This window comes from Carassius carassius, chromosome 36, assembly GCF_963082965.1.
Source record: "Carassius carassius chromosome 36, fCarCar2.1, whole genome shotgun sequence".
Classification (NCBI taxonomy): domain Eukaryota; kingdom Metazoa; phylum Chordata; class Actinopteri; order Cypriniformes; family Cyprinidae; genus Carassius; species Carassius carassius.
Window position 1 is genome coordinate 23866671 of NC_081790.1, and position 141324 is coordinate 24007994.

The following is a 141324-nucleotide window of genomic DNA, read 5'->3' on the forward strand; positions in this document are numbered from 1 at the left end:
CTTTAAGGTGAAAAGGAGAGCATGTGTATTGTATCATTCTTGCTCTGAATACTTGCTAATGGTTACATTTTAGATATATTGCCATACAACAATTAGTAATGTGTAGTCTATTTGAAAAACATGTGTTAGTCTGATAGAATGTGAATGGAGAAGACTGTCGATATTTATGATAACATCCACAGGATAACACAGGACAATGAATGTAATTGTTTAACTCATTACACCTGTGAGCAACACAACTCTGTGTTATGACTATATGGGACTGAGAAGACGAGGCATGGAATGCAAAGTATGGGTCATAACCCAAAACTGTGCAGTTGAGCAATACTACCAAATAAACTGACTCACTGCATACTTTCTTTTCACATTAATTCCTTCTAAAAATAATCATAAAAGAATTCTGTCGTATTTTGATTGTTATTATCTTTTCAAATGTAAAAGAGAAAAACATGTTATTTCATGTAAACATTACCATGTAAAAATCTATAGAGACACAAAGCACTACTCTGTAGCCCGAGGCATTTTGTGTCACTCTGACATCTTGCTCGGCCTGTTTGGCATTTGTTTATTACTACTCTTGTCATAGAAGCAATTATTTTAAAGTGATACTTTCTACATACAATGACCAAAGCTATTCAATTATTAAAAAAAAAAAAAAATATTATGATCTGATCTAAAGATTGAATTTTTAAAAATGAAACCCTGCACCTCTGTAAACCTTTAAAACTTGCTTCAGCAAGTCCTCCTCACCCCTATCCCCAATATTTAATGCATGCATAATACATTTTTGTAATATATATATATATATATATATTAATTAGAAGATTTGTTAGATTTTAGATGCATAACCCTGATAAAACTTCATGATTTTCTTGATTCAATAATATACTAGATATATAATTTATACTAATGTTCAAATATTTTGAGTCATTAAAGGGATAGTTCATCCAAAAATGAAAATTATGTCATTAATTACTCACCCTCATGTCGTTCCAAACCTGTAAGACCTCCGTTCATCTTCAGAACACAGTTTAAGATATTTTAGATTTAGTCCGAGAGCTTTCGGTCCCTCCATTGAAAATGTGTGTACGGTATACTGTCCATGTCCAGAAAGGTAATAAAAACATCATAAAAAAATAACAAAAACTACTGCTTAATTCAGCATTGTCTTCTCTTCCGGGTCTGTTGTGCGCGCATTCACAACACTGCAGTTTAGGGATATCCGGGTCGCGAACGAATCATTCAATGTAACCGGATCTTCTTGAACCAGTTCACCAAATCGAACTGAATCGTTTGAAACGGTTCACATCTCCAATAAGCATTAATCCGCAAATGACTGTTAACTTTTTTAATGTGGCTGACACTCTCTCTGAGTTCAAACAAACCAATATCCCAAAGTAATTCATGTACTCAAACAGTTCTGAATGAACTTCTGTGAAGAGAGAACTGAAGATGAACACCGAGCTGAGCCAGATAACGAAACAAAAGATTGACTCTTCTCGAGTCAAGAACCGTTTCTGTCAGACGCGTCCGATTCGAGAACCGAGGAGCTGATGATGGAGGAGCAGTGCATGTGTGATTCAGCGTGAAGCAGACTGACACACAGAGCGTCTGAACCGAACTGGGCCCGGTTCCCCGATAACGTTCACTCTTAGCGCGCTAAGAAGACATCGAAAGATATATCTTACCAAAGTTGTTGATGTTTCTAAGTGTGTTCCCCGAAGTGTCCCTTAGGAAGCTTCTTAGCACGCTGCCTCTTACGTCCGACGTTACAAGAGCGCTGTCCAAAGTCAGGGTGCTAAATTAGTTTGCAGCGATTGCTCATGAATCGATTTTCCACTTTACGCGAAGGTGCATTACAGCTTTAAGAAAGACAACACGTTCTATGCAAATGAAACATTCCTCAAATTATTACAGTAACATTAATTTTAACATAGTTTAAGTTATCAGTAGAATATAGACTATAAATTAAATTATCAAAGGGTCAGTAATGTTCACACGATATGTTGTGACGGTAAGACAAACCGGGTATCCCTCGCTAATCATCCATCCCATTGTGCCACTTGTGCCGCTTCTTGACATGGGTTTAACGACTTATAAAAATTATATAATACACTTTTATATTAATGGCAAGGTACTTTACACTTAGAATTGATTGGCAAGCAGCTGCAGTTACTTCTGTTTAATGCGGTATTGATTGCAATTGGTTTATGTTTTTAATAAAAAGCAACCTATCTACAATGAACAGAGAGAGAGAGAGAGAGAGAGTTAGATACAAAATATGCTGGGGAAGCAACGTAAAAAAGGGCACCAAGCCTCTCGTCAGAGGAACTTGAAGTGTTGCTGGACCTTGCCACCAGGTCAGATATCACACCCCTATGGTCCACTATAACCTGCACGTTTATGGCCGCGTCTTCCTTTCGCGATAAGTAGCCGACGCCTGATCAATCACTGATGGATTGGCGATAGGGATGAGTGCCATCCACCAGGATGCAATCCCCGGCATGGCGCAGAAGGGCGTTGGTGACAGTGTGGACGCACTTCCACACAGATGTCTTGATTAGGCTGTTGCCCTGTCCCACGACCTCGAAGTAGCGCTGGGCTTCAGGGCTTAAAGCAGCTTCCGCCGCGTTAGCCTGGCCAGCGCAGGTCTGGGAAGGTCCAGCTGCTCCACAATGAGTTGTCTTGGGAGGGGATTTTTTTTTAATATAGCCACGTCAGGCAAAATGTCAAAAGGGCTTAAGTTTTGCCGAATAAAAAAACTGACATGGACTAAACGGCTCCGAGTCCGGCTCCGTCTTTGATTCAATACAAGGACACGTTGGATCGCTGCCATAGTTGGTCGCTTACTGGACACCACCATGCTTACCCATTTAAAGATCTTAGCCATTTAGAGCCAAATTGTTTGCCAGATTTTAATTATCAAAAAAATGATTGCCAATTCGCTTTAATTACATTACGAAAAAGCCTAGGCTAATTACCACCTTATTAGTTCTGTAACCACATAAAGTCAACTTCATAAATAGGCCTGTATCCATTGCGAACATAATTTATTATGAGTCTTAAAAAATAACGGAAAATCATTGTTGAGCCACAAAATTGTCAACATACCATAGTTTCACTTGTACTTCGCTGCGCTGGTTTCTAAAGACTGCTGTACAGTAGCGTCATGAGCTCAAATAACGCTAAGAGAGAGCTACGAATGGTCCAGACCAACCTTACGAAAGTGTGACTTACAGAAGATATACTTAGCGTACGAACATTTCGGGAACCGTGCCATAAGGTTAAGAGAGAGGTTAAGGAATAGGTTAAGAACTACTTAGCGATAAGAACGTTTTGGGGAACCGGGCCCTGATTCTTTTGGTGATTGATTCTGAACTGATTCTGTGCTAATGTTATGAGCGCGGGTAAACCGAAGGTTTGAAACAAGGGCAATCATCGCCAATGACGCCATTACGTTGAGCGCAAAAGAACCGGTGAACCGTTTTCTTCAACCGGTTTATTGAATCGAACTGTCCGAAAGAACTACTGGTGATCCGAAAACCGATGAGTCAATCTTTCAATCGCTCATTATCTGGCTCGGCTCGGTGTTCATCTTCAGTTCTCTCTTCACAGCAGTTCAGTCAGTGTACTGTTTGAGTAAATGAATTACTCCGGGATATTGGTTTGTTTGAACTCAGAGGGAGTGTCAGCCACATTAAAAAAGTTAACAGCTTAAGTCATTTGTGGATTAATGCTTATTGGAGACACGAACCATTTAAAATGATTCGATTTGGTGAACTGGTTCAAAAAGATCCGGTTACATCGAATGATTCGTTCGCGAACCGGATATCACAAACTGCTTTGTTTTGAACTCTCTCACAACAGACACGGAAGAGAAGACAATGCTGAATAAAGTCGTAGTTTTTGCTATTTTTTAACCAAAATGTATTTTCGATGCTTCAAAAAATTCTAACTGACCCTTTGATGTCACATGGACTACTTTGATGATGTTTTTCTTACCTTTCTGGACATGGACAGTATACCGTACACACAGTTTCAATGGAGGGACAGAGAGTTCTCAGACTAAATCTAAAATATCTTAAACTGTGTTCTGAAGATAAAATGAGGTCTCACGGGTTTGGAACGACATGAGGGTGAGTTATTAATAACATAATTATGATTTTTTGATGAACTAACCCTTTAAATGTTTATTGATGTTTATGTCTCTTATGTTTACTCATTTTATCATAAATAAAGAACGGCAACATTGTGAAATATTATTTTTTATCAAATTTCTAACATATTTTAAAACTTTCAAGTGACAAAGCTGAATTTTCAGTGTCACGTGACCCACCAGAAATCATTCTAACATGCTGATTGCTGCCCAAGAAACGTATTCTCAGTGCTGATTAATATTGATGTCCTTGCTGAATAAAAAATATTCTTTTTTTTTTTAAATGTAGTATATACTTAGAAAAAACGTTCGAAAAATTCTTAGAATTATACTTCGTTTATTACTCACTTGAACAATGATTTGTTGTGTACACCTTACACTCAAGTATTAAATATGTAAGTATATTGTGCAGCATGCTATGGTTACGCCTCTTGACATTTTGAAATATTTATTTTAATATGAAATAATTAGAACACATTTAAAATTTTGAAACGTGTATTTTAATGTTTCTTTTATCTCTTTTACTTTCATAATTTGGTGTGCAAGTTAATAATTAACTTTGCAAATATGAAAATAAACCATTAAAAAGCAAGCCGCCAGAGTTTGACGTCGCTTTGATCATCCAGAGACAGGTTTAGGAGCAGCTTTACCTGAGGTACTCCTGCAGGCAGGTGTCGCAGAATCTGTGTCCGCAGGTGGACACCTGCACAGGGTCCCGCATCGGCTTCTCACACAGAGGACAATAAAACCTCCTCCTCGGTCTCTCCAGAAACTTTAAATCTAACCCTGGCATAATACCTTTGTTTCTATCAACTTCAGACGGCAAACTGAAAAACTGCTGGAATTAAACTTTACAAAGAATCTTAATGCAATGAAGAAGAACCACTATTAGTAGGTTGATCGCTTGTTTATCGAACCAACATTAACCACCAATCGATCTCTCATGACATTTCCTTCTTTTCAAGGTACAGCTCAGGGAAATGTTTACTCGTTCCAACTGTACGTCTGTCTGCACTCAAGGCCGCCCACAGCAGCGAGGGGAGGAGCCAGCAGCCTCCCACTAATAATAGTGTTATTTTACATCTTGATCATCAAGGTTTAAATCAGTTTTCATTAATATCTGGAATTAGTTTTTTTTTTTTTTTTTTTTTAATAAAGCGTAAAATGTAGATATTGGGTGTTTTTAGGATAAATGATAAAAGATAGGAAAGGATAAAGGCCAAGCAATGATAAAAAATAAAAAAAACATCTCGAGATTAAAGTCGTTAAATAACGAGAAAAAAGTCGTTACGTTATGAGTTTCATTTCAATTTTAATTATTTTAGTACATCAAATTATAATTATTTTAATTGATATGTCTGTATAGTTTATACATTTTTTTTCATGTGGTTATTTTAGTGCATCAAGTTACACTAACTGAAAATAAGAAATATTGCCAGTTAGCTGATTTTTATTTATAGGCTATATTTATTTATATTTTACTTTATCTTAATTCATGTTTTTGTTTATTACAAACATGTTTTTATGGTCTGCAACCTTGAATATTTAGTCAAAATTTAAGTAGAATTTAAACAATGATGAATAGAAGGTATTTAGTGTCTCTTTCCTCCTCCCCCATCCACCTGTTGTACAGTGATAGCACAGCACCCTCTGTGTTAATGGTGAAATCTGATACCGCTACACCTCCCAATGCTCTCACATTGTCTGAGACGTATTATTTTACCACATTTGCTATAAACACCTTTACAGTGTGTTTACATTACATCATAACTACTGATTCTTGTCTTACAAGCGTGTAAATGTAGACATTTCAGACAGTTTCATCGAAACAGGTTTCAAGCTGTAGAGCCAGTTTTACTTCCTCATTCCACAAAGGAATATTCAAGTTGACCTTAGACTCCTTGTATCAGCAGTAAAAAGCCCAGCTCTTGTTCAGCACAGCTGTGTTAAACGCCATGCTTCTTACTGTTTGAAGCATGTGAAAGATACGTTAATGCTCAGCTATTGCCACTTAAATAACCCTGCCGAAAAGGGCTTTTGTTTGCTTTTAAAAATGATTCATTTTAGTTCATGTGTCAGTGTGCCGAAGAAAAGCAGTGCATTTATTTGGTTTTAACCATGAGAAGGAGTACACGTGAGCTTTTGTGTATTTGTGTAGGAGGGCAACGAAATGCCAGATAAGGAAAAGAGGAACAATAACAAACATGACAAACATCCTTCCACCTGCTACAGTCAGTGAGGTGCCAGAAGCTACACAATTAAAACAGAAAAAAACACATGCAGCTGTGTAAAAACAAGTTTATTGTTGCATTAAAAATTATTTCTTTATGTCATAAAAGTTTTTCTGTATCTATGGAATTATTATAAGACACATACAGTATTTTAGGACTAATGGGAATGTGCAAAACGTGAAATGTTGTCATGTGTATTATAGGAATATTTGCAGAAACATATTACATTGTAGTTGGTCAGCTTTTTTCAATGAATAGTTCACCATAATTTTGTCAATTACACTGTTGTATGACAGATCCCAAACACTTGCATTGTATGAAAAAAGAGCAGCATAACTACCTTTCAAAATGTCTTCGTCTTGTCTCATGAAAAAAGGAAATTCAAAGGGGTTTGAAAAATCATGAGTGTAAGTATACCATGACAAAACTTTCTCCCTTTTTTTTTGAGTAAACTATTCATTTAAATACAAAACAACTACATATTTTGTATTTCTGACAAAGCACTTTCTTCAAATGAAACAATTCTTCATAAATCTGACTGAACCATATGCTGTAAATGCAGCATGAACTTGTTAACGATTCATAAAACTCACATTTAGATTCTGTTTGAAATGTGCATTTCTTCAAAATGCTGGACTTCTTATTCAAAATAGCAAACAATTATAAGGTATTATTTTTTTTATATTACATAAGAAAACAAAATCATTCTATTCTGAGAAACCTTCATTTCCTTCTTTAAAAAACATCCCAGACACGACGGACAGGATGGCAGGTGTATTCTAAAATAGACACTAATTAAAGTGCACCAGATATCATAACAATTTGAATTAAAATGGCATGTTGGTTTAAATGACAAAAATGCAGCATTGTCATAATGATTGAAATTAATCATTAAGTTATGATTATAAAACTAAGGCAAATGAGGGAAGCAGCACTTCAGTAGGAGTCAGATGACATTCTGTCCAAGGTTTGTCTGTGGCTGTGTGTTTCTTCATATTATTCACAATCTTAGTCAGTAAAGTAACTCTGTTAAAGAAAAAAAAAATTAGTAATTGTGAATAAGTAATTTGTTTAAAAAATATCTTAAAATTACGTATATCTGATTGGATGAGCCATGCACACTTTTCTGATATTGTATTTAATTGTATTTGAGTTGCACATGATTTTTAATATTTCATAATTTTAAAAAAAATAATATCATAAAATGTTTATAATACAAAATAACATAAAATTAAATATGAAACTATTTTAAATCATGTTTATATAGTATATTCATATATAATTTATATAGTATGTTAATAAAATATATTAATTGCTGGAACAATTGACTATTTTGACAATTAATATTAATACAGTTTATTAACTAAACATTGGCATTTTCAATCATACTAGAATTTCAGTTTTTATATAAAAAAAATATTATTATTATCAGTATATTTTATTTGTATAATAATCTAATCTAATATTTTAACCATGTTTGCATTTTAACCATGTTTACATTATTATTTTTAGTAATAATGTATTTAAATTTGTATACATTTATAAATGTATAATAATATCATTTATATTAAATATAAATATTAAAGTAATATCCATTCTACATTTTAAAATATGTACATTATATATAAATACTCTATAAACTTCTGTATTTAACACAAAACAAATGCATAAAATGCTCAATAATTTCATACGGTTAAGATGAATATACATCAGATGTTATGTTTCAGAAATCTTATTTCACACGGGTAGAATAATCTGTTACCTGTAAAATAACGGCAATAAAGACAGCCATCAGAGCCAGCAGCACCATGCGGCCCAGGCTGCCGAAGTCGACATGTTTGAGGATGAAAAAGCGTGCCCAGCCCAGCTTATCTTCTGTATGTGGTGGGTAACGCATCTTATTCATCCCCTCCATCTTCAACTGTTTGATTAGACAGCTGCGCAAGTGGCTCATGTTATCAAAGCCGTACCTGCCATGATAGTGGCCCATCCCACTGTTACCTGCAGGGGGAGCCGAAGAGCTGAGATTCAGTACAGTCCACACAACACTTCTGCAGCTTCTCTCACTGACATCTTTGACTGGTCAACATTACTGTTCTATTTATGTAAAAGAAAAAGGTTTCATTAAAAGAACTCACCAACTCCACCAAAAGGCAAAGAGCTTACTGAGAAGTGCATCAAACAGTCATTGGCCACCACTCCACCACTAGAGGTCTCCGCAATTATATGCTTGATCAGCTATGATGAAAGAATAGTTTTTTACAGTTGTCTTAAGTAAAAATTTATATATTATGAACAAATAATCAGTTTAAACCTTGTTGTCTGAAGAAAAGATGTACAATGCAAGGGGTTTCTCTCTCTGGTTGATGAATTTGATGGCTTCATCTGCACTGCTAACTGTCAGGATGGGCAACAGAGGCCCGAAGATCTCCTCCTGCATCACCTTGGCATCCGGTTTCACGTCCCTTAAAACGGTTGGACCTGTCAGGAAATACATTTTGAATACAACAGAGAATTACAAATGTGATTACGCTGTTATTAAACAATAAATTGATTTCATTAGCATCTAAACTGGTGCTTTTAATGGCTTGTAGAATTAGTCATTTATACCAATGTAGCACTCCGACTCGTCGTGTTCACCGCCCACAGCGATGGTGCTGCCCTCCAACAACGCCATCAGTCTCTTAAAGTGGCGCTGATTGATGATGCGTCCATAATCCAGACATTTTTTGGGATCATCGGTATAGAAATCCTGATCATCACAAAAGAAAGTATGTATTAGCTAATTTGACATTTTACATTCATAGGTTGATACCAGGCCCAAACTGTCATTCACAAATAACATACATACTTTAATATTCTTCTTGATCTCTTCAATCACTCTGTCTTGCATACTGGGGTCACAGAGTATATAGTCCGGAGCAATGCAGGTCTGACCACAGTTTGAGTACTTCCCCCACGCAATACGCCTGTAAAGTCACAGAGAACATGTATTCAAAATCATTTTACAGCTTCACAAACGAATGATTCGTTCTGAATCGACTGACCGGCAGGCAATGGCGAGGTCACAGTTGTTGTCTATGTAGCACGGGCTCTTTCCACCGAGCTCCAGAGTGGTAGGGGTTAAGTGTTTAGCAGCGGCCTCCATGATGATTTTAGCCACTGTGCCGTTTCCAGTGTAGAAGATGTGATCAAACCGCTGCTTGAGCAGCTCTTGGGTCTCTGTCACCCCACCGGTGACAACTGGATACAGCTCCTGAGATCAACCCAAACTGTTAGTCCTTTTATTTAAATGCATCATAAACTGAGAAATAACATTTCCCTTGATCTTTAGACATGCAAAAAATTAAAAAATATCTTATTATTTCTTATTATAATTTCTTGTTATTTCAAAAACAGCTTTTATTGAAAAAATAAACCAAGCGGCCAAAGAGACTCATTTTGAAATTTGTCACATTATGATGTCTTAGTGCACCAAAAGACCACCTCTGCAGAAGATCAATGCCTACTTCTACATCTTTAGGCCCGCCCACTGATTGGCGCATGTAGTAGGAGGAGAGGAAATACTAGAGAGATGCAATCACAGGATTACTCCATCAACAAACCACTGAGGTGCCTGCATTTCTCTTTCACGCTAGAAGCAGTGTGAACACTTGAAGTACGTCAGAAATACGGGAGAACGGGACATCTGTTTACTGTTGGGGTTTTGTTGTATCAATCTGTGCCACATCCAGTGAAGACAGAATCACTGACTATAATGGGTTCTCTTGTCTTTAGTCACATTGAGCTGCTCGCATCCGTTGTAAACACGGTGTAACATTAGGAAAAAGCTCCAGATCGCCTCAGTGAAACTCTGTTTGTCTGCTTTAATTTACTGTCGATTCATTTTTAAACAAAACAGTATTTTCAGAGAGACTGAAAGAAATATGATGCAGTGCTGAGCCTGACTACATTGGATCCAAGTGTGAGTACCTGTGTTTTTACCACTATTGCATTGTCTTTTCCAGATTGTTTGATATATACTGAGTATTTATGTTTTAACCGAGCGGCAACCTTCCAGTCTCTCTCGTGAAGCCAACACAGAAGTGACTAAAACTGCAAATGATTGACTGGCCGCTAGAGGCTGGCTCTGAAAGGGATTCAGTCCCATAGACTCCTCATGTTAAAATGCCCAACTTTACAGCAGCAAAAAACATGTTTACAGCCTGGTACAAAAAGTGGTCTCGGTCTATATACTGTGAGGGAGGTGATTTTTTTTATAACTCGGTTAAAATGATATTAAGCCTTAAAGATCTGCATAATTAAGGGCGCGGCCACTTGAGTGACAGGTGAATTGCTGCTGCTGTCACCTCCGTCGAGCTAGGTGGGCGTGGGCAACCAGCTCCCGCCATTTTCAATTTTCCGAAAGTGAGGTCCGGAGACGTGCTGCCTAGATGACACTACGTCCATGTTTTTATACAGTCCATGGTTTTAACCTAAATGACCCATGTGTTTTCAGAGTCTGACACAGCAGTATTCATCTATTATGTTAATATGCAGTTCATTACCTATTACCCATTACCAATTAACCATTTAATATATAAGCCATATTAGGGCTTTTCACACTTGAAATAGTTAACCTGGGTCATTTTACAATGAGTGGTTTAATAACCTTTAAAAAGCGGTGCTAACCCTGCTTCAAAATTACCACTGTAAAATGTACTTTTGTTTGGGGTTAATCATTGGGTTTAGAATGAAAATAACCCAAAGTTAAGCACAGTGTGAAAAGCCCTTATTCATAAAATTACGCTTAAATGAAATCTCACTTTGTCCAGGTAAAGCTGTAAGAGATCCTCCATTACTTTGGAAGTGTGAGAACTGACTTCAGATGGCTTGATTACAGCTGCATTGCCTGCCAACACAGCATTCCTTGTTATATGACAAATACTAAATAATTACAGTAATTCTTTATCACTAGTAAAACCCTAGCTCTTTAAAAATAGTGTATAGCTCAAATAAAAAACTCTTGAACCATTAAACACTTTTTAATGGTTTTTATCTCTGGTGTTGAATACTCTAATTATATGCACTTGCAAATATACTGTATGAACAACTTGTATTTGAAATATACAAAACCTGACATTTGAATTAGCAAAGAGTGAAAACATTCCTAAAGACAGATAACAGACAGAGGGAAAAAGCTAGTGATAGTGCGTTTAAATCAGTAACTGCATTTTTTGCTGCATTTAGGATTTTCAAATAATAAACAAATTAATATAATTTTCTATGCCTTATGTCATATAAATGCCTTCCTGAACTTTACCTCAAAATTCTACAATATCTCTGGGAATTCTTTATGCAAGTGTACTTTGGTCTGTTAGCACAGGGCAGTGTCGCATAAGTAGGACAAAGTACAGCCCAGTGTTATTTTAGTATCATTAAGTATCAATAATTCAAACCTGAAAATAAACAGAATATTTTCAATTTAAAAAACGTATGGTATAAATAAGTAAGAAACGTTTTCATTATTTTTGGGTGCTTATAAAATTAAATTAGTTGTGAATAAAATGATCAGTAGCTTTTGCAGAAGTTTATGGAGCTCATACAGCTTGACTGTTGCTATTATTGAAGTAAAATGGTTGTTAAAATGATTAATGAAAAGCATTAAATTAGAATAATGCCATAGCAGTGGTTTAAGACCACATAAGGCTTCTACATATGCTTATTGGTTACATAAAGAATTCATAAGATTTAGTTATAATATTTTGCACATTTCATGTAAATTGATTCAGATGGTCTTCACTAGACCTCCATTACCTGCTGCTATAGCTCCTATGAGGGGCCCGATGGTGACTGCCCAAGGATAGTTCCAGGCCCCAATGACCAGCACTACTCCCAGAGGCTCAGGCTGGATGTAGACCTGGTCTGAGATGGTCATCATGCTCTTGCTCACAGGCCGAGGAGCTGCCCATTCTTTCAGATATTTCACAGCCAGGTTAATCTCACTTTCCAGACCTAGAGTCTCATACAAAGGAGTTCCACTCTCACTCTGTCACCAGAGAAATAAGACACAGATCAGTTACATAAGCAAACAATGTTTAGAAATGAACGATACACAAGCTGATGGGACACAAACCCTTCCGAGATCCTTTTTGAGACCCTCTGCGATTTCATTTTGCCGTTCCCTGACAAAACGCAACAGATTTTTTAGCTGGGTAATGCGATACTCCAGTGATTTGCTCCGGCCGGTGAGGAAGGCCTTCCTGGCACGATCCACTGCTTTCTGCTCTCGAGACATACTGTGAAAGGGGAAGTCATTCATTTCACTCAAGTTATACTTCTGTCACATTTAGGGAAACTTCACGCAATGATCTCATAAATTATAAGTGAGAGCAGAATATAAGAGCTATGATGGACTGACATTTGGCTCTTCAAAAAGTGGATGATGGCACAAACATATTTTTTTAAAACTGTTCCTCAGAAATCATATGACAGCTCATGACCTAAAACTTTGCATTACAACATCAACAATCAACATACAACAATCTCTGAGTCTGCACTTTAAAAATATTTTTAACATCATGTTATTTATAATCACGCCTTTTTCTATTGATTTAACATAGATTTTTTGTAATGTATACTCTTCTGAATGTCAGCTTTTTTTAATCATCATGAGCAATTCAATTCAACGTAATTTGAAAAGTGCAATGATCTTATTGCAGCAGGTTTTAACTTCGACACCACTTTATTTACAAAGAAAAAATAATAATTGTTAATTTAGAGGGTACATTTTGTAACAAATGATCAAAATAATTCATTTATATAATACTAATAATAATCGTTTTATATTATTACATTTAATAAAAATAATATAATGTAATTATTGCTGTAGTAGTTAATACACTCTTGTACATAGCATTAATTACTAGTATCTAATAATAAATAACAAACAGTTACTAATTAAATTATTAAATAACTACTAATAAAATAAAAATACTTTAGTCACGTGACAGCTTTGATTACAGTTTGGCAGTAGTGCACAGTCGTTTAGAAATTATGCAACGCACACATAGCGGACTATGAGACTGTCATAGTCATACAGTCATATAGTCATACAGTGCATGCAGAAACACAATGAAATTATACGTATTTGCCGTCCATACGGGTTATAGGTCCCATCTCTCTCCTGAACGCGATTATATAGCCTAGTTAAGATTCTTAGTGTCTCATAGCCTTGCGCAGTTGCAATTACACGTTTATAACAGGTTGGAATCTCAGAAGAAATTAGATGAAACGGGTTCAGCTCTTGCTTTTATAACATTGTTGCACGACATCGCTGCTGTCGGAGGCTTGTTACCAAACAATCGATTAATGCGCTTTAGAAAGTAACAACAAAAAGCCTTAGTTCCGTACATTACCTTTGGTTATTTCACAGTGGGTCCACGCCTTTCGTTGTATATATTGTGAGGCGTTCAGATGAAGCGTCCAGAATAGATAGCGCAGTCAAGCTGAAAGATCGTAAACATTAAACAATATTGTTCCGTTAACAGTAGATACGTAAGCGGAGGGGGCGGAGTCTCTCCAATGGGCGTGGCCACAAAGCTTCAAAGCCAGCCCTGAGGCAGTGTATTTAGGTACAATAAACACACTGACAGAGGACTACAGCAGGCCACGTTGCATTTGGGTAAATGCAACAGATGTAATACTTTCAGAATCATACTTCTTTTAATGCTAAATTAGAGAGAACGTGTCATGTATTTTACTTTATATATATATATAGTTTAAAGAGTATTTAAAATATAGCTTATAAATACTCCATGCTATTTATTCTTGGCTCACTGCAAACGATGGGAAAGTTAATATTTAACCCAACAGAGAATGGCAAACAATTAGGCAACTATAAGGTCATAGAAATTCTAGAATTCATAGAAAGATTTTTTTAAATCAATATTTCAGATGTGTTAAAAACATGTATAGCACAGAGACAGGAAAGTGGTATTAAGAACTTTAAGTGAATGACTGTTGTCATACAGGATCAGGCAGACAAATATACAATGTGCGCAAATGTACAGATAAAAAAATGCAAATGAATTCAAATTACCTGGGAATTTGGGAAAGTATTTGTTTTTATTGTACACGTAGACTTTAATTCAGCGGTCCCCAACCTTTTTGGCGCCAAGGACCGGTTTAATGTCAGACAATATTTTCACGGACCGGGCTTTAAGGTGTGACGGAAAAATACAACAAAATAAAATGATACTACTGGCATAAAAACTGTGGTATATTGTAAATATAGTAATAACATGAATCCACTGTGTATTCGTATGCAACTTTATTAGCAGCGTCCTCATAACATCACGCCAACAAAATAACATGAATAACATCCTCTCTGCCCCTAACGCTCACTGACTCTGGTCGCTACGGTGACGTTTAAACATGCCTTAAAAATATAATATAGGCTACCGCAAAAATCCACCGCTCCCGGCTCTACTGTTCAATCAGCGCAGGGCTGTGCCACAGTGTTGTTTTGTGTCGAAAATGTAAAAAATATATATAATGAGCGAGTACATCATGAATCCATTTTCCAAACCGTGTTTTTGTATTTTCCTTAATCACTACGGTACCCTTATAATAAGTGTTTATATTCGGACTATTTTAGTCTGTTTGGGGTCGGCAACGCTGCAGAGTAGCACAGTACCTGCGTGACTCGCCATAGATGTAAACAGAGAGAACTAGCTCCGGCTACAATTTTCTTCCGCCAGACGCGAGCGCCAAAAGTTACCGACTGCAGCTTTAATGTAAGTTATTTATTCTTTCTTGTGCGGCCCGGTACCAAATGACGCACGGGGGCCGGGGGTTGCTCAGCTCTTCACCAGCCATTGAAAACAGTTCCTCAGCATCTGTGCACAATCTATCATAGCTCCTTCTCTTTCAGGTGGATCTCTGTGGCATCATTTTGGCTTTGTACCAAAAATTCTTCACAGTAGCACTATACCTCTAAAGTATGAAAACTGGCCGAACTCCTTGAAATATTATCCCAAACTGGCAGAATAAATGGTAGATGTTTCCACATCAAACAAAAAGACGGCCTCAGGTGTTTGCAGACTGAATGGAGAGGAACGCAGCTGCGATGACACGTCATTAGCACCATTGTGACAGTACTGTGCCCCAGGAGTGAGAAAAAACAGAGGATCCATTGGAAAGAAAATGTATGAATGCAAACACACACATTCCCACATACCAGGCATATATGCACTCATTCAGAGTAGAGACACACACACATATTACTTTTTGGCTCATTACTTTAAAGCATTAGAATTCTGAAATGAATTGCTGAACACAAAAGAAGATATTTCAAAGAATGGTAGCCTTTGACTTCCATTGTATTTTTTTCCACAAGGATTTCAATGGCTACCGCAAACTGTTTGGTTACCAGTATTCTTCCATATATCTTCCTCTATGTTCAGCAGAAGAAAAAAACCAGTGTGGGGTTGCAAATGCAAATAATGTATGTAATCAGATTACTTTCTTCAAGTAACTAGAAGAGTAACACATTACTTTTAAATTTACAACAAAATATCAGAGTTACTTTTTCAAACAAGTAACACAACTAAGTTGTGTTTATTTATTAGCTGACATCTCTTCTATCCCTGTGTTGAGAGAAATTTGAAGAGAGGTGCAGAGGCACTTCCTCCAGTCTGAGAGAAAGGGTGTGAAAGGGCCCTTACAGTTGCCAAAAATATAACTAATAGTATTTTGTTATTTAAAAAAAAAAAAAATGAACAAGCCCAATCCAGGTGACAAAAAGTAATGCGCCAAGTGACTTTCCATGAAAAGTGACAAAGTAACACAATTAGTTACTTTTTATGGACTAATACAATATTCTAATGCATTGCTTTTAAAAGTAACTTTCCCCAATACTGAAAGAAACTAATACAGGTTTGGAGTTATATGTAAATAATTAGTAAATGATTAAAAAATTAATAATAAAATTTTAGTTGGTGAACCATTCATTAAAGATAAATGCACATTTACTGTAACATATGTAGATATACGTTTAACATGTGCTGGGTGATGATGCATCAGTCAAATGTATTATTAAGGGAAATAAATAGAGACATTTGTTCAATTGTATTTTGACAATTTAGTTAATAATCGAATAACCGATGAAAGACATTAGAATTATGTATAGGCATATTAATATTTACATATTTAATTGCCCATATTTTAATTGAAGATATGTTATAACAGTAACAATATAAATGCAAATTAAATTAAAAGTTCTAATTCACTCAATACATTTCTAGGTGTTCATATAGGTCTGAAAGGTAATCGGTTGAAAAATGTAATAATAACCCAACTTATTACAATAAGTATTACATTTTAAAATATGTCATATACATATAATATATGAAATATCACTCTGTCCCAGTTCAGAAAAGAAAAAAAAAAGTTTTGTCTCATAGATCACTATTTTCAATTTTATTTACGTTATTTATCCTCAAAACTGTTTCAACTAAATCTCCCAAATTTTGATATTTAGATAAAATGATAATGAAAAAAATAGCATCGTCATTCATCAAAGTGCTGATATGAGATTTTGTGCCATTTATGTCACAGTGTCTGGGTTGTGTCCCTGGGTTTCCACTAGATGTCCCCCTTTCTCACGGTGTCTGTCACCTTATCACTTCCTGTTCCCTTATTTGGTCACCTTCCTCCTTGTTAGTAATTGATTGTTCCCCACCTGTCTCCTGTTCCCTCATTATCCTTCTGTCTATTTATACCCGGTCTGTCTGAGTCTGTGTTACGGAGTCCTTGTTTAATGTTGAAAGTTTATTCATGTCCGTCATCTTGCCTTGCCTTGCCTTGTCTTTGTGTCTTGTTTATGTTTGGATTTGGATATTCTGGTTTTGACCCTGCCTGGACTGTTTTCCCCTTTTGGATTACCCTTTAATAAATGACTTACCTGACTTGATTGGTTCCTTCTCCTGTGTTTTCTGTAACACCGATCGTGACAGAAGGACTCCGTCAAAGTAGGAACCAGCGGTATGTCATTTTTCCGTTCCCCAGCCAAGATGGCGGAGCGGCGAACCAAGTACCTTCGGTTGATCGCCCTCCGCCAAGAGGGCAATGAAGTGGGTGCCCTGGCTCAGGTGTTCTGGTCCCTGGCCGAGGGCATGGGCTACAACGATGCGGCCCTCAAGGACTATTTCAATGGCGGGCTGGATGATCCAGTGTCTCAGGAGAAGATGGCGCAGTTAGAGACACTGGAATTCTGGGAATTCGTGCGCTACCTGCAGCATCGGCTTCGGTGGGATGCCCCAGCTACTTCTGTCTCTTCCGGCGGGGTGGTCGTCAGCCCAGCACCACTGCCCAGGATGGCAACCAGCCAAGCGCCACAACTTAAGATGGCCGCCAGTCCAGCACCATTGCCCAGGATGGCTACCAGCCAAGCGCCACAACCCAAGATGGCCGCCAGTCCAGCACCACTGCCCAGGATGGCTACCAGCCAAGCGCCACAGCACAAGATGGCCGCTAACCCAGCGCCAATGCCCAAATTGGCCACCGTTCCAGCGCCACAGCCCAAGATGGCCACCAGCCCAGCACCAATGCCCAAATTGGCCACCGGTTCAGCGCCACAGCCCAAGATGGCCGTCAGCCTAGCGCCACAGCACAAGATGGCCGTCAGTCCAGCGCCACAGCACAAGATTGCCGCTAACCCAGCGCCAATGTCCAGATTGGCCACCGGTCCAGCGCCACAGTACAAGATGGCCGCCAGCCCAGCGCCAATGCCCAAATTGGCCACCGGTTCAGCGCCACAGCCCAAGATGGCCGTTAGTCCAGCGCCACAGCACAAGATGGCCGTCAGTCCAGCGCCACAGCACAAGATGGCCGCTAGCCCAGCGCCAATGCCCAAATTGGCCACCGGTCCAGCGCCACAGTACAAGATGGCCGCCAGCCCAGCACCACAGTACAAGAGGGCCGCCTGTCCAGAGTCATGGCCCCTAAGATGGCTGCTTGCCGAGCGCCGCTGCACAGGATGAGAGTCTCAGTTTACCCTCCGGAGTCAAGTCAGGTTCCAGTTGAACCTCCGGAGTCGAGTCAGGTGCCAGTGAACTCTCCGGAGTCGAGTCAGGTGCCAGTGAACTCTCCGGAGTCGAGTCAGGTGCCAGTGAACTCTCCGGAGTCGAGTCAGGTGCCAGTGAACTCTCCGGAGTCGAGTCAGGTGCCAGTGAACTCTCCGGAGTCGAGTCAGGTGCCAGTGAACTCTCCAGAGTCGAGTCAGGTGCCAGTGAACTCTCCAGAGTCAGGGCTAGTCACCGCTGATCCTCCAGAGTCAGGGCTAGTCACCGCTGATCCTCCAGAGTCAGGGCTAGTCACCGCTGATCCTCCAGAGTCAGGGCTAGTCACCGCTGATCCTCCAGAGTCAGGGCTAGTCACCGCTGATCCTCCAGAGTCAGGGCTAGTCACCGCTGATCCTCCAGAGTCAGGGCTAGTCACCGCTGATCCTCCAGAGTCAGGGCTAGTCACCGCTGATCCTCCAGAGTCAGGGCTAGTCACCGCTGATCCTCCAGAGTCAGGGCTAGTCACCGCTGATCCTCCAGAGTCAGGGCTAGTCACCGCTGATCCTCCAGAGTCAGGGCTAGTCACCGCTGATCCTCCAGAGTCAGGGCTAGTCACCGCTGATCCTCCAGAGTCAGGGCTAGTCACCGCTGATCCTCCAGAGTCAGGGCTGGTCACCGCTGATCCTCCAGAGTCAGGGCTGGTCACCGCTGATCCTCCAGAGTCAGGGCTGGTCACCGCTGATCCTCCAGAGTCAGGGCTGGTCACCGCTGATCCTCCTGAGTCAGGGCTGGTCACCGCGGATCCTCCAGAGACTAGGCTGGTCACCGTTGACCTTTTAGAGTCAAGTCAAGTCACCGGTGATCTTCAAGGACTGAGTCAAGTCACCGGTGATCTTCAAGGACTGAGTCAAGTCACCGGTGATCTTCAAGGACTGAGTCAAGTCACCTCTGATCTTCAAGGACTGAGTCAAGTCACCTCTGATCTTCAAGGACTGAGTCAAGTCACCTCTGATCTTCAAGGACTGAGTCAAGTCACCTCTGATCTTCAAGGACTGAGTCAAGTCACCTCTGATCTTCAAGGACTGAGTCAAGTCACCTCTGATCTTCATGAACAAAGGCAAGTCACCTCTGATCTTCATGAACAAAGGCAAGTCACCTCTGATCTTCATGAACAAAGGCAAGTCACCTCTGATCTTCATGAACAAAGGCAAGTCACCTCTGATCTTCATGAACAAAGGCAAGTCACCATTGATCTTCATGAACAAAGGCAAGTCACCATTGATCTTCATGAGCAAATACAAGTCACCAGTGATCTTCATTAACAGTGTCAGGCAAGCACCAATCTTCTGGAGTCCAGTAAGGACACCAGGGGATTACCAGAGTTTCGTTGATCCAGCCGCACGGAGGTCTGCTCCGCCTTGGGAGGCTCTGGTCCTGACCACATGGCTGTGGTGGTCTTCTGCTCCGCCCTGGGAGCCTTCCGCCCTGACCACACGGTTGTGGGGGTCTTCCGCTCCGCCCTGGAGGACTCTGGCTTCATCCACAAGGACGTGGTGGTCTTCTGCTCCGCCCTGGGGGGCTTCCGTACTGACCACACGGTTGTGGTGGTCTTCTGCTCCGCCCTGGGGGGCTTCCGTCCTGACCACATGGTTGTGGTGGTCTTCTGCTCCGCCCTGGGGGGCTTCCGTCCTGACCACACGGTTGTGGTGGTCTTCTGCTCCGCCCTGGGAGGCTTCCGCCCTGACCACACGGTTGTGGTGGTCCTCTGCTCCGCCCTGGGGGACTCCAGTCTCCACCACACGGACGTGGTGGTCTTCTGCCCCGCCCTGAAGGGTCTTCATGTTGTTTTTTGTTTTTGTGTTCACTCCTGTCCCTGTTCCTCTCTGTGAGCCTGGCCCTCCGTCCCTCCCCCTGAACCTCCTCCGGTCCTCCTCCCTCCTGGTCTCTCTGTTTTGTGTCTACAATTCTGGTATCTGTTCCCCATGATTTTTTTTCTGGCCCTCCGTCCCTCCCCCTGAGCCTCCACCTGTCCGCCTCCCTCCTGGTCTCTGTTTTGTGTCTGTCGTGGAGCGTCTGGGAGCCGCTTCGCAGAGGGGGGGTACTGTCACAGTGGGTTTCCACTAGATGTCCCCCTTTCTCACGGTGTCTGTCACCTTATCACTTCCTGTTCCCTTATTTGGTCACCTTCCTCCTTGTTAGTAATTGATTGTTCCCCACCTGTCTCCTGTTCCCTCATTATCCTTCTGTCTATTTATACCCGGTCTGTCTGAGTCTGTGTTACGGAGTCCTTGTTTAATGTTGAAAGTTTATTCATGTCCGTCATCTTGCCTTGCCTTGCCTTGTCTTTGTGTCTTGTTTATGTTTGGATTTGGATATTCTGGTTTTGACCCTGCCTGGACTGTTTTCCCCTTTTGGATTACCCTTTAATAAATGACTTACCTGCGATTGGTTCCTTCTCCTGTGTTTTCTGTAACACCGATCGTGACAATTTATTGGAAGGAGAAACAAACTGTGGTGAGGGGGTTCATCTTCACCCAGGGGGTTTCTTACCCCTCTTACTCCAGTTAAAGTTAGTGAATATTAATGTGAAAATATGTTGAGCGTGATGTGACTTGCTGCTATCAGCATTCTTCAGAGGATCTCGTTATCACAGAGACTTTACCCCATTCAGAACAGCCCTCTAATAAAAGTGAGCTGTTTTTTTGTTAGATGATATCACTTGCTTGTACTTTCTTGCATGTCAAAGCTCAAGAAAAGTGCTTGAAGGACAACAAGAGAAAATAATATTTATTCCAACATCTCCAAAGTTTGAAGGCAAAGGGTGTTTAAAATGCAGAAATGTTACACTTCCACATAACCAGTGTAAAAAATAAAATAAAACACACAAAAAAACCCCTGCAAATCCAACACTTCACATGCTTTCATTCCTGTCTTGGGTTGTTGTGCAGCTTTTGTCTATGTATGACATGTACAGAAGTGTATGGCATTTAGCTGCTGGAGTGGTGTTCACTCATAACTCAATACTCTCACACTAGTCACCTCTAGTGGTCATACCTCCATACTACTGCTCTATGAGTGCTACACTCATGTGTGCCACTAGAGGACGTTATTGTCGTCGGGATAGATAGGAATTGAAGGATGTGAAATCAGATGAACTTCCTCATCCTTATCTTTATAACTAAGTTGACATTTAACCTACCAGCTTTTTAAAATGCTTTAAGATACAACTGCAGCACATTTACCTTCTTTGAGGCATGCATTATTCTTTGAAATTTTCTCAAATTCAGGTAACAAATACTTTTTTAATTTTGTTTCTTAAAGTTGATCCCTCATTAAATTATATGATATTATATAATATAACCATCTTTCTGCTTAAATTCAGGTATGCAGTTTACATCTCTGTACATTTGTTTGATACATTAAATGTTACATATCTGTTATATTTTCAAAGTAAATAAAAACATTAATTTACTGTATAATAAACAGGTTGCAGAAATAGCATAAACTGAGATATCTGAAGATTAGAACATTTTTAAAAGCTTTTTTTTCTTTTTCTTTTTTACCAAATATTGCATATTATAAATTGCTGATCATCGTGTTTAACCAGATATTCATCTTACAATGTATTACAGTACTAGTACAGTACAATACAGTGCAAGTTAAGACAATAACACAATACTGATTGCATAGTTTATTATTCAGTATTTTCATACTTATAACAACAACAGTTCATAAGTTCAATTGAGATCATTATATCATACTGAATCATAGTAATAAGAAGTTGTTTCCTAATGCATGCAAAACTATAGTCAGAGATTACTATCATGTAACTGTTACAGCTGGCTGGAGCAAGGGAACAAGGAAACATGGATATTTCACAAAATGAGAGTCTTTAACGATTGGACAGGGAGACATTGAGCAAGTAAACATTCAAGACCTGACAAGGAAACATGAGGCAGACTACACATTTAGCCTATACTAAACTTAACAAAGGCAGACAGGTGCGGGGAATCAACTAATAATGAGATGAAAATCACTAAACATCACTACATAAGGAACAGAAACAGGGGCAAAACACATCAAAACGGGTCCATGATCCTGACATTAACACATCAGGAATACTTAGAGAACTATAATATTGATGGTAAAGATTGATCCTCATAAATGGCATGTAATTAAGCAAGAACATTATCAATAACAAAACCTTGTTTCTTATCTTTTTTCTGACATATCCTTTTCTTTACATCCCAGCCAATATTTGCCAATGGATCTTGGGTAAGGAGGATTTACATGGTCAATCCGTTTAGTCTGTAGGTCCACCCTGTAATATTTATCTAGTGGAGGAATACCACAAAATTAAAATGAATATTGAAAAATACAAATATAATATATTAATATAAAACACACTAAACTTTGTTGTCAGTAATAGTGTTGACCCAATGCTGCATTTATTCGACCAAAAAAAAAACTTAAGCAGTAATACTGTGAAATGTTTTATTGTTAAAGTTAATTCAAAATAAATAACTTCAAAAAGACTTGACTTGATGCTCAAGAGAAAATTCCTATTATTATCTATGTTTATTATTATCATTGTGTGCTGCTTAATAATTCTATAGAAACTGTGATACATTTTATTTTAGATTCTTTCATCTTCCATCAAAAGAACAGCATTTAAAAAACATATTTTCTATTTATTTATTTTTTAACAAGATGTCAATCTTTAAAACAATTTTCAAACGGGAACTCTACGCTTCGTCCCATAGAGGGCGCTTTTTGTAAATATCTTTGGAAAGGCCGGTGTCTGAAGCACGAGTCTAACCACGACATAAATGAACTTCACATTGGCAGTCGGCAGTGTAAAAAGGCACCTGTAAAATACGTTATACATTTCTTGTCTTCAGGGAGACCGTTGTTTTGTGTGTTTGTAATCAATGTAACTATGGCAAGCACTAGCACTGCAAACTTTAAAATGTCTGTTCATCCATGTCAGCATTTCTTGACACCTGATGACAGGCATATTATGTCCTTTATGTGCATATGTGAAGAGCAGCACGCTCAGTCCTTGGTGGCTGTTTGCATGCATTGCAAGCACTTTTCTATGACACACTTTTGCACTTTTTCTTGCCCTGAAGCTGGACCTATGATGAAGACATCTGTGAGTTGTAGGCTTGGTCATCTACAGCGAGTATCGTCAGGCCTCCACTTACCAAAGCTTCACTAGGATGGGGTGTAGTTAGGCAGAATCTGTGAGATGTCCTGAGCGTGGGATATAGTTAGGCCTCCTCTTGTTTTAGAGAGTCGTCATGCTGAGGCCTCCACTCCTAGAGCTTGACCATCTACTGAGAGTGTCTTTAAGCCTCCTCTCACTATAGAGAGTTATCTCATTGAGGCTTCCGCTTGCCAGAGCTCTGCTAGGACAGCATCTGTAAGTGATAGGCTCTTTGTCAGCCTCCTTACAAGTCCTGTTCGTGGGGTGTAGTTACACCTCCTCTTATTTCAGGGAATCATCATGTAGAGGCCTCTGCTCCTAGAGCTTGGCAATCTACTGCGAGTGTCATCTGGGCCTCCTATCGCTACAGAGAGTTAACTTCATTGAGGTATCCAGGCTAGAGCTCCACTAGGACATAACTTTGCAGGTTGTAGGCTCTCTGTGAGCCTCCTTCTAAGGTTTCCTATGCGTGAGTTGTAGTAGGTCTCCTCTCGTTTTAGAGAGTTGTCATGCTGAGGCTTCTTCTCCTATAGAACTCGGCCAGGCATTGGCTAAGTGGAATGGAGTGTTGCTAGACTGCCTCTGATTTGAAAGGTGTTGCATTTAGGCCTACACTTTGTAGAGCTTCACGGGCCAGCTGGCTCTGAGTGCTAGGCTCTCTGTGAGCCTTCTTGGTTGCTGGCCTCAATAAGAGCGTAGTTTGGCTTCGGTCTATGGCTTGTACCCTGCTGGTAGAGGGGTGAGGACTCCGTTGAGTCTAAAGGCCCGTTCACACCAAGAACGATAACTATAAAGATAACGATATTAGCTTCCACACCAGCGAACGATATTGTCTGTGTATTCTAAGCGGATGCGCGTCTGCTGCTTTAAATTCTCGAGCTCATTACAGCAGGATTGATTCTGATTGGTTGGCAATGTTTTTATCATTCATCAGAAAAAAAATCATTCTGAAAGTGATTCCAGTGATATCGTTTCTCTGTGCCTTTATCGTTATAGTTGTGGTGTGGACTTCGATATTCTTTAATATTGAGAACGATTTTTAGAAATATATCTTTATTGTTATCTTTATACTTATCGTGCTTGGTGTGAACGGGCCTTAAGACTTGTTTCAGCCATTTAGGCACTCATCCGTTCAGCATGGTGGCATGGGTATTCTGTTCCCTAAAAGCACCCCCTCTAGGGTAAAGTTCCCATTCGAAAGGGAACGTCTCAGGTTACGCATGTAACCATGGTTTCCTGAGAAGGGGATAAGATGCTGTGTCCCTTTTCCATGCTTCAGGAATTCCTGCACGCCTTCTTCAGACAATAAGTAGATGATTTATTTTACAGGTGCCCTTTTATACTCTCATGCTTCAGACACTGGTCATGCTGAAGACATTCCCAAAAGGCACCCTCTCGTGGATGCAGCATTTCATTCCCTTTTTCATGGAACCATTGTTACATGTGTAATCTGAGACATTTTTCGTGAATATGAAATTTTTGCCAAATCTAGCCCAGCTTCTCAAAATATAAATTCATAATTTTAGACTAACCACAGTGAGTCAGGGTAAGACAAGAGAACAGTTTTAAACATTTTTTTAGGATTTACCTTAAAAAGAGAATCAACAGAACATTATCTTTGTTGAAGTACCTTTCTTAAAGAAGTAGACATTCTGCACAGGTGTGGCCTTTTCTTGGACAATCTCCATATCTATATAGTCATCCGGGTCATAGCTCATGTCAAACCAAAATGGACGTCTTCCACGCCCCTTTTTCTGTTTTCTACCACGCTTCTCAGCTCCATAATACCTATATAACACATATTTAAGCATACCGTATAATCTATAAATCTACTATACATTTACAAGGTATACATCTATGCAAATGTTCTCTCAACAAACCTCAGTAATAAACAAACCTTTCCTCATAGTCCAAACCAAAGTCTTCCCAGAACAGTGAACGGCTCACTCTGTCTCCTCGACCCCTGGTCTTCTTTCTCCGTCCGATTCGGCCTCTGCTCAGGCTGGTGGCTGGAGATGGTGAGGGACCAGGGCTGACGTACAGTCGGCCAACCATTGCTGCGTCTATGGGAGGTTTGATGCCAATCCAGTCTTTGGAAATGAAACGCGGCCCTTTGTGATGCCCTTGAACTGGATGGACAGGAAAAAATTTATTACATTTACTGAAACCTATGCTTAAACAACATATGGACACAGACTTACTGTCTTGAAATAGCAGAGCAAACACATTATCCAAATCACAGTACAGGTTTGTATAACGTGTGAAGGCAACAGAGGGTGAGGATTTGGTCATGCGAGCACATTCTTCATGGGAAGGCTGGTGTTTGAACTCATATTGGTAGTACTGGTCCCCTGTGTGAACAAAGGAAACATTAAATATGAAATAAATCTATTTCATAAGGTGCATAACCATATTTTTGACATATAGAGTGCTGCAGGTGTATTTTTTAGTCCAACCCAAAAGTCAGTATCACTCCAATTCCCTCAAAAATCTCTAAAACCAACAACAGTTTAAAGGGTTAGTTCATCCAAAAATGAAAATGATGTCATTAATGACTCACTCTCATGTCGTTCCAAACCCGTGAGACCTCCGTTCATCTTCGGAACACAGTCAGTTAGAATTTGTTGAAGCATCAAAGATACATTTTGGTCCAAAAATAACAAAAATTACGACTTTATTCAGCATTGTCTTCTCTTCCGGCTCTGTTGTGAGTGCGTTCACAACACTGCAGTGACGTTGCTGATGTGTTTTTTTTATTTTTTTTAAGTCGTAGTTTTTGTTATTTTTGGACCAAAATGTATTTTCGATGCTTCAACAAATTCTAACTGACCCTCTGATGTCACATGGACTACTTTGAAGATGTTTTTATTACCTTTCTGGACATGGACAGTATACCGTACACACAGTTTCAATGGAGGGACAGACAGCTCTCAGACTAAATCTAATATATCTTAAACTGTGTTCCAAAGACAAAAGGAGATCTCACAGGTTTGGAACGACATGAGGCTGAGTCATTAATGACATCATTTTCATTTTTGGATGAACTAACTCTTCAAGGCTATCTCTGTACTCCTATTTAACCACTTGTTAGTAAAATAGGGGTATTACTGATTTTAAAACAACTTGAAAATATCTCAAGCTTATGTTCAAACCTTATTTCAGGAATTTGACTAAAAACCTGTTCATAAAAACTATTGATTTCAGGACAATTTTACCGGAAGTGCATAAATGCTAACTTCTTTTTGGCTTTGGCCCATAAAAATATATCATCCTTGCAGCAATCTATTTTGACCTTTATTACCTTTAAAAAAATACACTTTTTCCCTCCCATGATGGCCTGGAGCCGGGATTGCAAATGCAGCATCAATATCATCTGGAATCTTCTCAAAGCCCACGGATATGTCTCTTGGATAATCTTCATCCATGACATCTCCATCAAAACGCCAGTACTTGTTACCCTATGATTCAGCAGTGAAATGTCAGTAGTTTAAAATATTTTAGGTATGTATAGGTCAGTCATATGTGTGTCCTTATATATATATATATATATTTTTATTTTTTTATTTTTTTTATCTAGTTTAAAATGCATGTGTTAGCAAAAGCCTATATAGCCTAACTTTTTTAACAAACATTTAAATGTCACGATTCTATAATGTCATGTGATGTAACCATAACATATTTCTCTAACAGTTTAAGCACATGCGTAAACACGTAATTATTTTCAGTGATATAAAAATATTAAAAAAAGATTCAAGGATCATTATTATATCCAACAACAAAACACCTCAATCACTTAGGATACAATCTTGTCTATATCTGCTCCGGTGGTAAAACAATGGCGGACTGATAACAGCTCACTCAGGGCAGGTCTAAGGTAAAACGCTAGTGTCCCTCAACAATCGTGGGAGTGGCCTGGGCCTGTGACAGGAATCTGGCTTGATATGGGAAAGGGAAAAGTATTTAACTTGATAAAAAAAAAACACTGGGTGGAACATTATAATTATAGGGTGGTTGTGTACAAACACTGCCAACACACATTTCAGTTCAAACAACTTGTAAAAGTGCATATCGCTTCCGATGACCCCTTTAACTCATCATTATTAAGTGTTTGTATTGCACCACATGTACTTTTTTAACCTAAACCTTGCCTTGTCATAAAATTATCTGATATTTTTATGGAATTTTTTACCTTTAAAATACAGTTCTGAGAGTATGCAGGGGTCCTGTCTGTGACATCATTTCCTAATTTGTTTAGTTTTTTTTTCTGCATGTTGGTTTCATAAGTGGCTTTATACTCCAAAAAAATCTCTAAATTATCTTTAATGATAGACACGCTCATCATATATGAGGTGTATTTATTTATTTTTTAATAGATCCGGATTTAAAAATAATTGTTAGGTCAATCAACCCTTAAAGGCAAAGTTTACAAATTCAAATTCTGTCATTAATTATGACAGAATTTTCATTTTTGAATGAACTATCACTTTAATATTTAACCTGATGTAAACAGACCTTGAATATATATGTTTTTCCCTGGCAGTTGATGCGTGTGAAAGCAGCATCAATGGGACCGGAGATGCCCCACACATCCTTGATGAGTTTGGGATACCCAGACATGACAGATTTGTCATCTAACTCAAAGAAATAGTCCCCTAGAACACAATTGAAAAAGATGTTGTTTAGTAAGCCTGAACTTGAGAAAAATGCACAATGATTATATTCAACCTGAAAACTCACCTCTGAATGCATAGATCGAACCATTCTTCAGCTGCATGAAGGCGTCAAAGGTGCGGCCGCTACAGGTGACAGCTTCTGGATCAGGTGGAACTGTAGGAGACATAGGAGGGGAACTTGTGGTGGTTCGGAGCGGAGCGGTGGTGGCTGTCACATTTGATTCTTCCGTCGGTGACACCGAAGAGGTCAGATCATCCTCAGGCACATCAAACATGTCACCACGGGCAACTGAGGAAGAAATTAAAACTTTCAAATAGTACAGCATTTTCACAATGTCTGGTTCTCTTTCCATTAATAAGACATTAAAAGGAATAGTTCACTCAGAAAAAAAAATTGGCTGGAATTCACCGTTTGCTTACCCTCAGGCGATTCAAGATGTAGATGAGTTTGTTTGTTCATCAGAGCAGATTTGGAGAAATTTAGCATTACATCACTTGCTCACATATGAATACTCTGAAGTGAATGGGTGCCGTCAGAATGAGAGTCCAAAAAGCTGATAAAAACATCACAATAATCCACAAGTAATCCAAACCACTCCAGTCCATCAGTTAATGTTGTGTGAAGTCAAAAGCAGTAGGTAAACTAATATTTAAGGCATTTTAACTTTGACCAAAATGCATAATAAAAGCACTTCTTCCAGTGAAAATGTCCATCCCCTCTTGTCCTCTCACATCAGAATACACTGACATATTTGTTTGTTTGTTTAGAATGGTTTTGTAAACAGTGCCTGATCTGTGTATATTTCTCTCCTGATCCTGATCCTGATCTTTTTCCCTAGAAAGCAATATAATGAATGGAGGACTCAAATTTTAGCTGGAAGCAACGGTTTAAAGTTCATACTGATGGATTTGTTTATTACAGACATGCAACATTTTACTTTACAAGATGTTAATTGATGGACTGGAGTTGTGTGAATTACTTGTGGATTATTGTGATGCTTTATTAGCTGTTTGGACTCTCATATTGACGGCACCCATTCACTGGTGAGGATCCACTGGGCAAGTGATGAAAGAAACAAACTCATCTACATCCTGCGTGGCCTGAGAGTGAGTACATTTTCAGCAAATTTTCATTTTTGGGTGAACTATTCCTTTAAAAGTGAAATGTGTACTTTTTGTCACCAAACTGAATTTCAAACAATTTGCCTTTCCTATATGTTGATTTTAATGAGAAGCAAGTTCATTTATTTTTGTTACTTAAAACATTTGTATAGATATTATTGTTTTACTCTTGTCACTGACATTTTAGCGTAGTTGTCATTTTCCTCACAACAAAATTTTTTTGAGTAAGTTTTATCAAAGGTTAGTGTACTTGTTTGCCAAAGAGGGTAATTAGTGTCACTGAACTTCAAGCATTAGATAAGAAACATGTGATGTGTGAACAAAACAAAGCAAAATCAAGGTAAATATCAACTTGTGAAAAGGGTATTTTTATTGTGAAACATTTCCAGTTAAGTTGTAAATTTGGGAGGAAAAATGCTTTACATGAATAAATGCAGATGGAACATCAAGACTCTGCAGGCCAATATTTTTAATCAGAGATAGTTTAAGTCTCTGGATTAATCAGAAAATGTCTTTTCTTTTTTTTCAGTGTGTTTCATTAAATTTTTGGCTTTCAACTCTTTACCCAGGCTTTATGTATGTGTATATGTTTAATTGTGTTTTAAAAGTTTATTTCACTGTGAAATAATGTCAGGGTAAAGTCCACAGGGCCTAGAGTGGCCAAAGTTGATGCATAACCTAATTGTAAACAGGTTTCCCAAACCCTCCCCTTGACTGCCATTGGTCAGACAAGACAGAAAGCCCCTCCTCAAACATACACCATTGGATGAGCTAGTGTTGCCATGTAGGAATGTTCCAGCTGCCTAAACAAACAAAGCAATGTTTTGAGAGCACCACAGTGTTTACACTTGGAAATCATCCCATACCAGTGGTCTCTGTTTAATAAGCTAGAATATTAGAAAGTACTATAGTAAAGTAAAAATCTAAATCAATACATACATACATAATAAACACTTTAGTTAATAGAACATTCATATTCAAATATACACATTTTTTTGTGTGTTTTTTTATGACATTAAATTGATCTAAAGTGACAGTATATAATTGTACAATTTTCTTTTTTTTTCAAATAAATGAAGTTATTTTGAACTTTCTTTTCATCAAAAATCTTAAGAGATCATTTATTTTCAGAATTGATCATAATAAGGAATGTTTCTTGAGTATCAAATCAGCATATTCGAATTCAACTTAGCCATCAAAGGAATAAATGATTTATATATTAATATATTATCAACGTGTATATTAAAATGCATTAATAAAATAAATTTTTTACTATTTGAATATAATATACATTCTTACTTAATATAAGTTCTTACTTTTTGTTCGACAAGTACTGTCGAAATCCATGCAGCAGCTTCCATAGTACTTGCACATTTTATCACACTGACATTTCTTTGTAGGATCGAAGCCACTCTGACAGCGTCCCACGCATGTTTCTGTGGAAAATGCAGAAAATGGAAACAATTTTGAAAGCTCAATCAAAACAAACCAGAATTTTAATAATAACGAAGCAGATTGTGGGACACTTACCTTCTGCAGCGAAACAAGTCGCCAAAACAAGGCACAATAACGTAACAAATTTCATTTTTAATGGCACATCTGTCAACAGCGAGTGCCTAAAATGCTCTAGAATGACCATTGTGAAAGAACGACAGAGGACAGCTCAGACATCTGTGCTGATCGATGGCTCCAAAAGTTAACTGTCCTCTGTTTGTTTAGTCTGGAAAAAAAAATCAATGATTACTACAAAGTTGTCCTGTTATCATTAATCTTACATGTTATGATTAAGGCCTTTTAACTTATTTAAAGTTAAGAAAGTTTAACAAGGATGTAACCAAATAGATCTGAAAATGTGGGTAACAGTGCATTTAACTATAATAAGTGGGACTGTGTCAGTGGCTTATATAAACTATTGAACTACTATTGAGCTGGCTACTATTGAGTTCATTGTCTGAGCAGCTCAACTGTGTTTGTAATGCTGTTCAGTCTATAACATTGGAATGAGACAAATAAGAGATTATAATTTCAAAACATTTATTTATAAAAGCCTTGAGCTATAATCTCTCTTCAACCCCACTGCAGAGGTATTTGCATCATGTGAAAAAGGCTGTTCAGAGTCTTATGACAGGTGTGCTGCTGACCAAGGTGCTGAAATAATTTTGAGGTAATAGCAGAGATTGTTTTACTATTGGGAGGTGAGAGGGTCTGTATTACTTACTAATGGAGAAAGCATTACTAATCATATTACAGTGCTGACGTCATTGAATTTCAGGCAAATTTGTACGACAGTCAGTCGTTGTTCACTGATAGCATAGGAATGAATGAGAAATGCCGTAAACTGTCAGCTGAATCCCACCTATCTCAAAAAGTCAGTGACCTCTCTTATCTGTCATACCATTTTTTCATGGTAAACTCTAAAAAGAGTTCTATCCAAAAATATTGCTTAGTGCAAAACATGTTGAAGATTAGCAAATAGACTGTCGATTCATTAAATGATAAGTAGTTTCCTATAAAAAGCTGTTTTTTAGCATAGTGAAGCCTGTCCTTCATTGACATCCATTCAAAACGGCCTTTGGTCTCCTTTCTCACATACTTGCCTTCTAATGGCTTTACTATAACTCTATTAGCTGCTCTAAACTATCAACTTATTAGTATCACAATCATTTCTGTTTTGAATTCTTCTATTTTTTCATGCTTTCGCTGCTTTACTGTACTGATACTCTACCGATACTGATAACAGTCTAGTTTGTGGTTGTTCTAAAACTTTAACTTTTTGATTTAGCAATGAAAGCGTACATTTAACCTGTGTCACTTAACATAGAGAATCCATTTGAACTTTCTTTTATGGATGTCAGTCTTGGATGTTATGTATTTTTCAACACTTTTTATCTATTTCTATTGCTTGCTATGTTAAATTTGTTAGAAAAAAACCTGTCAGATTTGTTTGAAAATCTCCTGCCAATTTACTTGTAAGCAAGTCAACAAATTTTGAGATTTTGGTCTATTTTGCTTTTATAGCATATCTTCTCTTGGACTAGTGGAAAGAAAACATTTGAAAAAAAAAACGATTTTAATTTATTAAACATTATACATTTTTGCCTGTAGATTTTAGTTCAAATACATATCTTTGAAGTTGAATTTTCCTCAAAATTATTATTATTTTTTTTTTCTCAAGAACTAAGCCAGAAATCTTTACTTTAACATGCACCAGTTTAATTCCAATTAACTGCAGAACTATATTGTTTTACATATATGCAATATGCTTTTTACATATCATTCTCCTGATTTATCTAACATTTAATTTATAAAAAACATGGTGTTTGTTTTTTGTTTTTCTGGCTGTTGACAGTATTTTCTGATTTTGTATTAAAAATTTACTCTTCAAAAAACTCAGAAATTAGTGCAGATTTAATTAAATAATGCCTCATTTGCATTTTTTTACGTAACATTACAGAAATGTTGTAATACAAAACAATGGTCTAAATGTAAATAACTGTGACTTATCAGTCTATTAGTTAATAGAGCGTTTCAAGATATAACTGTACATGCAGACATACTTTCTTAAATTTTAACTAAAAAATAATGCATCAGGAGAAACAAAAATGGCTGGGAGAAAACAATTTCATGCATCTTGGAACTAAAGATTATTTTGCTGAACTTCTATTTTTGTTTTGCTACTATTCAGATTCTAGAAAAGACAGACTGACAGATAGGTCTATAAATAAACTAGGATAAGATCAACATTATTCCTATTAACCAGTTATAATTATTTGATTTTAGTGGCTATTAACTGAAATGTTGCCATAATGCTACTTTAAGTGTATCTTTAAGTACCTTAAAACAACAAAGTTTTTCATTTTTATTATTCTGATTAAGTTGTTAGAAATTTCAGTAAATAACTACTAATTTGTACTTGAGTAAACTGGAATCTCAGATAACTCTTGTCATTTTGTTTCTTGATATTTCCTTTTAGACCACAACTTGATGTCTTGCCAGACATTATTATTCAGAAATAGCACAAATTGCGAAGTGTAAATTGGATGATAATGTAAGATGAAAGGACTTCATCCTTTATTGAGATCAAAATCCATAAAGAGATAAAAGTCCAAATTCAGGAACAAAGAAGTTCCTGATTTAAAGTATTATGTTGACTTAATCCATACAGCCACTGCCAAATTACAACCCAACCCAACCCAACTTTGGGTCAAATATGGACTAACCCAACCATTGCGTTAAATTTTTTACATTAAATTTTTAACCCAAAAGTAGGGTTAGTCCATATTTGACCCAAAGTTGGGTTGAAACAACCCAGAATTTTTTTAGAGTGTAAAATCCAATTGAGTAATTGATATGTCATGTAATATTGGAAATACCTTGGGGAGCCAAGACCAGCTGTCTCTGATATGAATTGCTACCAGGAGCGAATGTAGAAATATTACATTCCTAAAAAAAAAAAAAAAAAAAAAAAAAACCTGGTTAGTTTTTAGGTAAGGGAGGTGCATGCATTTACAAACAATAGTTCACAACCTTGAGACTATTTTGCAATCAACTGTGTCAGGAAGACTTGGTGTCTGTTAGACAGCCATAAAGAAGCTCAATGTACTAAAGAATATCATCTACAATCATGCAAAACAACCCCATAAAGCTACTGTTATAATGTAAAGTGAGAGCAGTATCTATATATTCTCAGTGCCTAGACAAGGAAAACTATAGACAAGGAAGAAGAATTACATGTTATATCATACTTGAGCTTTGAAACTATTATTAAATATTTAGGTATTAGGGTTTCATTGAAAGCTGTCCTTATATACCACAGTACATACACTTCAAAGGTTGTTTAAGTGAGATTATGTAACATGCAAGGGGCTTTATCTCTAAGGAAAGGACTCTATAGATGGTAAAAATAGAACAAAGCTTTGTAGAAATATATATGTTGGACCTTTAGCACATATTAGGCAGCTAAAGCTGTAATAGATGAAAGAGACTTTTCATGATACTGCTCAATGGGCTTCAAAGATGAACAACTGGTACAATACTTGATCTAATTTCCAAAGTATGTCTTTAATTATTACAAGTGGAAAGTTCAAAACATGTAAAGGTTGCTAATTAATGTTGTTAAAGCTGTAAGGTCTCAGTTTGTACTGAACCGAAGAATATCAGGTGTATCACATGCTTGGCTGATTACAGTAATCCTGCTCAGCACATCATTCTTGTGCATTAATTTGGGTTTTATGAAAAGACTGTGTTTTGTATGAAACATTCATTAACCCTTATCTTTTTTTTCTTTCTTTTTTTGTCAAAAGTAAAATAAAATCCATATTGCTCTTGCACAAGGCTATATAAAACTATGACATTTGCAAAGTGAAGTTATAGAACTGTAAAAGTCAAATGTAAAGGCACAAAACATTTTCTATGCAATGGAAGAAAACAAAAAAACAAAAGGAACAAAAGAAAGAAAGTATAGTTAGTGGCTAATATTAACAAGTTAACCAGAAACATACAATATGTTTAAATTAGCTGTTTTTGATCTTCCACTTTTAGAAACATCCAGCCATCTGTTCCATACATTAACTCATTGTCATTTATTAACAAAAATATAAAAACTTCTGTTCAAAAGGTCTGTGGTCAGTAAGATTTTTAATGTTTTTGAAATAAGTATCTTGTATTCAGCAAGTACATTTATATGATCAAAAACACATCCTTCAAAAATCAGTAAAAATACATCCTTCAAAAATCAGTCAATTTTGTCAATTTTGTGCTCAAAAAAACTTTCTTCTTCTTATACATATTTAAAACCATTTTATATATGCTTAATATTTTGTAGAAACATTCTGTACCCCTTTTATATATATATATATATATATATATATATATATATATATATATATATATATATATATATATATATATATATATGTGTGTGTGTGTGTATCATGTATATGTATATATATATATCATCTAGGCATCTAGTGATACCTACCTAATTTACTAAATTAACCTGTAAAGTGTTACTATTAAATCTTTTTGTTACTTTTTTTGGTAAAAATAAATAAATAAATAAAAATATATATTTTTTAACGACTCATAGGGCAGTGACTTTGACTTTACAAGCCAGCTTAATAACAATTATATTCACAAATTCCCACACTTTTCCCACATTTTTCCAGAAGTCAGCAGTAAGAAACATTCTTTATATATTTTGTTGTAAAAGAGACACTTATCTGGGTGACACCTGCTCTTCCATGATGACACTGGCAGTGTGAAAAGTTCATTTATGCTTTTAATAAATCCATCAGTCAGTGCTCCAACAATTCAATGAATTGTGGTCTTAGAAAAACGATAATAAAAGGGTTAATCTTTTTTGTTTGCCGTCTCTTTTACCCTCCCTTCCTTCAAACCCCTATTCACCCTCTCCTTGTTCACACAGTTAATGTTTAATTTTCCTTATATGAGGATAGCTATAAACACATTGATCAGGCACAACCTCCTTTGCTGATACTTTGCTGTCCTCTCCATCCAGCACACACCTGACATCTGCAGCTGAGGGCCAGAAGACATGGCATCGCTTCTACGCTGGCTGTGGGTTAACAGGAACTACTTCATCATCTTCATCACCCCTTTTCTTATATTGCCCCTACCACTGGTCGTCCCAGCTCCAGTAAGTGCTTTTCATGAAAATCTTCTGCAAAGCCTTTGACATTTTTACTTATAACTTCTTTAGCAAATGTTTTTGTGTGCGTTTGGGAATTTATATTAGCCAAAGGACTGAAATTTGAAAGTGACATCTGCATATTTGGTTTAACTTTATTTTGATGGTCCCTTTAACACATTCTGTTGACTCTAGGTAATGTTGCACCTATCTACTTACTCTCATTAGAGTGTTAGTAGAGTATTAGTAGAATGGTAGTGTTGGGTTAGAAAAAGCTGACATGTTCTTGCAAAGTTACTTGTATACAGTAGAATGTCTGCATCACAATAAAGAGTTCGCAGGTATAAAGCAGACAGTTTACTAACACTCTAATGAGAGTTAGTTGACATGTAGCTGCAACATTACTTATTGTCAACAGAATGTTTAAAAGGGACCATCAAAATAAAGTATTGCTGCATATAAAAAAAAAACTAAATTGCCTCGTGAGCAGCTGACTGATGGTTGGAAAAATGCACTGTTCTTATTTATGAACTGCGGGACGCTCTATTTACACAGCTTGCAGAGGTCATCCTCAAGTCACAAACAGAGAAAATAAAGTTACTCAAGACCTGAAGACCAGGTTACTCTGACCTAAAGAACTTCAGCTAAAATAATATTGCACAAAACTGGATATTTAACTCACATATTGACATTACATTTCTAATAAAAAGCAACAACAGTACATTTAGGAACCCAAAGTGGCTATTAAACTATTGAATGCACTTCTATATTTTTCAACTGTATCTTAACAGATTTTATTACGTAAACATAAGAACAGCATTGACAATTTTAGTAATATTTCAAAATGGACACTTACTGGATTGAAGCAACTTAGGTTTAGTTGATTATCCAAACATCATATTTAAGGGTAAAAAAAATGTTAAAATTCTTTCTAATCAAATATGATTCAAATATAAAACATCATACATTTTGCCCACTACTAGAAACTAGACATTTACTGTTAATATCTTACAAAGTTATAAAATTGATAGATATAGAGTGATAACTGATATTTATATGAGGAAACTGCAAACTGCGAAACATTGGTTTACATTACAAATTATGCGAATGTCATCTTACTTTTCGGCCATAGCAGCAACTGCATCAAATTGCATAATTTTAGCTCAGTTCAGGCCTTCAATAAAATTAGGTATAAGCATTTTAATAAAACTGCATGAGCTCCATATTCTCATTACATCATTACATCAAATTACATGTACCGTAAATGTTTACAATGCTTATCAAATATGATACACATGCAATGTTTTTCAATATTTAAAAAGAAAATTAATATAGACTGTTAAATGTAAAAAAAACAAAAAAAAACAGCAAATTTACAGGGTTAAAGAGATTATCCTGCCTTTTCTTTACTGATAAAATTCCTCCATAAAATAAACCCACCCATAAAAGAAAATGCATTAAAAATTGTTTATAGTCGTTTATGGTCAAGGGTTACTTTTATCAGCATTCTGAGAGCGATACATGAGTCTAAATACATCTTCAAGAGATACAGTAGTGACCCTTGGTACCTTCACCAGATGTAATAGATAGAATCGAAACTCACCTTTTCATCCCCTAAAATGAAAGGATTGCCATAGATCTGAGATTGCCTCATTGATGTGTTGTTATGCATCTCTTTCCCATCCAATAATTCTCTTCTATAGAAATGTATGCCACTGCTACTTGAATAGGTGATGTATTGTCAAGATCACTGACCTTGTGACACTTCTGCTCTTCAGGAGGCGAGATGTGGTTTTGCCATCATCCTGATGGCGCTGTACTGGTGTACAGAGTGCATGCCACTGGCCGTCACTGCCCTGCTGCCTGTCATCCTCTTCCCAATGATGGGCATCATGGAGTCTGGAAAGGTATCTTGCAGAAAAATTCCATAATTCGCATTTTGCATCATTATATATCTAAACATAAGGTGCAAGCAAACTACACATATAGCAATCGTTTAAAATTAATATGTATGTAAAAGAAGATCAATTACTATCATCATCACAAGCACTAAAGACACACAAAGAGAGAGATTTACCTTCATCGGCATGACATTTCTATAAGCATTTTCTCTAATGATTCATGAACTTTATGGACCATAAAAGCAGTTTTTATGAACACCTTGGAATATGTCATCAAACAGATTGTAATCTGTCTTTTATATTCCTTATCTTTCTATCTTTAAAGAGAACTGATTGATTTTAGATTAAGATTGATTTTACCATATCCCACAATGCAATGCTCTCAACTTTAATGATCTTGACTGTTGTATTTTCTCGCTTGCCAACCCATTTTTAAACAAAACTGGATTAAAAATGCAAAAGGGCCAATGTTATTTTGGAGAGGTTAACTTTATATACTGAAATGTTAACCATTGCACAATGCATTTTCGTTTACAATTTGGAAAAATGCGGTATACGACAAAGCCCTGGATGCATTAAAATGCTTTTGGATTCACTTGCAAAACTTTTGTCTTCTCTCGAAAAAGTGTTGTGTTTCCCCAAGTAACTTTGCATTCGCTCTGAAACCTTCCATGTTTCTAGGTCTTGTGCGCCCCGGAGAAAATTTGTATTGAATCGTAAATCTTTTTTACTTCTCCAAAGTACTTTGCATCCACTCACAAAACATTAGCATTTCCTTCCTTAAGTGTTGCGTCTCTTTGAGAAACCTTGCATTCACTCAGAAATATTTTGTGTTCTTTTGAAAAATCGTTGCAAAAACAATCAAATTTGTCCCTCATATTATTTGCAGCAAAAATGTTTTGCGACTGAACAAAGTGTTTTGCGAGAAAAAAAAATAGATTGAGATATTTTTTCCCCATTACCATGTTATTTTGATGGCTCTGTAGTGCAGACTGTGAGCAGCAAGGTAGTATTGCATTGTGAACTAAAACAGATTTTGAGCAGAGAAAAATATGTAACTGCTACTTTATCTTTCAGGTGTGTGTTGAGTACCTAAAGGACACCAACATGCTGTTTATTGGGGGTCTGCTGGTGGCTATAGCTGTTGAACACTGGAATCTCCATAAGCGCATCGCTCTGAGTGTCCTTCTAATAGTTGGAGTTCGGCCTGCTTTGTAAGACCACACACATTGAAAACTTAGGGCCTTCTTTATTTCTGTTTCACACTCACCTGTTTTTTCTGTCTGTTAACTTCTGCAGGCTGATGCTGGGGTTCATGATCGTAACAGCGTTCCTCTCCATGTGGATCAGCAACACGGCCACCACAGCCATGATGCTGCCCATCTCTCAAGCTGTTCTTGAACAGCTCAGCGCCACAGAGGCAGACGCTGATGAGAAAGAGCTGAAGGAAGGCCAAGATAACCATGCATTTGAGTTGGCCGAGGTCAACATCAAACAAGATTTAGACAATATCACTGGAGACAAACCCAACAGTAAGTCTGACACGTTGACACAGTTTATTATTATTATTATGCTGCTCAGCAAATAAATACATTTGTGGACACTGAATTTAAATTATTTCATTGTTTTATAATGTTAATCTACAGTATATAGAACTAAGTCAGTGTAGCACCATATTTTAGGCTACTGATGTTTTACAACATAAACGATTGTCCAACTGATTAAACATCTTTCTGAAAAAAAAAAAACGAAAGCACTATAAAACAATTAGAAAAGTTACATGATCTAGGACATTTATACAGTGCATTTCATTGTAAAGAGTTTAAGTATATCCTTCACAGCCTCGTTTTCATCCGCATTCAATTCAATATGGCATCCAAACTGATTAAGGTCGATACTATCTTAAATATCTCATAAAGCTTCCAATTTGGGTGATTTCAGCAAATGATGTTCCATTATGTCATACTATTTGGGTTTCGAGGCATTTCTAAATCCCAATTGTATGCCAGAGGGTGTTGATATGGTAAACCAATGACCCAGTGTCTAATATACTGGTTTTACTGATCTCGGGCTTGTTTTATAACGTAGCTGCAGTTTTTATTTACTTATTATTATATTGCCTAGACATCGTTTTGATAATCAGCTGTCAGCGTTCATGTTTCAAACGCTTCCAAAGAATGAATCATTTTGTGAAGCAACAGGTTCAGTTGATCTGAAGTTTCAAAAAGCTCTTTTTGACTTCAATCGATAACTGAGATGCAAAGTGGCGCCATGCTTTTAAATTAAATTTAGAGAGTGAGCGTGTCACTGAAAGGATTGGACTGGTATACAATATTGACCAATCAGAATCAGTTGTAATAGCCTAAAGCTAAGTCTTAAAACTTACATCCCACCTGCTTTATATCTTGACAGACAACCCAGACATGGAGGCAGGAATCAATGCACTCTCAGAATGCAGGAGGAAAGAACGGGAAGCAAAGTACCTTCGTCTCTTTAAAGGAATGAGTCTATCTGTGTGTTACTCTGCCAGCATTGGAGGAACAGCCACCTTAACAGGCACCACACCAAATCTTATTCTTAAGGGCCAGATGGATGAGTACGTGTCCTGTTATATAGATATATGTATGTGTGTGTGTGTGTGTGTGTGTGTGTGCTGCATGGTCAGGTCTCTTCTCACACATATTTTTGCACATTTTTGCAGCATTTTTCCAGATAACAATGATGTGATCAACTTTGCCAGCTGGTTCGGTTTTGCCTTTCCTAACATGGTTCTGATGCTTGCGCTCTCTTGGCTTTGGCTGCAGTTTATGTACTTGGGCTTTAAGTAAGTATCTCGCATGCTTTACATTCAGTTAGAGTGTGTGTCTAGGACATATAGTGTTACTAATTTGATTATTTCAATTCGAGGTGATTTTGTTTCTCAGCTTTAAAAAAACTTTTGGCTGCGGTTCAAAAAATGAGGGAGACAAAGACGCTTACAGAGTAATGAAGAATGAATACAAGAAGCTGGGAACGGTGTCTTTTGCTGAGGGTGCTGTGCTTGTCATCTTTGTGATCCTGGTGATCCTATGGTTCACACGAGAACCAGGGTTCATGCCAGGCTGGGCCACTGAGCTCTTTAACAAAAATGGACAGTGAGTAAACTTCACCCAAATACTTAAATATATATATATATATATATTAATTTCTTTATACTTTCTATTTTTCTTTGCAAAGATACGTCACCGATGGCACTGTGGCTATTTTAATGTCAACCCTGTTCTTCGTCATTCCATCTCGGCTAGACTGTTCATGTTTAGCCAGTGCTAATGATGAACATGATGAAGAAGCTGAAGAAATAGAGGACGGTAAGATGCCTCTGCATTCAGAGTATTTGAACAGAACATTGTGCCATACGTTTAAACCAGGTCTTAAACCAGATCTACTGGACTGTCTGTTTTATAAAGGAGGAGAAAAACCGAATGACAAGAAGAAGAAACTGAAGGGCACTCCTACTCTTCTAAACTGGAAGGTGGTACATGAACGTATGCCCTGGAACATAGTGCTGCTCCTGGGCGGAGGATTTGCTTTGGCAAAAGGAAGTGAGGTGAGATGACTTAAAGGTGACATTTCATGAAAATCGGACTTTTTCTAAGTGTAAGTGCTATAATCGAGTCCCTGGTGCATCTACTAAGCCAGAAAACATGAAAAAGAACAACCCAGCTTTTGTAACTCGTGTGTTTTTAACATAAACTTGTGTGTATTTGACAGTTTAAGTGCAATAAGACATGAAAGAGAAGAAGAGTTTAATAATCACATGCCACGTGACAGCCGCTTTCTGTGCACTCAGAAAATCCTTTATCAGAAGTTTAAACTAATATGGTTTAAAACGCATGATTTCAGCACGATAGACATGATAACCAAAACCAAACAGATGTTTTTAACCGAGTATCTGAGAAATGAGAGACTTATTTTACATTGTGTAAAAAGGGGTATAGTAGGTCTCCTGTAATTTTAAATACGTTATATTAAAATAATCTAATGTACTTCAGATGCTAAAAAAAACCCACATATAATACACTCCCAGAAATAAAGGTACAAAAGCTGTCCCTGGGGTGGCACCTTTTCAAAAGGTACACTTTTGTTCTTATTAGGTTCTAACATGTACACTTCAAGTACTAATATGTACCTTTAAGGTACCAAAATGGACCCTTTAGATACAAACATGTGACAGCACCAGTGACAGCTTTTGTACCTTTATTTCTGAGAGTGTATAATATAATATAATATAATATAATATAATATAATATAATATAATATAATTAGTGATGTCAAATGATTGTGATTAATAGCAAATAAAATATATATTTTTTTATACAAAATAAATATTTTTGCATAATATATGTGTGTTATGTGTATATTTATTATGTACACTACATACACTATGTTTAGAAAATATTTACATGTTTATGTCTATTTATATTCATATAATTTATATTATAAATAAATATACTTCATATATTAACATAACCTATTTTCTGAAATATATACATGCATGTGTATTTATATATATATATGTATATATATATACACAGCACACATACATACTGTATATTTTGCAGACAAAATCTTTTATTTTGGACGCGATTAATCACTACTGATCATTTGACAGCACTTAATATATATAATATGATATAATATAATAATGTTATTATGTTCTGGTCTGTTTGTTTGCTTTGTGTAGGTGTCTGGACTGTCAAAATGGCTGGGTCAAAGTCTAGCCCCACTGAGGAGCATCCCACCCTTCGCTATCTCTCTGATACTGTGTTTCCTGGTGGGAACATTCACAGAGTGCTCCAGCAACACAGCCACCACCACACTGTTCTTGCCCATTCTGGCCTCTATGGTGAGTACACCGCATACAGAGCCTGAAGTAGCTTAACAATACCTACCACATTATTCTATGTTGCTGCGCTTTTCAAAAATGTAACTTGAGTACAGAAGTGTCAATAATACGTCACCTCTATTTGCAGGCCACAACCATCGGGCTCCATCCTCTCTACGTGATGCTGCCCTGCACCATCAGTGCATCGCTGGCTTTCATGCTTCCTGTAGCCACTCCACCCAACGCCATCGCTTTCTCCTATGGCAACCTCAAAGTCTTGGATATGGTACGGATGAACACATTTTACATGAGTCTTTGATGTTCCAGAGAAAGTTGACTTTGAGTTCAATTTTTGAGACACTGTTTATGGAAAAACGGGTGGATAATTGTATTTTCTTTTTTGTTTGAAGGCAAAGGCAGGCTTCATTCTCAACATCATTGGCATTCTAAGCATCAACCTTGGCATAAACACATGGGGAATGGCCATGTTCAATCTAGCAACCTTTCCCTCATGGGCCAACGTCACAAATGTCACAAGCACACCATGAACAGCTTCACATATAATTCTTCGGTTTTGCAAGAATGCTGAAGGAAGAGGGGGGGGCGGGAAGAAGCTAAATTGAAAAACACCATCATCAACTGGACAAAAGGGTCACAGTATGCAGAGCATGTAGTGCCCGTCCCCTCGCGAGTAAAAGCTCAGTTTAAGTAAGTGGCTGGTAAGAATTTACAGCCTCCATTTAGTGTTTGAAATTCTGTATCACTTATTTACATCTTTAAAGGATGTAAAGGACTTTGTAAATGTGCGTTGGCTTCCATGTAGCACTTTTCCTACCCCAGTGTGGGTAAAAGGTTTTCTGGTTTTCCATTTGTGCTGGTTCAGGAAAATCAAATTAATTTATAGGGTCTGGACGAGACCTTTTATATTTTAGATCCCTTTTTGGATCACAGTCTATTTAATACATTTTAATACATGGCTGAATCCTAAAATCTTAATGTGTTAAGTAACACGGTTGAAGATTTTTTAATACCCCTACTTTGTAGAAGTAAATAATTGTAGGTAAACGTCAAAGCATTTTTCAGAATATGTGCTTTTTCTCAAATAAAATTAATTTTGTGAAGTTTTGTGAGAAATTTTATTTCACAGCACCTGCAGCAACATTGTTAGGAATTGATTTCAACTATTTCAAGTCATAATTTTATAAAATGTCATTTATATTATTGAAGAAAATTGCTATTAAAAAGTAAATATAAGGACTGTATGTTTTACAGACTTTACTCTAACATTACTGATCAAAAGTTAAGGGTTTTTTGAATGAATATGATTACCAAAGCTAAATTTATTTTATTATAAATTTTATATTTTAAAATAACTGTTTTCTATTTTAGCATATTTATTTATTCCTGTGATGGTAAAGCTGAATTTTCAGCAGTCGTTACTTTAGTCAGTGTCAAATGATCACAAAATTAATATACCAATTTGGTATTATTACAAATATTGGAAAAGTTGTGCTGTTTTTTTTTTTTTGGGGGGGGGGGGGGGTTCTTTGAAGGATAAAAATTGTAAAAGGACAGCATTTTTTTTTTTTCTTAAATATAGTCTTTTTATTATTGTTGTTATAAAAAAATCATTTATTGTGAAATTAAAGTATTAATGTCTTTAAAAAATTTGTTATGTAAACCATTTAAATAAATGTTGATAGTGCTAAGCACTAGATGAAAAATCTGAAATAAATGTTCCTAAGAAAAAGAAAAGGAAATTGCTTTTGAAAAAAAAAAAGACAACCTCAATCATTGAAAAAAAAAATTCAACATATACATTTATTTCTCTTTTATTCCAGACGTTTTAACTGTCCAAAAGATACGTTTCATTTTCTCCCTTCTCAAAATCATTTACAATAAATCACAATCATAAATAAAGCACATATTACATCTGACTACAAACATTTTTCAAGTTATTCCTTCATTTTATGCACTTGTAGAAGTCTTTGAAAGCCTCATTTTTATTCAGAAACAAAAAACAGGCAAATCATTCTCCTAAATGCACTTTTTGCACTATGAATACAAGGATCATAGATACAGCACATCCTTGGATGAGATGTTAAATCTAACCTCTGCTGTGTGCACTAAACAGCCATGAAGGGCCTGGCTCACTGGAATGTGTGAGAAAGGGAAAGCTAGATGGAGAAATGAGAAGAGACTACTGTTCTTTAGACAGCTCAGAATGGCTATTTCTTTCCTTTTGTTTTGTATGAAGACAAAAAGAAACAACACGAACCAGACGTTTGAAATGTCAAGGCTTATAACGTGAGCTGTGCTCCCTTTTCAGTAGGCATTTTTTTACAATGTCGTTTTATCTACACAACCTCTCATATGGAGCATGAATTACACATAATTAGAAACTTTACGCAGAACTTTGAATGCAAAAGTTATTCATTTTCAGTTGTGCACCATGAATATCTGAACTGATTTTACTTCATTTTTTGCTTTTATCCACACAAATAATCAACATCTCAAAATTGAAAGCTTGTTCACGTATCAAAATATATCTAATGCAACACAAATCTATCAATTATGTCAAGGTCTCAACATTAAGTCATATCATATTCTATTTAGGATGAAAAGTCCACAACTATCAAGAAATATGATGTAGCTTATTCTGACAGGGAAAGAAATACTCATCAACATCAACAATATATAATGGTTTTATCAGTGTTAAACACCCCCCTCACACACACGCACACACACGCACACAATCCCTCTAATCAAAACCCACACACACACACACACACACACACTCAAACAGAACAAATAGTAAAACCTAAGTACCATTCACATTATAGTGCCTTGCCCATACTAAACATGGGGCTGGAGGGAATTTGCTCATCATTGGGGTATGTAACAAAATAAACACTTTAATATCTATATTTGCTGATGTGAACGATGGTGAAATCAGAATAGGATATGTATGCATTGGACAAGACCTTACAATATGACTCTCTAGATCTCAAACACAGGCATGACGCACTGCAGGCGGTCGTCTATGACACTGATTCAAGGAGGGTGTGACTGCTGGACAAAGACACGTGATTGGTTCTTAGGTCTGTCAGTCAAACTCTCTGCCTCAGCCTCCTCCCACGGCTGTCCTAAGGGCCTCCGCTGTACGAATAATCTGCTTTGTTGTGCATGACCAGCTTGTTGTCCACAAAGTAGAAGCTGTCAGACTGCGTCTCGTAAGGATGGAGAATCATCTCACATACTGAAATAAAGAGAAAAAACAAAGTGATACACAAACAACAATTAAGCTTTTTAAAAGCTACAGTACTTTCCGTTTATAGATGCTTGTAGGTCAATGACATGTGAGTCTATTACTACATTCAAAAATACATAAAATATGCAATATATTAATTCAGTGACTTTTCTTTCTCTTAATGTATTTTTGTATATATTAATAGACCATTATATGATGAACTTGCTTTGAATATCTAGCATTTTTTGTGATATATTTATTATTGGGTTAAAAAGGGACAAACAGATAAATGAATAAATAAACTACACACTGGTTTCCCTTCTTTCTTTCATTGTAAAATCACTTGAACGAGCTGTGTTCAACCAAGTGTCTGCCTTTCTCACACAGAACAACCTCCTTGACAGCAACCACTATGGCTTCAGAAGTGGATATTCAACCGAAGCCCTAAGACTGACAAGAGCAGATTACAAATCTTCAATACTTATCTTGCTGGATCTGTCCACTGCTTTTGACATGGTTAACCACCAGATCCTTTCTGTCAACTCTATTGGCAAAGGGCATCTCTGGAAACGCACTCTAGGGGTTTGAGTCTTACCTATCAAATAAGTGTTCTAGTGTTGTCACGGTACCAAAAGTTCACCCATTAGTGAACATTTAGTAAAATGTTGCCAAGTAACATTTAAAGCAGTACATTCTAACAAAATGTGCGGTCCCACTTTATATTAGGTGGCCTTTACTATGTATTGACATAAAAAAATAAGTACATAGTAGTTAAGAAAACCTAATATAAAGTTGGATCAAATATCCTTTATACACAGAGTGTCCCGTTTATGAACTTTTGTTTCCTTATTTGGTCATCTTCCTTTTCTTGTTTTAGTTAATTGATTGATCCTCATCTGTCTCCAGTTCCCTCATCACCTGTGTGTTTAAATACCTGGTCTGTTTAGTTCTCCCTTGTCTGTGATTATCGTTATGTTTGTACCTGAATGTGCATCTGTATGTTAATGCTGAATGTTATCTAGTATATTGTCTGTATTCTCCTTCGTCGTCAGTAAACTCCTCATTTATTCCAGATCCTCCTCTTGCACTTTGTTTTACGTTTAGCACACCTCAAATTGTAACAGAATCACGGACCGAAAAAGTTTAGTTAATTTAGTGGCGTTTTTCTTTCTTTTTGGTTTTTTATATATTTTTTTTCCCTCTCCCGGAATGGCCATCCCAGCAGTCCGTCTCCTTTGCCTGGAGCAACTGGACCGTTCGTTGGAGGACCATACCAGGGACTTTTTAGATCTGGCGTGCCTTACCCACTTCCCCGACCGCTCGCTCTCTAACTTTTTCTATACTGGCCTGAGCGAGTAAGGCACGCCTACCAGCAAACGGTCCCCGAGAGGATTTCGCCGCTTTCGTGGAGTGGGTGCTGGAGAAAAATGGATCTGCATTCACCATCAGCACCGCCGAAAAAGATATCTCCAGCCCCACTCCCGACCCAGAGACCAGCCAGCAACCATCAAGCCACACGGAGCCAGAGCCCACCGCAGCCGCAGAGCCCGAGCCAATTCAGGACGTCGAGAGCGCGACTGACCAGGTGTGTGAGCCGGCAACACCGTGCATCGTGGGAGTCCTAGTGGAGATTGAGGGCGTGGAGGAACGCCCTGCCCACACTTCCGTGACTGAGGGTGAGCTGTATTCGGTCTCGGAACATATGGAGCAACTTCTGGATCTTATGGACTGGTCTATGGATGTAATCCCTAATTTTCCTGTTTCTCCGCTGGTTCCGTCCAGCCCTGATCCCCCTGTATACCCTCTCAGCCTCCCACTCCTACCTCCTCCAGTCAGTTCCTATGCTCCATTTCCGCTGGTTCTGCCCAGCCATTTTTTTTTTCTGTTTCTCCGCTGGTTCCGCCCAGCCCTGTATTTTCTGTTTCTCCGCTGGTTCCGCCCAGCCCTGTATTTTCTGTTTCTCCGCTGGTTCCGCCCAGCCCTGTATTTTCTGTTTCTCCGCTGGTTCCGCCCAGCCCTGTATTTTCTGTTTCTCCGCTGGTTCCGCCCAGCCCTGTATTTTCTGTTTCTCCACTGGTTCCGCCCAGCCCTGTATTTTCTGTTTCTCCACTGGTTCCGCCCAGCCCTGTATTTTCTGTTTCTCCGCTGGTTCCGCCCAGCCCTGTATTTTCTGTTTCTCCGCTGGTTCCGCCCAGCCCTGAATTTTCTTTTTCTCCGCTGGTTCCGCCCAGCCCTGTATTTTCTTTTTCTCCACTGGTTCCGCCCAGCCCTGTATTTTCTGTTTCTCCACTGGTTCCGCCCAGCCCTGAATTTTCTGTTTCTCCGCTGGTTCCGCCCAGCCCTGAATTTTCTGTTTCTCCGCTGGTTCCGCCCAGCCCTGTATTTTCTGTGTCTCCTGTACTCCCTCCCAGCCTCCCTCTCCCACCTCCTCCTAGACCTGCCAGTTCCCCTGCTCCACTTCCGCTGGTTCCGTCCAGCCCTGATCCTCCTGTTTTTCCTCCCATCCTTCCTCTCTCTCCTCCTCCTAGACCAGCCCGTTCATCGACCTCATCTCCGCTGGAGCCAGTCAGTCCCGCAGCTCACCCTCAGTCCGCGCAATCTGGGCACAATGGTCCGCTGCTGGACTGCCAGTCTCCAGCTCCGCCATGGCGCGTTAAGGCCCTGTCTCCGCCTCCAGCCTCCGAGCCCTGGACTCCTCCTCGGTCCTTCGACCCAGCGGCTCCGCCTTGGCTCTTAGCTCCCTCGTCTCCACCGTGGCCTGTCATCCCACCTGCTCCACCGGGCTCCCTCGTCCCTCCGGCTCCACCTTGGTCAGTCGTCGACCATCCGCGGCCTCGGGACTCCACTCCTCTGGTTCCACCTCGTCACTCCATCCCTCCGGCTCTGTCAGGCTCCTCCTTCCCTCTGGTTCCACCTCCATCCTCGGTCGCTCCGGCTCCACAGCCTCCGGCTTGGTCGCCTGAGCCTTCTGCTCCACCTAGGCCCTCCGGATCCTCGACGTCACCCTGGCTCTGCGGCTGTGCTGCTCCATCTTGGGCTCCTCACCCACCGGTGCAGTCTCCGCCTGTCGGCCCCCTGGTGTCGTCGGCCCCTTCACCATGGTTCCTCCCGCCGTCGACTCCACCATGGTTCTCCGTCCTGGCTGGTCTCTGGTGGACCATCTGGCTCCTCCTGCTCTGGGCTCCTCCCTGGCTCCTCCCTCAGTCCACTTCGCCCTGGTCCCTACCTCCATGCTCCCTCGTCACCTGCTCCTTGCCTGCTCCTCGCCCACCTCCAGAACCCCCACCCTCCCTCCGCTGGTATTCCTCTTGCGGTGCGAGGATGCACCGTTCTGGGAGGGGGCGAACTGTCACGTTTATGAACTTTTGTTTCCTTATTTGGTCATCTTCCTTTTCTTGTTTTAGTTAATTGATTGATCCTCACCTGTCTCCAGTTCCCTCATCACCTGTGTGTTTAAAAACCTGGTCTGTTTAGTTCTCCCTTGTCCGTGATTATCGTTATGTTTGTACCTGAATGTGCATCTGTATGTTAATGCTGAATGTTATCTAGTATATTGTCTGTATTCTCCTTCGTCGTCAGTAAACTCCTCATTTATTCCAGATCCTTCTCTTGCACTTTGTTTGACGTTTAGCACAACTCAAATTGTAACAAAATTTTTCTGTTCTGACAAAAATTGCAAATTGGTTATAAACTGCCTTTCAGTAAAAACAAATTAGTAAGTTTGACATAACCAGTATGGCAACTTGTGTAAACCACCTGTTGATGTCAAGACAATTTTCAAAAAAAGCAACAACAGCTTTCATGTATGACTGGAACGACTTCATGTAGCTTATTAACGGTGTATGTCAGTATGTCAACACTGAGATGCAGACAAACAATTAGCATCATTTTGCAATAGTATCTGTAGGGTTATATCTGACCGTTTACAATCTTTGTGGCACTTACTGAGATCCTCTGAGAGCGGTGGGAACTCATAGATGTGCTCACAGGTGTTTTTGCTGCTTGGGATACAGAAGCCAAACTCAAAGTCGAAGCTCTTCAGCAGCTGTTCACGGAAATAGTGCCTCTCGATCATCCGGAAGTTATTGATGGGGATGTCTCCTACTGTGAATTCAACACTAAAAACACAGAAACAAGGCAGGGAAGAGATTCAGTTGACAGTTTTAGTTCTTCAGTGCTGATTTCACTCTATAAGTTTTCACTTGGGTTTGCTGTTAACTACTCCTTATTAATTTCCAACAGCTGTTCAGCTTTCCATTCCTTAATGTATTGTGTGAACAGGATTCTTTATTTATAATGAGTAGCTTACTGCATCTACTTCTATATTCTGCCCTTAAGCATGATGACGTCATCATTGGACAGGTTTAATTTAGAGAAATTATGCTTGCTTTGTTTTGATCATTATATCTGACCTCAATAAGCATGCAACTGTTGTTCTGGAATATGAGACAGCTTCACCAATGAATATCAGCTCTGTCATTTCATGTGCTACTGTGTTTATTTTCTAAATATGTAATCTCTTTCCAAGAGGGGACAATATGATAAGCCAGCAGTACTACAGTGATGATCTAATCATGCAAATGCTTAATAATAATAACATGCATGGGCTCATTTTTAGTAACTTTACTTAACTCCGGTGTTAAGAGTTTTAATGTTAAAGATGTCTCTTCTGCTCATCACAATCTGCATTCATTTGGGCAAAAATACAATTAAAAATTTAGTATTTAAAATAACTATTTTCTGTTTCAGTATGCTTTGTATGTTTGTGGAAAATCTGATAAATCTTTTTATTATTATTTTTAGGATTCTGTAGTATAAAAACTAACTAGTTATGAGCTGTACTTACGTGGCTCCTACTTGACGTAGCCGTAAAAAAGCTGGTGTAAACTGATACCGTACAAACCGGCCAGCATTTGGATCAACATCTCTTTTATCCCCTCCTTTATCTTAAAAACAACAACAACAACAACAACAACATCAGAATCAAAATATTAAAATAATTTATCAGTCCAAGTGATGACAACTGTTGAGTCAAATGTCATCCTGGGCTTCACTTAAACTTATTAAAAGGATTAAAAACAACAAAGCAAAGAAAACAGACTTTTCCAGCTGTTCTCCACAGCAAATACACATCACATACATTCCGTGCAGTTACAGTCCAGTACAATAGTTTATGTTCACACAGTGTTAACCTGAGCAGTTTCAGGACAGTTCCACCTAGTGGTCAGAAAATGATAATAGAGTGTCTATTTACACTAACTCACTAACCCACCAACGTTAGTCAACATTACAAAAAACGGAAGTTGCTTCTTTGCTCCATTGGCACAGATGGTTAAGCATGTGTCATATGTTCGACCCAGGTTTATTTATTTTTAATAAAAATGAAGGAAATAATCAAAAAGTTGAAGATAAAGTATGGGGCTGGGTTAGGTGTAGGGAGCGTTTTTGTCCCAATAAGGTGGCATCCATTTAATAATTTGAATTAAAAATTAAATTTACACTCAATAAGTTATAACTGCATACTGTTTTATAATGTATTACTATACTGAGTTGCAGATAATTGCCAATATTTGCAATAAGTAGTATAAAAAGCAGAAAATGTCACTATTTTAACAGTGTAAATAGAATTTATAGCTACAGTATTTGCACTTAGTGTACTGTCAATAGCCTTTTAATTTATCATTACCTCTCTATAACTCTGGATATTATGTTTGTGGAATTGATACTTTAGACATGTTCATTTGTCTCTTCAGACTGCAGTTGATTTGATTTGCTTGCCTGTAACTGCAGCTGTATTTAAAAAAGAAAAAAAAAAAAAAAAAAAGAAAAAAGAAGAGGAGCCAAACATAATGAAGGTGCATAATGAAACTGAAAACAGTCCTGGAATATTCTTTATAACATGCAGGTCAAAAACCAAAAGGCTAGTTATTACATAAATGGTAACCTTATGCTAACAAGCTACTTTTTAGGCGCAAAAGATATCACTGCTGCGCCTGATTATTAATTGATTTTATCTGTAACCAAACACTCAAACTTTTCTTTACAGTGTCAAATGTGAAGCCCGTAAGTTTGTTGTCTGAAAGGACTGTATTAAATAAATATACAATCAAACCAACATTTATTCAGATATATTTGAAAAATAAAAATGTTTACAAGTGAGTTCATTTATATAAGTGAGGATAGAAAAATAAAGTCAACTGTGACATATAACCAAAAATTCTACATATAGTGGACTACCAGTAAAATTGATAAAAATTTAGGACCAAAACTTATTCAGACACTTTGACCTGACCACTTTTCGCTTACATGTAGTTTCTTTAATTGCTAATGCAAATGTTCTACACCACAGACTGAACAAAACTAAGCATTGCTTGGTAACTGGTTGACTTAAATTGGTATTATCTAATAGTCTAATTAAATTTAACAGCTGACAGCTATTCAACCAAATAACATTACATATCTTTCTATAAAAGTTATCTGACATTATCAAGATTAATTTGTTCTGACAGTTTAACTCTGAGTTCGGCATATTTTACAACCATTTTCTAAACCATAGCAAATAAACTGTCATAATGTGAAAAATGTTGTAGATGTCAGAATAAATTTTGGTTTGACTATAGCTTGTTCGACATGATCCAAAACAATAAATAGTAATGTAATAAAAAGTTTGGGTACATGCGCGCACACACACACACACACACACACACACACACACACACACACACACACACACACACAGAGAGAGAGCATAAATTAATTATAACCGTGTCAATAACTGTGTATTTATGGATGTAACACATTTATATTAGTAGCAAGTCCAATAAAAATCTTATGAGATCCAATAACTCTCCATGCCGCTGATCACATGACAGGAAGCAGTAACCTGCTGGAAGTGGCCGCTCACACTCACCTGTGGCTGGTGGTTTGGTGATCTCAAACAGAACTGTTCCTGTCTCCATGTCCCTGATCTTGAACCGTGTGAAGTCAATATTGTACACATTTTCTTCTGGACTACACAGATAGTCTGCGGAAAAAAATAAACATATTTAGATTTTACAAATTGCAATCTACAAATTAAGTGATCCTGCTCCCTACAAGCATTTTATAAATGTTAAGAGTCAGTGTTGTAATGATTACATCAGCAATTTAAGTTCGTATCTGAACTATTTGTATTGATAGATAGCCGACAGCCTCATGGGCTCCTTATGGAGCGGCTGTGTTTCTGCCATTTCTTTCTTGTGAAGTCATAAGCTAAAAACGCCAAAAAATACATCTTAACCAAACCAAAACAAAAAAACAAAATAAAATAAATAAAAAATAACCACAATAATTATTTAAAAAGCACAATCGGAAATATTTTGACATATTTTGCCATTTTAAAAGCATTTAAAATCTACAGACTATGGGGGCATTATTATAATAATTTTTATTTTATTACATTTTAAACTAAAGACACATCAAAATAATAAAAAATTTTAACATATACAATAATATAATATAAACGTATATAAAAAAAACACACACTTATTCAGTTGATTTCATATGTCCTTACATAAACTTTCCCCTCAGACTTCAGACATAATAGGCCATAGCGGTTTTCTCTTTTGCCTCTGGATAAACAACTTATGCAACCTTTTACGCAATGATTAGTATTAACTAGTTCCTTATTAGAATTTATATGGTTACTAGTCCTTAAAATGCATGTATTAATGCCTTTCTACATATCTCTGATATTATATAGATTCCTTAATATCCTACCCTAAACCTAAAATTAACTACCTTACCAACTATTATTAAGTGGCAAATTAGGAGTTTGAGGCAAGCAAAAGCCATAGTTCAATGTTCAGTTTAACCCTCTGGGCTTCTTCGCCCGAAAACGGGCGAAAACTTGAACGTTTTGAAATGTTTAATTTTTTTGCTTCATCGGATGGGGATGAAACTTGGTGACTTTTGTTGTATTACCTATATGAACACACAAAAAAATCAAGGAGATGATTCTGATATGCTAAAGGGTCGTAAAAAAAAAAGTCACACTTAGCTTCCTCCCGCCCGAAAACGGGCGACATAGGAAATGAATGGGAAATACAAAAAAATAGGAAAACTCAGAGAAACTTTTGGTGGTACAAGCTACAGATCAGCAACTGTGCTGAAAAAAAGTGTACAGCAATGAAGGGGTGACACTCTAGAACATCAAGAGTGCAAATAAGATCCCCCCCCCCACACACACACACACACCCACGCACACAAACACACACACACATACACAGATAAACTGGCGACTGCAACAGCAAATTTGTAGAATATTCCACATAAAATCAATAAATGAAAAAAAAAAACTTGCTCAAATGCACACACACACACACACACACACACACACACACACAGAGAGAGAGAGAGAGAGAGAGAGAGAGAGAGAGAGAGAGAGAGAGAGAGAGAAAGAGAGAGACTGGTAAGACTGCAACAGCAAATTTTGAGAATATACAAAAATAAATAAATAAAAAATACAAAAAGAGACTCTCGCTCAAATGCAACACACACACACACACACACACACACACACACACACATTCACTCACACATACACACACACACACACACATTGTGTTCCCTTTCTAACCAAATGCTATAGTTTGATTGTAATCATAATGCAAAACCTGATACTTATCTAAACATTTTTGTTAAGAAAATAAAGTAATCATCTTTTAGAATATCTAAATGTATATCTAAATAAAAAAAACGAATAAGAGAGAAATCATGTCTAAAACAACAAAAGGAATCAAAAAGCCTTTCTATATAGGATATATAGGAAGCTATAGACAGCCTACAGGCTGGTACAGGACATTACACAAAAGTGGCTATTTTTTAAAGCCACTAGATGAAGTTCTTCTCCTGGAACATTTTTTTTTTAGGCTGGCACTCTATTTTGATGTGAAATGCTGCATTTATTGATTTTTTTTTTTTAATAAATATAAAATAAAAAATGAGATATTAATTCTAATGGAAAAAATAGCTCATAAAAATTATATAATTAATGCAAAGTATCATAAAAAAATCTAAAAATTCTGAATAATAATCAGAAAACATTATAGAACAAAAATATATTTGATTGGTTATCCTGGGAAAAAGTAAAGTACAATTTTAAGGCTTCGCCCGTTTTCGGGCGGGAGGAAGCTAAGTGTGACCCATTTACGAAGAAGCCCAGAGGGTTAAAAAGTCAAGAGTTATTTAATAATGATAATTGGTCCTCGAACTAAAGTGTGACTGAAGACACCGTAGTGTCTGCTACAAATTCCCATGCAATCATTCACTTCATAGCAGATGTTACAGTATATCTACAAGCAAAATTGATCTTTTACACCTGAACTGGATTGTTCTTTTAAAATCACACAAGGCCCAGATGCTTGATTTAGTAATAAAATGGACTAAAGCTAAAGAATAAAAACATCTAAACACACGTGCACTCACAGACCACACTATTTTTGCTTCAGTAATCACCGCAAAACCATGAGAAGTGACAGTGCCAATTAGTGTTTGCTGCTCTGTAGGTAGTGCATTGTGGGTATGTTTTTCTAGACGTACCCATGAATTGTGTAGATCGGAATTCTGACTCATTCTTAGGCAGTTCATTATAGATGCCAAAATGCTGTTCCCGTGGGATGTTATTTGACAATTAAATTAGACCCTGCTTACACAAACAGAGGCCACATTAAAAATAAGCCTTTACTAGTCAATGATTCGGTCATCACCCTTATGTTTTACTCAGAGCAACGGTAATCAATTCGTGTTTTAGGCTAAGAGCAGTGATTCATGATTTCCCGTTCAGAGTGCTAAAACAAACTACTGGGTATTTATAATATCTGTAGTAAAGTGTTAGTTCACCCAAAAATGAAAATTAGGCTGTTTTTTTACTCACCCCTTTGGCATCCTAGCTGTATATGACTTTCTGCTTTCAGATGAATCCAGTCAGTTATATAAAAAATGTCTTTGATCTTTCAAGCTGTTTAATGCCACTCTGTGGGTGTTGCATGAATCAGTCCAAAAGAAGTTAAATAAAAAGAATATGGATATTTTTCTTTCAAAAATGCATCGATTCGCTACAGGAGGCCTTTATTAACCCCCGGAGCTGTGTGAGACACTTTTATTCATATTTATTTTTATTTAACTTCTTTTGGACGGATGCATCCAACACCCTGCTGAGTGGCATTAAACAGCATGAAAAATCAAAGACAATTTTTTATATAACTCCGACTGGATTTGTCTGAAAGAATAAAGTCATATACACCTAGGATGCCAGAGTTAAACAAACCCTTATTTTAATTTTTGGGTGATTTATCCCTTTAAAATCCATCTTGAATAAACTATCAAATAAGCACCAACAGAACTAGTCTGGATGGATATAAATATCTGAAAGGGAATGAACCCCTATCCACAGCATTTAACCAAGCAGGCACAAACATTAATGGAAGTAAAAACATCACATGCAATTCATCAGAGCTTGCACAACGGCAGCATTTAAATTGCAAATGAGCGCTCTATTAAAATGCATACAGTAGTTGTTGGCACTTAATATTCCGATTTTTTTTTTTATGTCTGATTTCCTGAGCAGACATTCTGGTGGAATGTCATTAAAATAAAACCCCTTTTAGACATGAAATTAATTGTATCAGACATTATATTATTGTGTAGAAATAGATAATCTGTTTAGTAACAACTAATAACAACAACATGTAAACTGAAAACTCCAGATATAATTTGTTACAGAGACATTATAAAAAAAAGAGACACTTTAATATGATAAAATAAACGTAATAAAAGTATTATTTAAAAAAATTGATTTTCGGTGACTTTACAAAATGAGCTAATGTAACAATTCTAAAACACTTTTACAACCTATTTTCAAATTTTCTACCTTTATTCTACATCAGTTTTCATTCTCGTTAAAACGGTCTGTTGATTTCCTGGTTCTATTAAGACAATGCACATCCAAATACATCTAATGAACATGCCCAATCATATTCCCCAATTATGTGTAATAACCTTAAAACCCATCTCGGTTCAGAAGTTATACAGATCCAGCATCAGTGTTTTCATCACCGCATCCATGCTGAATAAGTCCACTTTATTCTGAGAGAAGGCACATTCCCATGATCACATGCCACAGTTTAGCCCCTCCTCTCCGGACAGTGTACATGTACTTCCCTAGAAGCCCAGATTAGGCCCTAAGCAGCTTAAGGTGTCTCAGCATGGCAGGGGCGGATTGGGACGTCATCAGGAGATTTAAAGGGAAGGCAGGTTCTGCAGCACTTCAATGTGATGTAACTACAACCAACCAAAAACAGTCCTCAATCATGTGTTCCCATCCAAAACCGCTCACACAGCACACAAAAACAGACTCTGACCTGGAAATGACAGAACGTAACACCAACTGACCCATAATGCAGAAATAAGTGAGCTCTCCAGATTAAGTTGGTTTCTGGATTTTGAGATGTTGCAGTATATTAACAATAAAGTATTTTATTTTTTTTTATAATAAAAAGTAATTTAATAAATCAGCAAAGTACCTGAATTTGGCTTAACAGATAAACACTTTACAATAAACTTTAATTTGTTAATATTACTTACCACGTTACCACATTCGCTAACATGAACAAAAAATAAACATACTTTAATGTACTAAAATAAATTTTTTGAATGAAGTAGCAAAAGTATGAATAGAAAGTAAACATACCATAGTCATTAAGATGACAATTCAATGGTGCGCTGTATTAACATTTTGCACATGATGATCAGTTATGAGATATGAAAGCACAAATGACACTATTTATGTGAAACTTATTGTGACAGATGTATTTTTCTACTTGAATTTAAGTAACTAACGTGTATTTCTTACAAGAGCTGAAGGAAGAACATGGTGAGAGCGTACAAAAGTAGAGAAATGCTTCATGTAGGGCTGTGCAAAAAATCGAATGCGATTTTCATGTGCTTCTCGTCAGTAAAGGTGCTCCTGTGATTAGTAGTATATCTCCAGCACGTGCGTTCACATCAGGGTTGCCAGGTTTTCAAAACAAAACCTGCCCAGTTGCTTCTCAAAACTAGTCCAAAACTAGCCCAATCACGTTTCTAGGGGTTTCCCCGATAAAAAAATTGCGTTCTGGGAGATAAAATACAAAAAAGTCTGCAGTTGTATTTCATGTCCGCGGGTCGAAGCCACCCCAATCCCAATAACATGATATTTAGCTCCAAAATGTGAATTTTACCAAGAGAACCCCACCAAAAAAACATGTATTTTATCGGCCTGGAACGAAACGCAATTGGGCTAGTTTTGAGAAGCAACTGGGCAGGTTTTGTTTTGAAAACCTGGCAACCCTGATCTGAACGCACATGCTGGATATATACTACTAATCAAAGGAGCGCCTTTACTGACGAGATGAGAATGAAAATCGCATTCGATTTTTTGCACAGCCCTAACTTCATGCAAATGAAAATGCTAAATAACTCTTGTTCAGGAACCAATTCTTGATGTGAACACATTGACGTCTGTCATAGGACTTTCAAAATATGTCGATGCTTAAAGCGGTGTATTTCTGTTTTTAATTCAGATTTCAAATGAAGTTTGCACAAACTTTAAGGGGTTCGTTACAACCAGGAAGTTAGCCATTTCTATAAAGTTCATAGGTCATACAAAAACAGGTGATGTATATTCATTCACTGGAAGATGTTTACAACAAACTGACTCACCATTAAACCCATTAAGTAATCTGTGCAGTGAATGACAGCGATTGTAATGAGGATTATTGCAGGGAAGTAATTCCACTACATAACACCTTCAGAGCAACACAAATTAATTTAACATCAACTGCTGTTCACTTATCACAAACGAAGCTTTGTACAAATTCACCTCTTCACCCCATCATGCCATCTGGCTATTCATCTATGCCAGATTTTTGTCCAAGAGAGATGCAGAAAGTGATGGAGTCTGCACGAGGGTGTATAGGAAAGTGTGTAGCGGTACATTAATAAGAGGTGGCCTGTAATCCGCACTCGGGCATGTCGCCCAGAACAGTGAGGTAATGCACAAAGTAGCAGGTGTGTCTATGAGTTGGGAATGAGCCGGTGTCACACTAACATGTCTCACGGTGGGCGGCAGAGATGGATTCCTTCTACTCAACAGCTCCTGGATGCTACACTACAGATTTTCTCTTTAGGAATATGGCCAACATTTTGTCAGAGCCATGGTTTAGGAGTTCCAACATTAAGCTGTGGTCATGCAACACTGAATCAAGCATGCAACTGTGAATGGTAATAATACTCATTCCAGTTATGAGGGACAAAGGATTTGGGCAGGGAACTACACTAACCTTTTCCACTGGTGGGACTTGCGCTACTAACTTTCAGTTACTGGCGCAAAACATGATTTGGTCGCACAAATTATTTATAGTAAGCCCACAGAATTTACAGTACACACAGTGCATTGCTCCATCTTGGTACCTTAACCACTGGTATTCTTAGAAGCCACTGGTGTCGAAATTCATATGTCCGTATTGTTTTCCCACATGTGCTTTTCCTGACGAATCCTTCTCAGCCTCATCATTCTCACTCACAGGCTCCGTTTGACATGTCGAATCGATATCAAGTGATGGTTCTGTTACACTTGAACTTCCCTTCTTAAAACAGGAGTCAATTGTCTGCTTCATTTCAATACGTGCAGATTGTAGGCTATGTTGAGATATATATTCGATTAACGAGAGTTTTTTTTTTTTTTTTTTTTTAAATCAACGTTAGGCTTGATTTAGGCTACGCCTAGCCTACACTATTCTGGGAGGGGGCGGGGGGGGGGTCACGGGACTGAAGCCAACTTGATGTGTTGGATGCTCAGAGCACGTTATAAAACGTATTCTTAAAATAAACATTTCTGTTTTAATAAATGCTCATAGTAAATCATAGCATATTGCCTAAAACATTAGGTAGGTAATCAGTGATACACTTGTGACCCCATAAAAATTAGGGTCACAATGGCATTTCAAAAGGTCGCAGTGTAGTTCCCTGTTCGGGTTAAATTTTATTTTAAGGTGTCCTTGTACAATGTAATTATCATTTAAACACTGAGTATTAATTAACAACATTAGGGTTGGATTAGGGTTTGGTTTAGTGTTAGTTGCGTGTAATTATGCGAAATATACAGTTATTACTGTACTAAGTACATGTAAAGTGTAACAAGATTTTATATTCTAAAGGAGGAGACATTGTTTCGTTGTGAAAGTGAAAATCATTTGTTTGGCCTTCCAAAAGAGGACACAACTATAAATCAGTGGTTAAACTGTATTTACAACACTGTTCCAGAACAGTTCAACCCAAATATTCAGATGTGTGCAGCGCATTTTATGGAGGACTGTTTCCTGAACCCGGGAGAGAATACTTCAATGCCGGCGCTTCTCAGCAGTTCTCAATTCCAGTCCTCACACCCCCTTAGGGCTGAGTACCGAACTTCGATGCCTTTATGGCTAAAACTTTGATACTATGAGTATCGAAAAATTATTTTTCTTTCGGTGCCAAATTTCGGTTCTAAAAGCCAAGCTGCCGTTTTTTTTTTTTTGCCAGGCGGCTGTGTCTGTGTGAGCTTGTAGCATACGTGCATGTAAGGACCTAAATTCGCCGTGATTGGCTGTTCACCACCACATGACGTGACGGGGAGGATTTCTGAAGATACTCGCAGTCACAAAACACAAGTGTAGTTGTTTTTCCTCAAAACGTTTCCGTTTTACAAGGCCAAAGAGGTCTAAAGTGTGGCTACACTTTATAAAAGTGGATGCCGAGTCAGCAAAGTGCAACATATGCGATAAGAGTATTGCAACCAAAGCTGGCAATACCACCAATTTAATGAAGCATTTGTTTGGATGAGTGTTTTGCCCTCCCTCCCTGTTTAGTTTGGTCTACTCCATTGCGTATCTTGAAACACGCCCCCTTTCACGTTGTCTAAAAAACAGAGAGAGGGAGACAGATTTATCCGGTACAGCGAATTTCTCTGAACAGCAGGCCACTGTATACGTTCACTTAAAACATAACCGACTGTGTTTACGAGAATACTTGCAGAGACAATTATTTTGATATAATTGTGTGTGTATGTGTTCATTCAGAAGTTACGATATGCGAAAGATGAATTCATTCTCTGTACGCGCATTGTCTGAAATGCTGCTCGTAGCGCGTGCTTTGAATGAGTGAGTGCAAGCCCCAAACGCGCGCGAATTGTTTAAAACGCTTGAATCAGCAATATTTAGAAACAAGTGCAAACGATCAGCTACGATCCGTTTCACCACTTCAAGCAAGTGAACAACGCGAATCAAGTTAGGATTTTTACATCACTATTCACGATAGCCCATCGGACTGGAAAACACAATAGCCCCGGGACTTGGGGCTAACGATTTTGCTAGCCCTGCACCTCAGATCTATCCAGTTTGTGAAACACTGGTTTTCACACTGGTTTCATTAATCAAAATAAATTATTATTTTAAAAGATTGACTCAAAAGAATCATCAGTTCACTAATCGGATCATGAACTTCTATTACCGAGCCTAAGATTATCTATTATTGAACATCTCGAATGACCTGCTAACTCCGGAACAACACTCATCAGGAGAAAAGGTAACAAAAGTAAACCCATGCCGCCCTCTACTGGAGAACTTTGTCAAATGCATCCCATTTACTACATCAATCGCATTAAATAGTTTAAATAAGTTGTTCAGATGAACAAAGCACGAGGTTTTCTTGCATAATTAACATTTTAATTATTTGGTCAGACAGTTCATATTTAATATTCACATTAATCGGGGAATAAATGTGGAGTTATGTTCTGTATGCTAAATATGAAAACGAGCGTATCTGCATAGCTCTGCTTTGCGCTTTGTATCTGCTGATTGCTGATCGAGATTTACATGCTTGGCTCACTGACCCTGTATACTCATTCATTTCGTTCATAAATTAGATGTATCAGTTCATTCAACTCATTCACGAATGAGAAGATCTCTCGATCTCGTTCAACAAAGCACAAGCTCCGTCACATCTTGAGTAATTCTTTGACAGGATGAAACAGTTCACAGAGCTGTTCATGACCTGCTCATGCGCTGCTAATAGCGCCGTGCTCGCGCGCTGCTGTGGAGGGAGGAACTTCAGTGAACGAGAAATGAAAAAAATAAATTTTACTTTATTTGCGGGCTGGGGCGGGCCAAATAATTTCATAAAAGTGGGAGTCGGGACCCGCGGGTTGGAAAAAAACCCGACCCGTGCATCACTAGGCTGCATGTGCAAGCACGAGTGATACTGTGGCCACCGGTCCACAACTGGTAGAAAAAGATGACGCTCAATAAAAATGACGCTCATTAAAGCTCACTGGCTGAGTTTTCTTATGAAAGAAAAGGTTGCACAACTGACAGAATAAGTTAAAATTTTTGAGATATTGCTGCTAAATTTTATTAGCTTTTTTTTTTTTACTTTAATGCCATTGCTTAAATTGAAATTTATCTTTTGACATTTAATGTTCTGAGTTCAGAAACATTGTTTAATATAATCGCTGTTCATATTTTTATTCAAAGTTCAGAGACAAGATAAATTTATTACTCATGTTTCTTATGATAAATGAGATAATGCTGCTAAATTCATTCTTTCTTTACCTTGAATGTCATTGCTCTAATTTTTTTTTTTGATATTTTATATTTTGTTCAAATGTTTAATTTATCTGCTGTTCATATGTTCATTTATTAGTGTGTTATATGATCAGAATGTTGTCCCGTTTTTAAACTAAAGCACAGCAATAATATTTGAGAGTGTATTTTCCCTTTTCAGGAAAAGTATCGAAAAAGTATCGAAATCACAATTCTTGACTAGGTATCGTATCGAACCAATAATTTTGGTATCGTGACAACACTAGTTTACTTAAATATTAAATTAATAAATGACATCAAAACAGGGGCGTTTGCGTTATGATGTGGTGAGCTGCTGTGGGCAAGAAAGTCCAGGGCAACTTTTTGGTCCCAGTCCGCCCCTGAATTGCGCACCCCTATCCAAAAAGCACAACCAGTTGTATTAATAATGTTATCCTGAGTGTGAAGTGTTACCAGATTTTGTTGTAATTAAGGTGAAAAATAAAAGTTTTGTGTTTAATGCATTTGTGTTGATGTTGAAATGGATTTTAAAACATATGGTATCGAAAAAAGTATCGTTAGGAACCGGTATCGAAACTGAGGTATCGAAATTGGCACCGGATCGAAAGATTTTGAACAATACCCAGCCTAACACCCCCTGCTCATTTTGTATGTTTCTCTTATGGCTTCAGATGTTTGTCCTATTCTAACGCAAGTGCCCTGCGAAGTGGACATCACAGGATATTCCGCCATGATTCCAGTTCGAAGCGATATACGTTCCATTCAAAGTGCATTGACATGTGCAATACGTGAATTTAAATTGTATTTATTTACAGAGGTATATGATGTCACACTTGTCCGTGTGTGAAGACATTGAGCAGTGGCAATCCATTAATGAATGTTCTGAAGTGAAGTACACTTCAACAGATTTCCCCTGCTCAGGGAGTAGGGAGCAATGAACACTGTGTAGGGACCATATCAATCAGAACGCAGGTCATGAACGGAGCTCACGTCTAACGAGCTGATTATCTGAATTAAGAGTGTTAACAAAGAGAGACATGCAAAATATGCAGAGCTGGGGGCGTGAGGACTGGAACTGAGAACCGCTGATGTAGAGTAGCGCTTGTTGTTTATCGTTTCTCCGATCACAAATGCAAACATGGTTTTATGTTTATGCTGTGCGATGCAACACATCTGTAATTATTATGTCTACACTGGATGCAACAAATGGCTCGTTTGTAATAGGTTTTATTGTTTTTTCTTGTAGCACCGATGTTCTGACCGGGACACTCATCACAGTATGGCAAGGGGCATAACATTTCAGTCGCACACTTGAGGTATTCGCCCAATCACAACACACAGGATAGCTGGCCAATCAGAGCACCCCTCGCTTTTCAACTTGTTTACCTTTAGGCACAACATAACCAAATATTTAAAACATGCTGTGGTATATACTCGCCCAACCACAAAAAAAAACCACTAGACAGCTGCTACATTTGGGCAGTCATAAATTGAAAAACAGCTTGCTAACTGTGTAATCAGCTAAATGAATAACCACAAGGTTGACAAGCCTATACATGAGCAAACAATTCACTAATCTACAGTATATCACTAATACAGACATGGAATTCCAATTTACAGTGTTTATTTCATACAAATATATTTATCAAATAAGTTACGAGAATGTAATCAAAAGCTAAAACTAGATGTTTCAACATAAGTACAAAGCAATCCTTAACTTGCACATTTCAACACATTGCTCATTTCAAATGAACAGATCTAGAATATGTGGTTCTGAACTGACCTAAAATACACCACAGGTCTGTTCTGATGTAGATGACTTTCAGTAATCGCTCTGAACGGGAACAGAACATTTGTCATTCTGAAAGCATAAGAGAATTTCAATGGTTTTGCCCAGTCTTGCAAGACTTGCACATGCTCACGAACAGGATGTAAAAACCTCAGTAGGAACTTGATGTTCTTATCAGACAAACACACATGCACATTGTAGGGCAACAGAACCTGATAAGATGTCACAAAACTACATGTCCGGTAGCTTTGTAAATGTCCAGCCAAGAAATTCACTTCATGGCCAGCACAGGCATGACGCCGTGCCTTTGGCAGTTTTAAAGTGACCCTGGATCATTCTACATTAGCATCAAGCAATGCCAGGGTGAGAGGATGGGCCACTTTAGAAACATGAGCAACAATCTACTAGCATGATATAGATGTGTTTGAAGTGCGGAATAAGAATAGAAAACATGAGTATAGTAATAAAAGAGCAACAAGAAGGCACTGATTGTATGTCTAGAAGTGGATGTGTGTGTGTAATGTGAACTATTTCTCTGTGCACATGTCCTTTAGCATCAGCGCTCAAAACTGAACAAATCTGTCTCTTTAAATAACTGTTCTCTGATCACAGAGTCTGGAGTTATACAAATATGTAAATCTATGTAAATTCCTCATGACAATTTGGACTTCTTTCTCCAGTTTGACTCTGATCAGCTGTACTGCTCTACAAAAATTCTTTGAATTAGCTTAGTGTCTTAGTGATTCATCAATTTGAATATTACAAAATTGAAGTTAAAATGGTTCAGCATTATAAGACAGCCACACAAACAACTGCATATAATGCACACAAGAATCATACAACGTTATTACAACTGTAATAATAATATAAGCAGAAAAATTATTGTTCATCAATTATTATTCACCAACATGTCACTCCATGCAGCCCTTTAAACATAAAAGGCATATTGTAAAGTTTCTTTGTTTTTTAATTACTGTAATTAGTGCCCAATGGTACCGAGGTTTTCAAGCTTCAAAATGGCTGCAGAAGTACAATACATGTCTCATAACAATAATCAAAACAACTCATGCACCATAATCAAAGTCTTGTTCAAACAGTAGCAAAAACATGCCAAAATTTAGTTAAGTTATTCACTGATAATCCTCCCATGCATCTGGTAAGCCATTAAGTGCTGTAAACAATCACTGAGTGTAAACAATGTTTAGATTAAGAAACACATTTTTCTGATTTGTAAAGAAATTATTTGACCAGGCTTGACATTTTAATGCATTTAGCAGGTGCTTTTATTAAAATCCACTTACACTGCATTCAAGATTCAGTTTTAGTTCTTGCTTTCCCTGGGAACCAAATGTATAACCATGGCATTGCCAGGGCCAACCTTGCTTTTTAAACTACAGGATGGCTTTTGTGAATCTGATCAAGTCAAATGATCGGACTCAAAATGTCAATGTATCATTGATATGTGCTCTATCTGCAGTTAAGAGTACAGTACATTCAGGCACTGGTCCTGAAAAACTGCCCTTTACTAAGTTTAAGTGTGTAAAAATCAAAACCAGTTCAAACAATGTGTGTTTTATGCAGACCAAGATTACAGAGCTCTCTTTTTCACATATGCATAATGAAATTTAAGATTACATATCTATGTATAAAATTTATCTTAACACAATAAGGCAACCGAGAGTGTTTTTATTTTATTTTATTTTTTTTAAATCATAAAATTTGAACAAATTGTAGTACAAAAGTTATTGATGAATTATAATTTTTTTTTTGTTTATGACAAATTTCATTATTTGAAACGCAAATGTCATATTGATATGTACAACATATATGGTCAAATAAAACAAGCCTGGTTTTCAGTTAGCATATGAAACGATTAGCCTGCCAAGCTAACATTTCATCATCCATGTCCTAAAGTTTAGATACTTAACCATATCAAATCATTTGATATTAAACGTGTGATAAAATGGACATGGTGATACCATACATTCTATTGAAAAATATTAATCTTCAGATGTCAAAGGGAACACATTTTACTATTAACATTATCATCTCTGAACAGGCATTAAAAAGGGCTATCCCTTGGGGTCCAAGGGGGATTGGATTCTGCAGGAGGATTGCATCTTTCACAACACTGGGCCGTGCTAAGGACACTAGGTTGCAAAGGAGTGGTGTACATTTTTAGCACATTAAGCTTGGCAGATTAGCCATCTGGAGTTTAGAGGTGCAGATATAGACACTAGAACAAGACACAGGAACTGTAAGGACAGACAGTGGAGAGCACCAGAAACATTCAAACGATGCTGTCAAGTCTTATCAGTTTATCTATGTGTGTGTGTGTGTGTGTGTGTGTGTGTGTGTGTGTGTGTGTGTGTGTGTGTGTGTTTGTATATATGTATATATTTAGAAAATATTTACATGTATTCACGTCTATATTTATATTAATATAATTTATATTATAAATAAATATTTAATATATAAATGCAACTTATATTTCTGAAATATATACGTGTATTTATTTATAAATAATTAACATACACAGCACACATAAATATATTACGTAAACAAACTTATTTTGGAAGCAATTAATCGCGATTAATCGTTCGACAGCACTAATGATACACACACACACACATATATATACATATTAGTGGTGGGCCGTTATCGGCGTTAACGTGCTGCGTTAACGTGAGACTCTTATTGGGCGATAAAAAAAATATCGCCATTAATCTATTCTCAAAGTTGGGTTGGGATGACTTTCACCTATGTCGAGAGCGCATTATTGTAGCGAGAAAGTACATTAATATAATGCGCGAATCTCTCTGCTCTGGGCGCGCGCTCTCAGATAAACGTTGCTCTTGTAAGAATTTTCTCTGGGCTCACTCAGAGAGTATGCCTGAAATTAAAACGTGTTCATACACGCTTACTTTAAGCGAAGAGGAGAGATTCGCGATTGCACTGAACACGTTTTAAGTGCAGGCATACTCTCTGAGCGAGCCCAGAGAAAATTCTTACAAGAGCAACGTGTATCTGAAAGTGCGCCCAGTTCCCGCGCTCGAGCAGAGAGATTCGCGCTGCACACGTTATATTCTGCGCTCGAGGGGAGAGATTCGCGCTCGGGCACATTATATTCTGCGCGAGCAGAGAGATTCACACTCACGCATCATATTAATGTACTTTCGCGCTACAATAATGCGCTCTCGACATTTGACAGGGAAATTACGCCATAAAATAATGCCATATTTTGGAAACAGGAGATGAGCTGTTATATATATATATATATTCTTAAGTAGACAGGATCTAAAATGTTTAGCAGTGCTTTATTTTTGCTGGAGAAAATAAAGTTATGCAGTGTCTCCCATCTGGGTCACATGTTGACCTATTCAACCCAGAGTTAAGAAGTAAACAATGCAAAAACTGCAGTTTAAGACTAACAGTGAGATAAAACAGGACTGGGTATGATCTTTATACTGTGCACACACTGAATGCAGACTTAAGGAAAAACAACATTGTTGACGAATTTAGGAAGAGTAATGAGCTTTTTCCTAATTTGCTTGTCTGCTACAGTACAGCCTTGTATAAATTACTTTCTGATAATTGTGTGCGTAGAGTTGGAACTGGAACAGGATATTACATTTGAATTAGAAATGAATACTGGAGAGGGCAAGGGTTTTTGTTGACATATTATAAACATGTCCTAGTCCATTCCTTGCACATGCATTTGCATTATATCTCACCAGTTGTGGAAAGTAAATCTGTGTACTTTCATTCTGAGGCTCCAGAGCACCTTTTTAATGTTGATTAATATCTAAACTGGGTGAAACACAGCTACATAATATAGATATAGATGCTGTGTCTGTTTAAAACAAAGAACAGGAGAAAAAAGTTAATTAAAATGAGATAAAAATGACTGTGATTTTAACGGTAAAAATATGTGAAAATACTACAGTACAAACCTGTAAAATGGTTAACGGTAATTTCCTCGGAATTCTCTGCATTGCATTTCAAATTTTGTTTGAATTTTATGTTTTTTTTCTTTGAAATAACTAGGTTTCTTCTTATTTTTTTCTTATCTGTTATGTTTATTAGGGTTGTATCTTACATACAATGTTGTTAAATTAATAAACTTACGTTCCCAGAATTCTCTGTGTTGCATTTCAAATTTTGTTTGAATTTTATGTTTTATTCTTTGAAATAACTAGGTTTCTTCTTATTTTTTTCTTATCTGTTATGTTTATTAGGGTTGAATGTTACATATAATGTTGTTAAATGAATGTTTATTGCATATTTCAGTTTAATGAGTCTCACCATGATGGTATTTAGTGTCTGTGTGAATGACACTCTGCACCTTCCATGTATCTTATTATTTAATAGCTGCTTGTGATGGGCTTTGTTTCATCACGTGACTTTCTCATCACCACTTGCTTTTGGTGGTTACCAGTGTATTACAAAGGTACAAAACAGTAAATCAAAATGAAATGCAAAATAGTTATGGTCAATAAGTGTAACATTAAAAACATAGTTTAAATAAAACCTTAAAAATTTTATAAACCATATAAAATGTACAGTTGGACCTGCTCAGACCAGTGTCAATCATTAAAATAAAGGCTAATAATACAACATTTATGTTAGGTTGATATTAGAGCTGAAACAACGAATCGATTTAATCGACAAAAATCGATTATTAAAATAGTTGCCAACTAATTTAGTCATCGATTCGTTGCTAAATAACTTTTATTTGCCGTAAGCGGCTCATTTCGTGCATATTTCAAATCTGCGGTGACCAAAGTGTGGCAGTAATGAGCCAGTACAGCAGGAGAAGTAGCGAATAGCCAATAGCTGGCCTCGTTTTATGTCACGTGCTTCCCGAACAGCGTCTCTGCAGCATTTAGCGGGATATGGGAGACTGGGAGTACTTTACTTTGAGCCTTCAAAACAGAAGAGTAACCTGTAAACTCTGCACTACTGAACTGTTTAAGGGGACGTTCACATATCGCGTCTTTTGCGCGCTCAAGTTCGTTATTTCCAACACCGCACCGCATCGAGTTAAAAACATTTCAACTTTTCAGAATGCTGCAAGCGCATCGCGGGTCATGTGACAAGAACTAACCAATCAGCTTCATCCTTTCCCGTAACAACGTTAAAAGCTCAGTCAAGATGAAAGGAACAGCTGATCATAGTTGTATATGGATTTCCATTTTGAAATAAATTTAGTAGCAGAGCGATTTTTTGAGCTGCAAATCCATTTATCCTTTGCTGAAATTTCCGCGTCTTCAAGGAGAGAGCACGTCATGGTTCCTTATCAAAGGCAGACGCCTCAGGGGCGCTTCTGCGCGAGCGCTTTGAAAAGGAGGAGAAAGCGGTGCGCCTAGCGTTTTCCACGCGTTTTTAGGCACGATATGTGAACGGCCCCTAAGACTTTTATTTGTGCAGATTCTCCAGTACAATGTTGTTTGCAAATGTTTAGTCGTAAAAGCTGATAACATTGCTTTTTAACAGTTAACATTTAAAGCTTTACAAACATGTTCTGTGATCAGTTTGTCGTTTAACAGTTCAAAATTCAGTCGTGCAGCCTAATTATGACTGAATGAGAGAGGTAAATGTTTAAAGATATTTGAAATGCACTTTTTTTCTAAGTATTCACTGCTCTTTTTCACACAGCAGGTTTTTTGTGTGTGACTGTCCAATTTTTTTTTCTGGACAACCTTCTGATGGATTTTACTTTAAATTGTGAGTTCCATTCAGGTTTCATGCCACTGGCACTTTATTCGAAGGATTGTTTACAATTTCACAGCAAAAGCTATAAAGCTGTTTCCCAGTAAATAATAAAATACAATGCACTGCAATTTTATTCAGTTTTATCCTTATTCTTCGTGAAAATATGTTCTGAAAGATTCCTTAAGCTTTGTTCGGGATGTGAAACTACTTTAGGAGCTCTAAGGACTGCCATGGTGAAAACATTATTTGAAATCTCCTTGTGAAATTTGCTAGAGTATGGGTCAGTGTTCTGATTGCAGAAGAGTTCGACAAAGGATTACTAACACAATAAAACAACTCCAGGTATATTTTTGATTAGGATATGACAATGCAAAATGGTTAAAATCTCTTAAAAATCTATGCTGAAGGATAAAGACCATTTATTAATAATTTACTTGGGGAAAAAATGGGAAAAACTAAAATATAAGTACATAAACCGATTAATCGATTAATCGTAAAAATAATCGACAGATTAATCGATTATCAAAATAATCGTTAGTTGCAGCCCTAGTTGATATTAATACTAAAATAAATCTTAAATTAATATATACTAATATATTAGCCAGGATGATTTAAAATAAAATTTTGCCAATGAAGCACAGGCAATAAAACAATAGATTTGCAGTATTCAATGGAGAAAAAATTAATGAGAAAAGGACAGGAGTTTGATTCTCACATGTCTTAATCATTGAGAGACAAAAGTAGGAATCATTGTCATTCAGACTGAATATATGATTATGAGATTTTTCAATGAGCAAAGTTAAAAAGCTATGCTGTCAATATCAATTTCCCCTTCCTCTACAGTGTGGTTTTCCACAGGGATCCATCTTGTTAATTTTATTTTATGTTAATGACCTCCCAAATGTCTCAAATAAACTCTCTAAAATTTTATTTGCAGACGATACAAGTGTATTTTACTCTCATAAAAACCCTGAAATTTTAATAAAAGTAGTTAATGAAGAACTTGACAAGTTATCTACTTGGTTCAAGTCCAACAAACTGTCACTAAACATAATAAAACAAGTTATATATTGTTCGGTACCAAGTCTGATTCATTTAATTCCTCAATGAAAATCCAAATTGATGATCTCCATTAACAATGTTAGATCCGCTCGTTTCCTCTGTGTTATACTAGATGACTCTTTATCTTGGAAACCGCACATTACTGCCACAAGTACAAAAATAGCCAAAGTTGTCGGTATATTAGGTAAAATACGGCACCTGATTAACAAAAAAAGTTTCAGTCATGTTGTATTATTCAATGTTGTACCCACATATAAATTACTGCAATGTTGCTTGGGCTAGTACCCACCCAACTAAACTAGAATCTATTTTTCGACTTCAGAAGCGAGCTTTAAGAATAATATTTTGTGTAAATCGTAGACACCCTTCCCAATCACTGTTTACTCGGGCAAGTATTCTTACTGTTTATCAAGTAAATCAACTTCAAATTGCTTTATTTTGTTTATAGTTCAATAAAAAAAGTTATTACCCCAGCTCCTTTGTAATATCTTTATTTTTAATAATGAATTTCATCAGTATCCAACTCGTAGTGGTTGTCTTATCAGGCCTCCCTACTCTTGTACGACTCAAACACAGTTTAGTGTATTATATAGAGGGTCAAAGGTATGGAACAGTCTTTCCACATCACTTATTGAGGTTTCTAAAGAACAGTTTAAACAGAGAGTAAAATTGTTGTTACGAAGTTGTTTGAATTTTCCTTATGGGTTTGTGTTTTAAACCCAACTTTAAACTGTTTGATAATATTTTTTATAATAGGTTTATTAAATAGAATTGTTTTTATGGATATTGCCACCAATTAAGCCCCTTGAGGGTTTTTTGGCAATTCTCCATCACATTTTTTTGTGAAAGGTGTAATATTGCGTTTTATGCTTTTGTAGTGAAAATAAAATAAATCAAATTAAAAATCAAATCACATTTGACCTGGAGACAAATAGGTCAAAGGTGTTTAGTAAAAGGACAGTCTTCTAAAATAGTGCCTACAAAATTAGATTTAAGTTATCCCATTTTTAAGCATTTTATAACTCCATCCCTGTCTTACACTTCATTAGTACAACTGGATTCATTTGGGACTAATTACAATGAGAAATTGATTTCAACAGGCTGAAATCTGAGCCCGGCAAACAACATAGAACAGGAAGTGAAATAGACACTGTCTTCTGGTGGGCTACTATTTGATGAGCCTTTCACCTAGTATTGGTTAAGGTTACGAGTATTAACCAGAGAAGCAACACTAACTGTTTTAAGAAAAAACAGGAATACTCACTCTACAGGCCTAAAAGCAACTGACAAAGTAACTCTGATGAAATTCTGGCCTGATACAGACTTTTAGTCATGCTCAGGAATAACATTTACAATGATGAAAAAAAAAAGCTCATCTAACATCCTGTGACCTTCGTGTACTTCCCTTCCTGATGTGGACCGTATAATAACTAATTTCATGTGGCAAATCCTCTGCAGTGACAGGAAATGTTGATACAAGGCAATTCAGATTTGACACAATTCCAACCCTAGATAAAAGCAAAAATACATGCAAATGGCTTAAAAGGCCATTTAGGATTCAGAAGTCAAAATCTGAACCTAGTGAATTTAGAATGGTTATGCACTAAACCTCAGAATAATGTTTTGCGATCAAGGCTACATTTACACAACTACGATGTAGTCAAAAACTGAAAATTGCGTTTTTAAAATGTTTCACGTATACAGGACATTTTCTAAATGATTCGCATTTACACAAATCCAGTTGTTGGCGCGGTCACCTTGTTAGTAAACAGTACCTGTAGGGAAGTGATGATTATATGATGTATATGATGCAACTCTGTAGTTGGTTGTAATATTTGTGAAGTAAATCCACACTTTGCTGAAGAAGCGTTAGCGAACTCTTGAGCAGCAACAACAGTACCATGTACTCCACCATTGTTACTCAAACATTGTGTATGTTTGTTCACACTTGCCTTTAAAATTGACACGTACTGTGCATGTCTACATGTACCACATACTATGCATGCAAATTACGTCACCATTTTTAAAGATTCCCGTATTGGGTGTTTAAAAGTAAACAATAACAGTGCCGTTTTCAAAAACTTGCACTTTGATACCCGTTTTCAAAAACATGCGTTTTCAGGCCCCAAACGAACAGGCAAAACACATAAAAAGCTTCCAGTTTTTGGCTGAAAACATTGTCGTGTAAACACCCCCCAAGCCTACATTATAAAAATTACAACTTCATACAAGCAAAGAAATATATTTTATATATTAGGTTTATAAAACCTATGCCCATTTCTAAACAAAACAGCATTCTCTAAAGCTTCAGGTCTTCAGGAAACTTGCTCTTAATGAGGCAATAATGAGGGGCTCCTGTCCTACCTTCAACCTGCAGAAACAGTTGCCATGGTAAAAATCTCAACATATGCCTCAACAATTACTGAGCAAGCAATGTATTACCTAAAGGTGCTAATATTGGTCACTCAGAATAATCAGGTGCTAACACATATTTCTTCCAAGCCTCTGTCAATTGCTCTCAATAAGATATGACATGTTAATGGCTCGGCAAAAGATTAGATTAATAAACAGATTATGTTGATATAAACAGATTATATAAATGGGCCAAGTTAAAATAGCAAAGAGAACTATTGATTATTTTTAGTATTTAAATGAGTGCATATCAATTAAAATAGAACAGTAGAACCATTTTGCATGTTAACAGATCAAAAAGAGTACAGGACTTGGTTATGGTGGACTAAAATTCCAGTAATCACAACTGAGGTTAGAACCACTGGATGAGTCAGAGCAAAATATTGAAATGTATGTCTTGTGTACTGTGAGCAAAGCACAGGTTGGTTGCTTTGAGTGGGCAGCATTTTTCAGATGTTCAGAGAGGCCAAACAGGAAGTCAAACACAGCAAACAGGTGAAATTATGTAACTGCTTTGAGCAAATAAATATGCTGGTTGAGTGGGCTGGAAACAAACATTTGTAGGGCACATTAAAAACTCACCACCTGACAGAAACTAGTTCCATTACCCTGCTCATTTGCATATGCCACTTTACCGAGATATAGTTATCAGGTTGGCTAAAACAGAACAGAAATAGTTTTGCTAGTCTCAAAAAAATTAGAACAAATACAAGCAGAATTTCCCAGTTTCCAGTTTTTTTGTAAATGAAACTATATTATTGTTGTTATGAGTAATTATAATTAATAATGATTATAAATTACGAACAGCTGTTATGAGGTGACATAAATATTGTTATTTCAACAACTTATACTTTTAAAATTTTCTATTAATTTAGTATAAAAAATGTGTAGCCAAATATACAATGTATCATGTCTGGTGTTCATTCTTCATCTTCTTTTGAACTTAGCTTGTATTAAAACACTTGATACACACATTTTTCCTAAACTTTCACTCCTTTCCTTAATCATTTAAAGAAGAGAGTCAGGTCTTTTATACATGATACAAAAATTATATAATGATACGCTTATGTCCTGACTGTAAACAAAGAAAGGTGGCTTCCATGATTGAGAAGCATATAATTTTAGGAAGTGAAAATATTTTTCATGTACTTTACATAATTTATACACACACACACATTTCAGGAGTGTTTTCAAATTTGGTTTCAGTAACTACTTAAGTCACATTACAAGTTCACTAATGGAAAAGTTAACCATTGGACCTCAAGGGTTTTCTTCTAACCATCGGTGGAAAAAATTACAAAACTGTACTTATAATTTTATTGTAGATCTATATATTATAATTATGGCCACAAAAAAAAATATGATAGATGCAGGAAGAAGGGCCTCGACACACAAGTCCTATTAATAATTTGCTAACTGGTTGGAACTGATCAGATATTTATATAAAAAGAAACATTAATTAATAAATAATCCAAATACAAACTTTTTAGGAGGCACTTCTAATAGCTTAGTATTACATGCAGCCTCTGCATAAAGGTTCATGGGATGTGGATGTTGTATAAGTCATTGTCATGGGCCTTAAAAACAGTAATGGAGGGCTTATTGGACACCTGTTACCTAACTGTACTTAGGACCGCAAGGCTTAAGGTTAATCATAGTTGACCCTTAGGAAATGACACTGTCCATGCCATTTATTTCTTCCCATTTCCAAAGTCATTCAATAGCTGATAAATTCAATTTCAATAGTATTACAAGAGGTCATATAACCCTAATAAAGACCTCTGAGGATCTGAGCTACATTGATGCACAGTAATGTAATATGTGCTCACAAAGAGATCGAGATGTTGATGATGGTCTGTATAAAACCCAATTTTTGTCTCAGTTTGCTCCTCAAGCAAGTAATTTTTCGGTCTTTTTTATTAAAGAGACTCGGTGATCTAGAATTGCTACAAATATGGCGTATATAGCATAGTGAAGTGTTCATAAACGAGAGGATCTGTGATTACTCGAGTCTACTGAAGCCTGCGTTGATACAAAGCGCAACCGATTCAATAAATTTGCGACAATGTTCGATGTTTGGCGAAATGTTTCGAGCGTGTACCGATCCACTCGGTCACTTACTTTCAGTGATCTTCTGTAATCCCAGCACATCCTCCGGGGAGATCGTTTTGTTCGCAAGCAGTTCCTCCTCTGTGGTGACGGGGACCCCGACGTCTGTCGTGTTGCAGCCCTTCTTGACTTTCATGGCCTCGGATAAATCAGGGTTCGAGTTCGCTGTGCTGCCGCGGATGCTGTGGCGGTTATTGCCGTCGCCGGTGTCTCCGCTGCTGCAACTACCGGGATTAACGCCGCCGGACTTCTTAGAGCTCGATGGGTCCTGGCTTTTGCCTGTGCTGGTACAAGAATAGCTCATTATCCGTTCCTCCTCCTCCACCCCCCTGCTCCCCCGGTCTAGCAAAGACACAAAACAGTCACCCTCCCACACCCGAAGGGCTGAGCAGGTCGCCCGCTTAGAGGTATTTAAGTCCCCCTCTTCTCTGCTCGATCTGACTCTCTCTGGCGCTCCAACTGAGGGACGTACCACTGCACGCCGGAGGGGGTCGCTTGCCGGTCAGTGGCGCACGGTGACAACAGATCATACTGTTTTACTAATGAAAAAAAGCACATTGAATGCAGCGCGCTGTATTTCTAAGGAAATAGTTTTAGATAAAATCAGTCGTCGAGTCTGGATTGAATTAGTCATTCTAACATGTAGTGTGCGTCGGATATCTGTTTCGAATGCTCCCCCGTTTGTTGTGTGGTATGATCCAAATTGGTGCGTGAATTGTGTGAACGTGCATTAAATAGAACTCAAAACAAATCTAATAAATAAAACAGAAATGCCATCATATACGAGACGTTACTCCAATTATTTATAGTTTAAAATAAAAGCAAAAATATATGCAATAAAATATGTATTTTTTTACTTTGAATCTAAATTTTTTTTGTAATTTATTTTAAGTATACTTTGACATGTATAATTGATGTCAAATTCAACACTCTTAAAAATACAAGTTTCCATAAAGGTTTCCCAAATAAATTTTTAATTAACAGTTCTTAACTTAGCCCCTTTTTTCTTTTAAGAAAAAAGTAATATATATATATATATATATATATATATATATATGATTTAAATAATATTTTGCCACCATAAAGTATTTTTACTGCAATAAAAAGTTCTCGATGGAACCATTTATGCCAATAAACAACGTTTACTGAATTTAGCATTGAAGTTATGAGGTTCCATAAGAGGACGCCACACGACAGTACAACAAAAAACGACCCAACCTTCGATATAAATAAAATCAACATTTCATTCATTTATAACAGAGAATGAGACACTGATTTCTAAACACTATGAAGAATAAAATAATAATTCAAGTAGCCAATTCACCAAATAATACAATTATAAGACCTTGTATTTTCATGCTTTTGGTTTGCTTTAAAAATGATCACCAAATTATATAATAATGTTATCGAATTAAATTTTACCATCTTCACATAATTCAAAAAACTCCCTTTTAACCAATATAGTTTTGCTTAGTGATATAATAGGCCATTATATTACATTATGATGCAAAACTAAGATAGAATCAAACCTTTATAGCTTAAAAGACATAACAAAAGCATGAACAAATGTCATCAGCAACACATTTATATTACAGTAATGTTCATACAGAGGTGAGTTTATTCATAACATGACTTGAGAGTGTGTGAAGAGGACACACTCATTTCATCTCATTGGCCTGCTGAGCTGGCTTGTCTCTTTGTCTTCACACTGTGTCTGCTCTCATCAGCAGAAATCCACACACACACACACACACACACACACACACACACACACACACACACACACACACACACACACACACACACACACACACACACACACACACACACATGCACATACAGACATTTTTACACACAAGAACTACATTTGACACACACACACACACACACAAACAGAGCTTAACAGATACACATGTCAAACACATTCGACACACACACCTCCACCCTGGACAACAATGTGCTGACTGCAGTCTCTGTACGGCCATTGTTTTGCAAAGAGACCTGGGTCGAGGTCGTGAGCTGAGCATCAGAAGTCATTTCACAATGAATGTTAAAGCTGTTCAGTTCAGTTCATTTAAAATCACTCAGACTGAAATGTTCAGGTCTATACACTGTTAAAAATCATTTTTTACAAGAAAACAATTAACCAGAAATTTAGTAAAAAAATTAGCAAAATAAATCCTACACCATTTTTTTCAATGTAAAAGTCTACTAGTACATAGTTTATCTAAAAACCCATGAATTGTTCCTGAATTTAATGTAAGTTTTGTTGGAACACAGTAGTTTTAAGACATTTCAGGTGTGGTAATATTATATTTGTCTGTATTTAAAGTCAAGCAGTATCCGCTTCATCGCTTTATGAAACACACTGATTCATATTAGCATCTGCATAGCCATGTTTTTCATTTATGGGCCAGAAACTCATCCGCGTTACTCATTGCATTAATCAGACATCACCTCCGTGATCTGACCAAACCCCAGAAAACATGTCAGCAGCGGCTTGAACCTTGCACTCAGATGAACTGGAGACTTAAGACTGGAAATATAAATATTCATTATTGTTAAGATTATTGTCATTTCATTGCAGGCATTGTAAATATCGCAGGCAAAGTAAATATATTTCAAAGCTGTTTTAAATGTAACCATCTCTGTAAAGAATATAACAAATATTGTCGCAAAGATGTCTTCGATTCAAATTCGAAAAGGCCTGAAATAAAAATCTCGAGTTACAGTAAATAACCCGTTATGTAATTCACATAAATATAAACTATAGTCAGATACTGGTATGCATTGCTACCTTTATAGAGTAAAAGTGAGGTGATCATCAGGGAGCACAAGAGATGGGCGTACGCTGCTCACTTCATTGTAAAGAGTATGTGGAGGAAAGAAAGGCCTACAGCTCAGGTCAGAAACAAAAGGCATCCAAAGCAAAATGCTGACAGCAGCCGGGTCTGTGAGTAAGGGAGCCCCAATGAAGCGGCGTCTGTATAAATAGCCCCACAGATGCCTGAGCAGGAGACCGCGTGGTGGACTCCCCTCAACGCACACAGCTCATTCTATTGGGTAAACACTTGTACTGTTTTTATTGTGGTTGATTTTTCTCACAGTAGGACAAGTTAGTGAAAATAGAAATGAATGAAAATTGATCATCATGTATAGAATTTTATAGATGTTGAACAATGTTTGTGGTCCAAACTCTTCTGACATGATTCCTTGCATGCAGGTCAGTCAGCGCTGAGATATCTGAAACAATGGCTCTGACAAACCCAATGTCAATGCCCATGGGACCATGGAAGGTGAAGAGATTTTATTTTATTGAATTTTATTTTGAAGAAAAAATGTGTATTATATTATTTGTATTTTATTTTAAATAGAACATTTAATTACACTTTTTGTCACTTATGCCCACCAAGCATTTATTTAATCCCCCCCCCAAAAAGATAAAATAATATGTTTATTCGACAAGGATGCCGTTTTTCTGTCCATCAAACATCGTAGTTCAATATCCACAAAAATTTAAGAGGAAAAATATTTTTATTATAATTAATAATATTTGAGAGGCAATAAAAAATGTAGCATAATATCAGCATATTAGAATGATTTCTGAAGGATCATGTGACACTAATGACTGGAGTAATGGCTACTGAAAATTCAGCTTCACATCAGAGGAATGAAATATATTCTGAAATATATTCAGATAGAAAACAGTTTTTCAGATGGTAATAATATTTCAGAATATTACTATTTTACTGTATTTCTGATCAAATAAATGCAGCCTTGGTGAGCATAAGACAGTTCTTCCAAAAAAAAAAAAAAACATTAAAAAAATCTTAGTGACATATGATTTTATTTTAACGTTTTTATTTTCAACATTAATTTATTTGAAATCATTTAAAACCATTTTTAATGCAGCTTGGAACAAATTAAATGGGTATCTAATTAAATCATCACTAACCACATGTTGAACTAAAGATATTTGTGTGTATTTACATATTTCTTTCTTTTTCAGATAACTGTTTATGATCAGGAGCATTTCCAGGGCAGACGTTGTGAATTCACCGCTTGTTGCCAGAACATCATGGAGTACGGAATGGAGACTGTCCGCTCCCTGAAGGTGGAGTGTGGCGTGTGAGTAAAAGCAAGCATCGTCAATTTACTAGAGTAAATCTCTTTTCCTCTTTCCAGTCCTGTCTCCTAATCGTTTCCTCTGACTCTAGCTGGGTAGGTTTTGAGCACTCTACCTTCAATGGCCAGCAGTTCATCCTGGAGAAGGGAGATTACCCTTGCTGGGAGGCCTGGAGTGGCAACAATGCCTATCGCATTGAGAGGATGATGTCCTTCCGCCCCATCTATTCTGCTGTGAGTGAGACCATCTGCACCCAGGACACACAATACACCCATCATCAGACTCTCTGATCAACACCATTTCTCAACACATTGACATTTTTTGACATAGTTGTAGACACATGGCATAAAATTGAGAATAATAAACTGAATTTGAATTGAACTAGCAAACAAATTGCATAAAGCATAATTAAAATATAATTAATAGAAATATTAGAAATATAAGCCTAAATTATTAAAAAAATAAAATAATGTAAGAATGTTAATATGTTAATAATCAACGTCTGAAAAGCTAAATGCTTATTTATTTATTTACATTATTACTTTTTAACTTGTGTTTACACCAGGGGTATAATAATAAATATTAAAATAATAAAATATCAATCACTTTTATATAAAATATTAATAATCAGTGTCGGAAATGCTACATTTATTTATTTACAAAATTTCTACATTTATGCTATCATACACAAAGGGGCATAATGCGAAATATTAGAAAAATAAGTCTAAAATATTTGTTGCAAAGCTATAAATAATCAAATATAAATCTAATTAATCTATTTATTTATTTAGATTATTTACATAAGTTACCATACAAACAGGGTACAATCAAAACATTAGAAATATTAATTTATATAATATTTATATATATATATATATATATATATATATATATATATATATATATATATATATATATATATATATATATAATAAATATATATATATATATATATATATATATATTTAATTATTTAAATTATTTAATTATTTTAATTATCCAAAATCTTGCCAGTTTTGTTGTGCTTGACTAATTGGTAAATTCAGTTTCTATTTGCAGTTTCATTTGTTCCAATTCAACATCCTGTGGGATGGGGCCAGTTTAATTCAAAATGCAAGCCATGAACTTAAAGAGAACCAGGTCTTCGAATTAGATTTTCACTCAACAGGGCATTCAACAAGTTGTATGTCTACCTTTCTTCATTCTGAAACAGATGCACAGTGATTGCCGTATGACGCTTTTCGAGTGTGAGAACATGACTGGAAGGAAGTGGGAGGTGTGCAATGACTACCCCTCCCTGCAGGCTATGGGATGGTGCAACAACGAGGTCGGCTCCATCCAAGTCATGAGTGGCGCGTAAGTACGATTGCCTGAATGGATTTTAATCACCTGATCACTACGTAGGCTGGTTTTCTGGTTTCTTCTCTTATGCTGCTTTTGATCTGTATCTGAAAAAGCCTGACGTCAGTGTATTCATCACTGCATTCGTAAATGTTGGAGAAATCAAACGCTCCACTTGGCCTCCATGGTAACATGCCGCCTCTCTGTCCCCATTTCTCTAGCTGGGTATGCTACCAGTATCCCGGTTACCGTGGTTATCAGTACATTATGGAGAGTGACTGCCATGGAGGCGAGTACAGGCACTACAGGGAGTATGGCTGCCACGCTCAGACCCCTCAGATCCAGTCTATCCGTAGGATCCAGCATTAAGAGGAACCAGTTGTGTCCTTCCCCTTTTCCCTCCCTTCTTCCTCCTTTCTGAGCCCTTCAAACTTCAACTTCCTTCATCCCTCTGTTCCCAGCCTTGCAAGATGTTTGTTGACCCGGACGGCAGGCTGGTATACTGGTGCTACACTAATGTATCAAGTCCACAGCACGTTTTTTACCCACTACACGAGGAAAGAAAGACAAACTATTGACGGCAGCAATGATGAGAAGAAAAAGTCCTGTATGATGACAGCAGAACGGACATGGTGCGGTGAGAAGACGGGAGCGTTGCTCTTCTTTCGTCATGACTTGATCATCATGATCATAGCCGTTGCAGTTTCCATGGTCAACTTCTGTATGATATTTGATGAATAAAGAACATGAGCATAAAATCTAAAGAGACAAACAAAAAAAACCTGAATAATTGATATAAGCTTACTGTGGCGTGTGGATCTTTCCTGACCTGAAATGAACATTAAAACAAACCCTGAACTCTCACATCAGTTATTTTCAGAAAAGGTGTAATGAATTGTCTAACATTAAAATTTGAAATGAAAAGATATGTCTCAGAATTTACATTAAAACAACAAGAACAGCCTATTGTACTCACTTGGCAACAGATGGGCCTCTAATTTAATTATATGTTGTTTAATTACATTAAATGTAAGTCAAGTCACCTTTATTTATATAGCACTTTATACAATACAGATTGTGTCAAAGCAGCTTTACAGAAATAAACAGGAAAATAGTGTGATAATAATGCAAGAGTACAATAGTAAACACTCAATTTACCAGTTAAAGTCGGTTTATTATTGATGTGACGTCATCCAAATGTAATCCACTAAATCACCTTTCAGATGCTACTTTATCAACATATAAAATGACTGTAAATGAAATAGTGGTAATGTGAAAACATTCTAAATGTGTGTGTGTGTGTGTGTGTGTGTGTGTGTGTGTGCGTATATATATATATGTGTATAATTAAAGAAACTATGACATAATTACATTATACATTATACATAAAGTATGCAAATTCAATTTAATCTTAATGGTAAACACCCCCCCCCCCCCCAAAAAAAAGGAAAATTGACAACCACCCCTTAAGAAATGGCAGTGGTTTAATCCAGATTTTAGTTTGACCCTGTGCAAACCTATTTTAAACTGATTGTGCCAAGTGCAATCTATTAGTGTTCCTAATTTTGATTCAATGCGTTTAACCTGCACATTGACAGGCTAGTGATCAACAATTTGTGATGGCTCAACAAAAAGCAAACGAACGATAAAAAAACTAACAAAAGATAAAAACAAATTAAATAAATAAAAACTACTAAGCAACTACAATCACATAATGCATGCGTTATGGCTCATTTTGCCGCATTTTTTAATAGTTCTGCACCAAATACTCGGTTTGCGACTCACCGACGAATTGCATGAAGAAACATACAAAGGATATTACAACTACGCTGACATGACCGATCGTCTTCAGCGTTTTTCTCTAAAGTACGCGCATATTTGCAGCCTCTTGAGCATCGGACAGTCGGTCGATGGAAGGGAGCTTTGGGTCATGAGAATAACAACGAGTCCGACGGCGGACGTACCGGGGAAACCGAGGGTCAAATATGTGGGCAACATCCACGGGGACGAGGCTTTATCGAGACAGCTGTTAATGTACCTGATCGAGTATCTGTTGACTAAGTATGGCCGTGATGTGAGTGTAACCGAGCTGGTGAACCGGACTGACATCTATATACTGGCCAGCGTGAATCCTGACGGCTTTGAGCGCGCGGTGGAGGGGGACTGCACCGGCAGCAGCGCGGGCCGCGAGAACACCAAACATCATGACCTCGATAAGAGTTTCCCAGACCGGGATGAGTCCTTCAGTAAGACCCCAGAAGACCTACCGGAGGTCACAGCTGTCATGAAATGGATTCTTGAGAAAAAGTATGTTTTTGCTTTGTAGTTTTAGTAGTCTATTTCTCTATACAGTTGTTAAATTCAAACAAGGTTTTAAAGGCGTATTATTATTATTACTACTACTACTATTATTATTTATATAAATTTACAAATGTTTTCATCATTTGGCACTGACAACCTCAATTAACCTTGCCATTAAAATCCATGTCACTAAAATTATTTGATATTTAGGAAGGTCAGTAGGGGTCTTCCCTTTTGATTTTCTTGTCACATAACAAATTGTCTGACTGCAAATTGGTTCTATCACACTGACTTCGATTTAGCAACAAATAAAAATTAAACCACATTGACATTATGATATTCAGTTGACTGATTAAAAATACTTTTAAATAATAATTAAAAGAAAATTTGCCATGGCAGCTAACTGAACACTATTTTATGTGGAAGCATTAAGGCCTGGTTTCACAGACAGGGTTTTCACAGACCAGAGGTTAAATTTACTAACTGAAAAAAAAAAAACCTGAACTAAAAAATTAACTGGAAAAAAATTAATAAAATGAGCCTAACTAGTAATAAATTGAAAATAACAAAAGTGTAAAAATGTAAAAATGTATTACTATTAGAGGAATTGGCTAACATTTTATTCTAGCCTGGAAAATACAAAATCTCTTATTCAGAGATGAAACCAATTATTCAGTGGTGCAATGTTCTCTTGCTGCTTATCTGAGATTTTCACAAGTCAGATCTTTACTCAGAAAGTGTTTCCTACCATGCTAGCTTCCTCTGTGTCGTCTTTTCAAGGTTTGTCTTGTCTGGTAGTCTACATGGGGGCTCAGTAATGGCCACCTACCCCTTTGATGACGGCAGTTCTTATGCAACCTCAGGGCTGACAACAGATGTTGCCGTGTTTCACCATTTAGCACAAAGCTACACTGAGAACCATCCCATTATGAGGTCGGACAATCCTGGTTGTCCTGGCGTTCCAGAAAAACACTCGGGAGATGGTATCACAGTTTGACATTTAAATCAGGCCTTGTACCCAAGTGGGACTCCATTGAAGTTTGGTTTAATGATTTGGTGTCCTGTGTGTGCACAGGGGGAATGCAGGATTACAACTATTTCAAAGGGAACTGCTTTGAAGTCACTTTTGAGTTGAGCTGCTGCAAGTATCCACCAGCTTCTCAGCTTTTCACAGAATGGACCAATAACAAGGATGCCCTTTTTGCCTACATGCACCAAGTGAGTTGACTTCAGTGTTTTGTATAGTCCCACGAATTGCCTAACAAACCTTATTTCACTTCTGTTTATAGGCTCATATTGGAGTGAGAGGTTTCGTAATGACCAGATCAGGCTTTGGTCTCCCAGATGCAACAATCTCCGTTTCTGGAATTGATCACAACATCACCACTTGGATGTTTGGTGATTATTATCGCCTGCTGCTTCCTGGAAGATATGACATCACTGCCAGCTCACCTGGGTGATTTTATATTTAGATGAATAAAAGAATTATGAAACTGAATTGGTCCAGATTAAAGGAACACTCCACCGTTTTTTGAAATAGGGCTTATTCACATTATTTCCTACATTTAGATAGGTGGGCAAATGCATTTTTGTGTCAGTGCATGCATTGTTTTAGTTTGACTGGGTCGGCGTTAGCTTAGCTTAGCACAATGAATGGAATCCTTTGTTGCCAGCTAGCATGGCCTGAGTAAAAGTGATCAAAATTTTAAAAAAAAACCCACCTAATTCTTGTGGCCTGCGTATTCACAACGAGTACAAATAGCGATCCAGATTAACACTAGGCTATTTCCTAGGCAGATATTGACTTGGGACTATATTATGGGGAAGCACAGGCGAAGCACTGCTGCTTAGGCGAAGCACTGCTACTTCGGTGCAGAGATATCACGCAACACATGAAATCCCAGGAATTCCGTCAACATAGCGGCGTGCAACGCGTCAAAAAAAACAGAAGAAGAAGAACATACCGGCGTGACCTGCACCGAGTGTCTTCGCTTTTGGATGATTTATTTTGAGAAGTTACAGCAAACATGGTTATTACCTGCTTAGCAAAAGGTTGTGAGAACAAGCAAAGGACATACACGAATGTAATGTTTCACAGAATTCCACCTAATGTGGAACTGAGAAATAAATGGCTAGCAGCTCTGGAGATCTGTAGTTCAACGCCTCTCAACAAAATAAAGCAGTATCGTGTTTGCGAAGAACATTTTGCACCAGAGGACTACTTTGAAAACACAGGAAGAACAAAGTGCATATGTAAGTTGTCTTTTATTTCTCTTCCTATATAACCTATATTGCCTGTGAAAACATCAACTCTATGTGAATACAGCTATAATATGGGTTGATCTATACATGCGTCATGATTAAAATAATCACTTACTCTGTGGACAGCTGTCCATTTGGTCCATTCGGCGTGGGGCGTTTTTTCCAGTTCACTTTGTCACACCGGAAAAAAAATTGAGTACTGCAGAATGGATCAGCGCCGTGAAATCCTCTGTAGATGTGACACAACTTCGGGCACGCTCATCTTGATCTGACGTGTTGAGCCTGGTCATCAATGGCAAAAACATGTCCCACTCTCTACAGCATAGACACTCTATTTCCGTCGGCATAGATTGGCATATTCCCCCACATTCACACCACCAGTTCATGTTGGCTCTCATCACGAGCGATCGCAACCTCCTCCTCCTGTCGTTCTATTTCCAAAGCACGCAGCTCGTCTTCTGTAAACTCTGGTTCAAATAGGTATGGTTCTGGTTCTTGACTGTCTGAGAAGTCACCCTCTTCGTCTCTCTCAAAATCAGCCATGTTCATCGCCATTCGTGTACTGTAAGGAAAATAGCCAGGCAGCTACTATTCACGCCGGTATGTTGACGGAAGTCGTGGGATTTCATGTGTTGCGTGATATCTCTGCACCGAAGTAGCAGTGCTTCGCCTAAGCAGCAGTGCTTCGCCTGTGCTTCCCCATAATATAGTCCCAAGTCAATATCTGCCTAGGAAATCGCCTAGTGTTAATCTGGATCGCTATTTGTACTCGTTGTGAATACGCAGGCCACAAGAAGTAATTAGGTGGGTTTTTTAAATTTTTTTGATCACTTTTACTCAGGCCATGCTAGCTGGCAACAAAGGATTCCATTCATTGTGCTAAGCTAACGCCGACCCAGTCAAACTAAAACAATGCATGCACTGACACAAAAATGCATTTGCCCACCTATCTAAATGTAAGAAATAATGTGAATAAGCCCTATTTAAAAAAAAACGGTGGAGTGTTCCTTTAATGGAATTTCTCTTGTTTCCTTCAGATATCTTTCAAATACTGTCAAGAATGTGCCAGTGATTGAAGGCAAAGCCACGCTGTTAAACTTCACTCTTGAGGAACCTATAGAGGAGATGTTAATGCTAGGACCCTCTGAACAACTTGTACTAAGCAGTGAAGGTCTGAACACACCTGGGCCTCCCGCCTCAAGGTCTCCAATCCATACTTTGGATTTCCGATATCATAGTTATGATGAAATGGAGATGTTCTTGCAGCTGCTAAGTGCTGTCCATCCTTCCATCACGCACCTGATCTCTGTTGGACAATCAGTGCAGGGCAGGAATCTTTATGTAATGGAGATATCCACCAGTCCTGGTGTTGATCAGAAAGGTGCGGCTGCGTATGGTAACATGCATATAATATAAACCTATTTCTCAACTGATCATCTATGTGACAATCTTTTTACTTCATCCAGGCAAACCAGAGGTCATGTTTTTGGGTAACCTGCATGGAAATGAGTTTATTGGACGTGAAATTCTCCTAAACCTGGTTGAGTACTTGTGCCGCAGTTATGGCAGTGATCCATTGGTCACACGTCTGGTCAGTAGTACAAGAATTCACATCATGCCTTCTGTGAACCCAGACGGGTATGAATTGGCACTAAAAGGTATGAGCAAACATATTGGCAGGTTGTTTCATTTTTGTCTTGTATTTACCCTCATTTTCTTCTCGTAGCTCACAATGAACAGGTTTCAGGAGACCTAAGTATTATTGGACACGGTAACAGTCACAGTGTTGACCTGAATGCAAATTTCCCTCAAAAGTCAGGATCAGGAGCTACTGTTGAAGCAGAAACTCAAGCAGTGATGAACTGGATCAAGGATCACTCCTTTGTACTGTCTGCAAGTATACGTGGAGGTACAGAAAGTGGCCTGGTTTTCTCTTTAAAATGTTAATTTGTTTTTTTTTTTTTTTTTTTTTTTTTTTTAAATCAAACTATACTGCTGTTTTCTCTAGGGTTTAGGGGAGTTGTCTACCCCAGCTCCATTGACTCTGTTGATCAGGACATGTTTAAATCAGTTGCAAAAGCCTATTATGCGGTAAGCATATTATATATGTTGTTGAATTTTATATAATGTAAAATTTTTGTCATTTTATTTACTTAACTCATCAGCTGAAAACTCAAGTGCTTGTATCACAAACCTTTTTTTAAGTAGTCCAATTCTGTTGTCATTTCATTCCAGCAATCTCAGGATTTTCAAGAGCCTCAGGCTTGTGATGTGCCAAGAACCAGAGAGAAAAAAGGCATTAAGCACCATCCTCCAGTAGTCACAGGTCAGAGTAAAGCATAATCTCTGATTTATTTACTGCTCAAATGTTTGGGGTTGGTAAGAGTAGTAGTATTTGTTATTGAAAGACTTGAGCATATTTTAGCCTATTTGACCAAGGATGCATTTATTTGTTCAAATACAGTAAAACAGTAATATTATGAAATATTAAAATTTTGATTGTCGTTTATACCTGTGATGGCAAAGCTGAATTTTCAGCAGCCAATACGCCAGTCTTCAATCACGTGGTCCTTCAGAAGTTATTCAGATAATGAAGAAACGTTTTGAGCTATCAATGTAAAAAACGGTCGTGCTGTTTTAATATCCTAGGATCATAGGATTCTTTGAATGGAACGTTCAAAAGGATGGTTTTTATTTGAAATAGAGCTTTTGTAACATTAAGTCTCTTTACTGTTGCTTTTGATCCTTTTAATGTGTCTTGGCTGCATAAAATTAATTTTAGCTATTTTATTTTCTAATGGTTTAATCATAAGTGCACATTCCTATTTCCAATGGAAATCAACATGGTTTTTGGCTTTTGCATGTTGATAGGAATTGATCTGCTGACTTGGGCATATCACAGCACAGACACTTTAGCCGTTAACATTGGTCTGAGCTGTGAACTGCTTCCACCAGAGGATTTGCTCTCAGAATACTGGGAGAATAATTACGGAGCGCTCTTGCACTTTATACAACAGGTAATTCGTTCTTGATCATGATCAACACATTAGTCATTTTCTTGGGTGAGCTATTCCATTTAAAGCTACGCATGGTTTGTGTGATGTCCCTTATGTCAGGTTCATTTCTTTGTGAGGGGTATGGTGACTGATGGTCATTCTGGCAAAGGCATTGCTGATGCCACAGTCATGGTAGAAGGCACAAGCCATCATGTCCACACCAGCAGCACAGGCCAGTACTGGAGACCTCTGGCTACTGGTTCTTACCATATCACCGCTTCTGCTCCAGGGTGAGAAATGGGCAAATGAACAGAATTCCAGTTATAAAATGGGTCAGCCATTATGTTTTCTGGGATCGTTCCACAGTTATACTTCAATATCATCATCTGTCCGGGTGTTGGAGACTCAGGTGGAGCAAGTGGACTTCAAGCTGACCAGAGATACATTGCAGCCATCTGTTGAGGAAGGAGAACAGAAGAACTTTGAGAAACTGGTGGAGTGGCTTCTAGCCCCTGGTGAGTTGGATCAGTTGGTCCGCAGTCTTCTCCCTGCTCAGACTTACCGGTACCGGAACTACAGGGAACGCTCTGAGTTCCTGCATGGATTGACCTTAAACTTTCCTCGCATCACACGGCTGTACAGGTATGTAGTACTGAAGATGTGTCTTTGTTTCTTAGCAAGCACCGCTAACCATCTGATTAAGACTTGAGATGATTGGGCTGTCTAAAACTGCATAAGCAAGACATCATGTAGCTCATGGGTGTTTATTGAATTAAATTGGAAGGTAAATTGTTGTGACACTTCAGGTGTTGTTCTATCTCTTTTTCCTCTTGCTGGGGTCAGCTTGGGTCAAAGCACTGAAATTAGAACTATCTGGGCTCTTGAGATCGCTGGCAATTTGCAGCTCCCTCAAGCTGGTGAACCCAAGATCCGTTTTGTGGCCGGAGTCCATGGTAATGCAGCAGCAGGTCCAGAGTTGCTGCTTGAATTTGCTTCTGTTCTCTGCCTAAACTATGGCAGGAATCCAGTCATCACCAAGGCAAGCCTCACAAAACCTCGCAATAAACCCATAATCCTTCAGTTATTCACTCTGTGCCTTTGTGTGCCAATTTCCATTTGAAAATTTAACCCTTTTTTTTTTTTTTTTTTTTTGATGCAAAGGTTTTGCAGTCAAATAAAGAGGCTGTTATGTTGCTAAGCCAATAGAAAATATGTAGGACATCCAACATATTGCATCAAAATAAAAAGTTTCTTTTTTAATTAGAAACCTTACAGGGCTTATATATATATAAATATATACATACATACATACATACATAAAACCTGGGCTTGTATTTTAAATTAAATGCATTCTTGTATTACTTTCACTTTGAAGGATACATGCTGTGCTGCCTTATAATTAGGCCAAAGGAATTTCTTCTACCTTTCAGAAGATCTAGTGGGTCTGGAGTGCATTTATCATTTAAACTGCTCACTAGGTTTAGAGAACGGAGTTTGTGTATCGGTCACTACAGTTTTTGTTTCTTCTTCCTTAGCTGATTGACAGGAGCAGGATACTGATTCTCCCTTGTGTGAACCCTGATGGTAGAGAGAAGGCAAAAAAGGGATTCTGCTCATCCAGTGAGGGGTACACCAACGCTCATGGCACAGACCTGGACACTGATTTCTTCTATGGTCAGTCAACACTCAGCAGTGAAATCATGTCATTGAGCACTTCAAAGCTTTGAAGGTTTGTCTTCATACTTAGGCAATGCATCCACACAGCCAGAGACGCGTGCAGTGATGGATCTGATTTATGGAGGGGGTTTCTCTCTCTCAGTAGTGCTAGAGGGAGGCTCTCTGCTGGCTACGTACCCCTATGACAGGCCTAATCAGCATGGTAACCAACAGCACAAAAGATATATTTACACTATAAATGTTACCTATTCTTTGTGTTTGGGAAGTATTAAACTCTGATCCAACACAGTTTATGCTTGAGTGATTGGACTTGTAATTTTCATCTGGCCTTTTTGGAGGAATAGACTGTATGTTTGATGGTATTCGTGTCAGAAGAAATTTCACATGCTCAAAGTCGTGTGATGGCAGCTGTAGTGGAAATTTCGTTTTAAACAAGTAATTAAGAATTTGATTTTAATCATGACTCCACAGCACAAAATGAGGAGACGTTGAGATATTTGGCCTCCTTGTATGCCAGCAATCATCCTTTAATGCACTTGGGTAACTTGGGATGTACAGAAAAGTCAGGTACTTTCAAATTTAAAGATTAAAGAAAAAATATCTGCTAGAATTACATATAATTGTGGAATCATCCTCATATCATGCTTTGTGATTTGAAATGCAACCCAATAGAGCATATCCCAGGAGGGATCCTTAGGGGTGCGGATTTCAGCGCTCACACTGGCAGTATGAAGGTACTGGAGTCATTTCAGATCATCTGAATAGCATAATTTTCTGTATATTCCCAGTTGTATATCTTTTAAGAAAATGCAAATCTTGCTCTTTCAGGACTTTAGTTTGGATGTTGGCGTTTGCCCTGAAATTACGGTATACATTGGCTGTTGTATGTTCCCATCCGAACGTCAGCTCTTCTCGCTGTGGATGGAGAACAGACTGCCTCTTTTCCGCATGCTGCTGGAGGTGGACATTTGAAATACCTTTTATTTAATAACCAGAATTTCAGGTAACTTAAACCCCTTTTGTAATTCATGTTTTCCTCTGGTTTAATCTTTGAAGGTTCACAGAAGGCTGAGTGGTGTTGTGAGGGACAGTAAAGGCCATCCGGTGTCGGATGCTGTTGTTGTGGTGAACGGCTTTATGAATGTTCATGCAGACAGTCAGGGTCACTTCACCACTCTCGTGGCTCCAGGCACACATCAGCTGCTGGTTCAGGCCCATGGATATCAGCAAGAACTCCAGCAGGCAGGTTCTAGTTTACTAACTGTTTTAAAGGGGTGTTATCAATGTTACACTGAACAAAATTATAAATGCAACACTTTAGTCTTTGCCCCCATTTTTCATGAGTTGAACTCCAAGATCGAAGACTTTTTCTATGTATACAAAAGGCCTATTTCTCTCAAATATTGTTCACAAATCTGTCAATCTGTGTTAGTGAGCACTTCTCCTTTGCCGAGATAACCCATCCACCTCATATCAAGATGCTGATTAGACAGCATGATTATTGCACAGGTGTGCCTTAGGCTGGCCACAATAAAAGGCCACTCTAAAATATGCAGTTTGTACTGCAGGAATGTCCACCAGAGCTGTTGCCCACGAATTGAATATTAATTTCTTTACCATAAGCCATCTTCAAAGGGGTTTCAGAGAATTTGGCAGTGCATCCAACCGGCCTTACAACCGTAGACCACATGTAACCACACCAGCCGAGGACCTCCACATCCAGCATCTTCACCTCAAAGATCGTCTGAGACCAGCTACCAGGACAGCTGCTGCAACAATAGGTTTGCATAACCAAATAATTTCTGCCCAAACTTCTCAGAGAAGCTCTGCATGTCCTTCGCCCCACGTGTCTCAACCTGACTGCAGTTTTTCATCATAATCGACTTGAGTGGACAAATCCTCACATTCGATTGCATCTGGCACTTTGGAGAGGTGTTCTCTTCATGGATGAATCCTGGTTTTCACTGTACTGGGCAGATGGCAGACAGTGTGTATGAGAGATACTGTGACGAGATCCTGAGTCCTATTGTTGTGCCATTCATCCACAACCATCACCTCATGTTGCAGCATGATTATGCACGGCCCCTTGTTGCAAGGATCTGTACACAATTCCTGGAAGCTAAAAACATCCCAGTTCTCGCATGGCCAGCATTCTCACCAGACATGGCACCCTTTGAACATGTTTGGGATGCTCCGGATCGGCGTATATGACAGCGTGTTCCAGTTCCTGCCAATATCCAGCAATTTCGCACAGCCATTGAAGAGGAGTGGACCAACATTCAACAGGCCACAGTCAACAACCTGATCAACTCTATGTGAAGGAGATGTGTTGCACTGCATGAGGCAAATGGTGGTCACACCGGATACTGACTGGTTTTCGAAACCACCAATACAGTAAAACTGTACATTTTATTGTGGCCAGCCTAAGGCACACCTGTGCAGTAATCATGCTGTCTAATCAGCATCTTGATATGCCACACCTGTGAGGTGGATGGATCATCTCGGCAAAGAAGTGCTCACTAACACAGATTTGTGAACAATATTTGAGAAAAATAGGCCTTTTGTGTACATAGAAAGTCTTGGATCTTAGAACAAACAAAAGTGTTGCTTTTTTTTGTGTGTAAAATGTATAAGGTGTACATATATATATATATATATATATATATATATATATATATATATATGTATGTATGTATATGTTAAATTAATACACTGCCCTTCAGAAGTTTAGGGTCAGTAAGGTGTGGTGTTTTTTTTTTTTTTTTTTTTTTTTTTTTTTTTTAAGAAACGAACATGTATTCAGCAAAGATGAAATTATGGCCACTTTTGATCAAAGACATTTATATAGGATAATGATTTGTTTTATAAAAATGCTATTTGTTTCTATAGTGTGTGTGTGTATATATATATATATATATATATATATATATATATATATATATATATATACATATATAATATTATTTTTTATTATGTGTAATAAGAGTTGATAACACTACTTCTGTCCAGTAGGTGGTGAAATTACACACACATTACTATCATCTCATTATTCTTCTTCCTGTGGTTTTAGGTGAATATATCCTCAGACAAAGTGACCAGCCCCATTGTGATCGACTTTACAGCGGATGCGGCTTCCCAAAGTCAGACAGTCTTTGTAATTGCCACAGGTATTAAAAAAAAAAAAAAAACTTGTTCATCCTAACACTTTTTTTTCTGTTTCCAGTGATCTTATTGGTCAAAAAAATCTTATTCTAAGTTACTATATGCAAAATATATACAGGTGCTGGTCATATAATTAGAATATCATGAAAAAGTTGATTTATTTCACTAATTCAATTCAAAAAGTGAGACTTGTATATTATATTCATTACACACAGACTGGTATATTTCAAATGTTTATTTCTTTTAATTTTGATGTTTATAACTGACAACTAAGGAAAATCCCAAATTCAGTATCTCAGAAAATTAGAATATTGTGAAAAGGTTCAATATTGAAGACACCTGGTACCACACTCTGATCAGCTAATTAACTCAAAACACCTGCAAAGGCCTTTAAATGGTCTCTCAGTCTAGTTCTGTAGGCTACACAATCATGTGGAAGATTGCTGACTTGACAGTTGTCCAAAAGATGACCATTGACACCTTGCACAAGGAGGGCAAGACACAAAGGGTCACTGCAAAAGAGGCTGGCTGTTCACAGAGCTCTGTGTCCAAGCACATTAATAGAGAGGCGGAGGGAAGGAAAAGATGTGGTAGAAAAAAAGTGTACAAGCAATAGGGATAACCGCACCCTGGAGAGGATTGTGAAATAAAACCCATTCAAAAATGTGGGGGAGATCCACAAAGAGTGGACTGCAGTTTGAGTCAATGCTTCAAGAACCACTACACACAGACGTATGCAAGACATGGGTTTCAGCTGTCGCATTCCTTGTGTCAAGCCACTCTTGAACAACAGACAGCGTCAGAAGCATCTAAAGACAAAAAGGGCTGGACTGCTGCTGAGTGGTACAAAGTTATGTTCTCTGATGAAAGTAAATTTAAAATTTCCTTTGGAAAAAAGGGTCCCAGAGTCTGGAGGAAGAGAGGAGAGGCACACAATCCACATTACTTGAGGTCCAGTGTAAAGTTTCCAGTCAGTGATGGTTTGTGGTGCCATGTCATCTGCTGGTGTTGGTCCACTGTGTTTTCTGAGGTCCAAGGTCAACGCAGCCGTACACCAGGAAGTTGTAGAGCACTTCATGCTTCCTGTTGCTGACCAACTTTATGGAGATGCAGATTTCATTTTCCAACAGGACTTGGAACCTGCACAAAGTACCAAAGCTACCAGTAACTGGTTTAAGGACCATGATATCCCTGTTCTTTATTGGCCTGCAAACTCACCTGACCTTATTGTGAAGAGGAAGATGCGATATGCCAGACCCAAGAATGCAGAGGAGCTGAAGGCCACTATCAGAGCAACCTGGGCTCTCCTAACACCTGAGCAGTACGACAGTCTGATCGACTCCATGCCACGCCACATTAATGCAGTAATTAAGGCAAGAGGAGCCCCAACTAAGTATTGAGTGCTGTACATGTTCATACTTTTCATTTTCATACTTTTTAGTTGGCCAAGAAAAATCATTTCTTTGTATTGGTCTTAAGTTATATTCTAATTTTCTGAAATACTGAATTCGGGATTTTCCTTAGTTGTCAATTATCATCAAAATTAAAAGAAATAAACATTTGAAATATATCAGTCTCTGTGTGTAATAATATACAAATTTCACTTTTTGAATGAAATTAGTGAACTAAACTTTTTGATGATATTCTAATTATATGTCCAGCACCGTTGTTGTTGTTAATTTTATTTTTTTTAATGAAATGAACTTTTAAAATTAGGCTGTAATGATCAATTTGACTACTGCTTGAAAAATCCTTCACGAGTGAACCAAACTAATAAATGTAAACTGTTCTGAAATTCTTCATTCTCATCTAGCCTCTTTGATGAGTGTCTTGATCTGCGCTCTCATCATCTGGCACCTTCGCTCTTCCAAGTTCAGCCGCGTAAGAGACGGGGTTCGTTGGTTGCGTCGTAAGAGGGACGTCCTTCAAATGGAAGGAATGGCCTCAGAGAAGTCACCCTTGCGACAGGAGTTCCTGGATGAGAGCGAGAGTGAAGATGACCCTTTCCTTGTGGAGAGTCGCTGAATGTGCTGTCAGTGTGTTCAAGAATAAAATGAACAACACATGCAGATCTGTCAATGTTTAGTAAACGGTGTATTTTGCAACCTTTGGTCTCCTATATGTATTTAGCAAGCTTGCTAGTGGTGGATGCACAGTTAGGTGTTTAAGCATGTAGTGCATTGGATTAACAGCAGGTAGCAGTAAAGCACCTAGACATTTGACAAAATAAATGTTTAAGGGATTCTGTGTGGAGGGCAGAGGAGCTGAACACCCAGCGCCAACTAATACCTGGGGCCAGTTATATATATAAAAAAAAAAAAAAAAAAGCCAGTATCCAAATACCAAGTAAGCCAGGTTAATTTTAGTTAGTCTGATTTATGTCATCTGATTTGGTTCAAAATAATTCAGACTAATTGAAACAAAGCCTGGCTTGTTTGGTAAAGTTGTTTTAAGAAACAGGCCTCTGGACTCTGATGGCTTCAGAGTTGAGTCAGAACAATGTCAACTAATATAATAATAGAAAATTCTGACTGCATAACAGCACAGTATACAGGTGACAATATGCTCAAAGATTGCAACTTGCAATAAAACCGAAAAGAAAGAGGACTGTTACATCATATAATGGCTAAGCATCGCTGCCACTGTTACCAATAAAGTTCCAATCCCTATTGATAAATTGTGCAAAGGCAACATATTGAGGTGTGCTAACTATACTACTTTACTAAGTGATCAGACTTAAAGGGATAGTTAACCCAAAAATGAAAATTACCTCATGATTTACTTGCCCTCAAACCGTCTTACACTCTTAGAAGAAAAAAAAATGGTGGGTTATTATTTTTTTTTAACCCACATGCTGGGTTGAGCCTGTTGGGTCATTTTATTGGGTTGTTTTTAAGATTTTTTTTTAACACAGGTGCAGGGTAGTGTTTTTTTTTTTTTTTTGGTAGCATCTCACCATTAAACCCACAGAAGAAGACGTCTTTCTGTAACTGATTTGCAGGGTAATTTGTTTCTAGCCAACTGTTGGGTTGAGCCTGTCTCCAACGAAACAATTGCTGAGTTGCAGTCAGTGTGCAGGCTTTTTGTGTCTTTTACAGGAAAGAGTAGTTCTCAGCGCCGCAGATTTGGTCAAATCGAATTTTGATAAAGGTTTTGTATACATTTAATTTTATTGTGCTGTAAATTAAATTCTGATATGCAACGCAACATAAAGATGAGGTGTTAGTCAGCTCTGACTTTTGCCTTGCATTACATAAATAGGTTTTATTCGTTATAATGCTGAGGTTAATTTAATTTGATGTTAAATCATTTTCATGAGTACTGTTTGTTTATGGGCAGGTTATGGAGTCAGTCACAGCATCTTTCAGCTTTGAGTGAAAAGTGAATCGTTGGTCTGAAGTTTGCAGTTGCCCTGCGAACAGCAGCCTTTCACCGGCTCCGATTTTGGTGACACACCGACACACACTAGCACTATTAACCCAGCATGTCTTCTGTCCAATATTTACCCAGCTCTAGGATGCCAAATAACCCAAGTTGGGTTGGTTTTAACCCATCAATTTTATTTTTATTTTTTTGTCGATGTATCTGATTTGCTTCTTTCAGATGGATATAAATAGAGTTAATAAATAATAATAAAATAATCATAATTATTAAATAATAATAATAATAAAAAAATCTTGTTTGTTCCATGCTTTATAATGGCTGGGAAAATGTTTTGAGATTTATAAGCCTAAGAAAAGTGTCCATCCATCACAAAAATTTCTCCACGTGGCTCTTAGATGACTCTCAATCTAATTGATGCATTTGTGTAAGAACAATATGCATTTTTAAAACTTTATAAACTGTAATTTCTAGCTTCCACTAACTGTCATATGCACATACAGTACACGAGAGTGGCATTCCAGCAGATGAAGCAGGCTTAGCCTAAACTCCAGTGAGAATATTCTCATTTAAAAACTTAACACCTAATGTTAAAATGTATGTTTTTTAATGTATCACTCTCCCTTTAAACACTTTGGTTAGTTCAAGAATATTTTTTGCAATTTTATATTATTTATTTGAAAGAGTGAGAGTAGTTTTCCTTTTCCGTATTATTCAACTGGTCGAGGCTGATAAGGGATTTAAAATTATAAAGAGTAATTAGTAATCCAATTCCATTGTTGATAACTTTTTTAGAGCAAGTTACCCAACCCTGCTGACAACCATGTTTACTTACAACTTGTAAGTAAGCTACTGTACAAGTGTGGGTCTACAAATGTCCTGTTTACACAGCAGTTTACAATAGTCAAGTCACCTTTATTTATACAGGTGCTTCTCAATGAGTGAGTACTGTCTGTATGAACCAAAACTGTAAAAGGAAAAAAAATAATAAATTGACCTCCACTTCCCACCATTTTAGAAATGTGAAATGTCCAAAGATGACCGTAGCAAAAACATTCGAAATTTCCTCGACCTTTTGACATATTGTTTTATAAAATTGTCTCTGTGACCATGTTTATGGTCATTGTTCTATAAAGACATACTGTAATCCAAAACGTTCGTGTTCGTTTTGCTCACATTCAGAGATGTTAGTTTCTCTACCTTATCCAAGTATGTGTTCTCATTATTGTTGTGAATGAGGCCCAGAACTACAATAATTTGATGATTCAAGATTTTTATTCGTCACATACATGATTATATAGAGCATATGTTAACAGCAGTGAAATGTGAGTAAATATGATCAGTGCAGACGTTGTGTGTGTTAAAAAAGAAAGCAAAAGTAAGTAAAGAAGTAAATAAAAACAATCTATGAGGAGCAATCTGGGCTGCGTCTGAATTCGACGACGTCATCTTGGATCATATATCTTGGATAATAGATGTGGAGCTGTGGGAAGACACGCAGTCATGTATGTAGAGAAAGTAAAGCAGCGGACTCAGGACACAGCCATGTAGGGCTCCTACATTCAGGGTGAAGGAGCTGGAGATGAACTGGCCTACTTTCACCACTTGAGGTCTGTTGGTGAGGAAGTCTTGAATCCAGTTGCAGTGTGAAGAATTCAGACCAAGGTCTATGAGTTTAGAAGCTGGCTTTATGGAGATTATAGTATTGAAAGCTGAGCTGTACTCGATAAATAGCAGCCTTACATAGTTTCTGTTATTGCTGTCAATGTGCATGAGAGAAGAGTGAATGATGTGAGCGATGGCATAATTAGTGGAACTGTTGGGGCGATAAGCAAACTGAAGAGGGTCCAAAGTATCCGGGATGGAGGAGCAAGTGTAGTTTTTTACCAGTCCTTCAAAGACCATGACTATTGATGTGAGGGCAACTGGATGATAGTCATTCAGACAAGAGGGTTTATTGTTCTTATGCACAGGGATGATGACAGATTTTATAAAGGAGATGGGAACCACAGAGGTAGCAAGAGACTCATTAAAAATGGATGTAAACAAACCAGAGGGCTGATCAGCACAGGACCTTAGAGCATGGACAGAAATCCCATCGGAGGCGGCTGCTTTCCTGACATTCACTCGCTTTAGAGCCCTTCCGAACCTTGTCCTCTGACACGCTGATCACATGATCCGTGCTAATCGACAGACTCGCGATCGTTTTCAAAGCGGCCGTAGAAAGAGTTCAGCTCGTCAGCCAGCGATGGATCTGTTCTTATCTCTGCAGAGGATTTGTTTCCAATGGCATAGATGGTCCTTAGTCCCTGCCACATACGTCAGGAGTCATTGAGCTTAAAATGAGACTCTATTCGTTCCATGTATCAGTTTGGCAGCTCTTACTGCACCTTGGAGAGCATAGCACGATGCTTTGTACTCGCTCATGTTTCCCTACAAAAGACTGGCATTGTAAGCAGCAGTGCGTTTGTTTACTGCTGCACCGATTGTTCTGTCCACACATGGTTTCTGATTACAGGAGGTCCTTATAGTTATTGTTTCAGTTGCTCTCTCGGCTAGTGTGTTTCCAAAGCTTAATGCTACATCGTGAAGTTGCTAACGTCAGATAAACTTGCCCAAAAGCCGTCTGTAGCATGGCTTCTGAGAGGTGGTCCAGCGCGTCACCACCCTCTGCACCTTTGTTTATATTCCGGTGTGAGGAAAATGGCGGCATGATCCGATTTGCCAAAAGCCGGTAGTGAGTGAGCTTTGTCAGCATTGTTAAACTGAGAGTAGCAGTGATCCAGTGTATTCAGTCCTCTGGTTGGAGAGGAAAAATGTTGATAAAAGTTCGGCATAACCTGCCTGAGGTTGGCTCTGTTAAAGTCCCCAGCAATGATAATAGCAGCATCAGGATCTTTTTTGATGTTGCCGATGAGCACATCATAAAGCTTAGACAAAGCCAAACCGATGTCTGCTTGTGGTGGGATGTAAACAGCAGTAACGATGATCGATGAAAACTCCCGGGGCAGATGGAATGGGTGACAAATAATGGATAAATGTTCCAGATGAGGCGAGCAGGAGCGCGACAGAATGGAGATATTCCTGGGGTCACACCATTTCTTGTTAATCATGAAACACACTCCTCCACTTTTGGATTTACCGGCATCGGCTGTTCTGTCCATCCGTAAAACAGAGAAGTTTCAGATGGCGTTACAGCGGTGTCCGGGACCGAGGTTGTGAGCCATGTTTCAGAAAAAAAAAACAAAGGATGTTACAGTCCCTAATGTCCCCTTGGAAAGTTATCCTGGCTCTAAGATCATCCATTTTATTCTCCAGAGACTGGACATTGGCGAGCAGAATGCATGGTAGAGGAGGACTGAGAGCTCTTTTCCTCAGTCTGTTGCGAATCCCAGCGCGTTTCCCACGGTGTTTCTTGATCTATCACCCAGGTGGGCATTGTTCATCTCTGCGTCCTGGAGAATCTCAGATGGCCACAATGAATTGGAGGATAAAATGTCCTGAAACAGGTCAGATAAGCAGTGTCCAATGTCCAAAAGTGTTTCTTTGTCATAAATGATCAGTGCAGACATTATGTGTGTTAAAAAAGAAAGTCAAAAAAGTCAAAAGTAAGTTAAAAAGTAAATAAAAACACAATCTAAGTGGAGCGACCTGGACGGCGTCCGAACTCGACGGCACCATCTTGGAAAAAAAGTTAAGTGACGTGAGATATAACCAAGTATGGAGACCCATACTCGATTTGTGCTCTGCATTTAACCCATCCAAAGTGTACATACACAGCAGTGAACACACACCCGGAGCAGTGGGCAGCCATTTATGCTGCTGCACCCGTGGAGCAGCTGGGGGTTCAGTGCCTTGCTCAATGGCACCTAAGTAGTGGTATCGCCGGCCCGAGACTCAAACCCACAACCTTAGGCTTATGAGTCAAACTTTCTAACCATTAGGCCATGACTTGGTTTGGCCATTGCAACCAGAATGCTGAGTCAATTAAATATCATTCAATTTCATTTTCCCGGTTTATTTTCTCAGCATAGGAGTACATTTCCTATGGTGACAAGTGCTGGTAATTGTTGGTTTCTGATAAACCATAAACAAATAGAAACAATTACTATATACAAACATTAGCACAAATCATACATTAAGTCTAAATCAACTTTAATAAATCCAGTACGTCTCCAAGTTCAAAGAGAAACTGAACATAGATAAATATAAACAAACAAATCACATTGTGTATAATCAAAGAAGCTAGTTAATTAACATATTTTCCTTGCACTCCATTTGGAAGGGCTCATCCCTATGCACTAATCCCTTCAAAGGGTTTACCGTCCGAAATGAAAGCTTCAAAGTTTTGAAGGGTGTAGGGGATCAAATTACTGTTCCTTGAAGTGCCCTTCTGCATCATCATCCCGTGCCCATATGGAGGCACCATCATCATGGAAAGAATCAGCGCAAAGAATCATGGGGGGCCAAAGTGTCCATCAGTTGTTCCCCTTTCAAAATCCTTAATTCCGAAGAAGAACCCCCCTGGGTTACCAAGGGGTTCTCTAGCCTACAAGATTCTGAAGGACTGAACTTCCATTTCACAAGCACCCTGTGGCTTACTTAGTAAAAGGCCACAGGAGTTCTTATCAGGACTCAGTCAACAAATCAGATGACAGCATAATTTTCTACAGCCGCCCCCAAATGTGTTAACATATTAGCATACAAGAAAATTCACAATACCACTTAATTTGATAACATATTGTACAATTGACTTTACATGCATGAAAACTACAGCCATCTTAACCCACTGGAATATCACTGAATCCCTATACCATTAACTACAAAAACTCTAACAATTGTAAAGTCAAGATTTGTATATGAGGAACTAAATGAAAGGTACCAACTTTACCAATATATTAAATGGAGATAAATTATTATGAAATAATGTAAAGGTGGAAACCATGACTATGGGGAAATACTAGACTAAAGGATTCATCCAATGCTGCCACAACAGGATACTAGATAAAAGAACAAAACTTCAACAGAACAGTTGCAGATCACAGTACAGGCCATAACAGAACTGGAAGAAGTGGAGGCCATGGTTCTGGAGGGGTTGTATATGGAAGTAGAAATGTCAACTGTTCTGATAGAATCCCAGAGGTAAAACAAGGCTCCAACAGCACAAATAAGATTAGCAGAAATCATACATTAAATCTAAATCAACTTTAACAAATCCAATAAATATCAAAAAGAAACTAAACATACCTCAGTATAAACAAATCACATTATACACAATCAAAGACACAAGCAAATGAACATTTGAGAGACAGCTTCTCACACAAAAATGAATTGAGTATTTGGTATTTTTATAACCGTGACTTTTTTTAAGCGGTTCGGCCTTTCGTCCACACGAAAACGCAGTTTCAGGGCACCGAAACCGAACATTTTTGAAAACTATGGCCAGGGTGAGCATTTTCAGAAACGCCGGTTGCAGTGTTGTCGTGTGGACAGTATAACCGGGGTTTTTGCCTTGCGACGTCAGAGTGTGCGCCGTTATCCGCTGTGTTTGACGTCAGATTGTGCGCTGCTGCCTGCTTCTGATTGGCCAAGGTGACTTTACAATTTGGGTTATATCGCCGCCTGCTGGTGTGACATGCTCTTGACAGCGCTTGATAGCACGTTTTTGCGTCTACACTCAAGTCAAATCCATATAAAGCCAAAGTTTTCCCTATCCAATCTTTTTTTTTTTTTTCTTGTCTCAAGAAATATCTGTGTATACACGAAACCGACTCAAAACAATGTAATATACATGCCAGACCAGCATGTGGCACTGTTATTCTACCACAGAGAAACACTTAAAATGGAGAAGAAGACTTAGAGCATGCACATAAACTGCACGCTGTACGAACCCAACACAACAAGAAGACAAACGTGGAACCATACAATATTAACAATATTAATCTGTGTTAATGTTAGTTAATAAAAAGACAATCGTTCAGCGTTTGTTCATGTTGTTGTTGTTGTTGCTGTTAAAGGGTCACTCCACCCATTTGCATTAAGAGGTCCATTGTTAGAAAACCAGTCATACTATTGAATGGTTGTGCAACATTCTCTCATTTTCCCCTGAGACGAGAGAAATCCACTATTTACCTTTTTCACTTCCTCCTAAAATGACGGAAAAATCGTCATTTGACGTCATTGTAGGAGGAAGTGTAAAAAGGGTGGATTTCTGTAAAGACTACAAGCACAAGTAGTCTGCCCATAGGGGGTTGTACCTAATGCGCTAACAGACATATCACAGATCAGTGCCCGTGCGTTTGATTTCACCGGGAGAAACTTGGAGGAAAATTCTGATTTTTCAGACGGATGCATTGGGGAGGATTTTGATTTAGACGAAGTTATGTTAGAAACGGATGTTCGTGGCTACCTTTATGAGCCACAGTACAGCGACGAGCAGCTAAAAAAAACATGAAAAGCGTCAAACTAACACAGTAAAACATGGTTGATTTACATCGATAATAGCAAACTTATATATAACTTTTAGCTAAGTGTCTAACGTTACATTATTTTGTTACATACTAACTTTACTTACTCATTTCTTGACAAGTGTAACGTTAGTTACTGAGGCAGACACATTAAAACAACAAGCGCGCAAAACATACAAGATATTTAGTTCGTAAACAGAAAAATCATAGGAGATGTGTTTCTTTACAGCAGACGACAATGTCAGTGTGTGTTCTCAGTAGCCACTAGCTGCTAATAGAGTCTAGTCAGAAATAACATTACCTCCAGGCAAATGCGTTTAGTGCTGCTAGAGCTGGTGGTTCCCGACGTTCCTGGCTTTTCGTCGTCATCGTCTGGCAATGAAAATACTGAAGGAATTGCGTTTTTCAAAAGCGCGGGTCTCTTCAATCCTAGGGGGTTAGGCGCATAATCTTCGGGCTTGAAATGTAAACTGCACGCCGTCTGATTTTTTAGTTCTTCAAGTGTTGTGTCCTCACCGAACTTAGGGTTATTGATAACGTTAGCCCGTAGCCACTTTTTGCACAAGTCCGTATCTTTCGGGAATCTGTGAATACTTAATACACGACTTCTGTGGGAAGTCGTGGCCTAATGGTTAGAGAGTCGGACTCCCAATCGAAAGGTTGTGAGTTCGAGTCCCGGGCCGGCAGGAATTGTGGGTGGGGGGAGTGCATGTACAGTTCTCTCTCCACCTTCAATACCACGACTTAGGTGCCCTTGAGCAAGGCATCGAACCCCCAACTGCTCCCCGGGCGCCGCAGCATAAATGGCTGCCCACTGCTCCGGGTGTGTGTTCACAGTGTGTGTGTGTGTTCACTGCTCTGTGTGTGTGCATTTCGGATGGGTTAAATGCAGAGCACAAATTCTGAGTATGGGTCACCATACTTGGCTGAATGTCACTTCACTTCACTTCACTTCACTTACTCCGGGTATTTTCCTTGTTCTTGAACAACATCCCGGTACTATGCAAGTGCACACCATTTTGTCACAAAAACAGTAATTGGGTCGCAAAATAACTCTTCACAACAAATTGTGCCAAATTAGCAGTGGGTGTTTGCTTCCGAGTCTACAATCTCTCACACCTGTTTAACAGAGCGTTCTGATAAGAGGGGTCAAAAACAGAACAGAAGATAGCCTGTTACTTCAAAATTATGATATTTCCAAGGTTGCCAACTCTCACGCATCTGGCGTGACACTCACGCTTTCAGCAGCAATCTCACGCTGAAGTCCAAGCGTGAGTGTCACGCCAGATGCGTGAGAGTTGGCAACCCTGTGTTTCTGATATAAAGATCTTGATAACATTATAAGGGGACCTTATAGAATTGTACAAAATTATATTAAAAAGCAATTCATGACCCATTTAAGGACTCAAATACAGGAATGTCAACTGTATTTCTTCTTGTTTGAATGTGTCTGTTATATATTAAAATGTTATGTTAACATGCTGCCACTTGGGGTCATAACCTGGAGGTGGAAAAAGGGAGAAATAAAAAAGGAAGAAGTGTCGAAGTTGCTGCACACTTGTCACTGCTGCGTTTATTTTATTAGTACTACTGTAAAATACAACATTTTGGCAATGAGGATGACAGCACTCAGTTTACGCCTCCTATGTTCTTGCAATGCTCGGATAAGCCCTCGGTACTGATTAATACTTGGAAGATGTTTGAAAACTATCTTGTCACCATCAGTCCTACAGGAGATCGGTGAACTGAGGAGAGGAAGTGTGCCGTTTTACTACAGTGCCTGGGAGCCAAGGGGTTGAAAGCACAAACGCTTGATGCAGTCTCGTGCACAAGATTAAACCTGCTCAGCATGGCATGCCACAGCGTCATCGGAAATTATGCAGAAAATCAGTGATTAAAACACAATCACAGTCTACTGCACAGTTCAGTCATGCTTGCTTTCGTAGTGGGTCTAGCTCTAACTTGGCTAATGCCCCAAACTGCCCTGCTGCTAAAGCGAAATGTAAGAATTGTGGAAAACTAGGACATTTCGCAAGGGTTTGTCACTCTGAGAAAAAGGTGCAATTGCTTGATGCTCCTGAAAGTGAGGTCCCTGAAATTGTGCATGTACTTGAAGTGGAAGGGAAATTGCTGCGTGACAAAATAAAATACACTGTAACCATTGAAACTGAGGAAGTGAGCCCTGTGTTGATTGAGCTCACTGTGGACACGGGTTCTGCTGTTTATATCTTTCCTTATCCCCTTTATAAGCAGCATTTCAGTGCATTGCTTTTACAACCTCCAGAAGTGAAACTTGCCTGTACTTGGATGTCTATCTGTGCATGTATATTATGGGGATGCAGTGGCCAGTACTAGCATATATGTTTTGGAGAAAGGCACCCCTATACTGGGCATAGACTTAGTATCTGGCCTGAACATTCACATTGCTGAAAATTAATTGATCTCACCCCGATCTCCTACTATTGTGCAACAAGACACTGCTGCAACAACAGAGGACATCGGCTATGCCAAAGGCTTTGTACATCGGGTGAAAGTAAGAGACTCGGTACAGCAAAACTTGCATAGACTTCCTTTATCAGTGAGACATGCAGTTTCCAAAGAACTTTGCCACTTACAAGCTGAAAGCATAATTGAACTGGTGGATGGCTCCCCATGGGTGTTCCCTGATGTGGTGATGACAAAGAATTTGCTTATGTTTGGATTTACGGGCGCTGAACAGAGCAGTAATAATCGATAGCCATTCACTTCCACACATGGAGGATTTATTCACAAAATTAAAGAGATCCACAATGTTCTCAAGTATCGATCTGAACAATGTATACCTCCAAGTGATGCTTCAGGAGGACAGCCAAAATCTGACAGCTTTCATACCGTATGGCAGGGGTGCCCAACCCTGCTTCTGGCGATTGACTGTCCTGCAAAGTTTAGCTCCAATCCTAATCGAACACACCTGAAGCAACTAATTAAGGTCTTCAGACTCACTTAAAAATGAAAGGCAGGTGTGTTTGATTAGGGTTGGAGCCAAACTTTGCAGGACAGTCGATCGCCAGGAGCAGGGTTGGGAACCCCTGCCTAATGGCTTGGCCTCGGCACCTGTGGCTTTTCAAAATATGATAGTTACAATACTTAAAGGCCTTCATGTAGTCCAGAACTATCTAGATGATGTAATTGTGTATGGACACACTGCAGCCAAACATGATTGCAATCTGCGGGCTGTTTTAACAATACTACAGAGGGCAGGTCTCACACTGAATCATGCAAAATGCAAGTTCATCTGCACAAGCCATCGTTATTTGGGTCACACTATCACTGCTCAAGGCCCGTTACCCAATGACTGCCATATTCAGGCTATCTTGCAAGCAGCTCCCATGAACACAGCCAAATTATGTTCATTGTTAGGACTGACGTCCTGGTACTCATTGTTTGTGCCGAACTTCTCTTCGGAGGTGGAGTCTATGAGGGCATGCTTATGGAATGTGGGTGTTTTCAGTTGGACTGAGAGCGCAGAGAAAAGCTTTGAGAAATTGAAGGAGCTCACTGTGAACAGCCAAGCTCTAGCAATATTTGACCCAGCACTGCAAACACTGGTAACCTGTGGTGCCTCTGATTATGGATTAGGGGTTGTTTTAACTCTGATTCACGCCAATGGTTCTGAGCGTACTGTTGCATTTGCCTCTCGCTCACTCTCGGCTGCAGACTGAAAGTACTCCATCGTGGAAAAAGAGGTGCTAGCCTGCATTTGGGTTGCTGAACGGTGGCGAAATTTTTTTTGAGGACCGACGGTTCACGCTTTGGATGGATCTTCAGGCTGTAACTACCTTGCTGGCAACTGACGGTACTGTATGTGCCGTGCTGGTATGCGCAATCGCAAGATGGTCCGCCTGTCTGGTGGATGGTTAAACTATGAAGTTTCCTACAAGCCAGGATCCGAAAATGTCACAGCAGACTGCATCTCATGCTTCCCTTGCCCACCTGTGAGGATACTGACTCTGCCATTGACCCAGACGTGGTGGCATTTCTCTTAGCTGAACCCCGTGCTCTTTCATTATAGTGGTTCTCCAAAGAATTTGCTGCTTGCTCTGAACTGTCAGAATTGCAACAGCAACTACTTACAGGCGGGCCTAAAAACAAGAAAACCCATTCTCCTGAGCTAGCACCATACTTTCATATCAGGGATGAACTGGCAACACAAGACAGCTTGGTCTTTAGAGGTTCATACTGTTTGGTGGTGACTGAATCTCTGCATGGAGCTCGAATTAACTTAGCTCATCAGGGTCATCAGGGTATCGTCTGGACCAAACAGCATCTTTGTGAATTGTATTGATGGCCTGGCATTTCAGCGCAGTCTACCATCACTTCGTGTAAGCTTTGCCAACCCCACGACAAAAGTGACAAAACACATACGCCTCCCCTTCAGCCTGTACCACTTCTGGCTGAACCCTGGCAGAAGGTGGGACTGGACATTGTTAGACCATTTTAGTTAGGGACCTGGGATTGCAGGTATGCACTTACATCAGTTGACTTAATAAGTGGCCAGAAATAGCCTTAACCAGTAATATCTTTACTGATACTGTTACAGACTTTATTGCCACAACGTTCAGCCAGTTTGGCAACCCGGTGAAAATTGTAAATGATAATGGTGTGCGGTTTACATCTCTTGCCTTTGTTGAATTCCTCACAAGCAGGAATATCAAGCACGTACGTACCTCCCTGTACTTTTCACAAACAAATGGCACTGTGGAGTGCATGAACCATGTCCTGAAGGATTGTGTTGAAACAGCAAGCTTGGAAGGGAAGCTCTGGAAAGCTTTGGTGAGGGACTTCTTGCTGCTCTACCGTACCACACCAAATGCTACCACAGGGGCTGCTCCCTGTGAACTCTTAGTGAGACGCCAACTCAGAACGAATTTACACATTCTACCCTCCAGGCCCGCAGTTTGTACTGATGCTACAGTGCAAACTCGTGTTCATGCTCAACAGTCTCAGGTCAAAACCTACACTGACATCAAACATGCTGCAAAAGCATCTGCTTTACGAACAGGTGACAGAGTGCATGTTAGGATGCCTACTCATGTGAAAAAAAAAAGGTTGAAATTCAATCCACCGTCTACAGAGTTGGGACAAAAATGCCAGGGCCCGTATTCATAAAGAATCTTAATGCAAAAAGTAGCTCCTAGTGACAAAATTCTAAGAAAATTCTTAGAAATGTGGGCGTTTACTCTTAAAATTAAAGAAAAAGTCCTAGTAAAGAAAACAATTATTCAGAAAGCATCTTAACCCTTAAAAGAGGTCTTAAGGTCAAACTTGTTAGGAGCACAGACGAGGACTTTTAAGAGGCTTAAGAGTTTCTTTAGCAGAGGAGAAAATGGCAGAAAGACGAAGAGAAGAAATGTGTTGCAGACAATGGATGACAGTGAGTTAATAAGACGCTATAGATTAGATCGTGCAGGGATCATCTTATTAGAGACGTGCTAACATCTCCGACACAGCGCAGAAATGCCATAGCGCCAGAAATTAATCACTACATTACGATATTTGGCAACTGGGAAAATGCAACAATGCAATAGTGATGATTTGGGTCTGTCACAACCTTCTGTAAGCAGAGTGATCACACAAACAGTTACAGCACTTTCAGAACATCTTATTGTGTCGCAGTTCATTTCGTTTTCACTGGACATTCCCACCTTGCAGGCTCAAAAACACTGCAGGCTTATAGGTGCGCACAAGCAGGGGGAATGAACCGTTAATAGTTTGTGCTATACGCTCCCATGTCTGCTTCTTGTCCCTTGCTGTGACACCCGGCCCAAGTTTTCCTTTACAAATGGCCTTGTGTTCATCCACTAACTGGGCTAACAATAAACACTGTTCGGTAACACTTTAGAATACTGTTTCTTACTTACTACATAACTAATAAGGAATTATTGAAGAACTAACAGATTAATTAATTTATTAACACTTAACTCACTACTGTTAACTACTAAGAAAGATGTGTTAACTAATCAGTATGTAATATAATTTTATGATTGTGTTAAGTAACAGTTAGCTAATCAGTAACTATATATTCTGTGATACCTCCTGAAGAACTACTATTAATTATCTACTAGTTAAGGTTCAAGAAAAATAACTATGAAATAACTACTAATGAAAAGTTTTACACAAAATATCACTATAATAATCAGGATGTGTCCCACAAATCAAGTACTTGAGTAAAAGTACAGATACCCCAATAAAATATTACTCCAGTAAAATTATAAGTAGGCCTGTTCATTTTCAAAATTACTTGAGTAAAAGGACAAGTACAAAGTACTACTACAGTAGCAACTTTGTTACAGCCCACTTATTAGCCTATAATGGAAATGAAATATGGATTTTGTTTGCTTCTAAATGTTTAACTTTTGTTCTGTATTAAGAAATGTTCTCATCTGAAACAAACAGATGAGAGTATTTTACAAAGTTTATGATTACTTTTATAGGTTTTGTTTAGTCAAAATGATGTAGTTTATTATTATTTACTAATAGGTTCACTTTAGAATTCTGTAAGTCCTGCAAAATTATCTGATAATTCTTTCTTAATTACTAATGGGTTGCCTATGTTTTCACTTTAGAATACTGTTTCAGATTCTAAGTAATTCTTCAGGAATTATCTGATAATTCTTTATTAATTACTAATGGGTTCCCAATATTTTCACTTTAGAATAGGCCTAATGTTTCATGTTCAAAATAGGTCCTGCATAATTATTTTATAATTCTTTATTAATTACAAATTGGATACCTGTATTTTCACTTTTCCTCAGGCTTTGCCTTACACACAGAAATTGAATTAATGATAATGTGGTATATGCTGAGGAGGCACACATAGAGTACTGTATATAAAATATAAAAACTAACGTAAGTTATCGCAAGGCACTGGAGTCGTGGTGGGTTTCCTATTGGAAGCTGATTTCCTACAAAACACACTCACAAAACAATTTACTACATAGGCAAAACCTCTATAAAATCTATTGCATTTATTAATATTGCATTTTCATACTACTACTACTATTGCTAATAACATTTATATGAGAGGGTCACAATTCAATGTAATTGTGTAAAACTGTTCATTAGTAGTTACTTCATAGTTATTTTTCTTGAACCCCTTACTAGTAGATAATTAATAGTAGTTCTTCAGGAGGTAGGACATAATACATTAGTTATTGATTAGCCAACTGTTACTTTACATAATCATAAAATTATATTACATACTGATTAATTAACACATCTTCCTTAGTAGTTAACAGTAGCGAGTTAAGTGTTAATGAATAATCACCTGTTAGTTCTTCAATAATTCCTTATTAGTTATGTAGTAAGTAAGAAACAGTATTCTAAAGTGTTACCCACTGTTTCTCTGTCCAGTTTGGCTTTCTCGCCCTTCTTGGTTTTGATTCCATGTTTGATACATTAAAACCAACATTCAAACTGCCACTTAAATAGGACAGCAATCACTGTAATTGGAAAGAGTGGAACAATTTTTATCATTCTAAGCCAATAAAATACCTTATAGGAAATTAGAATCATAGTAAATAAAAAAATGATTTATATACACACATATAATGTGTGTGTGTGTGTGTGTGTGTGTGTGTGTGTGTGAGAGAGAGAGAGAACGGTTAAATAGGAAAAATTACGCATGTAAATTCAAAGTGAGAATTAGAATAGACCCTATACTTAAAATCACTGTTTTTTTCCTTCTTGGAAAACCAACCAATCACAGTCTTCAAAAGATTTTGTCATACATAGCAACAGGGTCAACCCCGCCTCCTCATTAAGATGAAAGTTTTTGTCTTTTCCTTACTCAGAGTTGCTCTCAGATCCGCTCTTAAGCTAAGACTCCTACATAAAAGTTTTTAAGCTAAATTAAGAGTTTTCTGAGAAGATTCTTTGAATCTTTATGAATACGGGCCCAGGACACATATATCCTGGATGATGGGAAAGTGTGGAACACTACACCTGTCACCTTGTCCTGGACAAAACCATTCGGATAATGAAACTATTGGGTCTCCAAAGTTGGTTGTTGCACTAGAAACCCAAAGACAGCTCAGAACCAGACGCCCGCCTGTCTGGCACAAAGACTGTCAAATTAACTGTACACACATGCACATTAATCACGATCGTAGGGCTACAACAATACTGTAAAGTCAGATGTTACATGTTGTTGTTGAATAATGGTTCTACTTTGTTCTGCTGCTTTTGTGACAGAAAGTGTTGTGTTCAGTTATGCTGGAATTTGTACTTGTTGATATGAAGAAATATGCATTTCTTGTCATGGAATAGGAGACCTTAATGTCCTTTCCACGTCATAACCTTGGTGAATTAGGTATGGTTAAGCAGTTTTTCTTTGGCTATGATCTTGTTTAGAATGTGATTAAGCCAGATTAAGTATACCTTCCACTGAGTAATATTCTTTAAAAAGTGGGGAAAATGTTGCATCTTAAAATGTTATATTATGTTAATCTGCTGCCACTAGGGGTCACTCATAACCTGGTGGTGGAAAAAGGGAGAAATAAAAAAGGAAGTGTTGAGGTTGCTACATGCTTAACACAGCAGTGACTTCTTTATTAGTACTAATGTTAAATACAACAGTGTCTTATAACCACAGAAAACATTGGTATTATGAAGAATTTTTCACTGCAAGCATTCACAATTTCTTTAGAAAGAGTTCAAATCTTGTATTGTACATTAAATTGGTGGACATTGAGTGCTGCATCAGTCTGATAATTCAGATGGGAATGAGCTGATGGAGAAGCTAAGTAATGCAGAAGTCCCATCACACTCATTTCCTGTAATGAGGCAGAGCAGAGCGAGTGCCTTATGATGTTTTTATCATTCATCAGCTTGAAAATAATTGTTCTCAAAGTGAAATTGTACCTCTATACATTTATCATTATGATTGTGATATAGACTTTTCTATTAAATGTTTTTTTCAAGAGTCTATCTTAATTGTTATATTTATGGTAATTTGTGTGGACTCGCATTATAGGAATAGTTCACCCAAATATTAAAATTTGCTGTTAATTCCCTTTCACTTCATAAGACCTCAATATATCATCAGGTGCTGCAATTAATAATTTCATCTTGCCTGAAATGGGCCTATGCTTTTTGGTTTTTTGACAATCATGTTATGGTAGCCAGTGAATTTTTTGAACCACCATGGTTACAGCAAAAAAATCCTCTTTCCTGTTCTAATGAAGAAAGAATGTCATCTACAAATGGCCCAAGAGGACATAATTATAAGAGGGACATGAGTAAATTAACAGCAAATTTTTATTTTTTGGTTGAATTATCCCTTTAAAAGTGAGTGGTACGGTATCCAAGAGAACTCAACACCCTGCAACTTAAGAAAATACATGCAAATATAAAAAGCTCCGGCAAATTAAGAAAACATCATCAGTTTGCCAACACATATGCTGCAAATACTAACAACACAACCAAATACAGAAAAGTGTTGCAAGTAGCACAGGCCACAACAGAAATGCAACAGAAACACATTTCTATATGTGGTTGCATTGTGAGTGTTTGCAGTGCGTTACAATATTTTGGTTGTGTTGTTAGTATTTGCAGGGCATTACAGTATTTGTGTTGTGAGTGTTTGCAGCACATTACTGCATTTGGTTTTGTTGTTCTTAGTCAATCGAGTCAATCGTTTGTTCGTTATCTGGCTCGGCTAGGTGTTCATTTCTCTCTTCACAGCAGTTCAGTCAGTGTACTGTTTGAGTGAATGAATTACTCCGGGATATTGGTTTGTTTTAACTCAGAGGGAGTCAGCTAACTCAGCTCTCTGTGCCCACCTCCGTCTGTCAGTGGATCAACAGCTTCCTGACAGACAGGCAGCAGCTAGTGAGGCTGGGAAAATACACATCCAGCACCCGTACAATCAGCACCGGAGCTCCCCAGGGCTGTGTTCTCTCCCCACTGCTCTTCTCCCTGTACACTAATGACTGCACATCTAAGGACCCCTCTGTCAAGCTCCTGAAGTTTGCAGATGAAACCACACTCATCGGCCTCATTCAGGACGGTGACGAGTCTGCTTACAGACAGGAGGTTAAAGAGCTGGCTGTCTGGTGCACTCTCAACAACCTGGAGCTTAACACGCTCAAAACAGTGGAGATGATCGTGGACTTCAGGAGAAACCCCCCTGCTCTCCCCCCACTCACCATCATGAACAGCACTGTGACTGCTGTGGAGTCATTCAGGTTCCTGGGCACCACTATCTCTCAGGACCTGAAGTGGGACATTCACATTGACTCCATTGTGAAAAAGGCCCAGCAGAGGTTGTACTTCCTTCGCCAGCTGAGGAAGTTTAACCTGCCACAGGAGCTGCTGAAACAGTTCTACTCCACCATCATCGAATCCATCCTCTGCGCTTCAGTAACTGTCTGGTTCAGCTCAGCTTCTAAATCTGACCTCAGAAGACTACAGAGGGTAGTCCGGACTGCTGAGCGAATCATCAGTTCAACTCTCCCATCTATTCAAGAACTGTACTTATCCAGAGTGAGCAAAAGGGCTGTTAAAATCACTCTGGACCCCTCACATCCAGCACACTCCCTCTTTGAACTGTTGCCATCTGGTCAACACTACAGAGCTCATAATATACCTGTACATACATAACTTCTCATTGTAATATACCTGCCATACATTGTCAATTTGTATATTGTCATTCCTTACCTACTTATTTGTATTTTTTTTTGTATTCCTTTATTGTGTTTTTTGTTCTGTCGCTGTCATTATGTTGCACTGTGGAGCTTCTGTCACGAAAACAAATTCCTTGTATGTGTGAACATACCTGGCAATAAAGCTCATTCTGATTCTGATTAAGTCTCTTGTCCACCATAGAATGAGGATCAGGGACGGTCATGGTCACCTTTCACAAAAGTTTAAGAGTAGTTGTGACATGCTGCTAAATATCATATTTTCTTATAAGATAAAAATCCATGAGGGTTAGAACAATGTAAGAGTAAATTAATAAATCCAATTGTCATATTTTTATATTTGAATGTCCAAGATTTTTTTTTCATCGGATTTCACACTTAAGTTATACAATGGACATTTGCTCATTAAAGTTAAACAAATGAACCTGAAGCTTCCAACTGCTTTACATGATTTATGTAATTTATCAAATACCCCTCTCTCTTTCATTTATACCAATACACTAGAGAACATTGCAGATAATGTTCTTTTTTTACTGACGGCCTTTCAAATTATTCAGAGTAATGTCATGCTCACTACATTCTGATATACTGCCATGATGCCAGCTTTCTCACGTAGGGGTTCTGAGTGGGAAAGTCCATTAGAAGTTTCCTGGAATTGGCCTAACAGCTGTGGTTTACCTCAACAGCTTCCACAAACCCGTCTCTCCATTTAGCAACAGTCATAGGAAAATAATCAGAGACAACAGAGCTCCACTTCAGCACTGACGCTAAACCTCGTTTCAGCTCGTTTAACAACGCATAACTCTTTTTTTTCATGGCTTTATTGGCTCTTTGGCTTTCATTGGCTCCATAAAAAACATTTCTGTTCTTATTAAATCCTGCAAGCTTTCATGCTGTGCTCACAGGATATGTGAGCTGAGGAATCTTCTCTCCGTTTATGCGTAAGTGAAGCTCACAAGCGTGCATTACTCCTGCTGGGCTAACTAGGCCTTTCTGTCTGCAAGAGAATAAGATAGACTGAGTGCTATTGATTTTCTAAACTTCATCCCACGATCTGCTTAAACACATTCTCCATAGGTCAATAGCTCAATGCTGTGGGTGTTTGGTTCAAGTATAAGATTAGAAGATAATAAAGATTCAGTCATTGAATTCATTCAATCATTCATTCAAAAATGTTTTAAGGGGATATAATAATTACTGATCACAGTTTGAATGCTCTCTAGACTGTGAATGATCTGAAGTTCTATTTTGTTGCTAATTTGTGACAAAAAGATAACTGATCTAATGAGATAACCTAATTATTTTAAGAACTGGCGATTTTGTATGAAATAATTAAATACACCATGCCCCTAAACCTCACCCTCATTGAGAAGATTGTACACATTCATACAAAAACATTATTTCCCAAAGCATAAAATTATAAACTGTAAAAAAACTATAAACTATGGACATTTATTGTATTACAAACATTTTTATTAATGACTATTACAAGACGCCAAGATAAATTGCACATCAAATATTATATTATTGAGACATAATTTTGTAAGTGTTCTGAGAATTGCAAATATACAATGAAAATTATTGTTATTTTAATTTCAAAAGCTTTATTCTCTATCCCCAGTGGGGTAGAAAATTGTCTTCAGACAAAAGGCTCAACACACAAACAGCACAAATATTCCTCACATACACACATAACATACATTAAAAATTATAAATAATAAAATCATTCTAAGATCCCATTTTAAATTTCAATGGCAGTTGGAATAAACATCTTCTGACATTTGAGAAGAGTCTCCCACAATAACAGAGGCTTTCCTTATTAGTGCCACAGTGAAAATATCAGTGAGAGGTGTTTGTCTCTCACCAGTCATTTTACTTGCCACATTTATAATCCTTAAAAGTCTATTTTTGCTTGTAACAGAGAGAGAGAGAGTTAAACCAGGACACAATATTAAAAGTAAGAACAGAATCAATAAGTGATTTATATAAAACAATCAGAATATCATTTTCAATGTTAAATCTCCAGTTTTCTCAATAAGCCAAGACACTGATAAGCCTTTTTAAAAACATTATCTGAATGCTTATCAAATGAAAATTTGGAGTCAATCTCAGTATTTAAAAGATCCCACCTTCCTCTCCATTAACTAACAAAGGTTCACAGAGTGCTCATATGTTAAAAGCCCCACAACACATTTCTTTAGATTGACTAATGTTCGAGAACTTTCCTGTCCAGAATGTAATAAAATTAACAAAACTGAAGTATTTAATGACTGAATATCTTTTACATGTCCCACCAGTGCTATATCATCCGCATATTTTGTAAGCGTCAAATTGTCAGTATCACAGGCCATTACATTTATATAAATAGAAAACAGAATTGGTGATAAAAAACACCCCTGGGGAACGCCAGTATTTAAAACCACATTTTTCTGACTTTTTCCCATTTACAAATACATGCTGTGGACAGTCCCGTAAAAAACTATTAATCCATAAGATAATGGCTTGGTGCACCTGCAACTCCTCCAACCTCCTCAAAATATTTTTTATGTACACAGTATTAAAAGCGGAAGGAAAATCCATAAATTAAATACTAACGCAACAATCTATTACTATTCTAGTATTTTCCAATTTTATCCATCAGAGTGAGTGTGGCATCTTCAACTCCACGCCCAACTCTGTAAGCAAACTGCAAGGGATCCAATTTGCCAATCATTGCTTGGGAGACTTGATGACAAACTACTCTCTCCATGCACTTACAAAGCACAGATGTTAAAGCCGCTGGTCTGTATTCTATAAGGTCCTTAGCAGGTGTCTTTTTTGGCAGTGGAATAATGGTACTCTCTTTCCAGGCCTGAGGTACAACATTACAACTCCCTTAAGCATTCCATCAGCACCTTCCCCTTTATTCCATCAGGCCCTGTTGTTTTTGGGTTTAACTCGCAAAAAAAAAAAACCTTTTACAATGTCTTTTCCTCTATTATTATAGGGGGAAATACCGGATGCCCTAAGGGAGTCAATTTCTCATCAGAATCAGTATTAAAACGAGCATAAAACAGATAAAATTCAGTAGCAAAACAGGCAGAATCAGGACACTGAAGATTATGTTACTTCTGATTCCTCTGTATTATACTAATTTTGGCCTTTCCAGGCCATCTGCGCATTGCCCGTTTATACTGCAGTTTAGCATCCTATAGTTTTTAGCTTCAGTTTTTTGCAGGAGTTTACAACTCTTTAAAAAAAAATTAGAAAAAAAAAATATTTTTTAGAGAATCAAACAGTGTTTAAGATCCTTTGTAACCCAAGGTTTGTTATTAAGGTAACATTTTACACGTCTTACAGGAATAACACTGTATACACAAAAATCCACAGATCCAGATATGGAAGCATTCAACATACATCATAACACATTCCAATCTGTAACTTCGAAACAACCTTTTTAGTGCTTCAATGGAATCAAAGTCCCATACCTGAATAGACCTGGTTTGCACTTTCTCAGTCTTTAGTTTTTGCCTGTACTGAGGCAAATGAAGAACAACATTATGACCAGATCCACCTAGAGGGGGATGTACCTTAAAGATACAAGCACCAGGAATATTTCCATAGCACAGATACAATGTGGATGACCAATGTTAGATAGCAAAAACATTACACATCAAATATTATGTTCATTTCCTTAAACAACTATTCTGATTAAACTGGAGAAACAATAGCACTATATTATGAAATATTGTAAAATGTTGCAATATACACTTTATATGCTTTGTGGTATTGGCCCTTTACATCAAACCCATTTAGAACATGGTCAAAGCTTTTATCATCCTAACTAGCCCCATGTGACCATGCAGCCATTAGTGGAGGTTTGGATAATTTATGAAGAGGAAGCAAACAAAAGTTCTGTGGTTTTGGAAAATACATTCTTGCTACAGATGTCTTTGTGGGTCTACATGTCAAAAATATGAATAACTGCAAAATACTTATTATGTCTGAGGCACTACTAAAAATAAAATGTTTCACAAGCAATGGTTTCTTCCATATGTGTCTCACAATATAGACATCATCTTACACTTTGAGGCAGGAATCATTTAGAATAACCTCCATTTGAGGTAGATAATGATTAAATGTAAAGGAAGGAATGCACTTATGTGAAAAGGATATCAATTACCAGACGTGCTTCCTCTGATCTCCGTTGCTCAGGAGGCTGGATGGCTAATAGCAGAACAGGATGTACTGTAGCTTTTTTCAGTCTAGCATTCACAAGTTATTTCCGTGCTAATGGAATGCTTCCAACCAATCTGCAAAAAACACACTTAAACTAGACCAGTAGGTAGGTTTGGTTTAATTTTAACATGCAAAAAATGGCACCGTATTAGCAAAAGACAAATTCGCACAATTTTTCATTTTAGACATGCATGTACTTTTGCTTGAATATAGCCCTTGTTCATCTCCTACAAGTTCAATACATATTTTCAGTACAATATTTTTGCTACGCCCATCTCACACTGCATTCCTCCACCTTGCATCCTTATGATCCTACTCCACACTTCCAGAAGGCTATGAATCAAAATGACAAGGAATAAAAATTATATTCTAAAAAGAAATGTAAAAAATAAGTTTTACCCAAACAAATGTAAATTCTCTCATCATTTACTCACCCTCTTGTCATTCCAAACCTGTGATTTTTTTTCTTCTGCTGGACGCAAAAGAAGATATTTGAACCCATTGACTTTCATGTTATCCACAAAAAGAGATATTTTTCAAAATATCTTCTTTTGTGTTCTACATAAAGAAAGAGTATATAATGACAGAATTTTTATTTGGGGTAAAATTTTGAGGCTTTTGAGCTGTAACAGATTACACAAAATGTATATTACATCTATATAATTTTGTATGCACCAGCTCCGCTGTACCAGCAAACAGTACATGGTAAAAGAAAAGAAAAATAATAACAACAGATTCTCATTCTGAGAACAAGTCACATTCTTGTTATTGCAACATGCAATACATTCACATAATATAATGCACTTGCACTATAGATTACAAAAAGGAAATAAAAATTTATAGATTTCACTTTGCATAGGAATAATTTTTTCTTTCAAAGAATTCAAACATATTGAATACAACACATAGATCATAATTTTAAAAAGACAAAGCCATTTAAGATTTAGTGCAAAATTAGTCTGGTGCTAATGCATTGCTGGATAAAGCAAAGTCTCCAAGACAGCAACAGAAATGGCTGAGAGCCATCAAGACATCAAGGTTAGAAACATTTTTTCAGTGAACATGAGTCCTTGGCAAAAAAATTCAATAAATAAAGTTTTTAACACTGTAGCTTACCACTTTACATAATATAAATTGATATTTAAACTTTTTTTCTTTGAAGGTTTTCCCATGGCATTCATCGTCCATCTTCTTTGGGTCCAATACCCGCTTACATCAGTGCTCACATTTATGTCCAACTAATACTCTGGGAGAGAGAGAAAGAAATGAGAAATTCATTTAAGTATATGATCTTAATTCAACTCTGTTGCAGACAAAAAAACACCGATTTTTAAATAATGCTAATTGTATTTTTATAACCGTTTTATAAAAATAGAAATCAAAACACAATCAAAGATATTAGCTGTATTTTTATAATACTGACGGTTTCATGTTTTCAAAGTTGAGTTAGATGCAACATGTCCCCGATATCTAGTCCCCTTTGTGTGTGTGTGTACAGAAAAATATATAATTTACCTGTCAACAACAGATATAGGACTATAGCCAGACCCACAACAATGGAAACGATACTAAGCAACAAAGATAGACGCCCAAGTCTTCTGGCCCCATCATAATCTTCTGCTTCTATCATGGTTCGAGACTGAAGCAGAACAGAAAGAAAATCATGGATAAGTCTAATTAAAAAATTAAGTAAGCCTAAATATGGTGGCCCCATTATGACATATTAGGGGCCCCATGAGCCACCCTAAACAGAAACAAGAAGAGTTTCTTCTACTTTATTTAATCGGCTTTTGTAATTTATTAGGCTACTAAATCTCTAAAAGTAATTAAGTTTAATTCTGAGAGTATATTAATTAAGTTGAACTCCAGTGACGCCACTCACCATATGTGCGAAATAAATCGCGAACAGGTTTATGGGAACGGCCGGACAGAAGCAGGAGATCACGGCCACCCACATGAAGCTGCAGGGCTCGCGCTCCGCGGGCGTGGGCGACGACGCGCGGCTGAAGCGGCTGAAGCTGACCCGCGACGGAGAGCTGGGCTCCGGGGCAACGTTAACCACAGTCTGTTCCGCTTCAAAACACTTCACGAGGTGTGTATCAGAGGGCGAGTGGTTTAATTCTTTCTTCAGCTCTTTGTCTGAGTTGTCAAGAAGTTTCTGAGTTTCTCCAAAATCGGTGGAGTGCAGTGCGGCTCTCTCGCCCAGGGCACCTGTCGCGTGAGGGGCGTCCGTGTTAACAGCCATCTCTTACCGAACAGATACCCTTGTGTAAGAACAACATCAAATATACACTCTTATGAAGTTATCACGATCAGCATAATATCTTGAATATAATCCAGTTGTTCGCAGAGCAGTTCGAGCGAGATATTCGTACACCTATCGGACCTCCATGCACTTCATCTCGTTTTACATTAGAGATGCTAATCTGGACACTTTGCCTAAATCAAACAGTTTCCATTGGGCACGACAAAAGGGCGCCCAAACGCCGGAATCTGATTGGTGGACCCACACGCGTTAATTGACGCAAGCGCGTGTATCTTCTATCAGTGGATCCAGACGCTTTGATTAATTCGTTTCTGTGCCGAGCTAATTCTAATCTCAGTCGCAAATATTACTCCCCGTGAGATTATATGCGGTTTTGATCGAATGGATGTTTTTCTTGCAAGCTTTATTACACTAATTCAGTCAAGTAGGCTACTAATTAATTCCGCGAAATGTAGAATATGATTATGAAAATTGAGTTTGCAATAAAAAAAGAAAACCGTGGGTAAGGTTTTGTAGTCTATAGATATTTAAAAATAAATATATAAATAAATAAATCACTGCAACGTTCTGGGAAGTTGGGCTTTAGTTTATGGTAAGAAAATAAGCACGTGCTGGCTATTTTAGGCTACTTAAATTTTGTATTCTGTTATTAATTCCAAATTAGCCCATATGACAAAAATTTTAGTTAGAAACATACCTAATCCAAAATAATAATCAGAATACTTTTTGATTAGGCTACACTAACTCGTTTATCACATTTATGTAAATAAGATAATATTGTATCATATTGATATAAAAAAATGTAATAAATAAATAAAAAAGAGAAGGCAAATATATTCCAGTAGTTGTAATTAACAACATGAAGTGAACATGTAATTAATCATTAGGACATTACATCAAGTTTTCCTAACCTATTGGGTTAAGGAACTGCAGGGGGGTTGTGAGTTTAATGAAAAGCTATTAAAGAAATCATAAAATGTAAAAAAAAAAAAAAAAAAAAAAAAAAACGAATATAAAAATGCATTAAACTCTCAGGGGGAACTTCACTGTGAAAAAACTTTTAAGGTAAGTGGTTGCAAATTATTTTAGCTACATTTAAATAAACGCATTTTGCTGAAAGTTAGTCAACTAAATTTTTTTATTTAAATGTAGCTAAAATAAATTGGCTGCAACTTTTCCAATGTTCCATTAAATATACTTAGGTGAAAGTTGTTCAGATGACAAAAAAAAACATTCAGGAATTCCTGCATTACATGGAAATAAGTAATAACTTGCATTTGTGCATTTTAATGTGTCTGAAACACAAAAGCCTTCATCAGTAGTTGATGCAATCTTGAAATATTCAGTTTTGTAAATCCAGTTATTAAATTCAGTGTGGCCTTTCAATTCTGTAATTAAAGCCGTCTGACTATACCGGTCTTTGTGAGCTGTATATATTTACATTGGATAATAGAATGGATAGATGACTTCTTAAAAGTTCCATTTAAAGATACAGTTCACAAGGTTATTTTTATTTTATTTATTATTTCAGGAAAAAAAAGTTCAAACTGAAGAATAATAATAATAAAAAAAAAAAAGACTACAACTGACCTGGCAGAAATAGGCTATAGTACTCAACATCCAACTTAAATGTTGCAGGGAAATTTCATAAAAACTTCAATGGGCAATTTTCAAAAACAAGGCCAATTTAAAATTTACAGAAACAAAATCAAGTTAAAAACAAAAAACTAAATCGGAATCATGTTTGTTGTAAAATTAATGAAATACAATGTAGAATTACAGGTAAATAATACATTATAATCATAAGAAGGGGTAGCAGTATACATTGTATCTAACTTCATTTTAAAAAAGTAAGAACATGAAATGTTCAGATCAGAGGCATGGCCTCTCTCCATCACAGGGTAAGATGGTTAAATCTTCAAATGTGTGCGAATATCACCAACTTTGTTTAAGGTGGTCTAGAAACGGGGGGTGGTTTAACTTCCCCACAGGCTCTCCTCTATTTTCAAATGAAATGTAATAGAATTACAAGTACAGAATTCTGAAACCTGATTACATAATCCAGATTACATTTAATTATCAGTTACTACCCAAAACTAGAATGTATTTGGTTCCTCTAAAATTAGCCACATTTGGAGTAACCTTATTGGACCATCATGCATTTGGTGGGTGTTGTGTCAAATCAATGTACAAATAATTAATTTAATTAACTTTCATCACATAAGAGTGATAAACCAGAAAAATGTTCAAGAGTGGAAAACGTTTAAGTAAATTTTTCTGCTTGATAAATAGGCAGTAAATCCAACTCAGCTAGCTTTACTGTCCAACTGACCATTGACGCCCTCTATCGGTCATATTTTAACACTTAAAGTGCTAGATAACAATATAGGCTTATAAATATTGTTATTAATACATCTCTAGCATTTTACAGACGAGTGACAACTTGCCCCGACCTATGGAAATACACTTTTCTTGAGAACATTGTTTAACATTTCAGTTAAAAGCTTAATTTTATACATGACTCTTGTATGAAATTGTGATTTTTGTTTAGTTGTATACTCAACAGTTTCAGTTTCATGCCTGGGCAGCAGCTGTTGCAAAGGCTAAAATGTACAGAAAATTAATTTCAGTGACTTCTGCCATGCATAATGCATACTACATACATAAAACACTCATCTAGAAGTTAGTTTGATATTAATTCTGATATTACAATAAAAAAAGACCATGGATTTAAATATACATATGTTATGATAATATGGTTAAATATTAATGGTTAATAAAAAAAACAAAAAACATTTGACATTTCCAATAAATATTTTAATAAAAAAAAGTTAATTTTAAAATATCAAAGTTCTAAGACAGAGACGATCCATAATGAATCAGATCCACAGCACTCTTAGATGAAAATGGTGCATGCTGGGTAGAGCTGACCACAACAGTTCTTCAGCTGGCAGCTTTAGCGTCAGGACAGGGTCATAAAGTTTGCCAGAGAAGAACTGCGGTAGGTCAGCCAATATTCACTCATCAGCATCCACAACAATCCTAGAAGATAAAAACAAGACAGAAGATTACTTTTCAAAAACAACCCAAGATATGTCCCACAACCAAAACGGTGTGCATCAGTGCTCACATTTATGTCCAACTAATACTCTGGGAGAGAGAGAAAGAAATGAGAAATGCCCAAAATGCCCATCATTCCTCAGATCCCCAACAACACGTGCTGAAACAAACTTCTTGCTTGTGTCAAAAGAGTCTATATTTTCCATATATTCCATACAGAAACATACTGAATCACGCTAACTCTATGACACAGACTCAGGTTGCTCGCACTTTCCGTCTCGTTTCCCTCCCCATGCTGCGTTTGGTAATCATCTACCATTCTTTCTCAGTACTCCGTGTCCCTGGTTCATTCCACCCTCCCCCATCCAGCAAGCCGGCACAGACACGCAGACATGAATCAGCAGGCATTGGGAGTGGAGGCCAGAGGACAAGGTAAGGCCTTGAGAGCACAATTCAGACATAATGTCAACTATGATGAATAGAACAAACACGATAAACAGTTAGAAAATTATGCGTGACTCAAATGTTTCATCTTTCATGGGAAGGTTAAAGAGATATTTCACCACAAAATAAAAAATTACAGTTCTGAAATGTACTTTGAGGATTTCTGCCACTTGTCCCTATCCACTTATTATGTTTCAATCAGAGCAGCTTGAACAACTTTCTAAACATCTCCTTTTGTGTTTTACAGAAGTAGGTAGGTCATACTGGGTGTATAAATAACAGTAATTTAAATTTTGGGTGAATGACCCTTTTAACTATTAAAAGTGGCATCTTTTTAAAATACGCAGATATGATTCTGAAGTCTCAGACTCACTGAATAAAATGTGCCTGTGGTGACAGTTCTGCAAAATGATATTTTGTTGCTTCTTGCATGTTCCCCATCTGGCAGCTGTAAATATCACAGCAGTTTGGAAATTAAATGTTGGTTGAGTGATGCTAAAAAGTTAATCGCATTTTAAAATAATGTATTAGCTACACTACATGTAACCGATAGTGGGTGGGAAGCATGCAATCTGTCATCACATGCAGTTTCTGACTCATGCTAAATCATGCAATCGCTTTCTTTTGTGCAATATTTTAATGTTTTAACTTTTGCTTTTTGAAATCGATCACGTTCAGCAAGGAGGAGAGGATGGAAAGGGAAGGGGGGCAAACCATACACTATGATAAAAGTGTTTGGAGCTCATAAAAATACTAATTGACCATTTTCCATTTTAATAACTTGTGCAAACAGGAATAAAATTGATTGTTGTTTTACTGACTGTATTGTTCAGCGCAGCTAGAAAATGCAGTGAATGGTATGTAGGCTATAGCTATTTTTACATTTATATAACACAATATAACATTTTACAAAATTCATGATTTCTGATTGAGAAAAAAACGAAGGCCTCAGTGATATCAGATAAGAGCTGACTTTGGACTTTTATGTATTCTTTATAATATCACCAGTAAATTATTATGTGTGTGTTAATTAGTGCTTATTATTAAGCATCTATTCTACCTCAAAACTCTTACAAAACTTACGCTATACAAATCACCTACATGAAATTTCCAAGGGTGTCGAAGCAGTGCAAGCAAATTAGCCTGAATTGACAATGTTTGCATATCTGAACGCTCGTCTCGTTCCCATCCCCAGTCAATCTATTGATCTGGTCTGGGTGTACACAAGCTGCAATGCGTGAATGGAAAATTGAAACATTAAAGGTCAGCTCGCTACTGCTAATGGTTTAAAACACTAGCCTACATTGTTAGCACTAAAAAAAGTGTCTCTCATGGTACTAAGACATGTTTGACCCTTGGTATCAAAAGTTTTTGCACAAGAACAAACAATAAACTGCTCAACTTAACTGCAATCGTTCATGTAAACTCTGAGCTAATGCTGAGGTCTTTTCTCAGAGGTGACAAAGTGATATCTAGTATGAGCAAACAAAAGACTGAATCAGTTAGTGTGTGAGTACTGAAGAACAGGGAAGGATGAGGTCTCTATTGCTCTTTACCGTTTAAGGACAGAGGGGAATTTATTTTTATTTTTTAATCATCACATTGCAAAGCCCGAGGCTGAATCAGATGTGACCGAGTACTGACTTGCCATGGATTCTGCAGGCAGGGCAAACGGTGGCCATTTTAACACTGGCATCAATACAGAAATATACCTTTTTGTATTTAAAAACATCAACATAAACAACAGCAACATGATAATTATTACTTAAGGAAGTCTGGTGCACAAATACCTCACCACTGAAATCATCTATAAAAAAAAAAAATGTGGTTGTGTCAGTTGTAAAATACATTTTATTTTAAGCAACGCAACCCACCTTCCAGATCCACAACAGTGCAGTCCGAGTTTATAAACGGACTCCTCAAACATGAGGAACAGGGTGGACATGTTAGCTTTCTGTCTCTTAAAGGGCTGTAACCGCAGAACAGTAATTCGATTTGAACACCAATTCAGAAGAACGGTCTATTTTTGGATGCCTGGTCGAAAAGTGTTGACTTGCTATCTATGACTCAAAAACGAAGCTAGCTGGGTATCAAACCAATGATACAGATACAGAATGTCACAAGGAGCGTCTTTTCAAGGATTTCTGCTGATACGCATTGACTTAGTGTCGCTGAGTGAAATACTCAGAGCTTTTGAGGCCTGCTCTTCACAGACACTCTACATTTAGAAGAACACAGTTTAAACCACTTTAAACAGCACATTGTTCTTAAATATACTTTTATCTAGTTTATATTTAACAATATTCTTTAAAAACCATGAAAATAAACCATGCCAGTATATTCAGTGGCATTTAAAGGTTATTAAAGTAACTTAACATTAACTTAGGCAAACAATAGGCAATTATTACTAACTAAAATAATCAATTCTAATTTTTTTTTTTACATGGTCTTTAAAATTACGTAAAACAGTGTATACATGAAATAGCTGAACTATCAGAGCCAATAACGTCTGCTACGTCACTTCCTAAATCTGTAACATTCCACTGAAACGTTTAATGACCAGCAAAACCGATTGTAACGTCACATATCGAGCAAAAGCGAAGGAGATTTCCTCATCAGAGGTGAATAAATTACATAAGGATGTTCTTACCCAACCAAATCAGGAAACACACTTTAGCCGACACGTTGGCATCTATGCAGCAATAAAAAGGACTGACGTGATTGTACCGAATAACTATCTTGTCTTTACTCAACATGAAGGATTAGATTTTTAGAGAACTTTAAATATGGAGATTACGATTTGCGCCCTCGAGTAAAGGCTTTAGTAACGTTAGGCTGGAAGTTTGGCCGGTATAATGGAATGAAACTTATGTAATGACCTCCGCCCGGTATCCAACATATTCGATGATGGCCTGTTCTAATATTATAATCGTTCATTTTTTCGTGAATGTAACGCGTATTCGTACCTCTGAAGAATCAGATTTTTTTCCGCCCCACCTAAAGTGAACTGCCTCGCCTTTCCCCGGAGCTCATAAAGCTGTTCTGTCTGAAACCCCCGACAGAAGCAGACTGCGGATAAGACAGGCAACAATGCTGGTTAATATCTGAAAAGTTAATTAACATAAACACTCACCTCACCGGTGAAGTGGTTCCTCCGTTCTCGCCGTCTCACGTTTACCGGCGTCTGCGATCAGCTGGCAAAGAGAGTGACGCGATTACTAACAGCTGGCCGCTGGATCTGCGACGTCAACGGTTCACTATGACGACTGTCTTCCGTAGATTATGAATGACTTCCACTTCAGCCAACGTTAAGCCTCGACTCCCAAGAAAGGGGGCGGGGACAAAATGGTTCCAACCAATCAAGAGGATTCCTGCTCAGCCAATTGTCCGTACATGTGAAAGTTTACAGTACTTCCCCCAAAGTTAATTTCAATAAAATAATAATTTAAACATGCCAGGTGTATACGCAATAAAACATTCAATAGGCCTATAAAGGTATGCAAAAAGCACACATGCTGTTATAAACAGGTATTACTCTCAAAAATGTCTACATTTTTATAAACCATATGTGAGGGACCTAGAAGTCAGGGACAACCAACACAAGCTTTCCACTGGAAAAAAAAAATTGGTTATTAATAAATAAATTAAATAAACATTTAAACCATTCAGACAGAAACAAACTATAAACTGACATCTCAGTGTAACATCTTCTAAAGGGAAACCTATGAAACTTTACATTCAACATATAGGCCTAACATTAAATAAATAAGAATAAAAAATTTTGAGAGCAATGCAGAATTTTTTTCACAAATGCAGAAACAAAAAGTAAATCTGTAAAGTAAAATGTCAGAAATAATGTTTGGCGGCTGTTTCTCCTTATGACCTAACCTTTATTGCTGTTGCTAAGTTTAGCTGCACAGCACCATGTTCTTCTCTCTAACTGATGGCCTTGTTCTAAGTATAGAGTCAATGTCTGAGCCAAAAACAGGTCGTATGATCACATCTGAGTAGAATATTTAATGCTTTATAGTTATAAAGCCTAAATGCTAACTCTTTTGATAGGTTCTGTACAAATCTAATATATTTTTTTTTTGTATACAGCTGAATAAAATGGGTGATAGCGATTTAAGTATAGTTTATATATTATAAATGTAAAAATTTTATTTTCTTCATAGTATCTCTTTTAATACTCATGATACTGCTTTCAGTTAAAGTTCATTTGAAATGAAAATAAAACGTCAGTAAGTAATGCATTGAACGAACAATGTATGGCATCATTTAGAGACAGACGGCGCTTCTCACACAACAAACATGCGTGAGGTGATTTCAGTTAAAAAAGAGTTTCACGTTCCACCTTTGAATGCCACAATGGAAGAGAGCAAAAAGAAAAGGAAAGACACAACAAAAGAGAAAAATAAATTGAGGAATGGATTTAACCAGTCAAGCGATTCAGGTTAGTTGGAACATTTAGGCTATTTCCAAAGTCTGTCTTTAACAGTATTATACAGTATTATATTATCAGTGCAAAGCTCAAGCCAAAGCCAAAGAACGTAAGAACAACAATTCCAAAAACCCCAAGGGTGTATCAGAAGTGGTTCCAACAGAGGAGGACAAATCTGACTTGACTGATCTTGAGCATGACTGCTTGAGATGGGAAGGATCTCTTGAAGACCCCACTGGAGGTCTACAGAGCCAACCGCTGTAAACGTTATATGGCATCAAGGCAGGTTTTTCAACTAAATATTCAGAATGGTTTAAACATAAACTCAAACTCTTCAAAACTAAATCCACGAAACAAGCCTGGAGTTTTAACATGAAGAACTTACAGGTGCATCTCAATAAATTAGAATGTCATGGAGAAGTTCATTTATTTCAGTAATTCAACTCAAATTGTTGAACTTGTATTAAATCAGTTCAGTGCACACAGACTGAGGTAGTTTAAGTCTTTGGTTGATTGTGAAGATTTTGGCTCACATTTAACAAAACCCCACCAATCTCAACAAATTAGAATATGGTGACATGCCAATCAGTTAATCAACTCAAAACACCTGCAAAGGTTTCCTGAGCCTTCAGAATGATCTCTCAGTTTGGTTCACTAGGTTACACAATCACAGGGAAGACTGCTGATCTGACAGTTGTCCAGAAGACCATCATTGACACCCTTCACAAGGAGGGTAAGCAACATTCATTGCCAAAGAAGCTGGCTGTTCAGAGTGCTGTATCCAAGCATGTTAACAGAGAGTTAATCGAAAGGAAAAAGTGTGGAGGAAAAAGATGCACAACAAACCGAGAGAACCGCAGCCTTATGAGGACTGTCAAGCAAAATCAAATTCAAGAAATGGATTGAACTTCACAAGGAATGGACTGAGGCTAGGGTAAAGATATCAAGATCCACCACACACAGACGTGTCAAGGAATTTGCTGAATCATAGATAACGTCAGAGGTGTCTTAACGGCTAAGGAGAAGAAGAACTGGACTGTTGCCCAGTGGTCCAAAGTCCTCTTTTCAGATCTTTCTTCATTTGGAAACCAAGGTCCTAGAGTCTGGAGGAAGGATGGAGAAGCTCATAGCCCAAGTTGCTTTAAGTCCAGTGTTAAGTTTCCACAGTCTGTGATGATTTGGGGTGCAATGTCATCTGCTGGTGTTGGTCCATTGTGTTTTTCGAAAACCAAAGTCACTTCACCCGTTTGCCAAGAAATTTTGGAGCAATTCATGCTTCCTGCTGACCAGCTTTTTGAAGATGCTGATTCCATTTTCCATCAGGATTTGGCACCTGCCCACACTGTCAAAAGCACCAAAAGTTGGTTAAATGACCATGATGTCAGCAAACTCACCAGACCTGAACCCCATAGAGAATCTTTGGGGTATTGTCAAGAGGAAAATGAGGAACAAGAGACCAAAAAATGCAGATGAGCTGAAGGCCACTGTCAAAGAAACCTGGTCTTCCATACCACCACAGCAGTGCAGCATACTGATCACCTCCATGCCACGCCGAATTATAGCAAAAGGAGCCCCTACCAAGTATTGAGTACATGTACAGTGAATGAACATACTTTCCAGAAGGCCAACAATTCACTACAAATGTGTTTTTTTATTGGTCTTATTAAGGATTCTAATTTGTTGAGAGTGAATTGGTGGGTTTATGTTAAATGTGAGCCAAAATCATCAAAATTAAAAGATCCAAAGACTTAATTAACGGTCATTACTTAAGAATGAAATTATATTAAAAAGTTTCTTCAGCACCAATAGCATAGAATGATTTCTGAAGGATCTGTGATAAATAAATAATATTTTAAAATAAATGGAAATTGAAAATTTGTTTTAAGTAATAATAATATTTCAAAATGTTACTGCTTAAGATACTTCCTTAAAAAAAATGTTTTTTTAATCTTGTCATATTCATGTGCATGTATAAAACAAATTGAAATAATTAATTTTCATATCAATTCATGTAAAAAGTCCAAACCAGTAAAACATATTTTTTTGCTCTTTAAAGGTTACAAATATGAGTATGACAAATGTGCTATATTTTTAAACTGAGTAAAAAACAAGACATGAACCATGAACGAGTAACAGTGACTAAAACTGCCCAACCAGTGCAAATGATACACTTGCTTTGCAGCACATTGTATGTAAAAACATCCTGGTGTGTGACTGTTTTCTTCCTTTTATAATGGTGACTCAAGTGTGCATTGCTTACTATGCTGTATCTAAAGCTGTGATGTATAACATTATAAACTGAAGCTGTAAAATATGGTTGCCAAACTGATTTCACTCTTTGTAGTCTGTAAGTAAACTGGACCTATTACAGGGCTCATCCATTTGCATGTCATTAATAATGCATCAGTACTGCAACATGCTTCCTGATAGAAAAATGGACCAATATGGAAGTCAACACATTAAAATCACTTATCAGCAATATCAGTCTGTACAAAATGTCAAAAAGTCAAGAATGCCAAAACTATTCCTTGCTTAGTGTGCAGTTTGGGGATCACTGCTCCCCCTTTATAATAGCATTAAAATTTGTTTTTATTTTTTGTTATTGATGTTTTTTTGTTTTTTTTGTTTTTTTACAAAATTACAGGCAGTCCATCTAACTAATTAAAAAGATACTCCACCCCAAAATGAAAATTTTGTCATTAATCACTTACTCCCATGTTGTTCCAAACCTGTAAAAGTTTTGTTCATCTTCGGAACACAATTTAAGATATTTTGGATGAAAACCGAGAGGCTTGTGACTGTCCCATTGACTGCCAAGTAAGTCACACTGTCAAGGTCCAGAAAAGTATGAAAGACGTTGTCAGAATATCCATCTGACATCAATGGTTCAATCTGAATTTTATGAAGCAACGAGAATACTTTTTGTACACCAATAAGACAAAAAAATAATTATAAAGTTTTTACTTTTGTTTTATTCGTATACAAAAAGTATTCTCGTTGCTTCATAACTTTACGGTTGAACCACTGATGGCAGATGGATTATTCTGACGATGCTTTTCATACTTTTCTGGACCTTGACAGTGTGACTTACTTGGCAGTATTAGGGACAGTCACAAGCCTCTCGGTTTTCATCCAAAATATCTTAAATTGTGTTCCGAAGATGAACAAAGCTTTTATGGGTTTGGAAAAACATGGGGGTAAGTGAATAATGACAAAAAAATGCATTTTGGGGTTGAGTATCCCTTTTAGTGATTGTGGGAAATGTTAGATAGACTTTAACAATCTAGTGTACTTGTTAAAAGGATCTTTTCAATTCTCTGCTACATAGCTTCTTAAGGTCTAGGCACTATTTCATGGCCCACATATCACCTCCAGATTTGGACTGTTGTGTATGACCCATATATCTCTGCACAAATTCTTTCTGATAAGAACAGAAGTGAGTTACGAGGATTTGGTATTGAAAACTGGGTTGCTTGTTAGAAGAGAGAGAGAATAAGAGGTGATATAAGAGAGCAGCTCAGCATTTCTTTTGTAATATAGTCTTTTGTAATATGTTTGTCCAGCTGATATTTACAACAACAACAACAACAACAACAAAATAAATCCTAAATATGTTATCTTAATAATAAATACAGATTATAATAAATATAGGATTGTGTTCATATTCAGAAAAGTGGACCCTAAAGTTGAGCTCACTGGGAAAATCTCCAATTATCTTTGGAAGCTCAGAGAACTGCAGCAAGAACAGTATAAATGCTTCTCATTTTTTTCATAGTTGTATGTGGGTAGTGGTTCTTCTCTCTGAATATAAGTGTTAAAATGGCAAACTCTTTGTGAACTATGTACAAAGCTCTTGAAGAGACATATTGTAATGCACTGGCCTTTACAAATGTTACAAAAAATGTCTTCTGAGTAAAGGCATGATTGGATGGGATGGACTGTAGACAGAATGGCTGAATTCTGATGATTCGGAGTTCAAACTGTTGTTAGTGGTCACATGGGCTGCAACTTCAACCAGCTAAGGTCATCTGACCTATAAAAGAAAGAAAACCTCAGTAAAAAAACATTAACAGTAAAAAAGAGCTCTGACAGTATGTGGTCGCTTTTAGCCTCTTTAAAGGAGCACCTAGCATTTCACTTCATAAATGACTACATGAACTGTGCATTTGAACAGTATTTCAACGAATGTTTAAAATTATGTACACTCACATCAGAAGAAGAATCCATATCAGTTTCACAGAAAATTTTTTAATCTCCATAAGAGTGGTACCTCCTTTTCCCTTTCATTGGCTGCATCTGAAATCACATACTCCCTGTGCAGGTACTTTTTTTTTAAATAAATCAACGCTCCTTGAGCATTATATAGAATGAATGTGTATAGTAGTATGAATGAAATCTGGATGTTCTGCGTTGTCATATTGTCACTGTCATGTGACCTACTAGTATCAGCTGAGTCACTTCACTGCTATTCACAAATCCTTTCCCTGTGGCTTCATGGGATAGTAAAGTAAGTGTCCATTAGATGTGGAAATAGTAAGTAATTTGTATACTTCTACATAGCCTACTGTTTTAATAATGCTGTGAATTCGGACATACTGCTCTTTTCATATAATGTTTGTCATCTGCTGTATGGAAGTATGTGATTTCAGATGCAGCCATTGTTCAGAATAGCACAAGACACTTTCAGAATTTTTTTTTATTTTTTTTTTTATAAAAGCTGTCACTAGAGTGGTTCCTTTTCAACAAGTACTAAATTGTAGAGGTCGACCGATTGATCAGTTTCCCGACTAATCGGCAAATATGGTCAATTGATGGAACTATGGACTATTGCAAAAAATCCATGCAGATTTTTTTTTTTTTTGAGTTGCGTCCATTTCTGGAGCCACTGAGAAGGTCCAGTGTCATTATACAGTATGAGAGCATCCCCTACAGGTGAATCACTGATGTTTGTTTTGACACATGATACTGCGCATACAATATCCAGTAACACTTTATTTTAAGGTGTCCTTGTTACAAATGTTACATGTACTTACTATTATATCAACAATAAAGTATGCATAATTACATGCAAGTAACCCTAAGCCAAACCCTAACCATATAGCATGTACATGTAGTTAATTAATATTACTCAGTACTAAATGTACTTTAATTAAATATATAATTACACTGTAACAAGGACACCTTAAAATAAAGTGTAACCCAATATCCATATATATATATGACATTTCAATGCTATGGCCTTTGTGTAGATATTTAAAGATTTCCATCTTTAAGAATGACTACAGATATGAAATGGTACAATGTCTTACAAAAATTCAGAAAACATTACAAATTGACAAAACTTTACAAAATGAGTCCATTTGTAACATTAATTTAAGCTGGGCATACACTGTGCGATTTCTGTACGATTTCGGCAAGGTACCAACTCACACTGTACGAATAGATCGCATGCGATGTAAAGCCAAAGCTCACGATTTTTATGCGCTCACTGTACGGTCCGATCGTCGAGTTGCGATTTGACTGCTCACATTGGGATGTAGGGTCCCTCATAACCTGGATATTTGTGGCTTTTTCAGAATATACATGCTTTCCCGAGATAAACGCACTGCTTTGGTGATATGCGCATTTCTGTGTGCTGAAATGTCAAAAAAAAAAAAAAAAAAAAGGCGTCGGCGTATCTGGACGGTTCGGAAAAGTGGCCATTATGTATGGCGTGCGGTCCGGTCCAAAAATATATGGCGTGCGGTCCGGTCCAAAAATAAGGCTACTGACTTGTCGCGGGAATTCACCGTACAATTGCCAGTAGCCACTGAGTTTACCACTGATAGGCCGGCGGTGCATCAGTAAACACACTCACTTCACGCAGCGAACGACTCACTTTCCTCAGTGAACGAATCACTTTCCTCACTAAGCGAACGACTCACTTTCCTCAGCGAACGAATCACTTTCCTCACGCAGCGAACGACTCACTTTCCTCAGTGAACGACTCACGCAGCGAACGAATCACTTTCCTCACGCAGCGAACGACTCACTTTCCTCACGAAGCGGACCACAGACTCTCTCTTCGTGTAGGGACCAAATATTATAATTAAAGTGACTTCTATATTGCATCCAAAAGAATATTTAGATATGATATTTTAAAATTAAGAAAGGTGTACAGTGTATTTTATTTTTATTTTCATTAAAATATTTCAATAAATTGATAAATAATTGCCTATAGCAAATTAATGAATGCATGGTTAACTTTTTTTTCTGCAGTATATGCTATATTGAGACATCTATATTTTGTAAAAAATAATAAAAAATAAACCTGAATTATAATCTAAACATCTGTATTTTCATATATTATATATTATTTCATATATTATATAAGTGTATAACATATATACGTATATATAAAACATAAATAAGCAGGCTAATAAATATATAATGTTCAAAAAATATGATATAAACTATTTGTTTTCCACCACATCACTAAAATGTAACTGTGTTAAGGAAAAAAAAAGTAATTTCCCAGCAGAAACATCATTCATGTTATATTGTGTTTCTATGGGAGTGTTGATACTGTGTGTGTGTGAGAGAGAGTGCTTTCTGCATTGAGGATATTCTGTAGTCTCAGCCCTTTGTTTGGGTAAATCTTTACTGGATTGTCTGTACTCAATCCTTATCCATCTTCAAGAATCAGCTTAAAACGCATCTCTCCCATCTTTATTTTACCCTCTAACTTTAACACTCACTATTCTTATTCTATTCTTTAAAAAACTAGCTTTCTAATCTTTTTGTATTCTATCGATTTAATTTTAATTTATTATACAATTAACAAAGGCAAAAAAGACCTCTAACATTAGCTTGCTCTATTCTTTTTCTATTCAATCTGTTTTTTTCCCCTTTATTATATTATTTAAAAGCCTTTGTTATGTGTACTGCGTTTAAGCTAACTGAGACTTCTTATAGCACTTGTATATCATTGCTCTTTTGTTGTTTTTGATTGCTTCCATTGACCCTCATACGCTGTTTGTGACGGATTGAGAGAAGATAGAGCTGACATTTGGAGTCACCGACTTTGCAAAAAAAAAAAAAAAAAAAAAACCCCGTCCTGAGAATCCAAAATCATTCACTGCGCAATGAAGTCTGTTAGAATTAATAAATAAAGTTAGAATGTCCTTATAATTTAACAAATGAAAAAAACATGTTTTATGTTTTTATATTCATTGCACATTAAGCAATGCTCGAGTATCAGCAGATGTGCGCGAGCTCAAATGTGCTATTAATTTTATAGCTACAACAGTGTATAGTAAAGCGGTGTTTCGTTCCTTGAATACATCAGATTTTCAACGAATCAAGTGAGCCAGTGATTTAACAGTCCATTCAGATGGATTCACTTGTTTCCTTTCTAATGGAATCAGCCGTTTTGAACGAAAAGTTTGATTTAACGATTCAATAAATACTTAAACCATGGATTTGCTGTCCCCTACTGGCGGTTTTATTGTCATCATTATTTATCCATGGCCTAAACCAAGGCCTAAACCAGACAAGGTGCCAGCACTAGCCTACTACCAACACAAAAACACATTTAGCAAAATATTTAGCAAAATTAATCAGTTTCATTTAATAAGGCAAAATTTTCAATAAAACGTTTTTAAAAATTATGATTTTGTATTTTGTAATCATTATGTAAAATTAGCCTCAGGACAAACAACCCCCCCCCCCCTCGAAAAAGAAAAAGACTCTATCCCCCAAAACAATTTTAAAATTCGACAATAATATTTAATTATTATATCTAAATATTCTTTTGTATGTAATATAGAAGTCAGTTTAATTATAATATTCGGTCCCTACATGAAGAGAGAATCAGTGGTCTGCTGCGTGAGGAAAGTGAGTCTCCGGCTGCGGAAAATGAGTCTCCGGCTGCGTGAGGAAAGTGAGTCGTTCGCTTCGTGAGGAAAGTGATTCGTTCGCTTCGTGAGGAAAGTGATTCATTCGCTGAGGAAAGTGAGTCGTTCGCTGCGTGAGGAAAGTGAGTCGTTCGCTGCGTGAGGAAAGTGAGTCGTTCGCTGCGTGAGGTGAGTGTGTATACTGATGCACCGCTGGCCTATCAGTGGTAAACTCCGTGGCTACTTGCAATTTTACGGTGAATTCCCGTGACAAGTCAGTAGCCCTATTTTTGGACAGGGCCGCACGCCATATTTAATGTCATACAGTGATCCTTCTGCGCTGATTCCAAGTCGAACGCGCCTAACTTCGTGCGATTGCTTCGGAAGTTGGCAGGTCGTAAAATAGTGTCATATATCACCTCGTCCGTACATAGAAAGTAAAAGATTTTCAGATAAACTCACTCGTGACGTGTGCGTGGACATACAATCTTCCGACCGTGTACGCCAGCCTTTAGTTGCTTCGGTAAACATTAGTTAATGAACTATGAACTAACTTTAAAATGGTCAATATATCATTAATGTTTTATTTTAATACATTTATTCAGTTACAAAGGTTTTTTTATATATAGTAAAGCACTACTTCAGTCAGGGCCGGCTCTAGGTTATTTGGTGCCCAAGGCGAGAGGCGAGAGAACAACAGAGAAGCATTAATATCTCACCTCAAGGAAAAGCAGTTATAGTGTTTTCATTTTATTACGTGTTTTCATTTACCCCATCATTTAAAGTGCTAAAACCAGCTGTCAGATGTTTTCGCACCACTCCCGGTTGCTGAGCAGCTGAGTTTGACAGCTGCCTGTTAGAGTGACTCAGTCATTTTTTAGGATTGTAAATCTAGTAAAAGAAATGGACAAATACAAGCAGTGTGTGGACAGTGCACAGTAAAAGTGTACAGCGTGTGCGCAGATTTCATAATATGATACATACATTTAATTAACTTTTTTTTTTTAATTCTGCAATTTTGCGCCCCCTTCCAGCAGATGGTGCCCCAGGCAGCCGCCTGTGTCGCCTTTCGGCAAAGCCGGCCCTGTCTTCAGTCAATATCCATTAAAAAAATTGGTTGATTAATCAGTTAACCGGTTGATTAATCAGTATTTCATTCACACTGACAAGCTAAACCAACATGTTATTATTACCGGGTCAGATCTCATTAATAAATTATGTCTCTGGCCAAAGAACCGACAGAAAGACGAGAGAGAAAGCGCTGCATCAGCCAGCCCAGTTTTCACGACGAGCTCAGAATAAAAGCATTTTTATATGTTTTAAGAGATTTTAAAAATAAAATATCATTGCGAATACACACAATCCACCCTTTAGAACACAACAAGAGCAGAATTCAGGTGTTTTTGAGCTGTGTATGTGTGCAAAATGAAATATCATTTGACAGCGTGATACAGCTTATGAATACTGGAAGGAAAAAAAGTCACGACAGCCTTTTAAATTAAAACAGTGCAGCGAATCAATACAAAACAATTAGAAGAATATATTATAGAGATCAAAATGAGTGCTTGTGTGATCTTTTTGTTTTAGGTGAAAATAACATCCATCTCTCCAGCTTCAGAGGACAGTGATTCTGGCTTTTCGTCGGTAGATCGGACAAATCAAGTACACAATTATTTCAAAATTCATAATAGCTTGGCGAATATAAACGAAAACAGCCACGTGAACATAAACTGTTGAGAAATAAATCGAAAATGGGTATTGATGCTGGATTGAATATTAAAAGAGACTGCATTTACCAGCTGCTTTCAGTAAATTAGATTTTAATGGGAAATGAAGGCCACATTGCTTATGTTGTCCACACGATGGCGCCACGGGATAAATACTAAATACTTCAAGATATATTCAAGAGACAAAGCAGTTGGTAAATGAAATCACTCAACTGCACATTCAAATCGAGTATCATGATCAACTTCCAATTTATTTCTCAACAGTTTATGTTCAATAGCCAATTCTGTCGAAGCTATTATCATAGCCTAGGCTTTTTATTAGAACAGAAGACAGCAAGGGTCCATAGAAAATTGCTTGGTGAATAGAAACGAAAACAGCCATGTGAGCATAAACCTTTGGTATATAAATCGGAAGTTGATCATGATACCGGATTTTGAATATTAAAGTAGTTTTATTTATCAGCGGAGCACAGGATTCTGCCTTAGTTTCACTTTTAAATCGGTTAAAAATACAAGTGAATACATAAATTGCCTCTTTTCAAGTAAATTATGAGTCCTTCTGTGAGTACTATTATATGCACAACATGAAAATAGATAACTAATATAGTGTCCCTTCTTTAATTTTTCAGTAATGTGTGATAACTTGAGAAATATGTTGTCAGTACTATTAAAATAAGATCAAATTAAATGGTATTTAAGAGATTATAGTTTTTGCATTATTACTATATTGGGCCTTATTGAAGTTTATAAAAAAAAATAATGATTATTTATTAATTTTTTATTTATGCACATAAATTTGAAATATTACATGAGTGTGAATGAGTTTAAATTGATTAGAAATAGTTCATAGAAGCAAAGTTTGATTGAGTCTAATGGGATTTGGAGCTTGGCTCATCTGAACATCATGTCAATTAAAGTCTAAGGGATTTTTATGATTTTTAATATTTATTTTAATAAAAACGGTAAGTCCAATCAGTTAGAAAAGATATAGCACACCTCATCTGTTCAAAGACTTGAAAATGTTTCATTTATGTGCATAAATAAAAAAAGAATAAATATTCATAATTTTTTATAAACTTTCATAAAACCCAATATAGTAATTATGCAAAAACGATCATCTACTAAATACCATTAAATTTGATCATATTTTAATAGTATTGCCAATATTTTTATCAAGTTATCACACATTACTGAAAAAGTGAAGAAGGGACACTATGATAGTTATCTATTTTCATGTTGTGCATATAATAGTACTCACAAAAGGGCTCATAATTTACTTGAAAAGATAGACGTCCATTGTGCAACTGCATCATCTATACAAACCATTGTGCTTGGACCCCTTATGATCACCTTGATTTAAACCGCATTGTTTCAGTTATCCTGTGTGTCCTTGCCCACAACGCGACGGTGACAGGACTGTGAAATAGCAAACACGAGAAAAATAGGCATGACTTATTTCGCATCCAGCTAGACAACCCTGTCGTAGCGGTTATCATAGCCTAGGCTTTTTATTAGAAAAGAAAACAGCAAGGGACCATGGAAAAAAAACTTTTACAGGTGTAGTTTTTTTTTTTTTTTTTGCAGCGGGGCAGCTCAAGAATGTTGGGCACACAAGTACTGTGGCTCTTTTGCCCCATGGCCAAGCCAACATCAAAGTTAGTTCACTAACTTTTAATTCTAGTTAATTATGCAATAGTATGTATACTGAGCAAAGTATGCACATTTTTAGTATAAATTTATAATTGCTTTGGGGCCGCAGGAAAATAACATCTTCATTAGTTTACCATCCAAACCTTGACTCCTTGGTTGTATCAGTTGTTTAAAAAGATGATCGCTCGCCAACCTTTCTGCCACCACAGAGACAGCCGGTTCAACATTCAGTCCTGCTGCAGCCACCACCTCATCATCCCTGCAGTTCAAAGTACACAGCCAATATTTCAGTATTTAAACAGGTATAAAGAATGGATGCCACACACCTACAGCTTCTTACTTGAGGTAAAGTGCCAAAAACTTCATGTTCTCAAATCTCCCTTTTAGCACCATCTCAGTGTATCCCTCCCCATACCCTGCGAATAATGAAGAACAAGGACATAATTACATACAAATACCTGTATTTTACAATCTGTAAAGCATGATAAGCATGTACATTAAAAGGCAGCACCAGCATATCGAATAATTCTCCCCAGCAGGACGGTCCAATAGAATGGCACTATGTTTAGCTCCACCTCCCTGTGTAACATGTTTAAAGCCGCAATCCTTCCTAACAAGGCAAAAGTTATAATGAAATGAAAAACATCTTAGCACTACACAATTATATATTTAAAAGTAAAATTCTGTAAAGTAAAATTCTAAATACTTCAGTTGAGCTACTATTCTAGCATCATTTTGGGTCTCAATGAAGTGCACCCACACTGTTGGCATGTTTACCTGCTGCTTGCGAGTTGCGTGCACAAAATAGATGCTGACACAGTAAAAACAGATCATTGGAGAAGCGTTTTATCAGTGAACCGAAAATACACGGACAAAACATGAATTGTCAGTTTTTGGAAAAATAGTTTTATGAGGCAAAATAAATAAATCAATGCATAAAGACACATTTTTTAAATCACGTTTTCAGCAGAATAGTTTTGGTTGTCAAAAGTTGGTGTATCACCCCATATTTTAAGTCTTTAAGTTCACATCTACTAGCTTTATGGTGTCTATAGGTTAATATACTCCTAAAAATTGGCAAAATTAGCAGATATACAAATTTTGGATTACCATGTGTCTGCGCTATCTGCCAGTGCCCGATGCTCACATTCTGGCCTTTTGCAATTTTGAAAGGGAAAGGAGGTCAGATCTCCTGCACAGTAGACGTCTGTTATGTTGGTCCTCATGTACTAGACAGACAGGGACAAGATTAAAGATTTTGAAAGTGTGAGGTTTAAGCTCAAGTCGGTCATAACACTTACCTTATCCACAGTTACATAGTTCTTAGAGTCCATGCTTATTGGACTTCCTTTCAACAATTCAAAAATTGGGATTGACACCTTATATGGAGATCATTGGGGAGAAGAGA

General features: G+C 37.5%; 8 protein-coding genes, 1 long non-coding RNA gene and 1 pseudogene across 9 annotated transcripts in view; 3 read left to right on the forward strand and 7 right to left on the reverse strand.

Annotated features, from left to right (window-relative positions):
* traf4b (tnf receptor-associated factor 4b) overlaps window positions 1-5174 on the reverse strand; it is an 11172-nt gene extending 5998 nt beyond the window's left edge. Inside the window, exon 1 of the mRNA XM_059526723.1 lies at window positions 4807-5174. Within this exon, the coding sequence (XP_059382706.1) occupies window positions 4807-4949 (143 nt within the window). The 5' untranslated portion in view covers window positions 4950-5174. The remainder of the gene's footprint in view (window positions 1-4806) is intronic.
* A 1988-nt stretch (window positions 5175-7162) lies between these two features.
* Window positions 7163-13934, reverse strand: LOC132117435 (aldehyde dehydrogenase family 3 member A2-like). The gene is made up of 11 exons (XM_059526725.1): window positions 13785-13934; window positions 12503-12665; window positions 12184-12415; window positions 11193-11278; window positions 9435-9643; window positions 9239-9356; window positions 8998-9139; window positions 8702-8868; window positions 8526-8625; window positions 8150-8388; window positions 7163-7413 (listed from the first exon to the last, which is right to left on the reverse strand). The coding sequence occupies exons 2-11, from the start codon at window positions 12662-12664 to the stop codon at window positions 7396-7398; spliced, it is 1473 nt and encodes a 490-aa protein (XP_059382708.1). The 5' UTR covers window position 12665; window positions 13785-13934; the 3' UTR covers window positions 7163-7395.
* Window positions 13935-22109: 8175 nt separating this feature from the next.
* LOC132117436 (vitronectin-like) lies at window positions 22110-31114 on the reverse strand. Its single transcript, XM_059526726.1, has 9 exons — window positions 30966-31114; window positions 30752-30871; window positions 28378-28602; window positions 28153-28292; window positions 26942-27098; window positions 25842-25991; window positions 25538-25769; window positions 25271-25428; window positions 22110-22765 (listed from the first exon to the last, which is right to left on the reverse strand). Exons 1-9 carry the CDS (start codon window positions 31072-31074, stop codon window positions 22644-22646), a joined length of 1413 nt encoding a protein of 470 aa, XP_059382709.1. The 5' UTR covers window positions 31075-31114; the 3' UTR covers window positions 22110-22643.
* On the reverse strand, window positions 23126-24386 carry LOC132117437 (uncharacterized). The gene is made up of 2 exons (XR_009425755.1): window positions 23917-24386; window positions 23126-23710 (listed from the first exon to the last, which is right to left on the reverse strand). It is a non-coding gene; the product is annotated as an uncharacterized LOC132117437 (long non-coding RNA).
* Window positions 31115-35871: 4757 nt separating the features above from the next.
* Window positions 35872-44108, forward strand: LOC132117438 (solute carrier family 13 member 2-like). The gene is made up of 12 exons (XM_059526727.1): window positions 35872-36093; window positions 37863-37991; window positions 39063-39199; window positions 39285-39517; window positions 40398-40581; window positions 40687-40809; window positions 40910-41119; window positions 41202-41332; window positions 41432-41571; window positions 42709-42870; window positions 42998-43135; window positions 43260-44108. Exons 1-12 carry the CDS (start codon window positions 35992-35994, stop codon window positions 43395-43397), a joined length of 1827 nt encoding a protein of 608 aa, XP_059382710.1. The 5' UTR covers window positions 35872-35991; the 3' UTR covers window positions 43398-44108.
* Window positions 44109-44665: 557 nt separating this feature from the next.
* Window positions 44666-76295, reverse strand: LOC132117439 (protein unc-119 homolog A-like). Its single transcript, XM_059526728.1, has 5 exons — window positions 75854-76295; window positions 53010-53123; window positions 50946-51045; window positions 50045-50217; window positions 44666-46108 (listed from the first exon to the last, which is right to left on the reverse strand). Exons 1-5 carry the CDS (start codon window positions 76143-76145, stop codon window positions 45996-45998), a joined length of 792 nt encoding a protein of 263 aa, XP_059382711.1. The 5' UTR covers window positions 76146-76295; the 3' UTR covers window positions 44666-45995.
* A 2526-nt stretch (window positions 76296-78821) lies between these two features.
* On the forward strand, window positions 78822-82232 carry LOC132117440 (beta-crystallin A1-like). The gene is made up of 6 exons (XM_059526729.1): window positions 78822-78904; window positions 79065-79137; window positions 79851-79969; window positions 80059-80200; window positions 81181-81323; window positions 81530-82232. Exons 2-6 carry the CDS (start codon window positions 79093-79095, stop codon window positions 81675-81677), a joined length of 597 nt encoding a protein of 198 aa, XP_059382712.1. The 5' UTR covers window positions 78822-78904; window positions 79065-79092; the 3' UTR covers window positions 81678-82232.
* A 647-nt stretch (window positions 82233-82879) lies between these two features.
* Window positions 82880-95811, forward strand: LOC132117441 (carboxypeptidase D-like). Its single transcript, XM_059526730.1, has 21 exons — window positions 82880-83615; window positions 84390-84592; window positions 84685-84827; window positions 84899-85065; window positions 86909-87252; window positions 87338-87529; window positions 87598-87780; window positions 87880-87962; window positions 88107-88197; window positions 88743-88888; window positions 88988-89157; window positions 89234-89509; window positions 89711-89906; window positions 90403-90541; window positions 90615-90746; window positions 91016-91111; window positions 91217-91278; window positions 91373-91504; window positions 91601-91786; window positions 93615-93711; window positions 95520-95811. Exons 1-21 carry the CDS (start codon window positions 83023-83025, stop codon window positions 95729-95731), a joined length of 3843 nt encoding a protein of 1280 aa, XP_059382713.1. The 5' UTR covers window positions 82880-83022; the 3' UTR covers window positions 95732-95811.
* Window positions 95812-118602: 22791 nt separating this feature from the next.
* LOC132117443 (transmembrane protein 233-like) lies at window positions 118603-120892 on the reverse strand. The gene is made up of 3 exons (XM_059526733.1): window positions 120337-120892; window positions 119970-120093; window positions 118603-119700 (listed from the first exon to the last, which is right to left on the reverse strand). Exons 1-3 carry the CDS (start codon window positions 120697-120699, stop codon window positions 119693-119695), a joined length of 495 nt encoding a protein of 164 aa, XP_059382716.1. The 5' UTR covers window positions 120700-120892; the 3' UTR covers window positions 118603-119692.
* An 18749-nt stretch (window positions 120893-139641) lies between these two features.
* LOC132116831 (apoptosis-inducing factor 3-like) overlaps window positions 139642-141324 on the reverse strand; it is an 11257-nt pseudogene continuing 9574 nt past the window's right edge.

Bases quoted from the DNA above. Each gene is read 5' to 3' on its own strand.
- LOC132117438 (XM_059526727.1), top strand. From the start codon at position 35,992: ATGGCATCGCTTCTACGCTGGCTGTGGGTTAACAGGAACTACTTCATC. The intron at 37,992-39,062 runs GTATCTTGCAGA...TTTATCTTTCAG, and splicing joins GCATCATGGAGTCTGGAAAG to GTGTGTGTTGAGTACCTAAA. The intron at 39,518-40,397 runs GTAAGTCTGACA...ATATCTTGACAG, and splicing joins CACTGGAGACAAACCCAACA to ACAACCCAGACATGGAGGCA.
- LOC132117436 (XM_059526726.1), bottom strand. From the start codon at position 31,074: ATGGTCATTCTAGAGCATTTTAGGCACTCGCTGTTGACAGATGTGCCA. The intron at 28,293-28,377 runs GTGAGTTTTCAG...ATTGTGTTCTAG, and splicing joins TTCGATCTATGCATTCAGAG to GGGACTATTTCTTTGAGTTA. The intron at 25,992-26,941 runs GTAATAAAGGTC...TTGTTCACACAG, and splicing joins AAAAGTGTATTTTTTTAAAG to GGGACCAGTACTACCAATAT.
- LOC132117440 (XM_059526729.1), top strand. From the start codon at position 79,093: ATGGCTCTGACAAACCCAATGTCAATGCCCATGGGACCATGGAAG. The intron at 80,201-81,180 runs GTGAGTGAGACC...ATTCTGAAACAG, and splicing joins TCCGCCCCATCTATTCTGCT to ATGCACAGTGATTGCCGTAT. The intron at 81,324-81,529 runs GTAAGTACGATT...CCATTTCTCTAG, and splicing joins ATCCAAGTCATGAGTGGCGC to CTGGGTATGCTACCAGTATC.
- LOC132117443 (XM_059526733.1), bottom strand. From the start codon at position 120,699: ATGGCTGTTAACACGGACGCCCCTCACGCGACAGGTGCCCTGGGCGAG. The intron at 120,094-120,336 runs GTGAGTGGCGTC...GTTCTGCTTCAG, and splicing joins CGATTTATTTCGCACATATG to TCTCGAACCATGATAGAAGC.
- LOC132117435 (XM_059526725.1), bottom strand. From the start codon at position 12,664: ATGTCTCGAGAGCAGAAAGCAGTGGATCGTGCCAGGAAGGCCTTCCTC. The intron at 11,279-12,183 runs GTAATGGAGGTC...CTGTGTTGGCAG, and splicing joins CATAGGAGCTATAGCAGCAG to GCAATGCAGCTGTAATCAAG. The intron at 8,626-8,701 runs GTTTAAACTGAT...CTTTCATCATAG, and splicing joins TCTTTTCTTCAGACAACAAG to CTGATCAAGCATATAATTGC.
- LOC132117439 (XM_059526728.1), bottom strand. From the start codon at position 76,145: ATGAGCTATTCTTGTACCAGCACAGGCAAAAGCCAGGACCCATCGAGC. The intron at 50,218-50,945 runs GTAAGTACAGCT...CTGTGTTTTTAG, and splicing joins CTACGTCAAGTAGGAGCCAC to TGTTGAATTCACAGTAGGAG. The intron at 46,109-50,044 runs GTAAGTGCCACA...TCTTTATTTCAG, and splicing joins ACCGCTCTCAGAGGATCTCA to TATGTGAGATGATTCTCCAT.
- LOC132117441 (XM_059526730.1), top strand. From the start codon at position 83,023: ATGCATGCGTTATGGCTCATTTTGCCGCATTTTTTAATAGTTCTGCAC. The intron at 85,066-86,908 runs GTGATTTTATAT...TGTTTCCTTCAG, and splicing joins ATCACTGCCAGCTCACCTGG to ATATCTTTCAAATACTGTCA. The intron at 91,787-93,614 runs GCAGGTTCTAGT...CTGTGGTTTTAG, and splicing joins ATCAGCAAGAACTCCAGCAG to GTGAATATATCCTCAGACAA.